At 39.1% G+C, this 144,179-nt stretch overlaps 1 protein-coding gene, 1 long non-coding RNA gene and 1 other non-coding gene across 15 annotated transcripts; 2 read left to right on the forward strand and 1 right to left on the reverse strand.

Moving 5' to 3' along the window:
* Positions 1 to 403: 403 nt before the first annotated feature.
* Positions 404 to 93,177, reverse strand: PRRC2C (proline rich coiled-coil 2C). Of its 13 annotated transcripts, XM_027612260.2 has the most exons (36): positions 92,961 to 93,177; positions 72,602 to 72,763; positions 71,435 to 71,612; positions 69,673 to 69,782; positions 68,451 to 68,576; positions 65,737 to 65,960; positions 59,646 to 59,728; positions 59,032 to 59,165; positions 58,868 to 58,955; positions 57,270 to 57,414; positions 55,620 to 55,673; positions 51,038 to 51,659; positions 44,640 to 44,809; positions 43,954 to 44,203; positions 41,727 to 41,937; positions 38,287 to 40,536; positions 36,112 to 36,320; positions 32,283 to 32,437; positions 30,460 to 31,222; positions 29,975 to 30,060; positions 25,223 to 25,411; positions 24,822 to 25,073; positions 23,514 to 23,606; positions 20,372 to 20,473; positions 16,927 to 17,128; positions 13,717 to 13,923; positions 12,014 to 12,126; positions 11,487 to 11,623; positions 8,461 to 8,692; positions 8,107 to 8,229; positions 6,859 to 7,077; positions 6,047 to 6,150; positions 5,543 to 5,669; positions 4,384 to 4,620; positions 2,768 to 2,820; positions 2,120 to 2,326 (listed from the first exon to the last, which is right to left on the reverse strand). In XM_027612260.2, exons 2-36 carry the CDS (start codon positions 72,711 to 72,713, stop codon positions 2,254 to 2,256), a joined length of 8,433 nt encoding a protein of 2,810 aa, XP_027468061.1. In that variant the 5' UTR covers positions 72,714 to 72,763; positions 92,961 to 93,177; the 3' UTR covers positions 2,120 to 2,253. The 13 variants fall into 13 exon arrangements, with proteins under 13 accessions (XP_027468056.1, XP_027468058.1, XP_027468066.1 ...); XM_027612255.2 differs by lacking the exon at positions 2,768 to 2,820 and having other exon boundaries at positions 404 to 2,326; positions 29,975 to 30,057; XM_027612257.2 differs by lacking the exon at positions 2,768 to 2,820 and having other exon boundaries at positions 404 to 2,326; positions 8,122 to 8,229.
* A 3,108-nt stretch (positions 93,178 to 96,285) lies between these two features.
* Positions 96,286 to 98,034, forward strand: LOC113932829. Its single transcript, XR_003523141.1, has 3 exons — positions 96,286 to 96,441; positions 97,235 to 97,334; positions 97,823 to 98,034. It is a non-coding gene; the product is annotated as an uncharacterized LOC113932829 (long non-coding RNA).
* Positions 98,035 to 137,293: 39,259 nt separating this feature from the next.
* Positions 137,294 to 137,429, forward strand: LOC113933770. The gene has a single exon (XR_003523475.1). It is a non-coding gene; the product is annotated as a small nucleolar RNA SNORA70 (small nucleolar RNA).
* Positions 137,430 to 144,179: the final 6,750 nt, after the last annotated feature.

The following is a 144,179-nucleotide window of genomic DNA, read 5'->3' on the forward strand; positions in this document are numbered from 1 at the left end:
GTAAGTGATAATCTATGAATGTGCTAGGAAAAATACAAAAAATACAAAATTTAAGTACTGAGATCTCTTTTGGGCCCTTCAATTTCTGCCCTGAAGAACGATGAAACTATTTTCTACTTTCAGCATCTGGCATCATCCAGAAAGACTTCTCTCCTCCTCGACAGACTAGCTCTCAAGAGGAGTATGGCTACCCTGAGAACAGAGGCCCTATTATCCTCCATGACAACATTTACTTTGACTGAATAAACTTTATAGTTCTTAAAAGTCAGAATCAAGTCTTTGGGTGATAATCTTTTCCTTAGAGCATAATGTACTCTTGAACACTATTTTTGGTACATGACAGACCTTCTTGCTTCAGATTTTAGGAATGGATTAGAAGTTCCAAGATTCATTATTTAGAGAATACTTTATTAGTTTCTGTAATCAAACCCATGTAGATAAGACCTTACATATTTAATACAGTGCGTTACCCCTGTACAAATGGAAAAAATTATGTTTAACATTTCTAGACCAATATGGCTGTTAATTTCTGTACAATGCCAACCCAACACGGTACAACTGGGATACTTTTTCCAAAGTTGACAGCACAGCTAAAGTTTCCAAAAATTCAAATTATTTATATATATATGTATATGTATGTATATATATATATATATATTTATTTATTTATATAAAAAGACCAATAGCAGTATGTTATGCATCAATAGCAGCAACAGCTTTTCCAGGTTCTGCAGTCATCTGAACAAAATTATAGAGACATCCAGCACACTCCATTAATAAAAAAGGGGGGGAAGGTAAAAAAAAAAAAACAAAACCCCAGAAAACAGCAAAGTTCTGTTACTGTTGTGGCACCTGGCACCATTTTTTTATTAGCTTCTCAATCATCATCTGGAAAGAAAACATTCTAGGATAACGTCATTAAAAACAGCTCTGATAAAGCACGGTCACTATTACGTATCATAAAGCAGGTACAAGATATTTTACATTCACAGAGGTATGATACAGTACTGTCCTACATCTATAATACTAGAGGATACAATTAAAAAGGCATTATTTGAGACTTGATTCTACTTTTCCAGCAGAGGGCCCAAAGGATGGTATGACACAGCTCTGGTAAAGAAATGCACCTTCTTCGATAGGATTTCCTCCATTAAGGGCATAGTTTTAGGTATTCACTGCTCTTGATGAACGTCAGTTAAAAACCGTTAAAAACAAACAAACAAAAGCCTATTGGATTCATACAAAGATGACGAGTGGAGGCAAGCCAGACTCAACCTAACTAGTATTTTACCCAATCTGTCATGTTTGAAGACATGACAACTCCGTGGAAGAAAGGAGATGCCAAGTAGCACTTCAAAGCTTCGGGCCACAACCAAAACACAGCATCATTTCAAACAGAAGTAGTAGTCAAACCCTGTCCATTTGGACATGTCCAAGGATGTGGACAGCATATTTCATCACCTGCTCACTCATCCAGGAAAAAGGGGGAATCAGTGACTGTACTTTGATTGTGTTCAACTCAATCACAATGTTACAAAAATAGCAAGCTGCCATAATAAAAAATAAGGCTCCTCTATCCAGCACCAGTTATCTTCAGTTCTTGACCACCAAGCCCACAAATGCTACAATCACATCCAAAGAACATAAGGGAGCAAAGAAACCACACCTGATCTATTAGCTGGAATCACCACTGTTCGGGCTCAGCTATTCCTCGGCAGGGTTATTTTCCTCATATTTCTGGTGTTTCATCTAACCATAAGGATTTCAGCTCTAAATGATATGCACTCAAGGAACGTGTGCACGTATTTGTATATAAATTCTGACTGAAGATGCACGGCCATCAACAGAGTGCGCATTATACAGTAGGTGCAAGCTGGCAAAGCCTCATTTTACTGCTGCAGCAGCTGTGTGTCAGTGTAAATTGCTCCTGTGTCCCCTGCGCACCTCCCAGCTCTGGACAGGATAATGTCACAGACCACTTTACCCCTTTGGCTGCCGGCATTATCCGACCTCATTCTCCCTCGTGCCCCTCTCCCCTCCCCCAACCCCCTGCAATAAACCACAGCCTTTAAGATTTTGTTTCTTCCGTTTTGATCGCCTGAGGTTTGATTGGTCCAGTTCTAACAGGTTTGGTGGCTATGGTGGGTGCAGGGGGTGGCTTTTCTTCTACTTTTTCCTGACAGACACCAGGAGGGTCGGTCAGTGTTTCAGGAGGTTTACTTGAATCACTGTCCACTTTCGGGGCTTTGCCTCCTATCTGTTTGCTCTGTTGTTGTTCAGAGAAGAACCGCTGCGTGGACTGAAGAACCTCTGCTCTCTGCTTTGCCTTAAAAAATGAGAAACAACGACTGAGAACGTTGCAGCATTAGCAAAGCCTGTCCGTCCATCTCCGTTTACTCTTCACCAACCACAAATCCGTTTGCCCCACATGTTTGGCCCAAACCAAAAGTACCTCAATGATCTTTCAGCTTTTAATGGACAGATTTCTTCCTATCTTGGCAAATATTCCATGTGATTTTTTTTTTAAACATTGGAAAACAACAGGACCACCTCCCACCACGTTTTCAAAGTTTGCCCTCTTATAAAATAATAAGACAGAAATTGCCGTTGGTCTGTAACTTTTCCGGAACAAGACTTACTGATATCAAATTCTATTTAGGGAGGCTGCTTGCAAATTTGAAGACATATATGTAACACTTAAAACTTCTAGTCATCAATATGTGGTCTACAATAAAACGAAAAGGAAGCACTTATATTGTGGCATTACCAACACCTAGGACCAAATGTCTTGTGGCTGAGTCCTCTTCCCACAGCTCTCTTCTGCAGGGGAAGAGCATCAGAAATTAGTAACTACAACTTCACTTGATCACTAAGTTCTGATAGCTCCTACCACATTCTGAGCTGGTAAAATAACTTCCTACTTTTATTGACTATGCGCCCCAAAGAATATACTTACGTCAATCTGTAAATTATACCACTGTAACGTACACAATTAAAACTTAAGTTTCTGTACCTCTCGCATACAACAAGGAGCCCTTCATGTTCACTATATAAAGATCTAAAGCAATTTCAAGAATTTTTACCCCCCCAACCCCATTATAAGCTCTAATGTCATTTCCAACATGGGAAGGTAGGAAAATAAGTTCCAAGGAGACAAAACAACTGGAAACCATGGCCAAATGGTTTCCAAAGATTCCTACACATTTTTTAATAGTTATGAACAGATGGAAATCCTAGGCACACAGCCTTAATAAAAGCAGATCACACTTAACAAGAGTTTCACTGCAGAGTAGTCTTTAAATTTGATTACTCAAGATGAGAAATGAGGGATATCAATGTAGAAAGAAACTACCTAGTCAACCGAATTTTCTAATAGGATAGTAAGCATTGTTTCTAGAGTAAAGCATTACTATGGACATTGCCTTGTTTAAAGGCAGCAAGTTTTTCTTTGTTCTAGTGTGACCCGATATATATATATATGTGTGTGTGTGTGTATATACACATATACATAGTGACAAAATAGGCAAAATTACTAAGACATCTAAAGGCAAGTTCAAGTAAATACAGATGTCAATGGATTCAGCTGGCTGTACAGGCAGACAGGTAAGCTTTATGCTATAAAAACTGTCCCCACACAGACTCCTAAAGGCACTCTTCTGCATCAGCAAACCTCACATTTATCAGTGCCTTTTATTATGAAGGATCCCAAAGTGCTTTTTTCAGTTCTTCACCTACAACTGCACGATCTGTTGTGGAATACAGCCAACTCAGGTGGCAGGCAAAAAAAAAAAAAAAAAAAAAAAAAAAAGGATGGAAACAGTTTGAGAAAAAAACTGTACTTGCAGGACTCACGAAGGAAGGAAAATCAAGATAGGTAAAATCTCTTCTTACCCACTCCAAATTTTCACATAACCATGATTTATATCTTAAGTCTAGGGAGGGGGGAGGGATAAAAAAGAAAACAAAGGAAAAAAAAAAGGAAGAAAATGGGGAAGCTTATAATAATCCAAATTACTTTTTTGCTCTTCCAAAAAATGTAGCAGCTAAACTCAGATCTCCCTCAAATATTCATTTTATAAGCAATTCATTTTGCCAGAGTTTAAAATGTTAACTTGTTTGCTAACTACAGTTGCAAAAAAATGAAAACTAAAAAAACTTTAAAAAAACTTAAAAAATTAAAAAAAAAAAGAAAAAAGTGGGGGGGAATAGGGGAAACCAAAAAGAAATAATAATTTAAAAAAAAAGGAATGAATAAAAGTAGTTAGCTTGGTTAAATCAGCTAAGACAATGAATGCCTGGGTTTGTGGTTATGGGTCCAGAGGCATCTTAAGACATGGTTCAGAGACAGATTCTTGCTCTGTTGGCTGTTAACACTGTACTAACCTTCATGTCTTGTTCAGCCTTCAACGCAGCCTGGGCCTGATTACCTCTGACTCCAGATAGTGATCCACAAGGACCCCTGGCTACATGTGGCAAACGAGCATGGCTCATGAGGCCTGTGGTCAGCGGAGGAGGCATCTGACTGGCCAGTGCCATTGGCGGCCTCTGAACAGGCGCTGGGAAGGTGTTAGTATGTGGGGCTCTTACCAATGGAGGGACCAGGTTAGGCTGAGAGAGAATCTGAGTGAAAAAAACAAAACATACAACATTGAACTGTTAAAAAAAAAATTTTGCCAACTAGACCAGGTTGGCTTATCTCAGAGTAAATCTGTGCCCATTCTGCCAAGTGAAAGGAAGTGTAGGGATTTGTGCCATTCTATTACAGGGACCAAGAACAAACAGGCAATGCTTGGAGAATCTAACAGAAAAATTTGGCAAAGCATGCTATGGCACTGTAGTTGGTTCTAACAGCTACAAATTCTGAAGGGGAGGTAGAAAAGCTATTAATTAGGATAATCTTTTTAAAAAGATATAATTGCAGAAAAGGCACACACTTATACCAAACAATCTGAAGATAAATAAAAATAACATCAATTCAACAAACAAGTGTTTTCTCAGGAACCAATTCTCATTTGTGAGAGTTATGATCAATTTTAGTTAGTCTTTCCACTCGATCAGCGAAAGGAAGAGAAGCCAATATTTTTACACACATATTAGAACATCTTTTGGAAATTGTAACTCAACTACACATAGTTCTCTTAAAAACAAAACAAAAAAACCCAACAACGACGACGACGACGACGACGACACAACAAAAAAAACTTTAAACCTAGAAAACTTTAAGCACTGGGACCCTTCTCTGAAAAGTCCACTTCTTCAAAAAAGATAAAAGAAACAGGACTGAAATGACCAGAGCTGTGTGGGGAATCTCGAGTATTTCTCTTGTCTGCTTTAGAACTACACGGCCACTACCTTTACCTCACTAAAAGTTGCGGAGAATATATATGAATGTCATAAATGTACTGTTAAATAAGAAACTGTTTCTCATTAAGAACTATGTTTCTAAACTAGTTAGATGGCAAGATTATGAAATCAGATAATTAGCCAGATTAGCAATCATTTCCAAGTAAATAATACTCATTTCTCACTCGTATCTGCCCACCTGGGGTGCAAACTGTGTAGGAAATGGTTGTGTCATTCTCACAGTGGCAGGGGCTGACTGGAACTGCTTCTGATAGACAATGCTGTTCATTTTGCTGGACTGGCTGTTCGGACTTGTGGAAGTAGCCCTTGGAAAAAAGCCATCACTGGTCAGTACAGTAGTGCCAAATAAATAATGCTGTTAGATTTTTAGAGACATTGCTCTTGGAAGATTCTTCGTATGTGGTAGCTGATGAAAATTTACCAAGGTGAGTTACCAAACATTATGGTAGTGGAGAGACACTGGAGGGGCAGAGGTGAGAAAGATTACTAGCTAGATTTGCCCTGTATTTAAAAAAAAAAGTTCTTAAAAGTATGGTAAAACATACACATTCTTAATTTAATAGCTTAACATTTTAGATTAAACTATCAGAATATCTTGTGCTTACCACAGGCCTGGTGACATAGTAAATATCTAACAAACAAATTGTGTTTAGTTATTTGGAAATTCAAATGCCCATTTTACCGGAAGGGACTAGATGTTGGTGTGGTGCTTCTACCGCTGATTGGAGGTGTGCCTGGTTTTATATCAATGCCACTTCCAAAGGCTTTCAGTTCCATTTCAGACATCTGAGAAAAAACAGAAAAGACTTAACATTTCTGGAATTCCATAAGCTAAAGAGGCAAAGAATCTTATTCATTTATTTATTTATTTGACAGAGAGAGAGAGAGACACAGCGAGAGAGGGAACACAAGTGAGAGAGAGGGAGAAGCAGGCTTCCCGCTGAGCAGAGAGCCCGATGCGGGGCTCAATACCAGGACCCTGGGATCATGACCTGAGCCGAAGGCAGATGCCACCCAGGTGCCCCAAGGCAAAAAATCTTAGTACAAAAATCCTGTAATTAAGTTTCAAATAACATGGAATTATCAAGGCCATATTTGTGGGTGAAAAGTCTTAAGAGATAGTGTAAACCTAATTCTTTCACAAAATTTGTGAATTCTTCGTTATCAGGTAAAAACCAGAGGAAGTCAAACACATCAGTAGATTTAAAAAGTAAAAAAAAAAAAGGTACACTGGGGCTTGGGGTGCCTGGCTGGCTCAGTAGGTGGAGTGTGCAACTCTTGATCTTGGGGTTATAAGTTCAAGTGCCACACTGGATGTAAAATTACTTTAAAAATAAAAAAAAAAAATCTTAAAAAAAAAAAGCATATCAGGGTTTGAGATTTACTAGAGGGTGGTAAAAACTGATGCATTTTTTTTTATAGATACACAGATGTACACATCTCAACATATAGCCTTAAATTCTCGAAGAAACTGTCAAATTTCTCTTCACTTACTTTTCCTGTGGTTGCAATCATGCTATGCTGTGTTCCAGCAGGGATTAATCCTCTGAAAGGCTGGCTTACTTGTGCAGGACGACTCAGGCTCTGGGCCTGGGCTTGTGGAGTGGTATGCTGTAATGGGGGCTGAAGAGTCTGAGGCAGAGCAATTAAAGGCTGCCCTGTAGATCCAAAATTAGGTAATGAAAGCTGGGATGCTGGTAAAGGTACTGTAACCTAGAAAATAAGCAAAAAGAAATTGCGGCAATTTACTTATACCTGTCATCTGTATGTCCCTATAACTATCTATACAACTCTTCAAAATCTTTTGAGTAACAGTTTAAACAGAATACTTCGATCTATTAATATATTTCACGTGTTATCTTTTGCTTAACTACCTCCATTCTTTTATTAAAGGTGCAACAATAAAACAGATTAGTAGTGCAGACACTATATATCATTATGAAGATCTTTGAATCCATGGTATGTGTCTAATAAACACATAATACAATGAAGTCATGGGATACAATTTAAGAAACAGTGTTGTTGCAATTTCCCAAACAGACATTTCTATACTGTTTTCAGGTCTGACTAAAATGAGTTTTAGGAGAAGAAAAATAACCTTTCAGTTTTCATACAAACGGTATTTAATTTGAATGTCAGTAAGGTAATAAATACATTTATGAATTTTCACCCCTAAAATAGCCACCAAAATTAGTTATAAGAAAATGACTAATGGTTTGCCTCTCTCCTTCAGTCCTCCACGAACTTTTAGACAGCAGATTTATGACACTGCTAGGAGATCGTGCATGTCTGTCATTTACAGTCTGTCATACTCTGCCACACTGTGCTAAGTATTATATTAACCAGTGTGATGGTCTTTAGAGTCCTCCTTCCCCCCCTAGCATAGATGGGTAAAGCACTTCTCACGCTTACACGTAACTGTATGTCCTGGACAATGGTTTTCGAACTTTTATATTCATGGAATCCTTTGTTAAAATAAATGATTACATGGAAACCAATTTAAAACAAAGAGCCAAAAAGCAGAAATGACTGGAGTGGGGCTGAGGAGAGAGGTGCTGTGGCACTGAGCAGGTTCCACCACCAGTGGACCCCATGGAATTCCTAGGACACCTCAGAGCAAAGTCTGAAAACCACTGTCCCATCTCCCCATCTTGGTTCTATTTAAATCGCCAAACAACAACAAACGCAGTAAATGTAATAATAATAATAATAATAATAATAAAGAAAATTGAGGAAATTTACCATGCCATAGTTTACCTGCTGGAGAGCACTTGGTGACTGGGCAGTGTTATAAAAATTTGTCTGACCAGGCTGTTGTACTTGTCCAGAATAAAGATTTGAAGCCTGGGTAAGATTTGCTCTAGCCTAGAAAAAATTGTGTAAGAAAACAGCATTAAGATGGAAAAATTTCCAATTCAGACATCAAGGGTGTGGCTTCAAAACAATCTCTAAGAATTTTAGTATTAGATAAAAAGACCTTCGTTTTTTTCACTACATCTTTTAACATTTTTTCTTTAAAAACTGTTTTCTTAAATAATCTGCTGCACAGGAAGATGATGATAGTGCATGACTCTAGCCCCTGTGCTCCTGTCTTACCTGGAGGAGATGTGTATCAATTAGTTGGGAACCTCCTAGTCCTGATGCCTGACCCAGCTGATGTTCATACAATATAGGAATAGGCTGCGTATTTGAAGTTTGTTGAAAGGCAAGACCTGACTGTGCCTTTGCAAGTTCCTGGTGTTGGACAGCTGGAAAGTTGTGGATGGCAGTACCAGAAAGAACCACAGATGGCTGGGACAGACTGCTTTGCATAAAGGCTGGCTGAGACCTACACAGGCATTAAAAATGAAAGACTTGTGTTAGTAGTCGATTCTATTTTGGAATCTGGAAATCCCTGGAATGAGTATCCCAAATGACCAAGTACTCTAATAAGCACAATTAAGAAAAGAGACAGAGAATGCAGACTGTGTCTAAGGTACTTGTTTCATGATTTAGAGCCCCATACACAACAAAGTTCTAGGGAAAGGCTTGCTCTTCCCGAGAAACTAACAAGCTTTTCTCCTCTTGAACAACGAGAATAATTCTCTTTTTGATGTGTTCACTAGCAAGCTCAGAACCAAATCTGTTCTTCTCTTTGGTATTAACATTTTATTCAAATTTACAGCACCAATAGCTGACTTTTATTATTTGTATTTCATTACTCCACTTATATATACACGTGTGTGTGTGTGTGTTTTTATAAAAGATTTTATTTGAGAGAGAGAGAAAGAGCTCAAGTGAGTGGGGAGAAGGGGAAAGGGAGAGGGAAAGAATCGCAAGCAGACTCTGCTGAGGGCGGAGTCTAATGCAAGGCTCCATCTCACCACCCTGAGATCATGACCTGAGCCGAAACCAAGGGTCAGACTCTTAACCAACTGAGCCACCCAGGCGCCCCATATATTTCTTATAAGAAATCTCAAGACCTCTACAGAATGAAGCAGAGTAGTAGTTCACCATCAGTTCACCATCAGAAACCACAAAGTTTCTGTTTGTTCTTACTGAGGTATAATGGAGATTTAACACTGTATTAGTTTCAGGTTCACAACATAATGATTCAATACTTGTATGTATTATGAAATGATCATCACAGTAAGTCTAGTTAACATCTGTCACCATACACAGTTACAAAAAAACTTTTTTTTGGTGAGGAGAACTTTTTTCAAGATCTACTTTCTCAGCAAATTTCCCGTTTTTGTTTTTAAGAGAGGGAGAGAGAGAATCCCAAGCAGGCTCCACAGCCAGCATGGAGCCCAAACGCAGGGCTTGATCTCACCACCCTGTGACCATGACCAGAGCTGAGGTTAAGAGTCGGATGCTTAACTGACTGAACCACCCAGGTGTCCCCCAGCAACTTTCAAATCACAACACAGTATTATGGTCAAAGGATATAAATTGCTAGTTGTAAGATAAGTCATGGGGATGTAATGTACAGCATGGCTGACTATAGTTAATACTACTGTGGCATATTTAGATGGTTTTAAAAAAAACTACAATGCTGGAATCTAACTTCAGACTACCCTCCTACCTCTGGAATGGGGGCCTTCAAGCTATACTTTTAAAAATGCTAAGATAAAAACTAACTATATCAAAGTACTGGATTAAAGATAATATTATCAATAAATAACATCATTATGCTTTGTTAAAATTGACTTTTGTGGCAGAAACAAAAGCCATTAAGCAGGAGTGCTAGAATAGGGTCACAAGCAGTCTTTATGCCTATGTGTCAAATATAAATTGGGAAGCATATTGTTATAAACTACCGAGTCCTGGGGTGCCTGGGTGGTGCAGTCGATTAAGCGTCCAACTCTTGGATTCAGCTCAAGTTGTGATCTTGGTGTTCTGAGATAACAAAGCCTTGCATCAATCAGGCTTTGTGCTCAGTGTGGACGCTTTCTCCTCTGCCCCTCCCCCAGTGTGCTCTCTCTCTAAAATAATGTTAAAAAAAAAAAAAAAGAAGGAAAGAAAGAAAAGAGAAGACAAACCCCACAACTACCCTGTCCTGGCAGAAGTTAAATTCAGGGATTCTGTATTAATAAACACTATGCTGATGAGGTTGCAAGAAAGAATAGCAGAATGATGTGGCAGGAATACAAACAACTGCTTTCAAAGTCTAAACCTGTGCCTTCCAATACACTTGTCATTAGTCACAACTACATATACAGCTTACATTATTTTTCTATGGAACAGGCCCGGTCTTAAGAAGTATATCTTCCAAGGCAATCATTAAAATGGGGATTACAAATACAAAATGTCAGTGCACTGCTACTCCATCTCCCATGGCTGTTGAAGATATTACTAATTAATCACCGAGCTCTTTTTTGCACAGCTGGAAAGTAGCCCCAAACTTTCCAACAATGTTGCAAGTAGCTAATACCAATTAAAAGGAGATTTCCTTAATCACAAAGCTAACTTACAGTGACTCTTTCAAAAACAACAGTTTCTTCTCTACTTGTCATCACTATCCCCACTGCCTTTGTTCCCTGCCTGGCACTCTCCACCCGGGCTCCTGCCTCCTATATGCTATTCTCTGCCAAGCCCCCACGCACATCCCAAGTCAGGGGCGGATTTACAGCTGCTGTGGCAAGGTGGCATGCAGCCTTTTAGGTCCCTTAGCAACTATTTCCTCTGATTTCCAATTGTTATGGGACTGTTGTTCTCCTCGTCTTCAAGAATATTTAAGGTCTCGGGGTGCCTGGGTGGCTCAGGCGTTAAGCATCTGCCTTCGGCTCAGGTCATGATCCTGGGGTCCTGGGATCGAGCCCCGCATCGGGCTCCCTGCTCGGCAGGAAACCTGCTTCTCCCTCTCCCACTCCCCCTGCTGGTGTTCCCTCTCTCGCTGTGTCTCTCTCTGTCAAATAAATAAATAAAATCTTAAAAAAAAAAAAAAAAAAAAAGAATATTTAAGGTCTCACTTTGTTCAATAAAGTCTTGACTGAAACTACCAGAAGCTAAGTTTCAGGACCTACAATCAACATGCTTAATTATTGAAAGGCATTTTATAAAAGGGTCATCCTAGCTTCTGGGGGAAAAGAAGGAGCAGTAGGGATATGGCAAGAAGGCTCAGCAGTTACAAAAGCACGTACCTATATGGCTGAAGTGAAGAAGTGAATAACTCTTGAGCCTGGGATGCAGCAGGCCCAGCACCCAGACTCAGCTGGGCTTGGTGCTGTCCTTGTAGCGGCGCATAAATGGGGATCGGGATCTGCTGAACTGAAGTTGGCTGCAGTGCAATAAAAAACACATGAACACCACACACACAAATCACAGTATTTGGGAAAATAAAAATCTGAGATATGAAAAGAATACATATATATATATAGATATATATCTATATAGATCTATATCAGCTTCCTTTTAAAACAAAACCAAATGTAAGCATCTAAATTTTCCTTTCAATTAATTATTTACTCTACAGTGTTAGCCATTAAGCTTTGGATAATTTGGGGAAGTTTGAAAATTTTGCCAATACATATCAAGGTAATCATGGATTGTCCCATGTTGTCGATAGAAGATTTTAACTTCTAAGAGCCTTTATTTGTAGCCTAAGATATCTATTACACCATTAGCATGCCAAGAAACAAATACATGATGGAAGAAGTCTGTGGTTTACCTGAGAGAGACCTGGTTGGAAGCCTTGTTGTTGAGCCAAGGATGGTGGAGCCAAGCGTGCATGTTGGGTACTGAATAAATGACTTGTGTCCATATAGAAAGCAGGGATTTGAGCTATATAGACCATCAGGAGAAACAAGCAGTTTTAAGTGTCAAAGCTTCAGAATTTTCCAAATAGTAACTAAAAACCAAGTTTTGTAGCAGATTTCAAATTGAGTGAGCCCACTGAAACCTAATACAGCCAAGGAAAAACTAGAATGAAAAGACAGAAAACTTCTAGCAGACAGGTATATACAAATTAAAACAAAATTCTAGTACAGTTAACCCCTGAACATGGGTTTGAACTGCGTATTTTTCTTTTCAAATAATTCAGTGCAGTATTGTAAATGTCATTTTCTCCTTCTTATGATTTTCTTAGCAACATTTCTTTTCTCTAGCTTACTTTATTGTAAGAATGCAAGGTATAATACATATAACATACAAAATATGTGTTAATACATATAACATACAAAATATCTGTTTATGTTATCAGTAAGCCTTCTGGTCAAAGGTAGGATATTTGTAGTTAAATCTGGAGGATTGAAAAGTTTTATGTGGATTTCTGACTGTGTAGGGTGTTGGCACCCCAACCCTTGCATTGTTCAAGGGTCAATTGTACTTGTGAGGGTATGGAAAAACAGACACTCATACACTGCCAATGGGGTATTAACTAGTGAAATCGGACATGATCTACTCAAAGTGAAAATGAACCTACCGGTTTACCAGCAAATCTATTCTAATTTTATATCTAGTTACTAGAATTTAATAAAATATTTCAAAGGAACTGGTATTTAATAACTGAAAGAATTTGGTTTATATTCTTAACAGATTTCTATGTATTATATAAATTATTTTGTGATCTGCTCTTTTTACATAATAGTATGTTTTGGAGAACTTCCTGTATTATTTTTAATTTGTCACATTACAAACAATACTGCAATGAATGAACACTCTCCTATATATGTCTCTGATTAATAGGTAAATTTATCTATATGAGATTCCTATGAAAATTGTTACTACAGTTAAGTATGTACATATAAAATATTCTGATACTTTTCTAAAATTATGTCAATTTATATACTAACCAGCAATGCATTTTAAGACACTATTAATAAGACCTTTGACCCTTATAGAAACTGGGTATTATCAATCTTTCTAATATTTCCCACACAGAAAGGCAAGAAATAGCCTCATTGTTCTTTTATTTTGAATTTAAATCATTAGTGATTTTGAATATTTTTCAAATATTTACTTACTTTTTAACTAAGATTAACATTGTGGTATTTAGTAGGGTAAGTTACCCCAGTATCCAACATACAGTTTTTTTCTTCTTTGCTAATCTTAGGTTTATTCTTCCCTATGAATTTTATTATTGATTTGTCAAGTTTCGGGTAATAAAGTTTTATAACTTGACTAGAATAACATGAAATGTGTAAGTTATTTTGCAAATTATTAGACACGAATCTAATATATATGTAACATACGTGTAAGAAAGAACTGCCAAGAGCCTCCCCAGAATACTTATCAAAGACATTAAATTCTATGATGAAACAAATCTGCAAAGCAGATCAAAAAATAGTTAAACTTGAGCGAACAAAAGTATGCCCGCAAACAATTCTTCTGACTCCCTTACGTGCCTGCCACCCCCCCGCCCCCAGCTCTTACCTGCTGCCGACTGGGACACGTAGACCTGCGGGCTCTGCTGCTGCTGCTGGGCAATAAGGGAAGGCACGCAGCTCAACTGTGAGAAATGACCCGCCGACGGCAGGCTGCTCGTCTGTAACTGCTGGGGCTTCACTTTACAAATGTTAGGAGGATCTGATGTGCTTGTAGATTTTGTACTCAAAGAAGAGGTAGTGTATGTACCAGCTCCTATATGTGGGAGAGGGGAAAAGGCAGCGTATTGTAAAGTGCCATAGTGGTTCACTATAAAAACAACTCAAGCACCCGCTGGACACTGGAAAATTCACGTTTATGCCCTGCATGTGCTTAAGTAACAATCACCAAATGTAAACAAGACTATAATATCTGGAGAAATATAGTACAATAGAAAAATGCAAAGAGAAGGAAGTTAAAAGATTAAACAAAATAAGGTGGCCAAGAGCCTATAGGATTGTTAGTTTAGCCTCAAGCTAATAGTTTTTTAATCATCACAAAGAAAAGGATGGTCAAGAGCTTCATTCATTTATACAGAAGGACAAAATGCTGCCCCTTAGGAATAATTAAGAATGTAGGGGTGCCTGGCTGGCTCAGTTGGAACAGCACCAACTCTTGATCTCAGGGTCACAAGTTCAACCGCCACATTGGGTGTAGATATTAATAAAATAAAAAAAAAAGTAAATGCACCTGGAAAGATCACAACTGCTCCTAAAAAGTCATGTAAACAAAAGGTCAGATCTTTCTTCTTTCCAGAATATCTTACAGGCAAATATCTTAAGGGTAATCTTAAGACCTTCATTCATTTATGAATAAATGAATACATATTTATTTATTTAAAGATTTTATTTATTTATTTGACAGAGAGAGAGAGAGAGAGAGAGAGAGAGAGAGAGAGAGAGAGAGAGAGAGACAGACAGCGAGAGAGGGAAAACAAGCAGGAGGAGTGGGGGAGGGAGGAGCAGGCTTCCCACTGAGCAGGGAGCCTGATGCGGGGCTCGATCCCAGTACTCTGGGATCATGACCGGAGCCAAAGGCAGATGCTCAATGGCTAAGCCACCCAGGCGCCCCTCATTTATGAATAAATATTTAAACATTTACTAAGGTCAGGCATAAACATAAGAACACGTAAGTGCTACACCTTAATAATCATTAAGGTGAAAGGGGCCTTTAGAGATCACAAATGCTCCTTAACAGCCATATAAACTTAAGGTTATACTTAGTCCTCACTCTGCCTGTATATATACCAGCAAAAAACAGGTATATAATAATACCTTAAAAAGAAAACAAACTATTAATAAGTAAGTAGAATTATAAAACTTAAGATCTTGAAGGGTCAATTAGTTCTGTTGATCAGTGAGTGTTGATGACTCTAATACTGGAGTGAATGACAATATTGCTATCTGATTAAAAAGTGAGATGCAGTCACATCATTATTTTCAGATTTCAAATGATGTTTGATCTAAGAGAGGACCCAAGATCAAGGTACCTTTGTTCTTCCACTTGAGTCTCTACCAGTAGGATGACTGGGCAAGAAATATAAAAATTTATCCTAATTGAGGAGAGTGTGGGGAAACCAGACCTGGAAGAAAGAAGTACACTTGACCCTGTAACAATGCAGGTTTAAACCGTGTGTGGGTCCACTTATACGCAGACTTTTTTCGATTAAATACAGTACAGTACTGTAAATGTATCTTCTGATTTTAATAACATTCTCCTTTCTCTAGCATATTTTATTGTAAGAATACAGTTGTACGTTACAATACCTGTAACATACAAAATATGTGTTAATCGGCTATTTATGTTATCAGTAAGGCTTATAGTCAATAGTAGGCTCTTAGTAGTTAATTTGGGGGGAGTGATTTTTGGGTTTCTGACTGCATGTGTTGGTCGGCAAGTATCAGTGCCTCTAACCCCTGTGTTGTTTAAGGGTCAACTGTGACGGAAAGGGAACCTTCCCAGTCCCTTTATTTCCTAATCTCTTCACCATACTGTATTCCTGGTTGCTTTATAGCCCCAACCCCTACCCACCCAAATGACTGGGGCCCCAGCTAGTAAGCATAATGAAGATGTCTTACAAATGGATAGTAGGGAATGCATTAAATGGTCTTAAGGAGGGAAGAGAAATAGAACATGCTCTTTGATTTGAATCTGTTTGTCTTAATACATACTTTTGATTCCACATTAACATCAAAATAACTGTAGTACATCCCAAAGACCAATTCTTTTGGTACAGAATGCCAGAATAATGAATAAAAACAAAACAAAACAAAAAAGACCCCCCAAAAAACCAGTAGAACAATCACTAAATGAGAACCAGTCAAAGAAAGTAAATTCTGTGCTGGATATATCTTTTATCTTTTGGAAAGCAGCTTTTGCTGCTTTGGAAACATTACCAGGAAAGCCTGAAAGGAAATTTCTGTTTTCAATAGAAGAAACATGGTTATACATATGGTAAAAGGGTATACTTTCCTAGAGTCAAGCATTTCAGCATTTAATTCAACTGTAAAGCCCCCAAATGAAATATAGTTTAATGAAAGGATTACGTGCTAGTGAAAAATTAAAGGAAGAAAAGCACTTTCTAACTTGGGGTGTTGATGGACTCTCCTTAAAAACAAGCAAAACAACCCCCCCTCCCCCCGGGCCAAAAAACCCAATATATATCACCTACTCAAATAACAAACTGGAAATTCTCTACCCCTAACTCTTCACCAGAAAATATATGTCATCCGAAAAGATTTAGGCCAACAGCTCCTTCAAATTAGATACAGACCACAAAAATTTACCACCTGTGTGATTCTGTATTATTTCTGAGTTGGACTAATTAGCTGTATATGAGTTAAAAAATAAAAATCAAAAGATGAATTTTACAGAAAAATGTAGGAGAACAAGATAAACATCTTTTCACCAATTACTTATTAATGCCTATAATGGGGGCAGGGGGGCATGACACGGAGGGCATGGGGGTGGGCAGAAGGTCCAGCAAGCAAAGTGTTTTAGTAAGCCATCAATAACTGTCAAACTAAAATTGGAAGAGGGGCTAAGAGAGGGGAGGGTGTAAGAATGGCAAGAAGAGTTTACAAAATAGCTGATAATCAGATCTTGTGCAGTCTTACATATTTTATAAATAATAAATTTGGGGGGATAGTAAACAGGAAAAGATCATAAGAAATTTTAAATAATTATGACACTTAAAGGAAAGGTATAAAAATCTTCTACCTGATAGTGATGTTGTGGGAGTGACTGAAGCAACAGGAATCTGAGGCATGGATGCACTTGAGAATGAACTGTAATTGGCAGTGCTTGGTCCACCGGCACTACTGCTGACTCCACTTGCAATTGGAGGTGCTGTGGAAGTTACTGGAGATCCCTTCTCCCTCACATTTGGAGAATTCTCCCATGCCTTGCGTGCAGACTCCATCTACAATAAAATGGACATTTTTTTAAAAGCAAAAAAAAACACAAAAACAAAAACAAAAACCCCAAAAAACACTATGCTAACACAGAATACGCAAACATATGTGTGTGTATATTTTTAAATCCCAAATATAATCTTTCAAAAAATGGCAAAAATAAAAGATTAAGACCCCTAAGGCTTTCAAACCTTTCACTTTCCCTTTATCTTTTGTTCTTTTACTCTAATTGGGAGGCAGTGGGCTGTAATTATGTCTCTAAAGAAAGCTTGTTGACAGCTTTGGCAAAGAAGTCAGCAAAATATAAAATCACGCTTCTGTACCATGTAAATATGAGTCCCTATCCCACTGGTGAATAAGGAAACAAATACCATGACCCTTTAGGACTGACCTAACGCTCTGATTCCAGTCAGAAAGGCACTAAAGGCCCTCCATAAATACCCACTCCTTCCATTCTTTCTCTGTAAGGCAGCGGGTTCTCAATGGCAGATGACAGGTACCTTTTGTTTGACTGTTTTATGTTCAGTGTCTTAAAAGGCCAAGTAACCAAACCAGGTAGGTTTTAGGCTTGGGTGCAGTAAAAATATGTCTTGTTTTAGATCCAGACCTCATCAAGCATTTCAGATACTGACTGCTGCCATTTGTATTTGTGGCTACAGGTTGTAGCTGTAGTCTCTTAGTTTCTTAAAATGTAGAAACAGATTGGGGTGCCTGGGTAGCTCAGTCAGTTAAGCATCCAACTCTAGTTTTTGGCTCAAGTCATGATCTCAGGGTTGTAGGACTGAGCCCTCAGTCAGGCTCTGCGTTGGAAATTCTCCCTCTCCCTCTGCTCCTCACCCTGCCTGTGTGCCCCCTCTCTCTTTCTAAAATTAATAGAATCTTTTTAAAAAATGTAGAAACACATCTTATTTTATCTATCTAGACCAGTGCTATTCAACAGACATATAAATGCAAGTCATATGTATAATTTTAAATTTTAATAGCCACATTTAAAAAAATAAAAATAAAGAGGTAATACTAATTTTGATGACATGTTTTATTCAACCCAGTGTATCTACAATACAATTAAAACCTATAATCAACATAAAAATGGACATGTTTTAACTTTTTAAGTATTAACATTTCAGATTAGGTAAGTATTAACATTTCAGATCCAGGGTATTTTATTTTACACTTACAGCACATACTACAACTTGGATCAGCCACATTCAAGTGCTTAATAACGACACGTGGCTAGTGGATCCTAAACTGAGGGCACAGATGCAGGTCCTCAACAGGAAGGAAACAGATACATAGATTGTGAAGTCTTTACTACTAGTCAAAATACTGAGCTGAGGAAAAAATAAACAAAAAACCCCACAAGGTAATCTACAAAATTCAGCTACCAAAAAATCAAGTAACAATTATTAATACCATAGTTAAGAAGCTGTCAGTCCTTGAAGTACCAACTTTAAAAATTTTAACCTTATTTTAACTGTAAGAATGATAAATCGTTATGTATCTTCCCTGCTTTCTTGTTAAAACACGTTACTTATAATTTAACTTTTTCTTAGATGACTAACATCATCACTATAATACCAAAACATGGGACACTTTGTTTGCTTCAGTCTTCTCACAATCACCTTGATAGTTTCAAATGTGTTTTATTTTAAAACAAAAATCTTGAGAAGTAAAAATAAATAAATAATTTTAAAAAATTTAGAAGTTAGACAAAATGTAATTTGTACTGAGATTTTATGGTTTAGAGCAGTTTTATAGAGCACATAATGCCTTTTATACTAGTTTTGTTGTGTTGGAACACATAAATTACAGCTAATCAAACTTGTATAATATGAGGGCCACACACATGTGGCTTCATTTCATTTCTTCAGCAACAAAGAAATTTAGATTCTATTTTTGGAAATTCAAGGAAACAAGTACAATTATTTAATTATACTAATTTTCCCCTTGACAAATATGCTGTCAATAAAATCCATGTAATAAAACTCTTCTATACTTTATACATTACCCAAATAGAAATGTCAGAAGAAGTAGAAAAAACCAGAGAAAGTGTTAAGCTAATGAAATTTAATTTAAATTATTTCTTCTTGGAATATTAAAAACTTTTAAGTGAAAGGCAAGGTTGAATGGGTTCTCTGAAGAATTAACAACTGGCCTAAAGAATAATTTATGATCTTATATTTGCTTATGTGAAACTGGACTAGCCTTGACTAGCATGTAGTCAAAACCACACAAAAGACGCAGTACGAAACAGACTGAGATAGTCATTCCAGTGGGAAAACTATAAAGGCTGAGCAGGAACTGGCAGTAAAGAGTAAGGACTGGGCAACGATGGGGGCTGACACAAAGCAGAAATGGTTGTCTCATAAAATTTTACTTTTAAACTTCTAGAAATGAACACTGGCCAGCAAGGTTCCCCCTCTTGTGAAGACCATCAAAGATTCCCTGTCAACCAATACAGCAGCATTAGGAAGTTCTGCTATAGAGGTTTGAGGTTAAATAGTTGCCCAGATTATAAAACCAAACAAACACCAAAAATGGGATAAATATATGTACTTTAAAAACATCTTCACTTAATTTCATGTCCCTTTTTTTAACCACTGACTAATCTGGAGATGAACAACTGACTTAAAATTCTCTCAAATAACTGTAAAAAAAAGCATTAGTAACATAGCTCAGTATTATAAACACAATAGGAGATTTAAAAAAAAGGCTTATTTTTTGATATTAAAAAATGTCTATAATCTTTTGCCCTCTTTTTAAAAAATTATCCAACAAAAATCAAATCAAAATCACTTGTATTAATAAATTACCTCTTCATAAAATATTCTAATTATTACAGTGCATTCATTCACTTCACACAGTTTACAGGAAAGACAGAAAATCAGCAGTCTTACCGTTACAGGAACATAGGATATAAAAAACCAAAACAAAACCAAAAAAAATGCAACACACCAAGCCAGTTGGTTTTATACACAACTAATATACTCAAAAATCAAAGTCTCTATATAAACATGAAATATAAATGCTTTCCTGTATTTTTAAGACAAAATTCACAAGCATAATAGGCCTCCCTTTAAAGTGGTATTAGAAGTTTAATAAAATTTTAAGGTATAATTTGACATAACTCTATTTTCTCAGCTTAGTATTGCTGCTTACCATACAAAATGAATAAAAATACCAAAAGAGTATTTTTAACTTATGTACCCTAGCATGCATCAAGGACCTTTAGAGAAGGTTGTTGTACATACCTTGAAGGTGAGGCTGAAAGTAGTGGGAGGAGCTGAAGTTAGGCTGGAGCTCTGTTGTATAGTCTCCCTCTTAGGGAGGGGGAGGGTGTTGGGCAAGGGCACCTGAAAAGGAAGGCAACACATATCATAATCTAAGTCTGCTACAAAAGCCCCATTACAGATAATGCTAATGTACTCTTTCTTAGGGTGTTTATTTTTCTTCAGAGCCAAAAGGAATATCTGATTAGAGATACATTGTGTCTGCATTAATTGATAATTCTGGACATCTAAGAGAAATACTATCTGCTTTTTTAATGCATATAATTACAGAAAAAGAATCTGTCCCAAATATAAGGTACATACTTGAAGGCAGTACCTCATGTATTTTAATGTGTACAACAGTCACCTGGGGATGTTATTAAAGTGCAGAGTCTGGTCAGTTGGTCTGGGGTAAGGCCTGAAATTGTGCACTTCAAATGCAGTGATGTTGCTGGTCAGTGGACCATACACTGTGTAGCAAAGCTCTAAGGAATATAATTTCCACCTTTAAGGGATCCATAGACGCTATGAGAAGCATTTAAAATGATACTGTAAACGTTAAGAAATTAACTTCTATCCTGCAGTATAGTCATTTTTTTTTTTAAAGATTTTATTTATTATTTAACAGGGAGAGACACTGTGAGAGAGGGAACACAAGCAGGGGGAGTGGGAGAGGGAGAAGAAGGCTTCCTGCGGAGCAGGGAGCCCAACGAGGGGCTCGATCCCAGGACCCTGGGATCATGACCCGAGCCGAAGGCAGACGCTTAACGATTGAGCCACCCAGGCGCCCCTATAGTCAACATTCTTATAACTAGACTCAAGAATAAAAGTAAAATCGGGAGGAAAGTACGGAATACCACCACCACCCTGTTACATTAAACAAATTGCTTCACTATAGTTTTAACATGATTATGGCAAATATTTTTAGAAATGTGAAGATATTAGAAACTCATTAGCCATATCTTTTTCCTTTAAGTCTCTGGATCTTGAAAATTTTATTATGTACTACTGTATGACTGATTTTAATGGTTCATTTATTCAGAGAAAATGACTGAGATACTTGGAGGTTTTAAGATAATCACTTTGTGGTACTATGGAGTATCTACCAGAGATTGATAATACTATGCACTACTTAATGGAGATGACTAAATATAAATCTTTAAAATAGCTGTGCCAGGAATAATCAAAAATACCACCTGCATTTAAATCTTTAAGACACTCAAGATTCAAAATGATTGTCGTTATTAGGTAACACTAAGCAATAAATAACCAGCTAAAAAATCCTGAAAAAGTAGATTAAGCTTTGATAAAGGGAGTCTTACCAAGAATAATTTTTTCAAAAGATAAAAGTTCTATGCATAAAATGGAACCCTCAACCACACTAAGGAGAAAGGAGCATTTCAAAAGGTCCTAAAATTTTTCCCATGCAGGACAGTTGTTTTTAACACATTAGGCAAGTTCAGAATCACCACCATACTCGGCAGAAAACGCAATACTGTGAAATCATTCCAAACTGATGACCATTTGTAATGCTCCCTGACCCAAAATGGATGTTTCTGTTTTCAAACATGCTCTGGATACACAGCTAAAAATCAAATGTAGACTGTTTGCTTAGATACAAGACTGGGTCTCTCCCCTTCAGTTGTCCTGCATGCACGAGTCGTATTACATTTTAATTAGATCACACAGAAAACCATTAAAACACTCAATATGGATATTTCCAGTGACATGTAAGTGTTCTGAGAATAATCTTTCCTTCCTTACTCGTATTTCAGAAATCACATTTTTAGAGGGTGATCTGGCATGCTTTCTTGAAAAAGTGACATCTAAGAAATATACTCTATATTTTTTAAATGAGAAAAGACACGATTTAAGTAAAATTAAACTTTATTGACACATTATTGATTCCATATTTGGTAACTGACATAGTGCCACTGACAGGGAGTCTTTCTGTCCTTCCCAAATTTCCCATTACTTCTTAAAGGAAGTTAAATAAATGTAAGACTTCCTCCAAAAGGCCAGGGGAAAAGGATCTGGCACATCAAGTGAAGTTCTACTACATCAGAAAGCTGGAGAAATCATAGTAATTGGCTCCTACAAAGCTCTCCTGCCACAAAGAGAAAATGTGTGACACAGTCGCTTCTTTCTCTTTTCCTCAAGCTCTACAGCCCGACTATCGAAGTTGGATTAAATGATCCCTAATGCATCTTGCCTCTCTACAATTCTATATTTGATGCTAGAAAGAAGAATAGACAGCATAGGAAAAATACTGTAAGGCATACAATTTTTATTCTTAAAATGCCAGAGTTAAAACCCTTTATGAGAAACCTTTAAATATATCTGTGAAGGAGATTTTTGATAAGAATGAGCCTTTGCTCATTATAGAGACCTGTGTTTAAAAAAGAGAGCAGCTGACCAAATTTCTACCACACCTGCCCTCCGAAACAAAGGTCATACATGTGACTTCTAAAATGCTTTTCTACAGGGGGTTACCTAACTTGTCTGGGTTTACAATTTTTTCGCCTGTCAGTCAATGAACTAGGCAAAATGATGGACTGTACTGCCTTAACGTAATCCTGAATTATAACATAGCTGTTCTGGAAAACTACAGCCTAAAAATTTACATGACTTACTACCACTTTTTAACACAGCATTTAAGAGTTTCTGAAGTACTTACATATACATTACAGCTCAAACTTCACTACAGGATTGTTGCTAAGGTACAGCAAAAAAAAAAAAAAAAAAAAAAAAAAAAATTTTTTTTTTCAAGTTTAAAAAGAAACCCCTGAATTCTTGGTAACACCCTAATTGCCTTTTTGTTTTGAGCGAGCTTTCACTGCATTGTAAAAAGGTTTAAGAACAAAATCACCAACCAAATAAATTACTGAACTTGCAGAATGTAGAAGGAAGAACAAAAATTCTTACCAGATCCAGGTTAACAGGATTAGTACTTATGAAACTGAGCCTAAGTTTTGACTATTTTTGCTAATTATTAGTGCTCCAAAATGCAAATTCACTACAACCCTTTCCCAGACAAGAATTAAACACTGGTCACACACTATGTATTAGATAACAATAGCCAGGTTCCTAACCACACTTTCCACATTTGAGGTTGATTACTTACATTATTAACCAAAGTATCCTCCATCTTTGCATTATTAGTAGCCACAGTGTTAGGCAGAGAAGAAGAAGGTGTAGTATAGTCTGTTACAGACTCCTGTGGAGTAGTAATAGAAAAAAAAATACGTTGTAGATTAAATTAATAACTCATTTTCTAATGGCAGCCTAACAGTTGTAAAGTTGTTTTGGAGGAAAGCAGGAGAGGAGAGCAGATCTTAAGACTCAAGTCACTCAAATCTTAAAGACTAATACTGTGATAAAACAAATGTGGACTCACCACGGAAGTGGTAACATTTCAACTATTGCCAGGTCCTGTACATTTTTTAAAAATGCATTGCTATATTACATGTCAACTATAATTCAACTAAAAAATTGTTAATAATTTAAATGCATGCACAGTACTAGGAAGTTGCCAACAGTGCTATTTATTTCTGTGGGTTACTAAGGGTTACTAAAAGAACTGTGTGGTTCTCATAATCTATAGCTTACTTTCAACTACTGATTATGTCAAGATTTTAGTTGTTGCAATTAGGTTTTAGGATAAACTTGTTTATCATCATGAACCTCTTCTTTAAATATGGTAGAGGTGGATCATAAGAGTTTTTATTTACATATACTGACTGTATAGCAATTAAGAGAGAAAAATATACAAATAACACGAAAGTTCCCACTTACCTTTCTTCCCAATATGTACCAGAGTGAACACAAAGTGGCAGATACAAATTTTGCTATTCCCACAAATGTGAGTCCATATAAGTCACTCTGTTTCCTGGCATCTTGCCTTAATAATTGTATTTTTAAAGATGGTCCCTAAATTCAAGTTAGTTATTTCCTCTGGTGCTCAACCAATGAAACAATGATCTATTCCAACTCGGAAGAAAACTGCCTATACTGGAGTTACTGAAAATTTAATTTGACTTAGTTCCTGACTTCAAAATCTTACTAGTGGGCAAGATAAGGTGCCACTGTAACTCCATTAACAAAATAAAAATCTAGAGCAATCCTTTAAAAGCCTGTAAACCCAGCAAAAAGCATTCTAATCTTATGTACTCATTTTTCACCTCAAACTACTCAACAGTCTAGAACTGAGATTTCCACATAAAGAAATAACTTACTGTAAGGAATTTCTTTAGATCACAAATGCATACGATGAAATAAAATATTCCCTGTAGAAATAATAACCCAGATGGTTTACAGAATTATATGCCTCAAGCCAAAATAAAAGAAAAAGAAGAACAGAAAAAACAAGTATCGTCACTGTTTTCCTCACTCATTTTCGACACGGTTTGCATCACCACCGCATGTTGCCTACCTTCACGTTAGCGCCGTATTCCGTGGACGACACGGAAATCATCGCTCCTATTTCAGTAGACATTTCCGCAACTGCTTTGGTTTCCTTTGTTGTCACAGGATCTGAACTTCTGACTGTAGCGGGGCTTGGTTTCTCTTGACCTTCTGGCTCCACCTGTTGGGCATCTTTTACTTTTCTATTTTTTAATGAACGTTCTTTTCCAATAGGACCTGGTTTATGTTCTTTATTTTCTAGTGGACTCAAATCTGGAAGCTAAAAATTCAATGTTTATGACAAAAGGGTATCATGATCAAAGACATTCACTGAAAACTAAATTCAATTTCACAACCATTACTAGATTCTCCCATTAAAGTGTTAGTGGCTTTCATACAGTTCTATCTGGAATATGAATTATAATTTACCTTCTGGGCTTTGATAGGGCCTGCCCGTGGCTGCTTCTGCCGTTGTTCTTTAGGTTCGGGTATCTTGTCAGTAGTTTTTTCCGAAAGTACAGGCACAATTTCATTTTCATTCCCATTTGAAGCTGGAGCACCAAACTGAATTGTGTCAATTCCAATTTCAACTCCACTTTCTTGACCATTCTTTGTTCCCTAGGAAGAGAATATTTTCAAACTTGCTTATCCAAGCAGAGGTCAAATATGACCGAATGATGTATTAGCAGCACATATTTCAAAAGTACAATGGAAGGAAGTTTGAAGCGATCTATGTATTAACTGATATTGATCATGTTTTGAGAAACTTTCCTTTAGCCACTACTGATCTGTATTAAAAAGGAATAAAATGGAAACTAAGACTAAAGTTTTTATTTATTTTTGAAGATTTATTTATTTGAGAGAGACAGACCACGTGTGCATGGAAACAGGAGTGGGGGAAGCGGCCAAGGGAGAGGGAGAAGGAGAGACGCTGACTCTGAGCTGAGCATGGAGCCCAGTGAGGAACTTGATCCCAGGACCCTGAGATCACCACCTGAGCCGAAATCAAGAATCAGATGCTCAAATGACTGAGCCACCAAGGCACCCAAGACTTAAGTTTTTAAAGTCCTGGCTTTAGGTGTCATGGTTTTACTATGAGCAAATCATAGCCTCAAGTTATTTGCTCCTTTAAAACAAATGTAAAAGCAACAAACACACAAAGATAGCACCAGCAACAAATAAACAGATGAATGAGTGAGGGAAAGAAGAAAGACAGCAACACCAGTGTTACCCACTTTTAAAAAAGTATGCTTGGAAATAAAATGAAACAATGTCAAGTAAAATACTCTGTGATTGGTAATAAAGCGCACACACCTTAGGAATCCAATTAAACTGTTAATTTATGTGGAATCTTCTTTGTGCTAGGCACTGATCCAGAGAGACTCTAAGAATCTTAACTTGCAGAAGCTGCATTACAGTGAATGGAGAAAATGAACAACTAGAAAATCTGATGAGGGACATGCAAAAATAAAAATATGGTTAAGCCACTTTAGACTGGCAGACAGAAAAAGGTCCTGGGGAGGTCACACTGAAACTCAATGTAAAAGACAAAATCAGCGGGAAATGTTTCTGGCAGAGCAAACACCTAGTGTAAAGGTTAAGAATAAAAAAAAAAAAAGGCTAGTGAGGCTGGAACATGGCAGGTATTAGGAGCAGTAGAAGATGAACAAATAGAAAGCTAGACAACACACGGTTTTATAAGCCAGAGATGTTTATAAACAATTACTTAACATTTCCAGAAATAAATAGACAAAACTTGGGACAAAGTTCAACTTCAGGCTTTGATCTTATAATTAAATCATTACTTCACATCAGTTTCAGCATCCCTGAACTCTGTGTATCAATTACTGCGTAAGGTTACTGTTACATTTAACAGTGTTAACAATGTCAACATTATGAACAGGGCATGTCATTCAGATTTATTTATTTTTATTTTTTTAAGATTTTATTTATTCATTTGACAGAGAGGGACACAGTGAGAGAGGGAACACAAGCAGGGGGAGTGGGAGAGGGAGAAGCAGGCCTCCCGTGGAGCAGGGAGCCTGATGCGGGGCTCAATCCCAGGCCCCTGGGATCATGACCTGAGCCGAAGGCAGACACTTAACGACTGAGCCACCCAGGCGCCCCCAGATTTATTTTTAGTATCTGAACATTCTCTTTCAAATACAGGCAAACATTATTGATGTAACTTAGAATAAAAATCTGTTTGCTTTAGTCAATGCTGAAATTCTATAGTTAGTTCAGTATAAATGTAGTTAGTATTAGAAAAGTGAAACAGTAATCACTGAAATCTACTATGTACAGAAACAATGAAGAAGTTATAAATAATTCAATGAAATTCAAAAATAAATGGACAGTTAAGAGAACTATTAGAGAATGTTAGTTTTAGGAAAATATCATATCCTTTGAAACAAAAAATGTGCACAAAATATATATAATACAAGAAAGGATAATAAAGCTTAGATCATATTATCAATCTTTGTGAGACTACTCAGTGTATCTAACATTCATAGCATTGAACAAAATAATCATTAAGAACTGTACTTCACTAGAGTAATTCAGGAAGTCCCATTAAGGAATACTTTCCATCCTTTGAAATAAATTAAAAGTGAAATACAACTTTGCTAGCTCAAAAGTTCACCACGAGGCAATATTCCAAAATCATGTGCAATGAACGTCCACCAAAAAAATCACATTTTATCCAGAAAACATGAAGAACACAAAGAGGATGAAGAAAGATGTGTGTGAAAAAAATGAGATACTACCAAAGTATCTTCCTCTTTCAACTGGCTGAAGGCAGATGTAAGCGTTCTTTCAGTATTGCAAACCTGTAGTAGAACGTCCCCAAGAGAAATCTTGCAGCTTAGAGTGCTGAGAAATTATTCCTGTACTGAATGTCAATTTAAAAGACTGGGACCAGACGTTTTAATAAACTCATTAAATCCAGTGCACTCACCCAAAACAAAAGAAACAAACTTTCCACTTTGTCCTTCATATTAGCATGAAATATCTATGTAAGAAATGCTATGATTAATCCTAATGTCAATACCAACAGGCAGAAGAAAAATGATTAAATCGAGGATCCTAAATACTGAATGCAGTGATTCCATATTTCACTTGACATCTCTGTAGAACTTTTAAAACAGATGATGAAGTCTTCTCCAGACCTAAGTCAAAAAGCTACAGTGGGCGTTGGGGCAGCAGGAAGACTTCTTTAAAGAAGTCTTTAAATTTTTAAAAAATTGTACCTTTATTATCTACTGTCACATGTCTCTGCTCTCCCTTTAGAGCAAACCTACTTACTCTTAAGTTCTCTAAATGCACCTTTCCTCCCACTTTCTCTTAAATTCACTCTAACCAGGCTTCTGTACCTACTGCCCCACTGACACTGTTCTTGTCAAAATCACCAGTGACCACCATGTCATTAGCTCCAATTCTCAGGCCTAACTTATTTGACCACCCAGCAGCATCGGACACAATTTATCCCTCCTTTCAACTCACCTTTCACTGAGATTTGAGGACACTTTCCATCCCCCACATCCCCGAGAGGGAAAACCTTAGGACTTAGCTTCTGATTCTCTTCTCTTTTCTAACCACTCTCAGAACTCATTCTCCCTTGGTGGTCTCATTCAACTCATTCATTTTAAGCACCATCTAATTAATGGCTATGAAATTCAGGTCTCCAAACTAGATTATCTCCTGTGAACTCTAGACTCTTCCACCTCACAACCTACCCAACAGCTCCGCTTAGATGTGTAACAGACACCCTAAATCTAACATGCCCTAGACCACATTCCCTTATATTTTCCCCCAATGTGGATCCCATGTTATAGCTTCCAATCACAACTGAGGCAACTCTATACCTCTTGTTGCTCAAGTCAAAAACTTTGGAGGTAAATCTCATTCTTTTTCACATACTATGTTTAATCCTTCAGTATCTGTCGGCTCTATCTTCAAATCTTCAAGTAGAAACGAACCATTCTTTATCATCATCAATGCCATTTCTCTGGTCTAAGTTACCATCATTTGATTATTATGACAGCATCCTAACTTCTACTCTTTGCCCTTCACAGACTCGTCTTAACTACTCAAAATCATCTTCTAAGAAAAAGTCAGGTCCTGTTATTCTTTTGCTCAACACTATCTATTGTCTTCCTACATCTCCCCAAGGCCCAGTAGGGTCTGTCCTCTGTTATCTTTCTAGCTTCATCTGTTGTCTCTCCATCCCTTAACTTCACTACAGCCATGCAGACCTCCCTGATCTTCCTCAAACACACCAGCCATGCCCCTCTCTGGGGGCTTTTGTATTTGCTATTCTCTGAACCAAGATTTCACTTTTCCTCAGAAATTTCAATAGCATGCTCTCTTACCACCTCTAAGTCTTTAACTCAAACGTCATCTAAGGGGCACATTTTGGCCAACCTATTTTAAATTGTCTCCAGATTCCTTGAGAAATTTCTTATGCACCTTCTGTACTTTGCTTTTCTCCTTAGCACTGATCACCATTTAACATACATCTGGTATATATTAGTGGTCCACTATCTATCTACCACATACTATCTGGTATATTAGTGGTCCCCCCTCCCCATTTACAATGGAAGCCCCCTGACTGCAGGGCTTTTTGTCCATTTTTATCACACTGTCTCCCTGTTTTGTAAGCCCATGGGTTAGAAAACTGCCTGGTATATTACACTCAAGGAATTTTTGTTCAATGAGTAAGTGAAAAACTGCTGACTTAAGTTGTCACTTACCAATACTGCACATTTGAGAAATTATGTTGAACCTCCTGTAAACTCTGCTTCTAGGTAATTATATTGCCTTATTATTTCAGGCTAAAGACATGGTAGAAAGTTGAAAAACTAGTAACTGCACTTATATCCTCTGTATAAAAGGACTTTTATTGAGACTTAATTTAAAAAATGCTAACCTTATTATGTCTAAAGGTGAGAAGCAGCCTATGAATGTAGAGATCCAGCAGCAGTATCACTTGGGAACCCGTTAGAAACGTACTCTGCCCTCAATCAGACCTAATGAGACAGAAACTCTGGGCACGAGTCTCAGCAATCTATTTTATTTTAATAAGCCGCCCAAGGTGATTGTGATGCACATTCAAGTTTGGGAACTATGTTAAGGGAACTGCTACACTAACCCTGCTAAGGCCATTATTAAGTCTATTCCTACCTCTGATGAAGTAGCTGATCCAAACGATGTTAGTGGCTTATTCCACGCACTGACTGAAGGTGGCTGTGGTGGACTAATGGGACCTACTGAAAAAAAGAAGTCATGGGAAATGGAACCATTAAAATTCAGAGGATAATGATCCCTGATGTACTTCATCTTTTCTTTTAATGGCAGCTAGACAATAAAACAAAGATTTTCACAATACACGTAGAGATTTCAGCATACCAAAATAAATATAAGCTCCCCCCCCAAACATTGTGTATTTTTTTAATCAACACAAAACCATGCCCATAAAATATGCCATTAAAATCATAACACAAGAAACAAAGGTTTTAAGAAAGGAAGCTAAGAAAAAAATTACTATTACTGCTTCTAAGAAAAAGGAGGTGGTTAGGAAAAAACATACTGAGTATACAAATAAAACTGAAAACAAACCCCAACATTCTCACGCCAGACCCCATCCTTCACTTCTCTGTTGAACTTACATTTCTTTGAAATGTCATTCAGCACAGCTGGTGGGGCCACCTTGTTATCCCATAATTCAGCTGTAAGTGTGCCATGTGACTGTGAGGTCTGGATGGACTTTCCTGTGGCTACATAATCTGTGCCATTAGGTGTCTGAGCTGAAGGCAGTCTAATTGAAGGTGGTGGCTGTTTTGAAGACTGTGTTGTAGTTTGTAGCGGACTCTGGACTGGTTTATGAGTCTGTCCCTGAGTCTGGGATGGTGCACTGGGGGCTGGAGTGGGGACTGGGACCAGTGCCGGGGCTGAAGCCGGGGCAGGGACTAGGGTAGGGGCTGGGGCTGGGGCAGCTGGGGCTGAGGCGGGGGCTACTGGGGCTGAGGTGGCTGGGGCTGGAGTTGAAGCTGAAGCTGGGGCTAGGGCTGAAGCAAGGATGGGAATTGAGGCTGAGGCAAGGATGGGGACAGAGGCTGGGGATGAAGCTGAGGCAAGGATGGGGGTTGGAGCTGGAGCTGAAGACGAAGAGACTGAAGCTGCAGCTGAGGTGGAGGGTGGAACTGGAGTTGAGGCTGAGGCTGGGAGTGGAGCTGAGGCTGAGGTTAGGACTGGAGCTGGGGCTGAGGCTGGAACTGGGACTGGGGTTGAGGCTGGACCTGGAACCGAGGCTGGAGCTGGAGCTGGAGCCTGTGCTTGCTGGGTCCCTGTAGCCTGTTTTTTGGCAAACCGTGGAGGAAGCTTAGAAGTCTGACTTCTTCCTTTCTCATTTGCATTCTTTTTGTTCCAGACCTAAAAAATTGGTAGGAACCATTTTTGTCAATAATGTAACTGAAAGTACAGTTCATGAACACAGTCTGACAAGATCTACTAATTTAGCTCCTTTACTTTTCAAAATAGGCACTCAACAGAGCAAAAACATCAAGGCTGCTAAGGAGATTTTAAATTATGAAAAGCAAAGATGCTAAAGGGGAAAAAAGACTTAAATGTATTATACATTCTTGATAAATGGTTCCACAATCCCTCTTCCCTAATTCTAAAATTCAAAAAATTAAGGAATTTTTCAATCAATTCATTTGGCAACAAAATCTGACCCAATCTGACAAAAAGCAATTTATCAACTTCACTCATGTTTACCACAGAAACATTAATCTGTGGGTGTTATGCTATATAGGATTTATGCACTATTTTTACCTTCCAAAATAAATGAGTAGACAAATCAATGAATGACTTCTAAAAATATCTAGTCCCATGCTCTATATTTGTTTGAACTTAGTATTACCGCTCATGTAAGATTTTTACAGTGTTTCTTTGTTTTTGAGGCTTCTCATCTGTTAGAGCTTGTTATCACTATGATCAATGTGTTTTACTTATTTTTATCCTGTGTCCGCATTTAGCATAATGGGTGTTTGGGTTGATTTAAATGGAATAACCAATCTTGATTCATTTTGTGTGTTTAAATGAACTAATTTAGATTATAATCAAAACCTTTATAGGTGAAGAATCTGCAATTTATTAGATCATGGCAGTTGTATTCATTAGATTTCCAAGATAACTTAAAATTAACTCTACCTCTGCCATGAAGTAAGATGGGATAAATAAGATGACCAGTACTGAAACATGAAATCTTTTTGATTTAAAGTGAATATGGTCTACACTCAGGCACACGGTGAGCTATTACAGTGACTATGTTCTATTTAAAATTCACCTCAATTCTGGGTAAAAAGCTTAAAGTTGTGAAAATCATTCTGAACACTTGAATAAATGCAGCCTTGACATTATAGATAGAAACCTTAACCACTTGTTAATACATTCTGCACAACAAATAACTAGCAACAAACGTAACACTCACCTGTATGATTTGTTCTTCCTTCTTTCGACGTTCTTCATCCTGTAAACGTTTTTGTTGTTTTTTGGAAACCACCTCAGTAAAACCGTCATCATTCAAATTTGACTGGGGGTCTTCCACTACTGTTACTTCAGGATGGTCGTCAATTATAACAACACCTATGGGTATGGGAAGATTTAAAATGATATATATTTTTTCAATCTTGAAAAGGTAAATAGAAATGTTTAGTCCAGTAGTGATTAAAAAAAAAAAAAAAAGACAAGACAAAAATCTAGTTCTTATAACTCACAGTATAACCTAATTCCCATACCACACAATGGCCATTTATTAGTAAGATTTGAAAAGAATGCAGAGACATACAAAAAGATTTCATAAACAAGCTTAAAGAAAGTCTTTTGACTTTCTGAAGTGCTCTGAATGATATACACCTTTTTTTCTTCATTAACATAGCAGTGATGTCTTGTAAAACAGTATCAAAAAACAAAACAAAACATCACTCAGTATCATCCTACTATCTTAGTCAAATTCCTTAACCTCTACTTTCCCAGCCTCAGATCTGTATTGTGCTATAAAGATCTAAACAACACTTTACTTCATTTGCATGTAACCATTCTAAGAGGTGAATATTACTATTGTTCCCCCTTTTTAAGGATGAAATAAACTCTGAGAAGCCAATATGCTAAAGGTGAGCTGGTGAATAGTCAAGCCGGTCTTATGACTCTAAATGACTATTCCATGTAGACCATTTGTCTACAATATGTAGTTGTTAAAAAAAAAGAAAGAAAGAAAAATATGTGACAGTTCTATGTGAACCTAAAGTGGAAGAGATGTACATACGTCATAATAACCTAGCTGATGAATAACTCAAGATGTATCTTCAACTCACTGTCCAACTAACAATTATTCAGGCTATCTTCTTAAAATCATACATCCCAGTGAGTGAAAGAAATCTAGATCCCTTAAATTTAGTATTTAAAAGAACTAAAATAGTTTAGGCAATGTGACTTGTGGTTGCAGGTATAATGTTTCCAAAATAAATATAAGAAAAGGGTGAGGCAATTCAGATAAATTATTTTAATTTTGCAAATAATGTATGTTTTAATTGGGGGACACACAATAAAAATAGTTATTTGCTTGGGAATGATCCATATACATATAACTCAGGATGGTGATAACTTGTGAGGGATGGCAAAAGAGTATTATCAGGGAGTGGTTTACAGGGAATCCACCTGAAAACATTGCTCTTTGAATAGCTAAAAATGTGCATTTAGGAAAACAAATCATAAATATTAAAACTGGCTTCCACTCCTTTTTAAAAAAGATTTTATTTATTTATGAGAGAGCGAGCGTGCACGCGTGTGTGCGAGCAGGGGGAGGGAGAGAGACACTGCGTTGAGTATGGAGCCCCACAAGAGGTTTAATCTCAGGACCCTGAGATCATGATCTGAGCCAAAATCAAGAGTCAGATGCTTAACTGACTGAGCCAGCCAGGCGCCCCTGGCTTCCACTCTTCAAAAACCTATTACTGTTAGGGCGCCTGGGTGGCTCAGTTGGTTAAGCGACTGCCTTCGGCTCAGGTCATGATCCTGGAGTCCTGGGATCAAGTCCCACATCGGGCTTCCTGCTCAGCAGGGAGTATGCTTCTCCCTGACCCTCTTCCCTCTCATGCTCTCTCTCTTTCTCTCTCTCAAATAAATAAAATCTTAAAAACAAAACAAAAAAACCAAAAAAACCTATTACTGTTATTCTGTTCTTTTCTTTTTAAAAAATACTTATTTAATTGACCTCTACACCCAATGTGAAGCTCAAACTGAAAACCCCAAGAGTTGCATGCTCCACCAACTGAGCTAGCCAGGTGCTCTGTGTTACTCTGTTTTTCTAACAAAAGCCTGATCGGTTCTGTTTCATCTATGATAGTTCTACATATGGCTTAAGGAGTAATGCTCATTTCAATGAAAGGTCAAACATTTCAATGGATGCCATGTACTCCTTCAGAGTGGTAATGAAACCTATTCATATTTCTAAGTTCATCTCAGTCTTCCACTTTGACTAAAAAGTGTGTGTGTTTAAAGCTTTTCTTCATAGCCATGCCATCACCCACTATTCCAATTTTCTTCCAAAGAGCTTCTTTAGAATGTTTTGAAGTTAGTTTACCCAACTACACACAACATTTGTAGAAATTTGAATGATACTTTCTGTTCGTTTTCAACACCCTGTTCTTGCCTGGTCCTTCGTTAACATTTTGGGCTAAAAAGAAATTACTTAACGAGTATTAGGAAAACAACCTAAAGATGAGTTAACTCATTTAATGAGTTTTTAAAATGTATAGCTCAGTTTCCACTGTCAACTCAGAACTGTAAGGGAGTTCTTACCTTTTTTATGTCTTAATCCAATAATGTAATACTTTGGGAATTTCCTACCCCAAAAGTTCTTTCGAAGAAAGAACACTGGTAAACCGTTATTTGGAAAGACAAATCTGCCATGTTTTGTGGACTTTTTGTAATCTTCATTTGCCATTTTAGGAATGTGGGGTTTAGACTCTCCTTTCTTTATGGACCACCATTAAGACTGGCATCCAACCTTCCTATGGGTCTACTCTGTTCTCTAAATCAGGGCTTTCCAATTTCAGCACTATCAGCATTTTGAGGTGCTCATCCTGTGCACTCTAGGATGTTTAGCAGCAACCCTGGCCTATACCTACTAATATGTCAGTAGCACCCAGCCCCACGTTGTGACAATCAAAACTGTCTCCAGAGACTGCCCAATGTTGCCTGGGGTACAAAATCACTCCTGTTGAGAACCACTGCTCTACATAATCTAATTAAAAACTCTTAAACATGCAATTAAGCTAAGATTATTTCTTTCCCATGTGAATCCTAAAATGGTATTCTAGAACAACAGTTCTCAACTATTTGTGTGTATCAGAATCACCTGGACAATTCTGTTAAAACACAGACTGCTCCAAGGGTTTCTGATTCAGTAGGTCTGAGGTAGGGGCCAAGATTCTGAATTTCTTACATATTTCTAGGTGATACTGATGGTCTGGGGACAACATGTTGAGAATGAAACAATAATGCCAAGGTCCTGGGCCCAAATCAAGTTTTGTATATTTAAATAACCATTAACAAGATGAAAATTCTCATCTTTATTTTTTAATACTGGAATAGTAGTACCTAACCTAACTTTCCCATTAATATGATCTGGCCTTAGTAAATCTCAATTTTACACAGTATTTCCAGCTTAAGTCTATCTGAATGAATGGCAAACAGTGCATTTTTACATGTGTAAGTGCCTTCTCATAGATATTCCTTGTTAACTTCTTCAACAAATATTTTCTTATTGCATGTGTTACCCTTTGCATTTCATATCCTATTACTTCATGGCTTTCTGAAAGTATTTATCCAGAGCAACACTGTCTCCCACTCTATTATGCTCTATTTACCATATCTTAGATACCAATTTTGTCAGAGGTCTAAGTCTAAGGTTAACATTTCTTTCACAGAAGATAAAGCATACACTGAGATACACCTAAGCATCCTCTTAAGTCTTCTACGCTTCCCTACACCTGTCTGGCAAGGTGGAGCAGTTAATTTTCTCCTTTTTTATGAGGAATAATGAAACCCTACAGATTATCTTTAACAAGGACTTTATCAAGCATTCAGGGCTGGGCTAAAAGTTGGTGTTATTTTAGTTCATTATATCAATTAGTGATTCATAATCAGCCTCTATCTAGACCTTGCAGGTCCAATTCCTTCCCTCTTTAACGACTTCTTTATTATAATATCGACTCAAATGTAACATAATACATACATAAAAGGAATATAAGACATACTTGCATAATTGTTGAGATCAAACTGTGATAGTGCATCTACTTTTTCTTTGGGTTTTTTAGGGCCTGATTTGGGGTCCTCTCTTTTTTTCCCTGTGGAATCTTTGGTGTTCTTTTGTCCTGTACCATTAGGTGTTCCTTCCTGGTGGTGTGCAGAGCTGCCATTGACAGGATCAACAACAGCTGTGCCTGCAGACTGGTCATCAAATGGCCTACAAAACAATAATTCAAGTTACTATTACCTCCACATAATGGAACCGAAGAAAAATTACTGGCAATTTCTGAAGTCTGATCTAAGAAGAAATAGCAGTGGGACAGAAGACTCTAAAACCAATAAGCTTTACGGACTTCTGCTGAGTACAACTTCACTAAGATTGAGTTTCCCAATAAAGGAGGTGGACTTTCTTTCCAGGAATTAAACTCCAAAATTCCAATTGTGCCCTGGAGGCTCTTATTGTGTCTGTTTGTCTGTCATGGTATAAATAAACTAATCAACACGGTTTGGAGCAGAAAATTCCTGTGATCCAAGCTAGTCCCAAGTATTTGTTTCTGGATCTTTTCCACAACAGGGCAGCATATGAAAAATTTAAAAAGCATTCTGTTTATACTATGTGTATCAATCAGATACATAAACGTAAGCATACAAAAAACCATTAATATGGAAATAATTCACTTCACAAACCAATGTATTTCCAGAGTTTTTGTTTCCTATCAAATTTTATTCTTGGATTTTTTTAATTTATGAAAATATACCTTGGAAAATGGGTTTACAAATTCATTTTCATCTTAGCCAACAGTATCACTTGAGATAAGAGCTTACCAAGTGCTTGACACAAAGCATGAGCTCGAACATTTAAAGAATAAAATGATTTCTTCTAAATGGGACTCTTTCAAGACTCATTTCAATTACAACCAGTAACTGCTATTTCTGCAGGTTCGAAGCTGTTATCTACATGGCACAGGAGTCTTGCTAAGTTGTTGAGATCTACATTACATAAAACCAGATCAACATTCCCTCGAGTGTTACTACTCAAAACCAGCATTTCATCACAGGCGGTAACTGCACTGTAACTACACATGCCATCCTAATTCTTTTGGCCTTCTGAAGAGAGGTTCAAATTCCGTGTTAAGACGGTACTCAGGAAACACAACTGGTCACATTATTTCCCTAAATTTTTTTCTAAGTTATCAGAAAGCCAAAATATTTTCGTTGATGGGTGTGGTAACCTGCAATGCTAAGTACACTGTAACTAACCAATGCAGATTAATATATTATCTGAATAAATTATCAGCTCAGGCTGCAAACCCAGGAATTTGATCAAAAACCAGGGCAAACCATAATAATAACTGTTTACTATACACCAGATATGTTATGTAGTCACAAATATATCCGTAATCTTCACCAAGTTTAAAAGTACCATTATTTCCTCCCTATTTTACTGGCGAGGAAGCAGAGTTTATGTAGGCAGTAAGTACCAGAACCTATTAAAAATTAGGCAAATAAATGAATGAAAGAATGAACAAAACTAGGCATACTGCTACTGTAATTTTTCCTAATATTAAAAAAATAAATAATTTACAATAAACAACATTTTAATATTTAAAAGAACAGACCAAGCTTAGCACAGTTTCGAAAAATTGTTTTAAAATAAATCCAACAGTATTTATGTTACTGGTGGCCTGGGTGGCAGTTCTGGGCCACTACCTAGCTGGATCATTCCCTGTAGTTTGCAACTCACGAGGAAGATATAATTTATTCTTAAGGTTCAACATTCACTTCCTAGCAACCAGTACAGAGTGATAAAGCATATGGTTAAAACGTATTAAATCTCAGAGCACACCTATGAGCACCAGAGTTTTGCAAAGAGAAACCAAAAGAAAGGAGGGCTGCTCATCATTAATAAGATGACTTTCAAAACAAAAAAAAGACTTACCAAAAGGAAGACACTGTACAGGTCCCTCCCTAGATGTACAGATATACATTTCTAGAAAAATGTTAACTTAGGAGGCAAAGACTCCTGAGACCCATTAACCTCTCTTGTTCAAGCACCCTTAACTTTGAGAACAGACAAAAAAATTTAGGGGAAAACAATGTCTGGGTCCTCTATCTAGACTGGCTCCTTTGCTCAGTTCAACTTTCAGGTACGAATGCAATTATATCGAAAATAAAGTACTCACCCTCGCTTCCCACTTTTTGATGGTGGACCACTTCTCCTTTCATTTCTAGGACCTGAGAAATTCCTTCCGGATTTGGGTGGACCACTGTTGCCACGCCGATTCTGGCGATCTACGCCAGGCCTCTGGCTAGAAAAACTTCTCTTTGCTATTTCCCTTTTTGGAGGTAAAACATTCTCTCCGGCCTTTGTAACTGCTTGTGCATTCAAATCAGCATTTTTTTTTTCATCTCTCTCACGTCTCTCGTTGAAATCACTGCTTTCAGAAGCTGTTTCCCATTCTTCATTTGCCTGATCTGAAGAGTTCTGATTAGATAAGTCTGGCGTCTTATTCCCAGAAATATCCCCAGCAGGGTTAACCGGTTCTTGAACCACATTATTAACGGTGCTATTTGTGGGCACTGCCACCTCGTTGGTTTTGGAAGCGGCCTCCCTCTCTCTGAGACGTCTAAATCGAGGCGGCTTATCTTGCCTTGGTGGTCGGGTAGGACGTTGTCGTCGGGGCCTCTCTCTAGCTGGGTCAAATTTTCGCTCAAATTTTGGAGGTCGCTTATCTACTGGTATAGGAATAAATTGCTCATGTCTTCTCGGTGGCTCTCCATCGTCTGGCTTAGGAGCTTCTGCCTGCCTTGGGTTCCACTGATTGTCCCTGTAGGCAGGTCTTCGTAAGGTGGAAGGGCGCGATGGCCGGGCTCCAGGATCCCTTCCACCACGTCTGAATGTTCCCCCTCTGCCTCGCCGTGTAGGCTCTCCTTTAGGAAGGAAGCCTGGTTTAGATTTATCATCATCCCTCACATAAGGTTTTTCTAGAGGTCTATTATCTATTCGGATGTGATTTTCAGGCTTGAAAGAAGACTGAGGCTTTATAGGTTTTTTGTTTTCAGACCGTTCCTCTCTTTTGGGAAGTTTACCTTTGCTTAAACTATCCTTATCACTTGCACTTTCATGAATTTCACTGTCTGTGTCAGTCTCTGAACCTCGCTGTCGTCTTCTTTTGGGAACAACTTCAAAATCAGAGCTCTCACTTCGTGTTTCACTTTCTTCTCGCTGTCGAAGAGGTCCTGAGGGCACATGCTCTGTCCGTGGCTTATTGTCTCTATACTGAGGATAGTCTCGAGTGTGCCCCCTCCCACCCCGGCCACGCCCTCCGTAAGAACCTCTATAGCTTCGGCCTCTGGAATAGTATTCACCCCGGCCTCGACCTCTGTATCCTTGATCTGGAAACCAATCTCTATCTCTAGCTTCTTTCCAATAGGTCCGAGGGGGTAAAGTGGATTCTTTTTTAACTGCTGGTCTTGAATCTGGTCGAGGCCTCTCTAAAACAAGATCTTTGCTACCCAGTTTCTCAGGTTGTTTTTCTTCTTTCACTGCTGGTGCTGTGACAGTTTGCTGGTTTACAGTTTTAGCCACAGGCTCTACCTCAACACTACTTAAAGGTTCCAAGGGCTTCTCAGCATCTTGAGGTGGCTTTTGAACCACAGTTGAAGTTTCTGTTGAAGGTAATTTCTCCAGTTCTGGTTGAGGTGGTGGTGGAACTGATTGCGGCTGAACCGGTGCTGCAGGTGGTGGGACTGGAGCAAGAGGATCTTTCTTTTCTGTCTTTTCAGGTTTTACAACTTTTTCAGTGACCTTTTCTCCCTTTTCCCCTTCCTTCTCCTTCCGCTGCTCTCGCTCCTCTTTCATATCCCTAAGTATAGGTTTTTTAATGGGACCTGATCTTCTCACAGGCCTATCATTACCTTCTTCTCTTCTGTTGGAGCTTGGCCTTGGGCCCCAACGAGTTTCCGATTTAGATTTATACAGTTTTTCAGGTTTGGGTCCCTCAGAAGATCGTATAAAGCCATCCTTCTTTGGCTTTTCCTCTGTCCTTTCTACTGGGTCCTTTGAATCAGTGGATCTGCTGGTTACTTTAGGAATGCCTGCAGATGGGTCATTTCTTTGCTCCTCTGATTTTTGAGTATGGTTAGATCCATGGGAAACACTTCTTTTCCGGGCAGGCTGACTTTCTCCAGCTGACATCCGCTCTTCTTGAGGAGTGGATACAGTTTTTTGATCAGGTACATCAAAACAAGCAGACTGATTGTTTGTGTCAGTATGGTGAGATCTAATGTCTTCCACAGATCTGCTTAAAAACTTTTGTACTTCTGTCTCACTTGATTCTCTGACAAAGTCTGCTTTTGGATGAACCTCTAATTGACCGTGTTCTACAGGATAAGCAGCAGTAATCTGTTCCTGATCCACTGGGGCTTCAGGCCTAAAAAAATGAGAATTCAGAAGCATAACTACCAAGATAAACTCTTTCTCACAAGTGTAAAGCAAAATAATCCCTTTAATTACAAACCACAAATGGATCCTAATCATAAAAACCATTTAAAAAGGATTCTAATCTTTATGTCTCCTTAAAAAGTTTAGTGCAGCAATATTCATAATAGCTGAGAGGTGGAAACAACCCTCAGTGTCCACTGACAGATGGATTAAATATGGTATATACATAAATACAATGTCCTTTTAGACATTAAAAAGAAAAAATACTGTTATATGCTACCAGATGGATGAGAATATTATACTATGTGAAATGAATAATCACAGCACAAATACTGTAGGATTCCACTTATATATATATATAATGTAATCGAACTCATCCAAGCATAAAGTAGAATGGTGATTGCCAGGGACTAGTAGGAATGGGAAAATTATTTGCTACTCAGTGGGTATAAAGTTTCAGTTATAAAAGATGAAAAATTTCTAGAAATGTACTGTAAAACACCATGCTTATAACACTCAAAATTTCATTGACGGTAGATGCCACGTTATTTTTTCCCTACAATTACAAACAAATGAAATTCATTCCTTAAGATAAAAGGAAGTTTAGGCCATGGTGATGTGAATTTTTAATCCATCAAGACTAGTAATTCCCATCCATAATCAAAGAGTACACTAGAGTAGATCTATCTTCCCTGATGAATCAGGATTACAAAATACACTCCTTAAAAGGGCAGAAGTTCTAAGTTTATGGTTATAAATTACTACAGATCACCAACTGTCTGCTACTTCGAATTATCTCTCTAAATTAGTATTTGCCTTTACCTTGGCATTAGAAGACTTCCACGAGGTACTGATAATCAAATGTCTACCATTTCTCATTAGTGGAAAAATTGTATCATTGCTTTAAGCTAGACTACATGTCAAATAGTAGAAACCTGCCAATTTTACATACAACACTGAATTTCAGTATTTAATTCAGTGTACAGAACTAGGTGACAAAATGCCCCCATCAATACAGGAATGAGAGAAAAAGAAAGCATGTCCAAAAATGAAATGACATAAACTAAATGGGAGGAAATAAGACTTGTCACTCAGTCCTAAATCAGAATGATCTTCAGGGACACTGTAGTTTTCATTTTACCACCATATTCAATTTGTATTCATAATTTTTATAATTACCTTGCATCCTCAGGTTCTTCTGTTGCCTTGGGAGTAGTGGCCCGCTGAGGCTCTGTATGGGGATAGGGATCTGACCCCCACATTACACGAGGTTCAGGGAGGGAAACTGCATGATCTCTTGTAGATCGTGCTATATGCTCAAATGACTCAGAACTGTTTGGTGATCCTTCCATCTGTTCTCTTCTCATTAATGGCTTAGGAGGAATCATTCCTATACAAAAGGTGAGAAAAAGATGGGAAAAACAATCATTATACACATAAAGAATCTGGGTTATTAATTACTATTTGGAATTCTACACTTGAGCTAAAGAAATACTTTTTGCCAAGTGAGGAACTCAAGAAATGATCAATGAAAATTACACAAGTTTTTCTGTGAATACAATTTTTACTGTTGCTATTAAGTAGATTTAAGAGGGGGCGCCTGGGTGGCTCAGTTAAGCGTCTGCCTTTGGCTCTAGTCATGATCCCAGATCAAGCCCCACATCAAACTCCCTGCTCAGCAGGGAGCCTGCTTCTCCCTCTTCCCCTCTCACTGCTCGTGCTCTCTCTCTAAAATAAATAAATAAAATCTTAAAAAAAAAATAGATTTAAGAATTAAGGAAGCAAAGCACACGAACAGCAGCCTATTTTTATTTTAAAAAAAATTTTTTTTAAAGATTTTATTCATTTATTTGATAGAGACACAGCGAGAGAAGGAATACAAGCTGGGGGAGTGAGAGAGGGAGAGGCAGGGAGCCCGATGTGGGGCTCGATCAAATGACCCTGGGATTATGACCTGAGCCGAAGGCAGACGCTTAACGACTGAGCCACCCAGGCGCCCTCAGCAGCCTATTTTCAAAGGAAAAAAAATGCAATGCCTATAAAAATCAATAACATGTATGATGCAATTATGCATGTTAAAAACATAATGAGGATTATACCAACAGTGATAGATTTCCAGAGAAAATATTTCCTACAGATAATTCCATTAATATAGTTTAATTAGTTGATCCATGCTATTAATTATGCCTCTTAAATTTTAAAACTGCAGTATAAATATTAAGACATGATTCTTGATATTTTTAACACCCCTAAATTTTCCTCTATACCATTTTGTTAATGAATTATCTGGATTTATTCTGATTCCATACAACACTGATAATGCGATTGTTTTCAGCTAACCTATGTGAAAACGTCAAGTATTTGGCAGAGAAAACTGAAAAGCTAGAATATAGAATATATGGACAAAATTTAAATGCTTAAACACTTAAAAGAATGAAAACAATTTAGCAGATAACAAAGTATTTTCAGACTCAAAAAATTTTTAAATATTTACACAAAACAGAAAAAAACTAGTGTTTTGGTATTGTTACATGTATGATACAGTGTATGGCATTTAAATACTCTGTGCTGGAAGTTACAGAATTTTTTGGATTAAAAATCTAGGCACTCTGGGGGCACCTAGGTGGCTCAGTCAGTTAAGCGTCTGACCCTTAATTTAGGCTCAGGTCATGATTTCAGGATTGTGAGACTGAGCCCCGCATCAGGTCCCCTGCTCAGTGGGGAGTCTGCTTGAGATTCTCTCTCCCTCACCCTCTGTCCCTCCCCAAGCCTGCGTGTGCACGCTCTCTCTCTCAAATAGATAAATCTTTTAAATAAAAATCATCTACGCACCCTGGGGTGCCTGGGTGGTGCAGCTGGTTAAGTGTCTGACTCCTGGTCTTAATCTCAGGGTCGTGAGACTGAGCCCCATGTCAGACTCTGTGCTCACTGAGAAATCTGCTTGAGATGCTCTCTCCCTGTCCCTCTGCCCCTCCATGTGTGCTCACTTGCTGTCTAAAATAAATAAATAAAATCTTTAAAAATAAAAAATCTAAGGGCACCTGGGGGGCTCAGTCGTTAAGCGTCTGCCTTCGGCTCAGGTCATAATCCCAGGGTCATTTGATCGTTAAGCATCCAACTTCAGCTCAGGTCATGATCTCAGGGTCCTAGGATGGAGCCCTGCATTGGGGTGCCCGCTGAGTGGGGAGTCTGCTTGTCTTTCTCCCTCTCCCTCTACCCCTGCTCCCCACTTGTGCACACGCACTCTCTCTGTCAAATAAATAAATAAAATCTTAAAACAAATTATCTAGGCACCCTACTTGAGTTCTTACTAGATGATACATCTTAAAGGACTTAAGAGTGAAAATGGGAGGCAGGTGGTTGCACAACTGCAGTGAGCCATGAGACAACATCAGCTCCCACTCACCCGGATGAATGGGTGGAATATCCATAGCAGGTCTACCTGACATCATTCGGGGATCCATGTACGACTGCATCATGAGCCACCTTGGATCAAAACCCATAGAAGCCAAGTGCTGAGGGTGAGGCTGCATGGGCTGGTAGAGAGGTCTGTGTGGCGGAGGAGGGACGGCACCGCCGGACGGCTGCGACGGCACCGTCTGTGGAAGCACGCCTTGCTGCTGCTGCTGCTGCCACTGCTGCTGCTTCATCTGCTCCTGGAAAAGCAGGACCCCACACCCTGAGCTTTTTGTTCCACGTGATAAATCAGTATCACTCATATCAGAAAAGAACAGGCTTTTTTGAATCCTTCAGGGAAAAGAATTCAAAAGATACTGAACAGTGAGAGATGGTAAGTCAAAAGAACAAAAAATAAGTCATGACATTTCGCCTTAAGAAATTACTCACTAATTATACTGCAGAAATAATACCCTAGAAAGGAAGATGGTGTCTACAAACGAGGCAGAGGGGAAAAAATGACAGAGAAGTTTATGGTAAAACCCATTATCAACAACCTTTTATTAAAAAGGGAAAGAATTTCAGGGAAAATTTTTGTGCTTTGTGTATTTTAGGTTTCATGTCAAACTACTTCTCAGACTACTGAACAAGAAACCTCGTTGATCACACATACATGATAAAATGTTTTACTGTTACCTGCTGTCTCTGAAATCGAGGTGGTAAAGATTTCTGAAACTGTTTAAAATAACCAGATAATACGGCAGGCCGAGGCTGAGCCCCCGATTCTGGCTCTGTTTCATGTGCCACTTGCATGGTCTCTTTTTCACTGCGACTGCTGTCTTGTCTGGTGAAAACTGCATCATCCTCTGTCAAAGAAAGGGTGAAAAATAGTGATATTCATTGATGACACTTATCAAATACATGATGTGTGCACATTAGATTAATATATAAAAAAGGTTAATGAGGAAGAAAGTATCCATAACACTCCCAAAAAACTGTTCTGTACTCTAATACTGGTAGGTAGCCATCAATGAGGTTAACATTAAAGCAACAAAACCTTAATTTCCTCAAAGCCAGGTTCTTAAGCTAGAGATCACAGGTCCAAATACTTTACCAAGCAAAAATTTGTATTTGATACTTTGTGATAATAAAACACTTCAAATACTACCTATTTGCTATCATTTCAATAACTATTAATCCTGTTAGTATTTACCTGTGTTTCACTAGGACTTATGTGAAAACACAAATGGCCTAAATGTAACATATAACGTTAAGAGTTTGCTTTTTGATCAACAGACTGCTATATATAGAGAAAACTAATGAATCAAAGTCTGACAACAGTGATCATCAGCTATCGTCAAACATATAAATTATTCTATGTAAAGAGTATCAAGAATGATACCAAAAAGAACTATACACTTATTTACTAACTAAATAACAATTTTTCATCCTAAAGAAAACCACAGCCATAGTCGTTCTAGAGAATATCATTTGTCACAATTACCAAGCCAAGCTTGTTACAAATTCTTTTTATTTTAAAGATTTTATTTGACAGAGACACAGCTAGAGAGGGAACACAAGCAGAGGGAGTGGGAGAGGGAGAAGCAGGCCTCCCGTGGATGATGAACTGTGGTTAGTATCAGTCAATTAGAGCTCTTAGCACAGTACCAGCTATGCACCCCCCACCTCACATTTTTTTTAGATATTTATTTATTTATGATAGACAGCATGCACACACACACATGACTGGCAGGAGGGGCAGAGGGAGAGAATCCTCACGTAGATTCCCTGCTGAGAACAAAGCCATGAGATCATGACCTGAACTGAAACCAAGAGTTGGACACCTAACCAACTGAGCCACCCAGGCAGACACCCCACCCCCCTCACATTTAAACCCACACTGGAGCAAGGAGAAGAAAGAATTCGCAAACTTGAAGATAGAACAATGGAAATTATTATGCCTGAGGAACAGAACAAAAAATAAACAGAGCTTAAGGCACCTATAGGACAAGATCAACAGACCAAACATATACACTGGGAGGAGTCTAGAAGCAGGAAAGAGACAAAGGGGCAGAGAGAATATTTGAAGAAAGAAATAATGGCCAAAAAGTCTCAAATTTGATGAAAGCATGAATGTAACTCCTTAGAAGCTCTCCCAATTCCAAGAGTCCCAAACTGAGATACATTATAATCAAACTTTAAAAAGACAAAGAGTGAATCTTCAAAGCAGCAGGATATCACTAAGGAGTTTCAAGAAGTCAGTCACATACATATGTGACTTCTGATATAAATAAACCATCTTTGGTTTAATTCTAAAATTAAGAAAGAATATACAGGGGATTCTTAATAAAACTATCAGATTTCTCATCAGAAACACTGGAGGCTAGAAGGCATCTCAAAGTATTAAAAGAAAAAAAAACTATCAACCAAGACTCCTATATCTGGCAAAACTGTTCTTCAAGAATGAGGAAGAAATTGAAATATTCCCAGATAAAAGCTATGAAAGAGTTCTTTACCACTAGACCCGCCCTCTAACAAATGCTCAAGGGAGTCCTGTAGGGTAAAATGAAAGGTCAGCACACAGTAAATCAAAACTGCATGACAAAATAACGATCTCAATAAAGGTAAATACATGGGCAATTATAAAAGGTAGTAGTATGTGTAACTGTCCATGTGATTTATGAAATGAATACTTTTTTTTTTTTTACATAAAGCAATTAGTCTAAAAGCTCACATTATATTTTGGCTTGTAACTCCACACTGTTTTCCACATGATTTAAGAAACTAATGCACTGGGGCACCTGGGTGGCTCAGGTCATGATCCTGGAGCCCCAGGATCAAATCTGAGCAGGGAGTCTGCTTCTCCCTCTGACCCTCCCCCTGTCGTGCTCTCTCTCTCTCTAATAGATAAAATCTAAAATAATAAAAAATTTAAAAAAGAAACTAATGCATTTAAAATAATTATTAGTTTGTTTCTGGGGATACAAAGTTAAAGATGTAATTCTGTGACAACAACCAAAAGGAATACAAATGGAACTGATAAAGGAAAAGGAATGAATCTTTGTATATTATTAAACTGGTATAAATTCAGTGTTATAACTTTTGTATGTTTATGTAATCCCCATGGTAAAAACAAAGAAGGTAGCTACAAAATATAGCAAAAGGAAATGAGAAAGAATTTTAAATGTTCCAATACAAAAAAATCAACTAAACACAAAAGACAGTAATGCAGGAAATGAGGGGCAAAAATGGATATAAAGCATATAAAAGCCAAATACCAAATTGTGAGAAATAAGTCCCTTCTAATCAATACTTATTTTAAATGGATTTAACTGGAAACACAAGATCCAACTATATGTTATCTCTAAGAAACTTAAGATCCAGAGACACAAACAGACTGAAAATGAAAAGATGAACATAGATAATCCATAGCAATAGTAACCGAGAGAGCAAGGTGGCTATGCTAATACCAGACAAGACTGGCTATGAATTGAAAGTTTTACAAGACAAAGGACATTATATACTAATAAAAGGTTCAATGCAGCAAGAGATAGCCATTATAAATACTTATACATATTTCATATATGTGTCTAATAACAGACCATGAAAATATATAAAGCAAAATACTGAGAGAGTTGAAGGGACAGAATACTGTACATTTACAGTTGGACACTTCAATACCTTACTCTGAATATTGGATAGAATAGCCAGACAGAAGGTAAGTGAGGAAACAAAGGACTAAATACAATAAACCAACTAGATCTAAAAGACCTACAAAACACTCTATCCAACAACAGCCATCACATTCTTCTCATATGCACAAAGGACATTTTCCAAAACAGACTGTATGTTAGGCCACAATATCAAAGGTCAATAGATTTAAAACGGTAAATCTCCTATCAAGTATTTTCTCTGACCACAGGGGGATGAAGTTAAAAATCAAAAAGAGAAGCAAAACAGGAAAATTCATAAATCCGTGGGAATTAAACAACAGTCTTAATCAACTAAGGTATCAAAGAATAAATGGCAAGGGAAATTAGAAAATAGTTGAGAACAATGAAAACAAAAACACAACATACCAAAATTTATAGGATGCAGCAAAAGTGGTGCAAAGGGGGCAAATTTATAACTATAAATTTTTTTTTTTTTTAGTGTTACAACGTAAGGGAAAAGAATAAGAACAAAGTAAACCCAAGGTTACCAGAAGAAAGGCAATAAAGATCAACACAGAGATCCACAAAATAGAGAATAGCAAAATAGAAAAAAATTAATGCAGCCAAAAGGGGATTCTTTGAAGGTGCTTGGGTGGCTCAGTTGTTGGAGTCGGCCTTTGGCTCAGGTCATGATCCCAGGGTCCTGGGATCAAGCCCTGCATTGGGATCCCTGCTCGGTGGGAAGCCTGCTTCTCCCTCTCCCTCTGCCCTTGCTTGTGTTCCCTCTCTCGCTGTGTCTCTGTCAAATAAATAAATAAAATTTTTAAAAATAAATAAATAAATAAAAGGGGGATTCTTTGAAAAGATCAACAAAATAGACAAACCTTTAACTAGGCAGGTCAACTAAGAAAAAAAGAGAGAAGACTCAAACTACTAAAATCAGAACAGAAACTGGGACATTACTACCAATTCTACAGAAATAAAAAGGATTATGAGAGTATTATGGATAACTATATACCAACAAATAAGACAAGATGAAATGAACAAATTCCTACAAACATAAACTTTGTAGTAAGTTTTTAAATACAGACGTGTGAGTCCTCCAGCTTTGTTATTTTATTTCAAGATGGTTTTAGCTATTCTGGGTCCCTTGAGATTTAGGGTTTTCTACACATAAGATCATATCATCTGCTCACATTACCTGCATCTCTAGTATACTAATAATGAATGATCTGAAAAGGAAATTACAAAAACAATTCCATTTACAATAGCATCAAAAAGAACAAAATACTTAAGAATTTTTTTTTTAGGTTTTTATTTAAGTATTCTCTACACCCAACATGTGACCTGAACTCATGAAATCAAGAGCTGCGCACACCCCTGATTGAACCAGCCAGGTACCCCTAAAATGCTTAAGAATTAACCAAGGAGGTGAAAGCCTTCTACAATGAAAACTACAAAATATCGCTGAAATAAATTAAAGACATAAATAAATGGAAACACATCCCATGCTCACAGACTGCAAGACTTAATATTGATAACATTAATACTACCAAAAGCAAGCTACAGTTATGCAATCCCTAGCAAAATGTCAATGGTGTTCTTTACAGAAATAGAAATACTCATCCTAAAATTCACATGTACTCTCAGGGGGACCCAAATAGCCAAAACCATCATGAAAAAAAGTAACAAAGATGGAGGACTCACATATCCGGATTTAAAAGCATACAACAAAGCTGCAGTAATACAAACAGTAAGACACTAACATAAAGTCAGACAGGGCAATGGAATAGAATCAAGACCCCAAAATAAACCATCACATACATGGCTGAATGATTTCAGAAGAGGCTGCTAAGATCATTCAATGGGGGAAAGAAGTCTTTCCAACAATGGTTTTGGGAAAACTGAATATCCATGTGCAAAAGAATGAAGCTGGACCCTTACCTAACACAATGTACAAAACTTAACTCAAAATACGTCAAAGATGCAAATGTAAGGCATAAACCTACAAAACTCTTAAAAGAAAACAGAACAAAAGCTTCATTATATTAGATTTGGCCATGACACCAAAGGCAGAAGCAATAAAAAATAGATGCATTTCATGAAAATTTTAAAGTTTTGTGCATGAAAAGATTATCCAGAGTGAAAAGGCAACCTATCTAAAGAGAGGCAGATCATATTATCTGGTAGGGGATTAACATCTAGAATGTACAGCCAACTCCTAAAACTTAACAACAATCTGTTTAAAAAACGGACAAAGGACTTGAGCATTTCTCCAAAGATTCACAAATGGCCAACAAACACATGAAAAGATAATACTCAACACATCATTAATCATTGGCAAAGCGCACATCAAAAGTACAGTGAAATACCACCTCACACTTATTAGGAAGTCTACTATCAAAAAAACCCTCAGAAAATAACAGATGTTGGTGAGGATGTGGAGAAATTAGAACCCTTGTGCATTGTTCATGGGAATGCAAAATGGTACAGCTGCTGTGAAAAACAGTATGGTGGTTCCTCAAAAAAATCAAAAACAAAATTACCATATGATGGAGCAATTCCATTTCTGAGTATGTAATCAAAAGAAATGAATATTTGTACACTCACATTCACAGCAGCATTATTCAAAATAGGTAAAATATGGAATCAATCCAAGTGCCCATGAACAGATAAACAGACAAGCAAAATGTGGTTTTAGATATAGATTATTAGCCTTAAAAAGGAAGAAAATTCTGCAATATGCTACAATATGGAAGAATCTTGGAAGATAATATACTAAGTGAAACAAGCCAGTCACAAAAAGACAAATACTGTATGAGGCACTGTGAACAGTCAAAATCAGAGACAGAAATTAGAACAGTGGTTGCCAGGGGCTGAGGAGATGGGAGAACACGGAACTATTGTTTAATAGGTAGAGTTTCAGTTTTATAAGACGGAAAGAGTTCTGGAGATGGATGGTGGTGGTAACTGCACAAATTATGAATGTATTTAATACCATTAAACTGTATACCTAAAAATAGTTAAGATGCTAAATTTTATGTTACATATATTTCACCATAATAAAAAAATTACGGAAAAAAGTATTAAAGTATCCAATAAAATTCAGCTTCTATTTAAAAAAAAACTCAATTGGGATGCCTGGGTAGCTCAGCTGGTTAAGCGTCTGACTCCTCAGTTTGGCTCAGGTCACAACCTCAAGGTCCTGGGATCCAGCACCGAGTTGGGCTCTGCTTGAGATTCTCTCTCCCTCTGCCCCTCCCCCTGCTAACAAATGTGTGTACCCATGCTTGCTATCTAAATAAATAAAATCAATCTTAAAAAAAAAAAAAACACCTCAATTATTTTTATCTGGATTATATACATACATATATTAAAAATACACAAACATCCACACCAGAAGTACTATGAAGCCTCTTTATAAGAACAAGACTCTCATACCTTTATTACAGCTGGTTTCACTTTCTGGTTTCTCTACCATAGGCTCTAAAGTAGGTTCTTTGTGTTCAATTTTTTCCTCCACTTTTTCCCTTTCTTTCTTCTCCAACTCACATTCCTTTTCCTGTTCCTTGATCTTTTGCAGTTCTTTTTCCTTTTCCTGCTGTCGTTCTAGTTCTTTTTCTTTTTCTTGCTTTCTTTCCTTTTCCAGTTCTCTCTGTTTTTCCTGCTCTCTCTCCAGTTCTTTCTCCTTCTCCTGTTGCCTCTCCCTTTCTTTTTCCCTCTCCTTCTCTCGCTCCCGTTCTTGTTCTCTTTCAAGTTCTTTCTCACGCTCCCGTTCTTTTTCTCGCTCCCTTTCTCTAATCTCCTCTGGAGAGGGTTGTTTGTCCACAATGCCAAGCTTTTCATCCAATCGTTTCAGTTTCTCTGCACATGCTGCCTTCCTTTGTTCTTCCATTCTTCGCTCTTCCTCTTCACGCCGTTTCCGAGCGCGTTCCACTGCTGCAGAAAGTTCTGACTGCTGTCTTCTTCTTTGCTTCCATATTTCATCTTCATCTGGTACTTGCTGCTTCGGGGGGAAAGGGCCTGGTCTTCCAGGTACTGCCTGCCGGTCTGGAGGAGGATGCTGAAACATTATGATATATTACCAGATGAATATGACAAATCTATTTCCACACTTGATCTTAGCCAAATCATAGACATGAAGAGGGAAGGAAAAACTCCACAAAATGTCACAAATGTTTCTGATAAAACATACATGTTAAAATACAAACAAGTACCAACATGGGGAAAATATTAAATTTAGATAATTCCCCAAGACCAGAACAATTATTCTAGGCCATGTACCTATTTATTGTGGCAGACATTATCACACATACAGAATTTGTTGAATGAAATTAGAAGCTGTCACAGCATGAATTTCAAAATCTAAATTTAGACATGAAGGAAATTTAGAATGTGAGTGCTTTTTGGAGCTGCAACTGTCAGAGATGGAATGCCTAAAGAGGGAGAGAAGTCCATAAAGATGCAGAACAGTGTCATGTGAGCCCTGAGAAGACAAAGGTGCAGTTACAGGGAAAAAACAGCCAGCCAGAGCTGCTAAGTGAAGAAGCTGGAGACACTACTATTGCCGACACTTCCGAGGAGGAGAAATTCCTAGAAATCAGCCTGTGTAGACAGAGTTCTCGAGCTGGGAACTGGAAGATCCAAAATGCATGCTTAGAACCCACCCACAGTGGGATGTGGGATATCACTTGAGAGACTGAGTTTTAATGACCTACTTTTTAATTGATATGTTCTAAAACAACTACAATCACTGCCAGCAACTACGCAAAACAAGCAGAATAATGAGAGCACCTGAAGGGCTGAGATGTTAAGGAACTAAAAAGAACTTTTAAAAATACTGATTTTAATAGCTAGTAGGGCGAAGAAATCTCAAAAGCCATATAACCAGTCGGAATCCTTACAAATGAGAAAATAATGGTATGATGAAAACACTGGACTAAATATAAAAAATATATATACATGATCCAGACTCTACCATTTACTAACAGTGCTTAGGCAAACCACTTTATCTGCCAGCACCCCTAACCCCAAACAACCACTGGTCTGCCTCTGGCAACAGAGAGTAGCTTTACCTTTCCTAGTTTCATATATATGGATACATCAAGTTATATTTTCTTTTGTATCTGGCTTCTCCTGCTCAGGATAACAGTTTGGAGGTGGCCATCCGTCATTTGTTCCATTCTATCGCTGGACAGTAGTATTCTATCATAGGCACATCGTTTCACTTGTGGATGGACATGTGGACTGCTTCTAATTTTTTTAATCATGAATAAATAGTTATGGGACATTCATGCCTAAGTCTTTGTGTAAATGCATGTGTTTTCATTTCTCTTGGATAAATACTTAGGAGTGGAACTGCCGAGTCATGTGTTAAGTGTATTTTTCACTTTACTAAGACACTGCCAAACTGTTTTCCAAAGTGGTTACAAGGTTTTACAGCCCCACCAGTAATTTATGAGGGTGCTAGCTGCTTTATATCCCCACCATATTTGGTGTCACCAGCCCTTTAAATTTTGGATGTGTAACAAAATCTGTGGTTTTAACTTGCATTTCCGTGGTGTTTAAGATACTGAACACCTTTTCTTGTGCTTACTGGCCATTTATATATCTCATTTTGTGAAGTGAATGTTCAAATCATTTTGGACTACTTGTCTTATTATTAGTTATAAGGGTCTTTTGTTTGTTCTTTTTTTTTCCCTAAGATTTTATTTATTCATTCATGAGAGACAAAGAGATAGGCAGAGCAGGGAGCCCAAGGCGAGACTCAATCCCAGGACTCTGGGGATCACAACCTGAGCCAAAGGCAGATGCTTAACCGACTGAGCCACCAGGCACCCTTGTTTGTACTTCTTTTAAAAAATATATTCCAGGGACGCCTGGGTGGGTCAGTTAAGTGTCTGCCTTCGGCTCAGGTGATGATACCAGGGTCCTGGGATTGAGCCCTGCATGGGGCTCCTTGCTCAGCAGGGAGTCTTGCTTCTCCCTCTGCCTGCCGCTCCCCCTGCTTGTGCTCGCTCGCTCTCTGACAAATAAATAAAATCTTTAAAGAGAAATAAATACTTTCCTAAAAAATATATATATATTCTGGTACATGTTCTGGTCAGATTAGTAATATTTTTTATGTACATATTTTTTCATTGCCTCAGAGATGTTTTTAAAACTCCAACTGACAGATTTTTTTTTTCTAATTCACACCTTTTGTGAATTATCCAAGATCATCTTTGTTGACCCAAGTTTAAAGATTTTTTTCTCCACTTTCTTCCACATGTTTAGTTTTAGCCTGTATGTATATAAAAATACCATAAAGAGCATTCAGTTGTTAAAAGGAAAACGACTGGTGGAGATGGTGGTGATGGTTGTGGTGTGTATGCCCGTCACAGTAGGGCGATTAGGGAAGCCCTCTAAAGTGGTAACACTTGAGCAAAGAATTTGATTATAAGGATCTCTGGAAAACATTCCTCTAGTTAAGAGGAAACAGCAAATAAAATGTTTTATTTGCTGCAATAAAGCTTGTGTGGCAAGAACAAAGAGAAAACTAGATAAAATGAGGAGAGTAGACTGAGACCTTAAAGACCACTGGAAGGACCTGAATAGGACAAGACTGATCTACTATAGGAGAATTTAGGATGGAGGTGGCAGGTAAGCAGAGCAAGAGTAGGAAATAAGACCTATTAGGAACCTACTGTGATAGTTGAAGTGAAGTATAACGGGTGGTAGGCAATTACTCGGTATAGGAATATATCCCGAAGGTAGGGGTGACATAATTTGCTGATAGATTAGGGTGGATGTATGATAAAGAGGGAAGAGTTATGAGTGACTTCTAGGTTTTACCCTGAGCAAATGCGTAAATGATAATGCCATTACATAAGATGGGAAGACAAGGGAAGAAGCAGGGCCACGTGTGTCACGTGTACGGGGGGGAGGATATTGTTATGGTTTGGACATATCTTATCAGAAATCCAAGTGGAGATGCTTAATTGATCACTAAATACATGACTCTTGAAGTTAGCGTAGAACTTTAAGGGCTACAGATAACATATATTTAAGTACCATAAGCACATTTATGAGATCTTCCAAGGAAAGGATACAGTCAGAAAAAGGAATAAGAACACAACCCTTAACCCTCCAACACCCAGGGGCACCTGGGTGGCTTAGTTAAGCGTCTGACTCTTGATTTTGGCTCAGGTCATGATCTCAACGTTGTGGGATCAAGTCCCGAGTCGGGCTCCACATCCAGTGGGGAGTCTGCTCGGGATTCTCTTGTTCCCCCCCCTCTCTGCCCCTCCCCCTTCCTGTGTGCGTGCGCGCGCTCCCCCCCCATAAAGGCCCACAAAAAATACAAATTGAAGAAAGAGAACACAGTAAGTATGATGTCTTAAAAGTAAAAAAAATGGTCTTTTAGGAAGGATGGAAAGATTAGCTATGTCAACCGCTACTGAAATTAAGTAAAATGAAGACAACAGAACTGAATTTGGCAAGACGGAAACCATTACTGACCTTCATAATAATAGTTTCAAAGGCATAGTGGTAATATTCGTGTAACCGTAAAGGGTTATTGAGAGAGAAAGTGAAGACAGTAAGTGCAAATAGCTCACTAAAACAATTTTGCCATGAAGGAGAACAGAGAAATAGGGTGGAAACTATAGGGGGATGGAGAGTTAAAGAAGGGTTGATTTTTTTAAAAAGTTTAAGATGGGAGATAATATTACCGATAAGTGATAGAAGATGGGAGCAAAGAACAGTAAGAAGGGTTGCCCTTAGCAGCAAAGATAGGAAGAAGTCAGAATAAGAAGGGCACTGAAATGGGAAAAACAGTTGCTTCTCATTTTCTTAGAGAAATTAGGAGCATGCCTATCAACTGAGAACGAAGAGGAGAAAAAAGAGGAAGATATGCAAAGAACTAACAAGGTAATATCCCTAGTTGTTTCATAAAAGTTGTAAGAAACATACAGAAATCTTTCCATTAAAGAAATAAAATCAAATAATATATACAGACCACAAAGAAGCATTTAACATTTACCTGCTGTGCAAGCAATTTTGGAGGTGGTGGCAGGTGTGAAGATGGTCCACGTTCCTATAATAAAGATAAGGAATATTACAAAATAACCAGATAAAAGATATCTACTGGAAATATTACTGAACGTAAATTTTTTTCAGTGGCACTACAAGATGGCAAACAGTAAACCATCTTCATCCTTTTCTCTTTTTTAATAAAAGTACACCACTCACTGCATGATAACATTATATTCTATAAAATCACTCTGCCATTTTAATAAGATTAGAATCTCAAATGGACTTTGCAAAAAGTAGAATTTTAGTGTATAAATTCTGAAATTCTACCACAGGTAATTTGGCAGTGGAGAAGTACGCCTTTAATTTGGAATTTTATTTACGTAAGCCCTATTCTTTTTCTGCATTTTTTCCTAATGGCAAACTAAATGTATGAGATTTACCTAAAGAAATGAAACATCTAAAACATATTGGAATCAAATACAATACATACTCACTTGCTACACTTCACAACACTATTCACTTGCTAATACAATGTCACACACAAAACACACACACACGCATCAAGATATGGTATATGATATTCCTCTATTCTTTCATGGGAAAGGATTATCACTCCCCATGTCAAGCCAGTAAATTTAAGTCACATAAAACATGAATTTTATTAAAAAAAAAAAAAACTTGAAAAATCCTTTTTCGAATTCACAAATTTATTCTCCAATGACTAATCAATGCCTTAAGAATAAAATTCAAACTTCCTTGTATAACATACATTTAACAACTGGTTATTATGCAGCTGTCTTAACTCCTCTCCTGTATCAAACTACTGGAGACTTCTAGAATGTGCCATGCTTTCTCGTGCTTCTCTACTCTGAACATGTTCCCACTGCTTGAAATTTCTCTCTTCCCTTTGTTTACTGGCTAATTCCCACTTCAAGTACCAAGTCTTTTGCAAAACCTTTTCCGGAGAATGCTCTAAGAACTCATTATGTGCGCTCTGTCACACCATTTATCACACTGTCTCGCAAATGATATTTGATGTCTTTTCATTTTACAGAGACTGTTAGCTATCTACCTTTTATCTCCTTGAAGGGACCAGTTCCTCCATCTGTTTTGTATGAATTCAACAAATATATGCTGAGTACACTATGAGTCAAGTGGACTCTCTGGATGACAGCCCTTTTTAATTCCCAGCTTGCAATGCAGTTTCTTGGAAGTATGATCAAGTGTATCTGTTTACCTACATTATTTCCTTTAACAATGTTCTTCAAAATGACTCACACTTAATAGATTTCTCTACTCCTTATGTGTGATTCCCTACTCACCGTATTATTTCACATATGAATACTGACTAGAATTTACAAAGAACTCAGTAAACCATAAAGCACTTAGCAATGTTTGGAAAAAGTTTAAACCTCCACTTTAATAGGACCAAACAGTTACAAGACAGAAAAAAGGTGAAACTTTAGTTTCTACTTGTTAATTTTAGCTACTGTATTGACAGTTCCTATTAATAATGCAATAAAATTATGGTTTAGATGTACAACTATTCAAGACAAAAGATACAGTTTCCTTTTCCTAATTCTTCTTTCAATTTTATGATTACAAGATTAATTCAACCAAGGTACAGGTAGTGAAAACGATCTTAAGTCCAACAAACCTGATTAAATGGAGGTCCCTTCCCATAGGGACCTTTTGATACTGATGGCTGGGCAGGTATCTGAGAAGATGACTTCGTGTTGCAAGCTTCATCTGCTTCTTTTCGGTTTTCAGTGTTTTCAGAAGCTTTTGAACCTTGATCCTCACTAAGCAATCAAAATCCAGGTGAAATTAGAAAGTAAAGTGGACAGACTACACCTAAGTAAAAGCATTTTGTCTATAAAGATTATTTCTCTATGGTTTTAGTGGGTGGAGTGGGAATATATCAAGAAATGAGATGGTCTTGTGACCAATGGTGCTATTCATTCATTCATTCATTCAGTAAATATATGCCATATGTCTATAATGTGTTAGGACCTAGGTTTGGCTAAGCTATCATCACAAGGTGTAAAGTGCAGTAGAGTAGCTGTCAAATATGGACACTCAATCTTGACATACAACTTCACAAAGGAATATATCCCAACCATTTGATTGACCTCCACCCAAAAAGTCTCATCTAAGTGCAACCAAGTAATATTATAATTAATACCTGTATTCTTATTCTGACTTAATGAAAAGACAGAAGTCAAACTATAGTATTTTTTAAAATCACAAGTGCCAGGCATCTCAGAACTGATCATGAAACAGCAGTATATTACAATGCCATGGCTAGAAACTCTACCAATTCTACCAAAACTTCTAACAACTAATTGCATGTGCATGCAAGCTCCTTGTATTTTAAGAGCCCAATTTTTATGGTATATAATCCATATATTTCTGACTCTGATGTCCCTATATTAGAGATGAAAAGCTCCCATTTTTCAAACTTTAATGTTGCTTGCTCAAGTTTAAAAAAGCAGCTATAGTAATTCAAGTAATTTTTCTCCAATTTTGTAAATATGAATCAGTTCAAGCAAGTAACAAGTTTGAAATAGTCTCTGATATTGTCTTTCAAAATATCACCAATCAGGGCGCCTTGGTGGCTCAGTTGGTTGAGCGACTGCCTTTGGCTCGGGTCATGATCCTGGAGTCCCGGAATCGAGTCCTGAATCGGGATCCCTGCTCAGCGGGGAGTCTGCTTCTCCCTCTGACCCTATCCCCTCTCATGTGCTCTCTCTCCCTCAAATAAATAAAATCTTTAAAAAAAAAAAAACATCACCAATTAGGGGCACCTGTGTGGCTCAGTCATTAAGCGTCTGCCTTCAGCTCAGGTCATGATCCCTGGGTCCTGGGAATGAGCCCCACATCGGGCTCCCTGCTCAGCGAGAAGCCTGCTTCTCCCTTTCCCACTCCCCCTGCTTGTGTTCCCTCTCTTGCTGTGTCTCTCTCTGATAAATAAATAAAATTAAAAAAAAAATCACCAATTAGATGACCAGAATCTAAACATCTTTTTTAAAATATGTATTTTCTTTAGAAGCATCAAACTTTAATTCCTTGACTAGCTGTACTTTAAAATTTGGCTTATTAGTCAACTTCCCACTCAGTAAGTTCTTGGAGTAGAATATAGAAATTCTATAAAAAAGGAACAAATGACTATTAATGAAACCTCTCTGCATAAATGGATAATGTTATATCAATGAATTCATAGTATTACTCATGGAAGTTGTTCCAATAGCTTACCTGCTGTTTTCTTTAGGACTACTACTTCCTTGCTCATCATCATCACTGAAATTCAGCTGTTCTGTATAATCTACTTCCATCTGAGCACCTAGTAAATTAAGGAAAATTCAGACTGACTGTTTAAAAACATCCAAAAACTAAAAACAATTAATTTTGCCTCTTACCTGCCCAACCTTCATCAGCTTCAGCATCTAGGTTATCAAATTTATCAAGCTCCTTTAGTTCTGAAGCACTAAGGATGGAGGGGCGTTCAGGCTCAGAGGCCCATGAAGGAGGTGGACCCCTTCCTCGAAGGCTTCTAATGAACAAGAGGTTATGAGGGGAAAAGATACAAAGTTTTAATGATTCTAAATTATGTAAATATCAAAAGACTGGAATTTAGTTCATTTCAATTCAACATTAGTATTGTCTGATGTACAAAATATTCTGCACCTGACATGTGTATGAAGAAATTCTAATGAGGAGAATGTTCGAGTCTCACATTAAACAAAAAAAAAAAAAAGAAAAGAAAATGGGGAGTCATTAACATCATGGAAGGAAGAAAGGATAAACAACTGTCATGCCATGATTTTCAGTTTTCAGAATCTTAACGTCAATTTAAAGTTTTAGAAGAATAAAGTATTGTTCTATCTTATAAAAGTCAATTATTTGTTCATGGCAACTGTACTCTGAGGTCAAAATAATGAATCAATCATCACAATCCATTCAACCTCCAGAAAATCTTAATGAGCATATGTGCCCTCGTGCCTTGGCAACTTTTATCATTTAATAGTCTTACTTGTTTGTTTCAGATAAAGAAGGTGGAAACCTCATGGGACCATGAAGAGGAGGATACGCCATCCTCGGATACTGTTGAAACATCTGAATGAAGAAAACAAAATTGGTAAATTCTGCAACCAAGTTATGTATATATATAAAAAAGATCACCCTAACTAAACCTCAGATAATTTATAGAAAGAAAGATTATAATAAACCATTCTATAATTAGTTGTATCAGCTGGTATAAATCATCATTCACCCTCAATAACAAGCCATCTCTTAAGACTACTGCATCTAGCAAGACTTTACAAATATGGATAATAACTAGGACACATCCTAGAAAGAACTTCTGCTATCGCATTAACAAAATCACATGATTATGTACCAACATGAAAAACCTAAAAAGACAACATGCATGCACCCCAGGGACCTGCAGAGCCCTAAGTTCAAATACCTGAAAGGAAATAATGTGACACTTCATCATAATGCAATAGATTAACTGAAGGCAGATTTGTTGGTAAAGAGAAATTCAGTTTATTTTAAAGATTTTAGTTTATTTATCTGACAGAGAGAGAGAAAGCAAGACAGGGAACGCAAACGGGGAGTGGGAGAACCAGGCTTCCCGCCAAGCAGGGAGCCAGATGCAGGGCTCAATCCCAGGACCCTGGGATCATGACCTGAGCCGAAGGCAGACGCCTAACGACTGAGCCTCTCAGGTGCCCCGAGAAACTCAGTTTAGATAAAAGTATGGTCCATAATCCAGGGGAGTGAGGAAGATAGTGGGTATGGGAGATTTCCCAAGGGTTGGAAATAGGTGGATTCTGATTCAAGCTAATATACAGATCATTATCATAAGCTGAGGTACAAGGATGTTGCTCTCTATGGGAACTTGGATTTGAGAAGTGAAGTTTAGGAGAAGTTAGAGTATGAAGACAACACCGCCAAGAGAAGGGAACAAATGTCAAAAGATGTGCTTCTAGCTATTTGCTTATAACCAGGTCAAAATACAAGAAGGAAAAGAAAAGAAAAGAAAAGAAAGAAAAGAAAGAAAAAGAAGGAAAGAGGGGGAAAAAAGAAAGGAGAGAGGGTGGGAGGGAGTGAGAAGGGAAGGAAGGCAGGCAAGAAAGAAAAGACTGTATTACCTTAAACACGTAATTTACATCCTGAAATAGATTAGCTTTTCTTTAAAAAAAAAAAAAACAACAAAACCTGTTAGGTAAAGAAATTACTCTGTACTTGAAGAAAGGCTGTTTATATGATCATTCCATCTAAAGATGCATTTCTAAGTAGGGTTAGAGCAAGTTAATTTTAAGTTAAGCAGCAGCTGAAGCTCAGATGGAGAAGCTTTTAGTCTGGCGAATGCTGAGAATTTTTGGTTACATCATCCTGTACTGAAAGTTAGCAAAAACACAGTTGGAGGCAAATGTGCACAGGTAAAGTTTCATTAGATCCCTCTTCTGCTGATTAGTCAGACATAGAGATTAATTTGATGTATTAAATGCTTAAAATTTAGGAATTTGCCACAAAAATAAGTGTAGAAACAATCTTTAAATTCTCAATATATAGTGATGGTTTTAAAAACATCCGCAAATCAATCAACGTGATACAACACATTAACAAAAGAAAGAACAAGAATCATATGATCCTCTCAATAGATGCAGAAAAAGCATTTGACAAAGTACAGCATCCTTTCTTGATCAAAACTCTTCAGAGTATAGGGATAGAGGGTACATACCTCAATATCATAAAAGCCATCTATGAAAAACCTACAGCAAATATCATTCTCAATGAGGTCAGGAACGCGGCAGGGATGTCCACTATCACCACTGCTATTCAACATAGTATTAGAAGTCCTAGCCACAGCAATCAGACAACAAAAAGAAATCAAAAGCATCCAAATCGGCAAAGAGGAAGTCAAACTCTCACTCTTTGCAGATGATATGATACTTTATGTGGAAAACCCAAAAGACTCCACCCCAAAACTGCTAGAACTCATACAGGAATTCAGTCAAGTAGCAGGATATAAAATCAATGCACAGAAATCAGTGGCATTCCTATACACCAACAACAAGACAGAAGAGAGACAAATCGAGCAGTCGATCCCATTCACAATTGCACCCAAAACCATAAGATACCTAGGAATAAATTTAACCAAAGAGGCAAAGGATCTGTACTCAGAAAACTATAAAATACTCATGAAAGAAATTGCAGAAGACACAAAGAAATGGAAAAACGTTCCATGCTCATGGATTGGGAGAACCAACATTGTGAAGATGTCAATGCTACCTAGAGCAATCTACACATTCAATGCAATCCCCATCAAAATACCATCCACTTTTTTCAAAGAAATCGAACAAAGAATCCTAAAATTTGTATGGAACCAGAAGAGACCCTGAATAGCCAGAGGAATATTGAAAAAGAAAAGCAAAGCTGGCGGCATCACAATTCCGGACTTCCAACTCTATTACAAAGCTGTCATCATCAAGACAGTATGGGACTGGCACAAAAACAGACACATAGATCAATGGAACAGAATCGAGAGCCCAGAAATGGACCCTCAACTCTATGGTCAACTTATCTTTGACAAAGCAGGAAAGAATGTCCAATGGGAAAAAGACAGTCTCTTCAACAAATGATGTTGGGAAAATTAGACAGCCACATGCAGAAGAATGAAACTGGACCATTTCCTTACACCACACACAAAAATAGACTCCAAATGGTTGAAAGACCTAAACTTGAGACAGCAGTCCATCAAAATCCTAAAGGAGAACACAGGTAGCAACCTCTTCGACCTCAGCCACAGCAACTTCTTCCTAGAAACATCGCCAAAGGCAAGGGAAGCAAGGGCAAAAATGAACTCTTGGGATTTCATCAAGATAAAAAGCTTTTGCACAGCAAAAGAAACAGTCCACAAAACCAAAAGACAACCGACAGAATGGGAGAAAATATTTGCAAATGACATATCAGATAAAGGGCTAGTATCCAAAATCTATAAAGAACTTATTAAACTCAAAACCCAAAGAACAAATAATCCAATCAAGAAAAGGGCAGAAGACATGAACAGACATTTTTCCAAAGAAGACATCCAAATGGCCAAGAGACACATGAAAAAGTGCTCAACATCGCTCGGCATCAGGGAAATCCAAATCAAAACCTCAATGAGATACCACCTCACACCAGTCAGAATGGCTAAAATTAACAAGTCTGAAACGCCAGATGTTGGCGGGGATGTGGAGAAAGGGGAACCCTCCTACACCGTTGGTGGGAATGCAAGCTGGTACAACCCCTCTGGAAAACAGTATGGAGTTTCCTCAAACAGTTGAAAATAGAGTTACCACACGATCCAGCAATTGCACTGCTGGGTATTTACCACAAAGATACAAATGTAGGGATCCGAAGGGGTACGTGCAGCCCAATGTTTATAGCAGCAATGTCCACAATAGCCAAACTATGGAAAGAGCCAAGATGTCCACCGGCAGATGAATGGATAAAGAAGATGTGGTATATATACACAATGGAATATTATGCAGCCATCAAAAGGAATGAGATCTTGCCATTTGCAACGACATGGATGGAACTGGAGGGTGTTACGCTGAGTGAAATAAGTCAATCAGAGAAAGACATGTATCATATGACCTCACTGATACGAGGAATTCTTAATCTCAGGAAACAAACTGAGGGTTGCTGGAGTGGTGGGGGGTGGGAGGGATGGGGTGGCTGGGTGACAGACATTGGGGAGGGTATGTGCTATGGTGAGTGCTGTGAATTGTGCAAGACTGTTGAATCACAGATCTGTACTTCTGAAACAAATAATGCAACATATTTTAAGAAAAAAGAAAAAGAAGAAGATAGCAGGAAGGGAAGAATGAAGGGGAGTAAGTCGGAGGGGGAGACGAACCATGAGAGACGATGGACTTTGAAAAACAAACTGAGGGTTCTAGAGGGGAGGAGGGTAGGGGGATGGGTTAGCCTGGTGATGGGTATTAAAGAGGGCACATTCTGCATGGAGCACTGGGTGTTGTGCACAAGCAATGAATCACGGAACTCTACATCAAAAACTGATGATGTAATGTATGGTGATTAACATAACAATAAAAAATGTTTTTGTTAGTGGAACTATAAAATGATTGATGAAACTGGAAAAAACCTGCTTGGTCTCCCCTTTTAAAACTTTCCCTTCAACCATCCCAAACCCCAGGCCTGAAAATTCAGGGGTCTTTGGAAGAACAATTTGGAAACTATTAGGAGACAAGTAGTTTGGTGTAAATAATTTTTCAGTAATTTTTCTTATATGCTTATATGACTGATTTTTATCATGCTCCTAAATTAAAAAAATATATATACTTTTAATTATTTATTTCCCTCCTCTCCCCTAGAATAATTAAATACAAAGAAAATATGAAAAAATATGGAAATTTAGTGCCTGAATACTTAGGAATTAAGTCATAAATAAAAATAAGTATAAGAACCAGACCCTTACTCTCTTTTGAGATTAATGGTCTCCTGAAAAATGTTAATTTATTTACTTGGGCACATGTAGTTTACCCTATCATTTCACAGAAGGCTGACAGCAAACAAACGTTTGAGGGCACCAAATCTACCTATTAATTTACAGAAATATATGGGTCACAAATATATATTAAATAAAACTACAAAAATAGAATCAGCAAAATCCAGACTATGAAAAACTCCACAGGATAACAAATACATAACAAGCTCCCCTCCAAAAAAGAGAGAGTGAGGGAGATGGAGGGAAAGAAGTAACCAAAGGCAACAGGATTCCTAAGAAAAATATCAATCTCAAATAATAGATGTTATTTGGATCCTAATCATGAGAAAACCAGAGAAATCGGGATACTGACTTGATGTTTTTAAAAACTTTTTTTAGGGGCGCCTGGGTGGCACAGTCCGTCGCATGTCTGACTCTTGGTTTCGGCTCAGGTTGTGATCTCAGGGTCATGAGATCGAGCCCATGCCAGGCTCTGCACTCAGGGCAGAGTCTGCGTAAGACTCCCCCTCCTCGGGCGCCTGGGTGGCTCAGTTGGTTAAGCGACTGCCTTCAGCTCAGGTCATGATCCTGGAGTCCCGCGATCGAGTCCCACATTGGGCTCCCTGCTCAGCAGGGAGTCTGCTTCTCCCTCTGACCCTCTTCCCTCTCGTGCTCTCTCTCATTCTCTCTCAAATAAACAAAATCTTAAAAAAAAAAAAAAAGACTCCCCTTCCTCCTCTCTCTGTCCAACCCATAAATAAATCAATCTTTTAAAAAAAATTTTTTTTTTTTTTAGATAAAAAACCAAAACTTTCCTTTTAGGTGTGATAATGCCATGGTGGATTTTTCTCCTAGTTTTTATGTTTTAAAATACAACCTAAAACATATATGGATGAAACGATGTATCTAAAATGTTGCTTCAGTAACTGGAGGTGGTGGGAAATAGCTGAACCAAGACTAACCACAAGTTGATAACTACTGAAGATGGGTGGTAGATATAGAAGAAGGGGGGGGCTCACTGTACTATTATTTCTGTTTTTGCATATGTTCAAAATATTCCATATTGAGAAATTAAAAAGAATGTAAAAGGTATGTTTACCAATAAAAACTTTAAAGCTAAAGCACATATTAACCTTTTTTGTGCCATGAACAACCCCCCTTGGCAGTCTGGTCAATCCTATGAAATCTCTTCTCATAGAAATGTTTTAAATACATAATCTAAAACACAGAATACTACAAAAGAAAACAATTATGCTAAAATTTTGTTAACACAGTATTTAAAAAGCAAATTTATGATATGGTAATGTATGTGCTTTCATTAAATAACAAGTGGGGCTACCCATGGGTCTAATAACTACTTTGAAGTATTACTGAGTATATTTTGCCATATCCACAATATGATAGGAAATGAAAATAAATATGATCCCTATTAATGATAAAAACTAGGGTACTCCTGATACTTCTGTGATTTATTTCCTGCATCCATAATCAAGGAAAATGCTAATTTTTAGTTAGATGTTAATGCAAATAAAGATCCAAACTTTTCCCCATTCTAATTCTCTCCATGGAACCCAGAGCAAAAACCTCTTATTTAACAACTTGCCTCTTTAACAATACTTACATAAGGAGGCATCATAGCTCTGTACTGGGAAGCAAGAGCAGGCTGCTGTCCATTCAGTTTAGCCTGTGGAGGACCACAAGCTATCCTCTTTTCCACCACTTTGAGGATATCATTTTGTTCTGATGTTCCAGCCGTGCTTTCATCCTGGCCAGAGAGCTTTTCATCTTGGTCAGATGTCAAAGGTGATCCAGCAGACTTACCACCATCTCTCCAACAAGCAACATCTGGTATGGAGAGAGGTAAGAAATTCAATTAAAACAAAGAAACAGGGTGCCTGTGGCTCAGTCGTTAAGCATCTGCCTTCGGCTCAGGTCATGATCCTGGGGTCCTGGGATTGAGCCCCACATCGGGCTCCCTGCTCCGCGGGAAGCCTGCTTCTCCCTCTCCCACTCCCCCTGCTTGTGTTCCCTCTCTTGCTGTCTCTCTGTCAAATAAATAAATATTAAAAAATAAATAAATAAAACAAAGAAACAGCTCCACAGAATTTAGAATTGAAATTAAAAAGGGGGAGGGGCATAAGAAAAAAGCTGAAAATGGAATACAGTGAAATCAAACTAGGCACATTACACAATTCAACAGAGTAACAAAACACAGTGAAGGAGTAGTGAAAATCTAATCTATGTCCTACTGCTTTCAAAGTGTTTGGGATATCAAGAACAGTGGCTTCCAAAGCAGAGCAAATGTACCACAGAGGGTACCACCAAAAGCAAATACTGGGGTTGGGGAAGAAAATATTAGAACTTCTCTATCGAGGGGTGGCTCAATCGTTAAGCGCCTGCTTTTGGCTCAGGTCGTGATCCCAGGGTCCTGGGATCGAGCCCCGCCTTGGGCTCCCTGCTCCGTGGGAAGCCTGCTTCTCCCTCTCCCACTCCCCCTGCTTGTGTTCCCTCTCTTGTTGTCTCTCTCCGTGTCAAATAAATAAAAAATAAAATCTTAAAAAAAAAAAAACTTTTCTATTGAGCTTTACCGTTATTTGTTATAGAGATTAAAGTCACTGTTATACCTGGAGGTGTCCTGAGGGAAGAGGGTTGGGAGTCCTGTGGTGACAGTAATGCCCTTATCTGTTTTCAGGCTACTATGGCTAGTTACATGTGCCCAAGGGGGCAAATTTAGTGACTATAGTATCTGGTAAAACTACACTCAGTAAAATAGGTAAATGATTTTATAAGGGTATCTCTTTGGTAGGTAGCCTCTAAGATGACCCAAAATGGGTTTCTACCTCCTGGTATTCACACCCTGTACCAGGATTGGTTTGTGTTACCTACAGAATAAAGCAGCAGTGATGACGTGTCTCTTATGGGGTTAAGTTATAAAAGACTGGGCTTCCATCCTGAGTGGGAGTAGTCCTGTCACTCTTTACTTTATCTGGGGAAGCAATGCTGTGAGCAGCCCACACACAAAAGAGCTACCACGAGTGAGCCTGGAATAGTAGCCCTGTCAAGTCAGCATTAGATGACATACTGCAAGGTTGTTGAGAGAGTTCCTGTGCCACAACTCCTAGCTAAGCAGCTCAAAGATTCTTTGACCCTTGGATACTGTGTGAAATCATTAAGTCTAGTTCAGTTGTTGTTTTAAGCTGCCAAATCTGCTCTGCAGGAACAGATAACTGGTGAAAATCAACTGAACAAGAAAATAATAGAGGGGTGCCTGGCTGGCTCAGTGGGTACAGCATGGAACTCCTGATCTCAGGGTTCTAAGTTCAAGCCCCATGTTGAGTGTAGAAGTTACTTAAAATTAAAAATAAAAAAATCTTAAAAAAATAAAGAAAATACAGCTGACAATCTATTTCTAATATAAACACATCAACTATGTAACAATTAAAAATAAAAATAAGAAAAGATGATTTACCCAGACAAGAAATGAGCCATAAGAAGTATGAAATGTATTAGGTTATCAGAAATACAGATTTGTAACCATCACCGAAGAGAAATCTCCCATGTATACAGGATCCTTTCAGATATTTGGTAAAGACAATAGAAAACTAATATAATTAATAAATAAGACACTTAATCTCAAGGATTTTATATTTCTATTTTTAGCTCTTCCTTTATGTCCATAATACAAGTATTTCTTACTATCCAAATTTATTTGGTTCTTTGGTGTGAGTTCAGAAAGCACAGGATCACCGAATGTTAACAGAGTAGCAGATAAATGGATATGATTTACAAATAAATATTTGCATATTAGAGGGGTTGGTTCCAAATTTTTACTACTGTAAAAATGACCAATATTAATGTGCAAAGAACTCACCCAGGAATCTTGTTAAAATGCAGATTTCTAATTTAGTGGGTTGGGTGTGAGGCCCAAGATGTACATTTCCAACATGTTCTTTTATTTTATTATTTTTTTTAAGATTTTATTTATTTATTTGAGAGAGAGATTAGAATGAGAGATAGAGAGCACGAGAGAGAAGAGGGTCAGAAGGAGAAGCAGACTCCCTGCCGAGCAGGGAGCCCGATGCGGGACTTGATCCCGGGACTCCAGGATCACGACCTGAGCCGAAGGCAGTCAACTGAGCCACTCAGGCGCCCCAACATATTCTCTAAGTTATACCAATGCTGTGCATGTGAAAACCACACCGGAATGACAGCAGTTACTCTGTCTTTTCAAAGGAGGTAAGTCACACATACAATAATATTGGGTGGGTTATGTTACAAAATAAAATACAAATATGATCTCATTCACTATTTCTATGAAATAAAAAGTATTCTTACTTGGTGGGCGTAAACTGGGTCCAGGTCCATAATTGTCATCACTTGTTTCTTTTTCTTTTTTTTCCTGATCCCCAGCTGCCTGCAGGCTGGGAAATTCTTGCTGAAAATGACTATTCACCTGGATTCCTACAGATTTTTTTTAAAACATTAAATGTAATTTTTATACTGAAGATAATGAAAAAACCCTCCCACGATAGAGGACTCTGCTTTTCTGATAAATTATTCCATATATATATATAATTCTATATATATAATTATTCCACTGTTTGTATCCATAAAACTTTAACATTTATTTAGAATTAGAATCCCTTGGAAAGTTAATGAACAGCCATGAGGAGATAAAAATCTAAGAAAGGAATCTGCCAGACATTGTTCAGGACTCATTGAAGATAAGGAAAATGAGAATTTCACTCCTGTTTTTCTTTTACAATAACTCCTTACATTTTTCAAAAAGTCAAACTCTTTTGCTAATAACTCTAAGAACCAAACAGTATTACTGAAACAATATATGAATCAACACTGCAAGTATCACAATGAGGCTAAAATGCCTTCACTAAATTTATCACTGAGATACTGACTGCACCTCATTAGTCACCCATTCACCCATCTACCTACCTACTTGCCTATTTATTTATATACTTCTATTAAATTAAAAGATCTGATTTTATTAACTTGAGGGCATAGATAGGGCGTAGATTTTCTATACAATGTTTTATAGACCTTCCCTGTTTTGCAAGTGGAAAATTTAAATTCTGCTAGGGAGTCCATCATTCCTTAGGTGGGTAGTATTACAGCTACCATGCTTTATAGCTACTGTCTAGGTCTTCTCTACCATGGAAATCCTGAGTAGCACATGTTTGAAATAGAAGAGGATAGGGAGCACAGATGGTGATAAATATAGCTTCTAGCCATTTATACAGTATCTGGGTACTTTTATGCCCCAAAGAGCAGAAGGTACAAAGTTTTTTCTGGTCATGTAGGGTGAAGATAAAAACAATGTGGGAGAGTATCTTAAAGACTCCTTTTTAAATCCCTATCATTGGCTCATACATGGATCTTGGCACTGAAACTACCCCAACAGTTGAAAGAAGGACCGTTTTTTAGGACCTGAGTATATCCTTGACAACGTTTTCTGCCCCTGTCAAAATCCACCCCTTATCTCCTGCATGGCTGTTCAGTAACTATCAAACCTAGCGAGTTTCCCCAGCTTATGTCCACTTACCATCTCCTTGCCCACCTTGCTTGTTACTGGCCCAAGATTTGGGAGCAGGTGCTACTTCTGGGGGAGCTGCAACCCCAGGTTTTGGCTGTGCTGGTGGAACTTCTGGTGTTCTTGAAAAAAATATGAATCCATTATTTCACATACTGTATGTTCAAATAAAATAAAAATGAATATCGTAGTTAAGGTAAATTTGTGTATAACTGTTTTGGCTACATATTTACTCATAGATGCATCTCTCAAACGCTTTTCCTCTGCAACATTCCTTTAAATAAAGTATAGCTCTTTTCATCCCCTTTCATTTCTTCCTTTTAATAACCCAAGGAGAAGATAGCTTTACTTGTTTTTCATTTTGTAAAAAAGAAAAAAAGAAACACTCATTATTGAGTATAGCTACCAAAATCTATTTTAAAGAAGTAAACATTTATATATAATTAGAAATAACATTATAGGTATACATACTGTCTGGACTGGTGGACTTAGCCAGGGCTAAAGCTAAGGAAACTCTCCATCTGACAGTCAACAGGTTCACCACTGTACTTATTACTGTTATTCAAAGAGGTAACAGCTACTTGCCTGATACCTCCCCAAGAGTAAAAGGTGTTTTGTTTTGTTTTGTTTTTGGAGGGGTGGGGTTGGGGGGGAGGGGCAGAGAGAGAATCTTAAGCAGGCTCCACGCCCAGTGCAGAGCCTGATGCAGGGCTCGATCTCAGAACCCTGAGATCATGATTTGAGCCAAAGTCAAGAGTTAGACACTTAAATGACTGAGCCACCCAGGTGCCCGAGTAAAAGGTGTTTTAAAAGAATCTACAGTTTTAGTCAATCTTTGTAATGAGTTAATGCTTGAAAATGAAAAAGGTAGTAGTTAAGAGACTTAAGAGAGGCAATATATTTCTGGTACACTCAGACCTTGTAACTGGCTTGCTACTACAAAATAAATCTAGAACAACTAAGAAACAGAGAACAATGTCTTTGACAAGTTTTATCCAAGTAAAGTCAAATTTACTATATAAAGCTCCCCAAATAGGAGTACAGAAATTTGATAACAGATACAGGCAAAAAGCATCAAGTACCCAATTACTTGTACTATTTTTCTAAATTACCACTACTTCACTTGGTCATTCAAGAAATTAAGAGCTTTGCATAATCCCTGAAATACAGAATGCTAAATATATGCTGAATGATTAAAAGGGACATTATTAATTCTATCGTAGCCTGCTTGCTAATTCTTTATTCATTTAAATAGTATTACTTGAGCACTTAAAATGTGCATCAGGTATAGTTTCAGTGAACCAGGCAGACAGAAATTCTTAGCATCATGGAAATTATTTAATAGAATCAACTCTTAATTATATTAGAAAGTGAATGCCTGATATGGTGGGGGTTCGAGGGAGCCTGACACAGTACATAAGAAAAGCTGTGATTAGCAATTCCGTCATCTGTTCTACCTTGACACATGGAAATACTGCCAATAAACCTACTCACACACACAAAAAATTCATCAAAAGGTGACTATGTAAATGACTTCAAATGGCCTGAGATACCTAACATACATAGTTCAATGTCTAGCACAGAGAACAAACTCAAACAGAAGTTCCCTACAGGGTGCCTGGCTGGCTCAGTCACTGCAGCATGCAACTCTTGATCTCGAGGTTGTGGGTTTGAGCCCCACGCTGGGTGTGGAGATTACTTAAAAATAAAATCTTAAAAAAAAAAAAGTTCCCTACAAAGAAATAGTTTCATTTTTTAGTTGACTTTGACTCACTTTTCTTCTTCATGCTGCTCTTGTTTGGATGCCCATCCAGTGCCATCTTTAGGTACAATGTTCACATTAGGGTCATTGCCTTTGTTTTCTGCTTTGAGACTTGGGAGGTTAGCAGGTGGAGGCATACGCCGTGAAATACCAACTTTTCCAAGACTCTGTAATCCATGTCGAGCTGCAACTAAAGATCAATAACATCAACTTTCTTTGAACATCTATTTTATTGCTCAATTTATTCTTAAAACAATATAGAAAGACAACAGGTGTCAATGGAATCTTGAACTATTATTTCCTTTTATCTTAAAATAAGAATTTTAAAACTAAGCCACACACCTGCAACAATAATCCAATATAGAAATTATATTAACCTATCAAGCCACTGAAAAGATGACTTAAACATTCTAACAACCCTATATACTATGAAAAGGAAAACACAGGCAATTAAGTGGTTTTGTAATCTGAAATCTATTTTAAACTCAAAATTTAGTATATTAGAGAAGAAATACGTGAACTTTACATTCATAATGAACACTGCTAATATACCATACATGGTCCAGGTTTCACCTTTCACTATAAATAGTGGGCCCAAGGTATCAAAAAACAAAACAAAACATCCCAGGACTCTCTTCCATAACTAGAAGCAGGAGTAAGTACCCACTACTGTATATTCCTATGCCTACTAATCTCATTGACCAAGTCTCCGTTTGGAGCCACATAGTTCTACTTTCTGCTGACAACAAACAGGAAAAAAGAGACATATTTTAAAACATTTATCAATTTTTAGGGCCCCTGAAAATGGTGGCTCAGTTGGTTAAGCATCTGCCTCTATGCCTTCATCTCAGGTCACGATCCTGGAGTCTCCAGATAGAGCCCCACAGGCTCTGCGCTCAGCAGGGAGCCTGCTTCTCCCTCTCCTCTGCGCCCCTCCCTGCTCATGCGCTCCTGCTAGCTCTCTAATAAAATCCTTTTAAAAAAATTATAAACTTTCTACTGTAAGACATTTAATTCATCCCCTGAAAAATGAGTACACACATAAAAGGCTCAATGTACACAGGGTTGCATAAATATGGGTTTATCCTAGCTCCTAATAGCAATAGCTCCAGAGTACCAATCATAGCAATAAAACAAAACCATGAAAATCATAAAAATATGCCACTTGATTTTACTCACCTGTGGTTTTCTGAGTTTCTAAAGATTTACCCTTGTAAGTATTAAATAAACTGAGTGTTGCATACTTTTTCCCATCCTTTGCTTTTGTGCTCTGGCCTGACTTCTCCGACATTTCGGTGGAAACTCATCGAGTCCAAAACCTCCTGTCACACCCCTTCAAACCTTTAAGACACACATAAGAAAGAAAAATGAGGAAAATTTTAGCATAAAGAAACTCTCAGTAGGGGCGCCTGGGTGGCTCCATTGGTTGAGTGTCTGCCTTTGACTCAGGTCATGATACCAGGGTCCTGGGACTGAGTTCCATGTCAGGATCCCTTGCTCAGTAGAGTCTGCCTCTCTCTCTCCCTGTCCCCCCGGCTCGTGCTCGCTCTCAAATAAATAAAATCTTAAAAAAAAAAAAAAGAAAAACTCTCAGTAAATTCAAATGTCCCCCAAAATTCTGAAAAATAAAAAGTGATGAAATCCATCTTCGGTAACTCGTATCAATAATAATGTCATACTTGTTTAATACTGTCAAATCTGAAGAACGAACACACAACAAAATCAATCAAACGAAATTACCCTGCGTTCAGTGAACATATTAGTTACTTATGGTTTGTAACTGCTTAACTGTTATCGTAGAGAATAAGAATTTTAATCCAGAGGCGCCTGGCTGGCTCAGTCAGTAGAGCATGCTACCCTTGATCTGCTCAAAATTGTGTGTTCAAGCCCCACACTGCCTGTGGAGTCTACTTAAAAAAAAAAAAAAAGGAATTTTAACCCATACTGAAACGAATAGGTCAAATACAGTAAATCTATGGAGACTGTCTATTTAACAAATACTATTATTCAATTTAACAGGCTTGAGATAACAGGCATCAATCAGTTTCTGCATATGGAATGCAAATATGATAGGAGGATTAACATCATTCCTCCATTAATTATATGCTTCTGTTTTCAGGCAGTATATGCTTTCATATGCTTATAAGTCACTCTTGTTTTTATGTTTTAGAGTACTACTACACCAGGAAAAAATATAAATCAAGTACACATAACTGTAATATAAATGAGTCAAATGATAATTCCATCAAAAGACAAGGACAGGGGTGCCTGGGTGGCTCAGCTGGTTGAACGGCTACCTTCGGCTCGGGTCAGGATCCGAGGGTCCTGGGATCGAGCCCCACGGTGGGGCTCAATGCTCAGTGGAGAGCCTGCTTCTCCCTCTCCCTCTGCCTGCCTCTCTGCCTACTTGTGCTCTCTATCTCTTTGTCAAATAAATAAATAAAATCTTAAAAAAAAAAAGACAAGGACAAACTATCCCTTAATGTACCTAACCGAACTGCTATAAAAGAATATGCATTTTTAGGGCACCTGGGTGGCTCAGTCATTAAGCGTCTGCCTTCGGCTCAGGTCACGATCCCGGGATCCTGGGATCGAGTCCCACATCAGGCTCCCTGCTCTGCAGGAAGCCTGCTTCTCCCTCTCCCACTCCCTCTGCTTGTGTTTCTGCTCTCGCTATGTCTCTGTCAAATAAATAAATAAAATCTTTAAAAAAAAATAATATGCATTTTTAAAAACAAAGAATTTGTGGGGCGCCTGGGTGGCTCAGTCCTTAAGCGTCTGCCTTCGGCTCAGGTCGTGATCCCAGGGTCCTGGGATGGAGCCCTGCATTGGGCTCCCTGCTCTGCAAGAAGCCTGCTTCTCCCTCTTCTACTCCCCCTGCCTGTGTTCCCTCTCTCGTTGTCAAATAAATAAATAAAATCTTAAAAAAAAAAAATTTGTAGCCATAAGCAATAAGACTACAGAAATCAGAAAGACCAATTCCACTATAATGGTTTTGCCAGTTAGTGTGAGCACTTTTAGTTTAAAGTACAACTTATACTAGCAATTAAAAATATGAAATCCTTAGGAATACATCCGACAAAAAATGTGCAAGATTAGTATATTAAAAACCATAGAACATTAAAGAAGACCTAGATACATGATGCTATGCCCTGTGCATGGGTCAAAAGACCCAATATGTAAGACTGTGATTCCTTGCCAAATTGATCTATAGATTCAAATCAATTCCAAACAAAATCACAGAAGGAATTTCTGGGGGAGAGGGTGGTAGAATTTTCAAGCTGGTTCTAAAATTTATTAAAAAATAGACAGGACCTAGAATAACCAAAAGAACTTTAAAAAGAATAAAGTTCGGGGTATCTGGGTGGCTCAGTTGGTTAACTGTCTGCCTTTGGCTCAGGTCATGATCCCAGGGTCTTGGGATCGGGGATCGAGCCCGGAGTTGGACTCCCTGCTCAGGGGGGAGCCTGCTTCTCTCTCTTCTCCCCGCCCCCTGCTCTCTCTCACCATTTTTTCTTTAAAGATTTTATTTATTTATTTGAGAGAGAGAGAATGAGAGATAGAGAGCACGAGAGGGAAGAAGGTCAGAGGGAGAAGCAGACTCCCCGCTGAGGGACTCGATCCCGGGACTCCAGGATTATGACCTGAGCCGAAGGCAGTCGCTTAACCAACTGAGCCACCCAGGCGCCCTGCTCTCTCTCACTATTTCTGTTGCTATCTCTGTCTTTCTCTGTCAAATAAACAAAATCTTAAAAAAATTAAATTAAAAAGAATAAAGCTGGAGGACCAATGTCACCTGATTTCATGATCTGTTAAGCAGCCATGAACACCGTGTGGTATTGGCCTAAAAAAAAGACTGATCAATGAAACAGAATAGAGTATAGAAATACAAATATATACAGGCATCTGATTTTTACAAATGCAAAGAAAATTCAGTGAATAAGGGACAGTTTTCTTAACAAATGGTGCTGAAACAATTAGGCATATATAACATAAAAAAATGAATTCTGATTCATAACTTCTACCATATACGAAACAACTCAAAATGGACGATAGCAAAGGGTACAAACTTGAAATTAGAAGACGTGTATGTTCTGGAGATCTAATGCACAGCATTATGATTATAGTCAAAATACTTTCTTGTATACATCAAAGATGATAAGAGACAAGATCTTAAATGTTCTCACTACACACAAAAAATAACTGATGTGATGGGAGTATCGGCTAATGTTACAGCAGTAATTATTCTGCAATATGTAAGTGCATGAAATCAACATGTATACCTCAAACTTACACAACGCTATATGTTAGTCACATCTCAATTTTGTTTTAAAAAGGAGCATAGACAAAATGTAAAAACTAGAGAAAAGGAGAAAATCTTTGCAACCTTGGGTTAAATAAAGAATTCTTTGACAGCACAGTAGAATCTGCTCTCAGGGGTCTTACTTTCTAACGTGGAGATTCAAAATATAGGTAAATAGGATTATTTCAGATGGTGACATATGCTATGAATGAAACTAAACAGGACAATATGAGGAAAAAAAGTGTAATTATTTTAGATTAGTTGATCACTAAAGGCCTCTCTGAGGGAAAGCCTTCTGATTTGGATCTAATGGGGGAAGGAGTCAGCTTCAAGGCTGACGAAAAAGCAAATGCAAAGGCCCTAAAGTCCTGACATGCTTATCATGTTCAAAAACATAAAAGCTAGTAGAGTCGAAGTTAGTAAGAAAGGGAGAGTTGAAAGGGAAAGAAAAGGTTGGATGAGAAGGCCTATTAGAATTTTAAATTTTATCTTTAAAGCAATGCGATTCTGAGCATTCATTTTGAGCAGAGACATGACTTTGGTTTTTAAAAACAACCTGGCTACAATGTAGAGAAGGGACTGTAGGGGGCCCAAAGGTGGAACATGGAAACATCATAGACTACAGAAGCCTAGGCACAACATGATGTAGCTGTGGTTGAAAAATAGAGACTAGGTAGAGGAGGCCAGGAAAGAGGAAACAAGGACAATTTTGGTCTTGAGCTTGAAAAGCAAGACATGAAGTTAAGTGAGGAAGTCTAGATTTAGGGACGATGGGGCAGAAGGCGAGGCAAGAGTTCTTAAACATGTTTAGTTTGAGATCTTTATAAAAACAAGCAGAGATTTGTACAGAAAGATGCTCAAGACAATGTTAAAAAGTATGTATGATTTTTAAATAATATGTTAAGTACTGAAAAATACAATATATATGCCAAGTATGAAAGTCTATAAAACCATATTACAAATTAGCTGCAGCAGCTATACACCTGATTGTAAGCAACTTGACTCTCTCTGTTATACATACTGCAATATCTAAACAGTAAATGCAATTTGGTCTTGTAACAGAAAAGAAAAAAATTGCAAATGTTTTTAAAAGCAATGACTTGAAAAGAAAAAATTTAGTTTCAAGACCAGAAGATGAAAAAATGCGTATGATTAAAATAATTTAAAAATCTATCCTCAATGGTGTAACACATTATCTAAAATATGCAAGAATAATAACAAAGACTATAGGTAAACAAAAAGTAGTTGATGGGTGTGGGTTCATCTGACTTCTTACCTGCCTTGTGGTTTATGCAAATAAAAATGGGAGAAAATAACAAAAAGATGCATATAACTACTGTGTGTTAAGTGATATTCATCGAGCATAACACAACTGTCATTAATGCTCCTTACACCATCAAAGGTACTTGCAAGTATGGTAACATCTCTTCCTTTTGAGCACTGGCATAAGAACCTAACTCACATCCATAAGATTCCAAGGGATAACATACCTTCTGTGTGTTTGTCCTTAGATACTAAAACCTTAAATAATGAAACCAATGTCCTCTTAAAGCCTGCTGGAGGATTCAGTAAATTCTCTGAAATACAATTTCCCAAAGCAATCCTCTACAGGTTACACAGAAATAAACCTGGTATTGCCTCCTCACTGCTACAATGACAAATATTCATTCAACAAGATACAAAAACGTGTTGAGAATAAGCTGCCAAACCCTATCTTAGATGTTAAGATCTATAATGGAAAGATAGATGGGGCCCCTGCCTTCATGGAAGTTTTAACAATAAGTAAATAAAAATACAAGAATAAAAAAAACTCAGCTGGGTAAAGGGACAGTGAAGAGGGGAAAGAGATTGGATACAATGGCAAAGGTCTGAAAGATCTCTCTGAAAAGATGACACGAGGGAAGAAAAATCAATCAGTAGTTCTCAACAACAGGCTGCAGACTTATCCCGGAAGGTTTTTAAAGATACTATAGTCCCTGTGCCAGACCAATTAAATCAGAATTTCTCAGACTGGGTCTGGCTCCTCAGGTGTCTCTTAAGTACAGGCATTACCTCATTTTATTGTGCTTTGCAGATACGGTGTTTTTTACAAATGGAAGGTCTGGGGCAACCCTGCATCAAATGAGCGAGTCTGTCAGCACTATTTTTCCCACAGCATTTGCTTACTTCACGTCTGTATCACATTTTGGTAATTCCCATATTTCGAACTTTTTCATTATTATTTTATTTGTTATTGGTGATCTGTGATCAGTGATCTCTGAGGTTACTTTTATCCTTGTTTTGGGGCACCACAAACTAAGACAGTGAACTTAACTGATAAATGTTGGGTGTGTTCTGACCTCCCACCAACCAGCTGTTCCCCGGAACACAATATTGAAATTAGGCCAATTAATAACCCTACAATGGTCTGTAAGTGTTAAAGTGAAAGGAAAATTCTCATGTCTCTCCATTTTAAATTAAAAGCTAGAAATGATTAAGTTCAGTGAGAAAGGGATAGGCCAAAAGCTAGGCCCCTGGCACCAAAGTTAGCCAAGTTGTAAATTCAAAAGAAAAGTTTTTTTTTTTTAAAGATTTTATTTATTTATTTGACAGAGACACAGAGAGAGGGAACACAAGCAGGGGGAGTGGGAGAGGGAGAAGCAGGCCTCCCGCTGAGCAGGGAGCCCCATACGGGGCCCGATCCCAGGCTAACCCTGGGATCATGACCTGAGCCGAAGGCAGACGCTAACAACTGAGCCACCCAGGTGCCCCGAAATAAAAGTTCTTAAATAAAATCAAAAGTGCTACTCCAGTGGACACAGGAATGAAAGTGCAACACCTTTACCACTGACATGGAGAAAAGTTTCAGTGATTCCGATCAAACAGCCACGTTCCCTTAGGCCAAAACCCAATCCTGAGTGAGGCCCTAACTCTATTCAATTCTATGAAGGCTGAGAGAGGTGAGGAAACTAAAGAGAAACTTGAAACTGGAAGAGGTTGGTTAATGAGGTTAAAGGAGAGAAGCCAACTTTATAACATACAAGTGCAAGCTGAAGCAAGTGCTGATGTAGAAGCTGCAACAAATAATCCGGTCAGTAACCAACAACATGGAGGCAAAATCTTACACTGCAAAAAGATTACAACTCTGAAAGCTAAGATGATGGCTAGCATTTTTAGCAATAAAGTAAATTTTAATTAAGGCATATACATTGCTGGGGCACCTGGGTGGCTCAGTCAGTTAAGCATCAGACTCTTGGTTTCAGCTCAGGTCATGATCTCAGGGTCCTAGGATCAAGCCCCATGCTGGGCTCCAAGCTCAGGGTGGACTCTGCTTGAGATTCTCTCTCTCCCTCCCTGTCTGCCACTCCTGCTCATGCTCTCTCTCTCTTTAAAATAATTAAGTAAAATCTTAAAAAAAAAACATACACAAAAGATATTAAAAAACATAATGCTATTGCACAATTAATACACTACAATATAGCACAAACATACTTTTCATAGGCACTGGGAAACCAAAAAAATTTCATTCCATTCCCTTTATTGAAATATTTGCTTTATTACACTGGTTTGGAACTGAACCCTCAATATCTCCAATGTATGCCACTATAACCATAGTTGAGAACCACTGGGGGGGGGGACCCAATTTTGATCTGGGATAAAAGGGTTCAGGTGTAAAGGTCATGGGGAGAGGCAGGAGAGGAAGTCAGAGTAGGCAGAAGTCTAGTAGGCTAGGCTAAGGAGTACTGCCCAGTTTATTCTAAATGCCATGAAGGGCCACTGAAGAAAATTAATTAAAAAAATCTCAGTTGCTGAATAAAGGTATGGCTGCAGGGGCGCCTGAGTGGCTCAGGTGGTTAGGCGACTGCCTTCGGCTCAGGTCATGATCCTGGAGTCCCGGGATCGAGTCCCGCATTGGGCTCCCTGCTCGGAGGGGAGTCTGCTTCTCCCTCTGACCCTCCCCCCCTCATGCTCTATCTCATTCTCTCTCTCAAATAAATAAATAAAATCTTTAAAAAAAAAAAGGTATGGCTGCATTCTGCAGATCCACATCTTAAGTAATAAAATGGTACAATTTACACAATTAGTAATTTAAAAATCCTTGATAAGCTCAACAGGGGCATTTCTTTTCAACTTGTCAGATTCTGATTTCAAAAAATGTACCGGCACAGTCACAGAAGAACAAAGGATCTCTATCCTCTACTTGTATCACTTTTAATTTTAAAAAGCTTTTTGGGGGTGCATGGGTTGCTCAGTCAGTTAAGCATCTGCCTTCTGCTCAGGTCATGATCCCAGGGTGCTGGGATCCAGGGAGCGTGCTTCTCCCTCTCCCTCTGCCGTTCCCCCTGCTGTGCTCTCTGTCAAATAGGTATTAAAAAAAAAAAAAAAAAAAGCTTGGGGCACCTGGGTGGCTCAGTCGGTTAAGCATCTGCCTTTGGCTCAGGTCATGATCCCAGGGTCCTGGGATCAAACCCCGCATTGGGCTCTCTGCTCAGCAGGGAGCCTGCTTCTCCCTCTGCCCGCTGGTGCTCTCTTTCTCTGTCAAATAAATAAATAAAATCTTTTTTTTTAAAGCTTTTTGTTATTTGCATGCTATTAAGAATATATATTTTTTTACATTACTGTCCTGCTTACTATGTACCTAAAAATCTGAATCATTAGGGTCTGAAGGTCAGTCTACAAAAAGAGCCTACTGAATAATAAATACACCCCCTTTAAGGGAAGAGAAAGTAATCATATTTCTGTGACCCTGAGCAATGACAGGAAGAAACTAGCATTTTTCGTTGAAATTTGATATACCAAAACATGAGCATCTGCATTTTCCAGATTTGAGCAATGAATATATATTACCTTGTAACAATTTTTTTTTGGGCGGGGAAGTGTTAAGATGAAAGAAGAAATCAAGAAGGAAAAAAGGCAGTATTTTAAAAGCAAACAATTTCCAAAAGGTCTAGGGGAAATTTGGAAGACAGCGGTTTGTCATAATATAAATATCAACCTTTCAAAATGAAAGGATGACACTCAACAGTGGTTACAAAAGGATGGTTTTCATGAAGGACAGCTATCATAGATTAAAAATTTTTTAAAAATCTGTAAAGGGTTTCCACATCAAGACAAAATAAACTATGATCTCTAAAATTCCTTCAGTCTCAAAAATTGTAAGATTCTATGGTTACTCACCATTACAAAAGTATTTAAAAATACTCAATATGAAAAACATTATTTTTAGTGATATTTAAAATCTAGCATCTCTGAAAAAAAAAGAACACACTTTCACAAATTGCCAATCTGCTCAATTCAATAAATGACAATTATCTTTCTGGCCACCATGGGTTTCTAAGTATCCAAGCTCTGTTTACTTTTCTTTCCTCATTAATCTTATGTGAGAATTTAGTTCTTCTGGAAAATGAAATACAATGTCCCGGGGCGCCCGGGTGGCTCAGTCATTGAGCGTCTGCCTTCGGCTCAGGTCATGATCCCAGGGTCTTGGGATCGGGCCCCACGTCAGGTTCCCTGCTCTGCAGGAGGCCTGCTTCTCCTTCTCCCACTCCCCCTGCTTGTGTTCCCTCTCTCGCTGTGTCTCTGTCAGAAAATAAATAAAATCTTAAAAAAAAAAAGAAATACAATGTCCCACTGATTTAAATAGTAAACATTAAAAAGAACCTGCAACCAGATGAGCATACTATATGCACTCAACAAATGTTTTACTGAACAAATAAAGAATCTCTAGTAAGTAAGAAGTAATAGTCAAGTATCAATACGAATATAAAAAGCAAACAGATTCTGTGTAAACCATATTCTTTGGTTTCTGTGACTCTCTGACAGCTCTTTTTTTCTATCCCTCTACATAAACGTTAACGTGCTTTTTGCCATCTCTCTTTACCAGCTCCCTCTATGTGCTTTCTTCCTTGGCCATCTCATCTATTGTTCACTAAGGATAATTCCCAAAACTTTCCTTCAAACTACAATCTTTAGACATACATTTTTAATTGTCTATAGTACAAAATGTCTCCACTGAAATCTCTGGACAGAACTACAAACTCAAAATGTTTGATTCCCCTACTGGTTCATACAAATGTTTATCCAGCGCCTACTGTATTATCAGGCACTCCTAGGAACAAATGAAAAAGACATGCTGTCCTCATCAACTGAGTGGAGATAACAGGAAATGTGAGAAGGCTGGAAAAGGTTCACAAAGAACTGAGAGGAAAGAGACAACTAGGCAAACGAGGCATTGACAATCAGTGCTGACACCCCAGTAAAAGCTGGAGACCAGTGATATAAAGTATTCCCAAGGCTGTCCAGTTTGAAGACTCTCATTAATGCCCAGCAGCACAATCAGGAGTGGGGAGTGGTGGGAAGCACACAGCAGCTGGAATGATAAGGAATTAGGCTGTGCCATACATGTGTAAAGAAAAGCAAGGCAAAAGAAGATATTGCCAGGAAAATGGTTAGAATAACATTTCATGGAAGTCTAAGCCAGAGAGTAAAGCAGGAGAAGGTGGAAGAGAACAAGGAAGACAGCAGAAGGAACTGCCAATTTTAATATGATTGTATAAAAGCTCCACCAATAGTAATTATTAAATGCTTACTGAGTCAAGCTTACTATGTATTGCTTTGTTCATTTAATAAAAACAACAGAGGGGCGCCTGGGTGGCTCAGTCAGTTAAGTGTCTGCCTTAGGCTCAGGTCATGATCTCAGGGTCCTGGGATCGAGCCCCGCACTGCATTGAGCTCCCTGCTCAGCAGGGAGTCTGCTTCTCCCTCTCCTCCCCACTCGTGCTGTCGCTATCTCTTTCTCTCCCTGCTTGTGTTCTCTCACTCTCGCTCTCTCTCAAATAAATAAATAAATAAAAATCTTTAAAAAAATAAATAAAATAAATAGAAACAACAGGAGAAAATGTACTATCTGAGTGAGAAAAGTGGAGGCACAGGAGCTTGCGATTTGAAGTTAAGGTTTCAGGTGATGAGAGGGGTTTAGAACATCAGACGTTAAAAGTCAAGCACACATTGTATATGTGACTGAGTGTGCATAGGTACACATACCCACAAAGAGTGATAAATATGGTAAACTACTAACAATCAGGGAATAGGGATGAAGGAATACAAGAATTTTTCATACTATTCTTATAATTTTTCTGTGAGATTAAGATTATTCCAAAAGAAAAAGTTTAAAATGGGCGCCTAGCTGGCGCATGTGACTCTTGGTCTTGGGGTCATGAGTTTGAGCCCTGCGTTGGCCGTGGAGCCTACTTAAAATAAAAATTAAAAAAAAAGTTAAAAACAAAAAGCTCACCTGCTTTCCCAAACACGTTCTTCTCCCCAACTTCACCATAACCACCTTTCCTGACCTCTAGATTTTTTTAAAATTTATTTAAGTAATCTCTACAGCCAACGTGGGGCTTGAATTCATTACCCCTAAGATCAAGAGTTGCATGCTCTTCCGACTGGAGCCAGCCAGGCACCCCTCTCTGACCTCTAGATTTAAAACCTTGAATGGTGCTCCATATTTATGTCTCCCACTTCTAACACGAAGAGGGATGTAAGTTCTATACGCTCTAATGTAGTGATGTCTCTTGAAACCATTTTAAAAAAATCTGAACTCTATAATGTAAAAATATCAGCTTGGGAATAAGAGCTCAAAGCCCAAGTCACCAAAATTTACCAATGAAGAAACAACTTTAGACAAGTAAAAATAACTTGCCCCAAACTCATATAGCCATGAAGAGATACGGCCAAGATTAAATCCAGACTGATGGCAAAGCCAGTGCCCAGATAACCTCACCATAGGAAAATCAGAATTTAATTTTCATTATAAAAGAGATAAACATCAAATCTTTAAAATGTAATAATAAACGTGATTTTAGGCTAAGAGGTTCTAAGATTCAAGTTTTTATTTTCAAAACTTACTGTATTACAATACAGAATAAAATATCAAGAATAAAAAATTATAGTGACAAAATACAGTAAAAATGTATTCCATCTGTTGTAGAAATATGTAGAAATGGAAAAAATCTAAGACTCAATGCACTAAAGACTGTTAAAAAAAAAAGGGGGGGTAGCTATGTACAGAATTGTTTCCCCTCTCAAAATTCTTATGTTGAAGTCCTAACTCCCAACTTGACAGATGGTATTTGGAGATAGGTCCTTTGGGAGATAATTAGGTTTAGCTGAGGTAGTAAGGGTGGGGCCTCATAATGGGGTTAGTGCTCTTTTAAGAGAAGACACCACAGCTCTCTCCCAACCACACGAAGACACACAGCTAGCAAGCCAGGAAGACCTCACCAGAACCTGATTATGTGGGCACCCTGATCTTGGTTTTCCAGCCTCCAGAGCTGTGATAAATTCATGTTAAGCCACCTAGTCTATGGTAGGTTTTGTTTTTTTTTTTAAGATTTTTATTGATTTATTTGAGAGAGAGAGAGAGAAGGAGCCAGGGTGAGGGGGAGAGGGAAAAGCAGACACCCTGCTGAGGAGGGAGCCCACTCATGCATGACCTGAGCTGAAGTCAGACACTCAACCAACTGAGCCACCCAGGTGCCCCTATGGTATTTTCTCATGGCAGCTGGAGTTGGTTAAGGACGAGGAGACTGATGAGTTAACTTCAGAAAACATTTAGTCTATCAAATTTTAAACTAAATTTTCCATTTAAAATGAAAAGGTCTTGCTTTGGGTAAGAGACTGAACTGGTCAACTTCTAAGTTCATTTCGATCTCCAACTGTTATAATCAGTATTTCTAAAGTTAGAGTGACATCAAATATTTTTTAAGATCACATTTGCTGCTGTAATAGAAAAACTAAGAATACCACCATATGTTGAGTGCCTCTACTACAAATAGCACTACAGCAAAAGCATTAAAAATTGTCATTTTTAAAAACAAAGTGTAATATAAATAAATCTGTTGGAATTCTAATCAGAATGGAAGAAGGGCTCAGGCTGTTCTTAGAAACTGAAACATGTGAATTAAGTTTCTGGGGCAGAATGCCTTAACAATCAGAACAAGAAACGTAGTTATCAAACCTTCTGTACCATAAATTACTGTTCTAGCAAAGTAACAAACCTGTGTATCTACCATTTACTAGATGAGGTGATTGCCACATTATTCTTTTTGACAACTTACAGTATTTTTAAACTGTTCGTATCACACCATTACTTTTCTTCAAACTGATTTAAATACCAGCTCTAACATTTTGTAGCTAGGTGTTTTTATAGCATAATTGTGGCATATGCATATTATGGCATAAGCACGTCCCTAGTCATTAAATATAATTCTGAATTTTTATTTCCTCATCTGTGGGCTCTATCTTCTAGTCTATTACGAGATTTAATTAACAAAGTGTATAAAACTCTTAAAATAGTGTCTGCATTTAATAAAAGCTTAACAAATGGTAATAATGTTTTCAAAACTTAAATATTACAAATAAAAACCAAAGCATAAAAGTTTCTTCATTAACTTTTTTGCAAGGCAAGTATGTTGGATGTTACAGGAGGAAAACAGAAGCATTCTCTTTCAAGACGCTCAATTGACATTATGAACTCTCCTAAAACTTTCACATAACTAATCTGCTGCCTTTAAGGGTTGTGATTTCAAGTTTAAATTTGTAAGTGTAGAGAACTGGTTAGCATCCCTCTCTGCCAAGCAACTGGCTCTGTTCCTCTATCATTAAAATGTCTTAATATTTAAATAAAATATTTAAAATAAAATATTTAAAATATAAAATAAAATATTTAAAATAAAAATACTCCAATTATGAGTGCTTTAATGTGAATGGAATGGTCAACTGATTATAGGAAGCTCCTTTTTATTTATTTTTTTTATTTTTTTTAAAATATTTTATTTATTTATTTGAGAGAGAGAATGAGATAGAGCACATGAGAGGAGGGAGGGTCAGAGGGAGAAGCAGACTCCCTGCTGAGCAGGAAGCCCGATGTGGGACTCGATCCCAGGACTCCAGGATCATGACCTGAGCCGAAGGCAGTCGCTTAACCAACTGAGCCACCCAGGCGCCCAGGAAGCTCCTTTTTAAAATGTACTATTTCTCAATGGTTCATCTTCAACATATGTGGCTTAATTTCCTTCACTTATATAAAAGTACTCATGCTGAACTGATTTAAAAAAAAAAAGTCTGTCTTGAGACATGTAAGCTACCCATCTCTCTTTTTGCTACTTTCTACTTTCATTCTCTCCATGTTTCCAGTTTGTCATATATAAAACAATATTTGTTATGTTGTTTATTATTACTTTTTTTTTTTTTCTTTTAGTAATCTCTATACCCAACATGAGGCTCCAACTCACGACCCTGAGATCAAGAGTTGCATGCTCTTCTGACTGAACCAGCCAGGCACCCTATTCCTGACTTTTTAATCCTTATTCAACAGTTCTTTCTCTGCCTCCAAAATGTGAGATATTTCATCTTTCTACATTCTGTATCCTAATTTTGATGCGAGTTACATGAATCTACACATATTAAAACTCACAGAATTGTACACCAAAAGCTCCAATTTTTCTTTATCTAAATTTCAAAAACTATACAGAAATATAACCAATCTCTACTTCTTTCAAAAGCCTCATTCAATAACACCTATCTGTTCCATTTTCCTGACCTCCAGAAGTTAATTCTACACCTCTTATGTTGTGCTTCTTTAGTTAAGATCTACATATATGGTCTGTTTCCTAGTTACCAGAAATACTGAATAAGCTACAATATTCATCTTTAAAATGCATTGGATAGGGACGCCTGGGTGGCACAGTTGGTTAAGCCTCTGATTCTTGGTTTCAGCTCAGGTTGTAATCTCTAGGGTGGTTGAGATGGAGCCCTGTATTGGGCTCCGCACTCAGCCCAGAGTCTACTTGAGATTCTCTCTCGCTCTGCCCCTTCTGCTTGTGTGTGCCTGCTCGCTCACTCTCTCTCTCTGAAATAAACAAATCTTTAAAATAAAATACACTGGATAAAGTCAATGTGTACTTGCCCAACTACTTAACCCATTTTAGTAAAAAGTACTAAGCTTTGTTCCTTGGTGACCATTTCTCCAGTCTCCCAACTGTTTTTGGTTTTGTTCTAAATTATCCTTAATATATCTCTTTGGGAGTCTTTGAGAGGCGCTCCACAGGGCCTTTGTGCAAATAGAAAAACATACCCTTCTGGGAAGATAGAGGTAATCCTCTGGGTGAGGTGCTGATGCACTGGGGAAAAGGGGGGAAATGAAGGCACAATTACCCCCTGCGAGGCCTAGCCAGAGAATAGGACTCTCTGCAAGCAGAGCATGGAGTAGGTTTCAGTCCTTGTTGCCTCCTTCACCCCCACACATTTGTGCAATATACAAACTGTACAGTCATACACAGCAGCCCTACACTTTCAGATTATTCATTAGTAAAGAGGAAAGGATGATCAAGTATTAACGTCTCTAGCTACCCATACTCCAATCACACGTGCATCCATCTCTTATCTTGTAAACTCAAGATTTATTTGGAGGGGATCTTCCAACATCATAGAGAACCACTCTCACTTTGTCTTTAACTCTCTCCTTTTCATAGTTCTCTTTTCTGTTTTAAATATGGTCAAGGCTCATGTAATATCAAAGAATATAAAATTCAAAACATACACAGAAACATATTTAATGTGATCTTTGCAACAATCCTGAGATAGGGGAAATGGGTATTTTCCTTATTTCACAGATGAATAAACAGATTTCCCCTGCTATCAGAAAGCAAAGTATTCCTCTGAAACCTTTTGTAAGCTGAAATGGTTACAGCAAAGAAACAATTACCATTAATTTATGTGGAAAACTTTTTGTGCTGTCCCCAGACCCAAGAAATAACCTTTCTTAGGCTTTTCTGACACCTTAGGACACGTCTTGCTAACAAAATCACAAAATAGATCATGATAAAGCACAGACAAACTAGATGCTGAGTGTAGTTCCAGGGGAAGGAGCTTGGTGGCACAACTCTTGCTGCTCAGGGTGCGCCCTGCCTCTATAATGGCTGACTGCTAAATTTCCGTTTTGCCTTTTTCCGTAAAAACAAAAATCGCCTTCAGAATTTTTAGTTAGAAAAAGCAAATAATAATGTATGTCCTTCATAAAAACAAAGTGGGGTAGTGCGAACCTTCAAAAAGCAGGGAATACCTGTATCTAAAATTTGAAGAAGCCATGTCATTTGCCCCCAAAGTTAACAGTAGGCACAAAAGACAAAACTTAGGTGACAAAAGGTTTAAACCTAGGTTTTTACACTCGTAGTCCAGAGCTCATACTGAGTATTCAAGTCACCTAAAAATCAAGAAGTCTCACTACTTATTCCTCCCTGCTTAACCTTCCACCCTTATTATTTGACCTAAATTCTTTTAGGGTCACCAAGGATCTCTCAGCCAAATCCAAAGGCCACTTCTCTTACATCTTTCTGAACTCTGCTACATTTGGCGTAATAATCCTATTTTTTAGATTATTCTCTTCCATCCTAATTTCTGTAGTTGACTTCCTTCTTCACTTATTCATTGTTGCTCTCCTTCTCTTGCCATAAATTGTCTAAGATATCCTGCTAAATTTCTGTCTAAACAAATACCTTCACTTTGCAGTTTATCAAGGAAATGGTTGCCCCGAGTATGTAGTTAAGGCTCTACATTACAGCTCATCTCCTGTAATGCTGCCACTGCCTGTGATGAATCTATTCCATTCCAGGCTTCCATCACTTCTGGCCTTCATCAATTCAAACTGTTGCCTGATCCTATCTAGCATTCATTTCTCATAGCATTTATGTCCTAAAGCGTGAAATACAAAAGACTACTGATGACATATTAGATGATTTTAAGTGGTCCATAGAAGCATATTTAAAATTATGTTTATTCTGAAACACACTGAAGGAAAAAAACTGTAACAGCAAATAATTATGTATGTTTTCTTTGAAATTCACTTAATTAAAAGACGGTAAGTTGAATTAAAGAAAAATATTAAGACAAATGATTTGAACATTTAAAAAGTCATGACTTGTCCTAAGTTTGGGCAATACTGGCCACTGGGAAGTCCATGTAGGGTGGAACTTAAGCACTACAGTTAGGCTCTGGGTCAATGATTCGAATCCCATATACTAGCTAAGTAAATCTAGAAGAATTACCTAAACCTCTTTAAATCCCAGTTTTCTAGCTGTGTAACAGGGATAAAATAATCCACCACCTAGGTGTATTGTATAGACCGAAAAAGATAAGCCACAAAATTATCTTCGCTCAGTGCCTGGCACGGAAAGTGCTCAACAAATATTAATAATTGCAATTATTCATGCCCTCTCTTGGCCATCATGCCCTCACTTGTAATCAATTAGTCACGTGATCTAGACTATAGACAATTTTCATTTATGGATTTTCTGCCCCAAACTTCCCTTATCTGCTTTTATGTCTTTATTTTTATCTTCTGGTATAAATCCAAAGATCACATGATAACTTTTAACATTCATCTTTAAAACTGTAAGCATCTTGGCAACAGGAACCAAAAGCCATACATATTCCTGATTCACTAGGCCTTATGAAATTAAAAGAATCTTTAATATTTGTTGAATAAATCTAAAAATTAGAAAGGAAAATCTGCTGCAAATAAATCTCACAATGGATAGTACATAAACACAAACTGTCTGAAAGCATCTGATACTATTCTAATGTGTAAATAAGGGGGAGGGGGATGACAAGGTATTCCTTTGCTCCACTAAGATATCCGTCAGTTTAATCTTAGCTGTGGGTCTCTTCTGTTTCCCACTCTCATACATTCAATAATAAAATCTAGGTATATACCAACCACTGTATAAGGTGATGAAGATCTGGAAACAATTTAGTAAAGGAAAACAGACTAGTACTGGAACACAGGTAAAAAGAAAATTACTAGATAATATGCTACGTAAGTAATATCCAAGTGTTTTTTATACTGTATGTGCTCCACAAATCCTGACTATACCCCATCCTCCTCTAATGTAGAGCACCTAGCAGCACCACACAGGGCTGACAACATTACATCACATTAACAGTAATAACCTAACTGCTACCTTGTTTTAGGTATATGCTAACCATATATAAGTTTTTGTCTACCATCCAGACCACTGTTGAAATTCACTAATAGCCCTTGTTTCATCTGATTTGCCAGCAAACATGCACATACACAGGCCCTAAAACATGACTGGCATTCTGTTAATCTACAGCAAAATGACTACAAATATAACTGGCAAAAACATCAGGTTATATTTAGCCTTTCTGGGGATTGGGAAAAATATACAATAGGAAATGTACTGAAGTTACCCTCTCTAGAGAATTCTTTTACCACAAAGATGTCCTGACTGATGCATCAAAGGCTTTATTATTGAGGAATTTAAAATGTTATGACTCAGGAAACTAACATTAATTCTCAAGCTTCTAAGCAACAGTTAACAATGATGAAGATAAGCTATCACTGTGTTACCTTTTCATAAGTTGATAAATCTCACTTTACTGAAAGTGTATTAGTCATAACTCAGTGAGACACAACTCTTGGATCTCCTTCACTGTAAGAATAGGGTTCTGTACCAATTTGTTTTTTATCAATTTTATCAATATCATTTTGTCAGTAATCAATCCTTGTCTTACACAAATATGGCATAAACAGCATCTGAAACAGAAGTTACTCAACTGGCTTACAAGTTGAAGCAGTGTTTGGATGAAGGGCAAGAGGAAACCACTTGCAGGGAGGGGAAAATATATTAATCTTCAAAGACATTTTACCAATAAAGGTGGTGGGGTGGTGTAAGGGTAGTGGGGAGATGGGCTGGAATGAGTCAGAACTTCTGTATTTTCAGCTGTGCTCAACATACTGAGCCCAGGGTTACTGACTGTAGAGCAGGAAGAAATCTTTTTGTTGTTTTTTAAAGATTTTATTTATTTATTTGAGAGAGAGAGAGAGAGAGAGAGAGAGAATGAGAGGTAGAGAGCATGAGAGGGAAGAGGGTCAGAGGGAGAAGCACACTCCCTGCTGAGCAGGGAGCCCGATATGGGACTTGATCCCAGGACCCTGGGATCATGACCTGAGCCGAAGGCAGTCACTTAACCAACTGAGCCACCCAGGCACCCAGGAAGAAATCTTTAAGAAACAAAATCTAGTGTGTGGTGTAAAAAGAAAAAGAAAGAAAAACTATTTAAACTCCCAAAGAATATATACTCCTCTCTAAGAATAAACAGATTACTCACTGCTTGGAAGAGTACTTTCTTCTATCAATATTCTGCCAATTCACTATTAGTTGGCCTTTTACTATGTACTAAGCACAGTAATAAGCCCTTTACACACATTATCTTTATTAATACTACAGTAAACCTTGGAGGGAAGTACTATTATTATTATCACCTCCATTTTACAGATGAGGAAGTATTTTATCAATAATAGAGGCCAGATCTCAAAATTTAAAAGCTGTATGCCGTACTATACATTTAAGAGTTTTAACCAACTGGCCTTTAAATAGAAAAAGATAGAAAAACTAGCTTCTATCCTATCCCCAAAGTAGTTATAACTATTTTTTACACCTTGCAACACTTTCACCACTGTATGCAACTATGTTTCTATACTGAAATCAAATGAAAGAAAAAACTAGGTTGAGAATGCTGCATCTTTAGTTACTACAGTTCCTAAAATTACAAGGACCAGGAAGGCAGTTTGATGGCCCAGAGCATCCTTTGGATTTAGACAGTTTGGGCTTGAATCTCTACAGCAGTGACCTTGGTGAAATTAATATCGTAGATTTCATTTCCTCATCTGTAAAATGGGATGATGATGATAACAACATCTCCCTCAAGGAAAGATCATATATGTAAAGGGCTTATTACTATGCTCAGTACAAGTAAAACATCAACTAATGGTGGAGGGAAAACAGCCACATATACATGCTCACCAAACCAAAATATAAAAGTAAAAAGCTTAGATTCTCACAAGTCGATTATGGAAGAAGAAAATTACTATTTGACTACATGCTCAAGATAAAATCCAAATTCAACCTATTCCTAATTTTTTAGGGGATCAATGCATTTGAGGTGGGCCAGAAACGATGCTGCAGTGCATCTGTGACACACACCTAAAAATGGCTCCACTCAGAGCAGCATCTTAATCACCAACAGAGGAGGTTAAATCTACTTTCAACAAATGCTGGAGTTAGACTTGGTGGGCGCTTAAGTATCATTCTATCGTTTTTATTTGCAGGAAGGAGTAAGTTATCAGGCACTTAATCAAGAATCGTGATGCTTCTGGTGCATTCCAAATGAAAATCTTACAGCACAGCTGCCTACCGTACAATTAATTCCAAGTACCCTAGCAAGGCATAAATCTATGAACCTAGGCTGAGGATCGGTCAACGCAGAAATTTGGGTAGCAAACATCAAGCATGTTGGAAACCTCAAAAAAACAAAAACAAAAAAACCACCAAACCTCAAACCAAGTCAAAACAAATATGCACCCCTTTAAAGGAACTAGACGCATTCCTCTCGGGCAAAAGAACAAATTATCAGTGTTCCCATTGGTCCCCATGCCCTTTTCTTCAAGTCCTAAAGCGGGGCCTTTACCGTAACACCAATAATATTAACGCTATCTCAAAGAGAGCGAGCTGCAGAGTGGGATTCACTACGTAAGGTTAAGGGATGGCGAGGCCTAGGGTATGAAATGACTAAACCCTCCTCTGGAGTTGGGGCAGCACGTCCCTAGCGGAAGTAGGGTTGGTCCAGATTCCCCCCAAGAGCCTCCCACGGAGCCAGGTCTTTAACCCGGTCTCTCTCAGACACTGCTCACTTCAAATTCCACCCTCACTACACACGGAAAAGTAGGCAGTCAAGGCCCTAGATGAGCCCTTGAGTTGTCTGGGGGACGCATCCCACACATTAGAAAAAAAGACCGCGCGCCCGCCTATCCCAAGGATGGAAACTCCCTTCTTTAGCCGGCAAGGCGAGTAATCCCCCCCGCAGGGCCTGAGCTTGGGACTGGGTGGGAGAAAGAGACCAACGGGTCCGGAACTCCCGCTGCAGACCACATGGGGCGGGTCTGACTCCGGTTTCCCGCTCCCCGACCAGGAGGCCGAGACTTCCCCCAGACACGGACATCATGGGAACCAAAAAAAAAGAGGGGGGTGGCTAGACCCAAGGCCGCCTCCAAGCGGCTTCCCAGTATCTGCCAGCCAGGGTCGGGGTGCGCTTCCACGCCCCAGGCCGCCCCACGCCAGCCGTCCCCGATGGGGCCCGCTTTGATCACAGCCCCTACGCCCTCGCTTTCCTTACCGGCCAGGGCGAGTGTCAAGCGGAGTGGGTCTGCGCACTTCGAGAGTCTCCGCCGGGCTCTGATCGAGGAAAGGGGAAGGGGAGGTTGGGGGTAGGGGGTGGCTGGAAGGGCCACCGGACTGGGAAAGCCGAAGCTGCGGATGGACAAACCGCCAAAGCACTTTCGCCGCTTCCCGAGAGGGAGAGAGCAAGCGAGAAAAAGAAGCAAGATGGCGGCTAGCCAGCCCCTACGTACTACGTCATGCCGCGGCGTACGTATGGCAAATCTCCGCAAGACCGCCCTCCGGCGCAGAGACGGCCAGATCACGTGTAGCCTCCGTGGCGGCCCAACCCCGGCGGCAGGCGACGGTGCCTCCTGCTGGAAGGAGGGAGTTCCTGCAGTCGAAATTCCCGCAGCCGGGGTAAGATTTTGCCTGAGTTCTCTCCAGGAACTTTGAGGAGAGGGCGACTGTAGGTTGATTTGCCTCAGGAGAGTGAGCACTCCTGCATGTGGTGGATGCGTGTGTGAATTGGTTCAACCAACAGTTTGGCACTATGTATCAACATTACACTATACATAATCTTTAACCTTGTTATTTGACGGTATCTTGATATTTTCCAGAAATGTGAATATAATATTCATAATACCAAAACCAGTCCATTGGTAAAGGTAGATAAATGCATTATGATACATCCACCTAATGGACTATTCTGAACCCATTAAATTCAGATTAATACTTAATGATCAGGGAAATGCTTATGCCATAATGTGCTTATGCCATAACTATGCTATAAAAACACCCACGTATGTGCATATTCTTAGAAAAGACTAAAAAAAAGTACTCTGCATGTTAATAATGGTAATGTTAACAGTAGTTTTTCTTAGGGGCGCCTCAGTCGTTAAGCGTCTGCCTTGGGCTCAGGTCATGATCCCAGGGCCCTGGGATCCAGCCCTCGCATCAGGCTCCAGCCCCGCCTAGGGCGCATGGGGCTCCCTGCTCTGCGGGAGGCCTGCTTCTCCCTCTCCCACTCCCCCTGCTTGGGTTCCCTCTCTCGCTGTGTCTCTCTGTCAAATGAGTAAATAAAATCTTAAAAAACAAACAGTTTTCTTATGGCAATCAGATTTTAAAAATATTTTATGCATGCCTTTCTATAATTTCCTGATTTTTATAATCAGAAATCACTTTTAAGGTGTAATGAAGTTTGTGAGTCATAAAATTGTTATGACAAATGATAAATGTGTGCATACAGTGTATATACTGTGTGTGTAACTATATATGGTATTTGTTTAGGTTTCATAAAGAATTACATATTCTTTAGGTTTTATTTATTTTTAAAGATTTTATTTATTTATTTATTTACTTACTTGACAGAGAGAGGGAGAGAGAGAGCACAAGCAGGGGGAGTGGGAGAAGCAGGCAGAGGGAAAGGGAGAAGCAGGTTCTACTAGGGGCTCTACTCCCTACAGCTCCACTGGGGGGAGGCTCCGCTGGGGGCGGGTCTCCACTGGGGGCTCTATCCCAGGACCCTGGGATCATGACCTGAGCCAAAGGCAGATGCTTAACCGACTGAGCCACCCAGGTGCCCCTAAAATATTTTTAAAATTACAAAAATTATTCTTCCATAAAAAAATAACAACTACTTCTCAAATTTGTGTTATTTACTCGCCAAATATGTACCGAACGTCTCCTGTCTGTGCTAGGTAATGGGAATATAAAGGTGCTGAACAATTAAGACCTTGGTCTAGTGATACAGATCCAATAATAGGTTTGGATATGTGCAATGAAGGAAACAAACAGGATATCAAGATAAAAAATAACCAGGGAGAAGAACAGGAGGAATTTACTTTAGAAAAATGTGGTCACTGAGTACCTTTCTGAGAAGGGTCCATTTAAACTGGAACCTAAATAATAATAAGAGTACGTAATAATACGAAGAGTAGCTGGAAAGTGCTCTGGACCAAGTGAACTGCAGTTGCAAATGCCCTGATGTGGGAAAGAGATTGGAATGTTGTAGGAACTAGGGGAGGAGTATGCCTGGAACTTAGTTAAAAGAGAGAGTGACACAAGATTATGCTAGAAGCAAAGATGAGGGTTGGATTCAGAGGGGCCTTAGAAACCAGATTAGGGAGTTCAGAATGTCATCTAGGTGCGGTGAAAAGTTTTTGGAAGATTTTAAGATGAGGAACCACATGATCTGATGTTTTACATTTTAAGATTACTGGGAGTAGGGCGCCTGGGTGGCTCAGTCATTAGGCGTCAGCCTTCAGCTCAGGTCATGGTCCCAGCATCCTGGGATGGAGCCCCACATCGGGCTCCCTGCTCCACGGGAAGCCTGCTTCTCCCTCTCCCACTCCCCCTGCTTGTGTTCCTCCTTTTGCTGTCTCTCTGTGTGTCAAATAAATAATTGAAGAGGGGCTCCTGGATGGCTCAGTCTTTAAAAAAAAAGGGGGGGCACCTGGGTGGCTCAGATGCTTAAGCGTCTGCCTTGGGCTCAGGTCATGTACTCTGGGATCAAGTCCTGCATCGGGCTCCCTGCTCCTTGGGAGCCTGCTTCTCCCTCTGCCTCTCTCTCTCTCTCTCTCTCATGAATAAATAAATAAAATCTTTAAAAAAAAAATAACTGGGAGTGAAGAGTGTGAAAAATAGATTGTGGGGAGGCAAGAAAGGAAACCAGCCGCCCTGCTAGGCAGTGATGAACTAATTACAATGGTGAAGAATGATAGTGGCCTGGACTAAAATGGAGGCATGGAGATGGAGAGAAGGAGACAGTTTTGGCATATATTTTGGAGCCAAAATACACTTGCTTGTGGGACATGATGGCTTCTAAATGTGGGAGAAGAAGAAAATCAATTACAACAGATTTATGGCTTGAGCAACAGGGTGAATGGCAGCAACGTTTATAGAGATTATGGTGTTGGAAGAGGGAAGGACAATCATTTGGTTGGTGGAGCAATATTAAAAAGAAAAATTGCAGAAAATTAAATTTTGGACATGTTAAATTTGAGATGTTCATGTAATGTCTAACTGTAGATCACGTATGCAGTTGACATACCTGTCTAGAGCTCAGAGGAGAAGTTAGAGCTGGAGAGAGAGATTTGAGTCTCATAGATTTGGGTTTCAGACTTCTACACACACATTCCATAGACATGTGTTTAAAGTGGTGGAAGCAGATGAGATCACTTAGGGAGAGAGTAGGAAAAGAAGAAAAAAATGGCTAGTCTTAACAGCAACAATATGTAAAGATTAGGTGGAAGTGGAGAACATAGCAAAGAACAAAGAAGCCAGAGAACTGGGAAGCCTGAAGACGATGATGTCACAGAAGGCAAAAGAGGAGAGAATTACAAGATGGCATGAGCACTCAGATATGTTAAATGCTGCTGAGTGGTCAAGTCATATGAAGAAGGAGCCAAAAGTGTCCATTGTGTTTGGCAACATGGAGGTTACTAGTATCTTTTACAAGAAGTTTTGGTGGAGTAACGAGGTCAGAAAGTCGTATGATGGTGAGTTGGAAAGGAAATAGATGTTGAGAAAGTGGAGATTATGGATAGTCAAGTTATTTCCAGAATTTGAATTTTGCCAAGACAGAAAAACAAAGTAGCTGGAAGGAATGTGGAGTAAAGAGAGACATTTTTAAATATTGGAGACAGTAGATGATGTTTGTATGATGATGGGAATAATCCAGAAGGAGGTGAGGAACAATTATGTAGAAGAGAGAGGGAACCCTAAGGAAGGGAGGTCCATGAGAAGGTGTGAAGGTGTGGATTCAGGGCACCGATGGAGGAATTGCCTTTGAAAGAGAAAGTAGGTGCAGCCGTAGGGAATATTGATGATTTGATGTTGGAAACAAAAGGGAAGTCCCATTGATGGCTTCTGTTTTCTCAGTGAAGTTGGGAGCAAGGAAATTTGCTGAGAGGGCTTGGCTTGTGGGAGTTTGAGGGGAAGATTCAAAAGTAAAAAAGTGAAAAATTAAGCCTAGTGTGAGGAACAGAATAGGATTGGCATGCTCTGCTGAAAGCACTTTTGATGTTTGTGATGTTGGATGTAAAATATGTCATTCAGTTTATTTATACGATTTCTCCAGCAGTGTACAGCATTTTGATACAGCTATGGAGAATATAGATATATTCATCCATGCTGGGATTTACCAGGCAAGTACAATGTAGGGAAGTGAGGGTATCTATAAGTAAGGGACTGTAATGATGATAATATTGAGTTTGAGCATATGGTAGATGTGTGGTAGATGGAAACTTGTGTCCACTTTATGAATTACATATGGTATATTTTAAATTCAAGGATTCCCTGCCATCTCTCCTGGTCTGAGCTGTATTTCCCACCAATCTGGTCAAGGATTGTCACTGCAGCAATGTTAGAATAAATAAAATAATAAACAGAGGTAAGTTCACAAGCACACACCAACCCCCCCCCCCCTCATTGGTATCAGTGGTCTTTTGAAATGGAAAAGCTTGGCTGATATAGGGTCATTGCCAGGGGAAGGCCTACTGACTGTCCCCAAGAGGACAGGGAAGCCTTACCTTGGTGAATTTTTCCCAACCCTCTAGGATCTGGCCTAGAATGTTTTAGCCTCAGAAGTACCTTTCTTTGGCAACATAAAACACCTCCAGCAATCAGATGAATTTATATTAGCCAATATATATCATGAGAATGATATATATAACTGGAATATTAATTTATTAATTTTCCACTTATATACCTGAATATTAATTTATTAATTTTCAGTTTATATACCTGAAGACTCAAGACTGCAAAGCCAGTGTATTTACTACACAGACAAACCTACTGAAGGCTGCTTGCTGAGCACAGATTCAGAACGAGTAGGGTTATGTGTATAGATTGTTCTTGATTCATCTCTCTCCATGACAGGATGATGTTGTCCCAAAGATGGAAACACTCAATTTCCAATGGTTGCAACTTTCTACATTGATCTCCAGTACAGTAGGGACATCCTGCCATGCTATTGATTTGAGCTTCTTCTCTCCTTGACAGCACTCAGATGGGCACTGAAGTGCTCCTGTATGCTCCTTTCTCTGTTTCCATGGCTACCCAAACCTCTTAGCAAACTTGTTTCAATAAAAATCAAGTTACAGTCAGGTCAGGCCAGTTTGTGTTTTAAAGGTGACTTTGCTTACTTCTGGTCTTATCCATTGTGTGTAATCTTAAAGTTTAGCTCTCAGAGAGCAGTCTTATTTCTCTTATTTCCAATATCTTGGGGAAAATCTCTAGGTATGGGTCCAATGTCCAGAGCCAAATAATATTCTTTTAAAATTTACTTTGTTTTGTATTATTCGCACCTCTCCTAACACCCCTTCAGCATAGGCAAATTTGTCATAATGGAAATGTTCTCATAACAGAGTGAATGAAAGCTTGTCATTCAATTTCCAGTTCTGCTTTTTCTAAAAATTAATTTTAGGGTTACATTATCAAATTGCCAATTGGTGATATACAATCAGGCAAACTGTTTCTTACTGAAAACAAATTGATACTCCAAATAATATGACCTATTTTCTTTGTGATTGCCTAGTCTTATTTGCTAATGGTTTTTTGTTTTGTTTTGTTTTGAGAGAGTGTACATGCGCATGAGTTGGGGTGGGGCAAAGGGAGAGGGAGGGAGAGAATCTTAAGCTTGCTCTACACTGAGTGCAAAGCCTGACATGGAGCTCAATTTCACAACCCTGAGACCATGACCTGATCCAAAATCAAGAGTCGGATGCTTAACTGACTGAGCCACCCAGGCGCCCCTTATTTGGCTTTAAGTTTCTACCCTTCTCATTAGGACTGATTCTATAAACCTAGAGGCACTGAAGATTTATGAGATATTAGGTAAAAGATAAAAGAATCAATGGCCATATCATGCTTTATTAGTAGTAGTGTATCTTTTTTTAAATTTTTTTATTAACATGTACTGTATTATTTGTTTCAGAGGTACAGGTCTGTGATTCCTCAGTCTTACACAATTCACAGCGCTCACGATAGTACCTACCCTCCCCAATGTCCATCAAGTAGTAGTGTTTCTTTTTTTTTTTTTAAGATTTTATTTATTTGACAGAGAGAGACACAGGGAGAGAGGGAACACAAGGCGGGGGGAGTGGGAGGGGGAGAAGCAGGCCTCCTGTGGAGCAGGGAGCCTGATGCGGGGACTCGATCCCAGGATCCCGGGATCATGACCTGAGCCAAAGGCAGACGCTTAACGACTGAGCCATCAAGCGCACCAGTAGTAAGTAGTGTTTCTTAAAGGTTTATGTGCACAGGACAATTTTGGTCTCTTTTCACCAATAGTCCAGCAAATCATATTTAGTAAAACTGTGAAACATTATAAGCCCGATGTAATGAAAATCATAATACCCAAATACTGTATGAAAATGTAATCTAATTTTTTTAACTTCAACAGATATTGAACTTTGCTAATAAAGAAAAATATTGCCAGGGCCTCAAAAAAATTACCTTTGTCAAGCTGTAAGAGGTTACATACTACATACATGTAAGAGGTTACATACATACATTTATATGTCACATGTAAAATATTGCATTATATAAAGTGGAATAAATATCTTGGTTCTTATCAGTCTATTATGAACTGGCTTAGCAAATCTTTCTTATATGGAATAAAAACTACAATCTGGTTAAAAGTGTTACTCGTTTATCACAAGTCCTATGTTAGTGAAATCTCAGTTAACTGGGATTTCCTGTCCACCCAAAATTTCTCCAGATTTTTCTTAGCTAAGCTAAGTAACTAAATTCTTGGAGCAGTGGACCCAAGTCAAGACGGTATAGTATTGTTGATGAACAGAGAACGATATTTGGGAGCATGGGGAAGCAGGGAGGGAAGAGATAGGAGATAGGAGAAAATGGTACAACACAGACTTGCCAGGTTCATGGCTTTGCCTTAGGCTGGAATTTCACCAGAGTCAGGAAGTGAGTAATGATAAAGGGCAAGAATCTAGAGACCAAAGGGAAAGAGGGTGGGTCTAGGGAATGCAGAGCGGAAAAGGTTAAAAAGGAAACTAGCCAGGGGGTAATTGAAGGTACTGAATAGGGGATATCTTAACTTGTTAGCCCAGAAAATAGAAATCTGACATATTCCTGATGGATATACAGTGCTCAATAATTACCTCTAAAATTGTAACACTGGCTGTTGCCTGTAGCATTTCTCAAAGTATAAGGCACTTTTTTTTTCCTCCCTGACCAATTGTATATACAATGTATAAATGGAACCACCCCAGTTTCATTTTTTATTTCATCTTTTATTGTTCCATAGTAATTAAGAGAAGGAAGGTTGATAGTACATTTCTTTGTTAGCACTGGGACTAAGTATTTGTTTTATTTTTAACTGAAGTGTAGTTCACATACAATATTATATTAGTTTCAGGTGTACAACAAAGTGATTCGGCATTTATATCCATTACAAAATGCTCACCTTGATAAGTGTAGTTACTCCTTGTCACCATATAAAGTTAATACAATATTATTTTCTATATTCCATATACTGTCCTTTTCATCCCTGTGATTTACTTATTTTATAACAGGAAGTTTATACCTCTTAATCCCCTTCATGTATTTTACCCATCCCCCTACCATCAGTTTGTTCTATTTATGAGTCTGTTTCTGGTTGTCTGTTTTGTTGATTCCACATATAAGTGAAACATGTGGTATTTGTCTTTCTGTGTCTGCCTTATTTCATTTAGCATAGTGCCCCCTAGGTCCATCCATGTCATCGGGAATGGCAAGGTTTTCTTCTTTCTTATGGCCAAGTAGTATTCCATTATTTATATATGTATGTATACACATGCACACACATACACACACCCCCATCATCTTTATCCATTCATCTATCCGTGAACACTTAGATTGCTTCCATATCTTGGCTATTGTAAGTAATTCTGTAATTTCAGCCTTCCTATAGAAAAGAGAATTTCATGTGTTACAAAGTATCAGCAGCCCATGCCTAGTTCAGGTTTGTTTCTTTGCATTCTCCATTCTTTCTGCTGGGTTTACTTAAACAGTTATTTCAGAATTTCTTTGAGTTGCTGAGCGTCTCTGAGGATTGTTTCACATGGGAATTCATAGTACAATAGTCCAGGGATTGGGCCACTGTTAACCTTATAGGGCACAGTCTTAATAGGAAGAAAAGAGAAAAGGGATAGTGACTGAACAAATTGAGAAAAAGCTTCTCAAAGTATTTAACAGCCTGGGTAAATTGCAGTGAAATGAACCTCTCTTCATTTCAATATTCAATATTACCTATATGAAATTTTTAATTGGAAAGTCTTAATCATTGTAATGATTAATAAAATTGTGCTACCTTTTAGGCTACATGTAACCAGGCCACTTGTCCAACTTTGAGAAGATGCTGCTAGGGTAGGTGATCAGTCCCAGTTTGCATGAGACTGTCATGGTTTTAGTACTGAAGGTCCCATGGCGCCGGAAACCTCTCAGTCTGGGGCAAAATAGGACAGTTGGTCACCCTCTGCTGACTACAAGGAAGTGGAGGCATGGATCTTGGTTCCAAGCTACTTCCACATTCAACTTTCCTTTGGGTCCCTATTATCTCCCTGAGAAGATATCCTTGCTGGAAACCACTAACAGGAAAAGAGCCTTGTCTGATGCCACAGAAGATTCTTTTAATCCTGGGGGTTAGCCAAGCTGCAGACAACTAAGAAGTTAGTCCCCAAGAGCCCCCTGGCATCAACTGGACACATCATTGTTGTGGTGCTCACCCAGTTGTCGTTGCTGCATTAACTCCTTCTATCCTGTTCCAGCTGCCAATTATCAAATGCTTACTGGGAGCCAGCAGGGTGCTAAGTCCTTCACACACATCATTTTACATGGCAAACTGCGATACAGATTATAAAACTGAGGTTCCAAGACGTTAAATGGCTTGCTTCGAGAACTCACAATGCCAATCGGTGTAGAGCTTGTTGCTGTTTGGACTGAGGTATAACTTCAAACAAATTTGATGCCTTCATCCACTCTGCAATCTCCAGGTTGCCTGGAAAACTTACCTGTACACTCTCTCTGACCTTTGGTTCCAGGTCTGTATCTCTTCATCACTTGCTCTATGACCTGGAGGTATGGTGGTGACTGATGCTGTTGATGAGACCAGGTTCTTTCTCTGTCCACAGAGCATTGTACCCCATGACCTGCGCTGGTGGAATCTCCCTCTTTTCAGTGACAGAAGGTGCTTTCAAGTGATTCTTTAAGAACAACAACAACAAAAAAATAAGCATGAACAAATACTATCCATTGGTAAAAAAGCAATAACAAAAGCAAGAAATCCTGTTGCTTGAAATCATTAAGTAATAGATCATTAGTAATTTGGTCTATCTGATACAATTTAAAACACTACACTAGATTACTGATTTAGAAAGTGAGCTAATTCCTTAGTCACTGTTCTTAAAATTCCAGTTGAATTGACAATTCAGCAATACATTAATTATTTATCCAATTTTAATGAGTGTTATGAAATGAGATAATGGGAAAGCATTTAAGCTTACATAGAACCGTGCAAATATAAATTCTAATTATTACTGTGGCATTTTGAGCTTTACCTAAGGCCAAAGGATAAGAGAAAATTTTGGTCTCAAGATTATTATTATTATTTATTCAGCACCCAAACTTGCAAAAGGTAAGCTTTTTCCAGGAACAGTGGAGAAAAATGTCTTTAATGAAGAGCAGCTGTTGCATCTTCTCTAGCAGTGTGACTTTTAAGCTGATCAGCCAGCACATGGTACTAGCTGAGGGTTTCATGGCTTCAGTAGGAAGAAGAGCACTGTTAATAAATCATAACTATTATCATCTTGTATTAGAAAAAAATTTTCTGGGGCACCTGAGTGGCTCAGTCAGTTAAACATCTGCCTTCAGCTCAGGTCATGATCCCAGGGTCCTGGGGTCGAGCCCCACATCGGGCTCCCTGCTCTGCAAGGAGCCTGCTTCTCCCTCTCCCTCTGCCTCCCGCTCCCCTTGCTTGTGCTTGCTCGCTCTCTCTCTGTCAAATAAATAAATAAAATACTAAAAAAAAGAAAAAGGAAAAAAATTTTCTCAAATCACCTAAGAAGCAATTTGGCTTTAAAGAATTGGCATAAATCTTAGAAGTAAGCATTGCAGAGAAATTTTAAGATTTTATTTTTAAGTAATCTCTACACCAACTCATGAGACTGTCATGGTTTTAGTACTGAAGGTCCCATGGCACCGGAAACCTCTCAGTCTGGGGCAAAATAGGACAGTTGGTCACCCTCTGCTGACTACAAGGAAGTGGAGGCATGGATCTTGGTTCCAAGATCAGTCACCACCATACCTCCAGGTCATAGAGCAAGTGATGAACTCATAACCCCGAGATCCAGACTCACATGCTCTACGTACTGAGCCAGCCAGGTGCCTCTGCATAGAAATTCATTAGGTCACAGAAGTGACCTAATGACAGGGAGGAGTTCACCTTTTTCAAGTGGATCACAGAAAATAAATGGAATGGGAATTCTTAATGTATTACTCAAATTGCATATTTGCTATTTGTAAGCATCATGTCATATATTATAAATCTGTATTATTTGCTTTTATTTTTAATATAGAACATTTAACTTAATGTATGCTATGCTTGATTTACTCTTTTCCTTCAACAAATACTCATTAAGAACTTATATCAGCTATTGTGCCAGTCACGGAGGGCATAAAAATGAGCAAGACATTCTAAACGCCTGTTCTCAGAGAACTTATAGTCAAGTGAGATGGGAGGAATAAGGTAAAAAAAAAAAATTATAAGCAATTATGACTAAAGGTGGTAAATACTCTGACAAGGCAATTAAAATGTACCATGGGAGTCCAAAGGAAAAGCAAGCAACCCAGATTTGCAGAGAAGAGTGATCAGGGAAGATGAACCCAAACATTTTACAGGAATTAGCTACATGCTTGTGTATGTGTGTGTTATGAGTGAGTTAGTGTGTGTCTGTGATGGGAAAAGTATGGCAGCATGTGGTAGGACAATTATTGGGACGAGAGGGGCAGTTGGCTTACATATAGGGAAGGGTGAAGAATGTTCCAGACAGAGGGAATATCAAATGGAAAGACCCCCAAAGCCAAAGGGAACATGGCATGTTTGAGGATTTTGAAGTATCTCAGCAGCTCTGTTTAGAAAGTAAAAGAAGTAGGAGCAAAAAAGCAAACTTGCAGAGGTAAGCCGAAACCAGTATGCAAAGATTAATGAGTTTGGATTTTACCCCAGGGGCAAGAGGAGCTTTTGAATGGGTTTAAACTGGGATGTTATGTAATGTAGGTAAAATCTGTGATCTTTATTGACATCACATATGAAATACAGCTTAATGTATATTATTCCTTAGTCATTTCCCCCCCAATAATTATTTTTGTTAAAGATTTTATTTATTTTAGAGAGAGAGAGAGAGAGAGACAGAGTGTGAGTGGGTTGGGGAGCAGAGGGAGAAGGAGAAAATCTCAAGCAGGCTCCTTGCTAAGTGCAGAGCCCGAAATGGGGCTGGATCCTATGACCCTCCATGACCCTGAGATCATGAACTGTGCTGAAATTAAGAGTTGGTTGTTTAACTGACTGAGCTACCCAGGCGCGCCCTACCCCCAACAATGATTAATTCAGCATGTAGGGTGTAGCAGGTACTGTGCTAGTTGCTGGGGATCCAAATGGCTAATGGTTGAAACATTTATTTAGCTAAAATGTAGAGAATGATTTACCTGGGCCCAGGAGCATCTGTTTTAGAAGGCTGTAATGGTAACCCAAGGACTACTCATAGAAGGGTTTGATTCCAGCAGTATGGAGGAAGGAAGGTAAGGCAGAGGCCATTTCCTCAGGTTGTTTTTATTTCCATAGAAACCTCATCATTATCATCTTAAGAAATTGGGGAATTATTCTCCCAATGGTGTGATTTTAGAAGGCAAGCCCTCTAAAACCCCTTTGTATGCATCAAATTCAGAATTTTATTAACAATCTAGTATAGTATTTGCAGCTGGTGCCTTCATAATCTGTAAAGGTGTTAGCAATCTGAGAAATAAGTGTCCTGTGTCCCAGGGAGAGGGCTATCAGCTGTGGAGGACCCTGAACTATGCTGCCCAGACCTCCCTTCAGAAAAGAATGACTTATTTTACCTGCTCCTGGGAGTGCTGGCTGCCCTCAGATATGAGCCCTCTTTGGGGATTGCCTCTTCTAAAGAGAGCTGCCTTGCGCAAGGTTCCTCCTCCTTCCAGAGGCACCCACCTTCTGATGTCTGATTGGTGTGAGGGTGTAGCGGTCTGGCTCTCTCATTTTCATCTTATCTGAGGAACAATTCTGAAGGGACATCTCAGTTCCAGAACTCCACATAGGATATGTTGAGACTTCCTTGGGACTGTATGTAGATCAGCTTCTCAGTCTGTCTAATTCTACTTCCTTCTCTCTCTTCGATTGGTACTGATCCCCAAAGCAGTCTAGTTAAAATTCTGCCTACTAATTTCTGTCTATTCTCCAGGGAACGCAACCTGCTCTACCCAGCTTGTTCAAGCCAGAAATCTGGAAAATCCCCTAGATCCTTGTCTCTCCTTTATCCCCAAACACCCTCCATATCCAATCAATCACCAAATCTTTATATCTCTCCATTCCAGTTGCAACCATCATAATTCAATTCACCCTCATCTGTTATGCAAGTAAACTATTTCAGTAGTTGCTAATTTGTTTTCCTATCCTTACCTTTGTCTGGGTCAAAGTGACTTACTTTTAAAATAATACAATAGGGGCGTCTGGGTGGCTCAGTCATTAAGCGTCTGCCTGCGGCTCAAGTCATGGTCCCAGGGTCCTGTGTTTGAGCCCTGCATCGGGCTCCCGGCTCTGCGGGAAGCCTGCTTCTCCCTCTCCCACTCCCCCTGCCTCTGTTCCCTCTCTCACCGTCTCTCTCTCTCTGTCAAATAAATAAACAAAATCTTTAAAAAAAAATACAATATTCTGGATTGATTGATTGATTTATATTAAAGATTTTGGTTTTTTTGAGAGAGGGAGAAGCAGACTCCCGGCTGAGCAGGAACCCGCCCCCCCCCCCCCCCCGCAAGGGGCTGATCTGAGGACCTCGGGATCATGACCTGAGCTGAAGACGATGCTTAATGGACTGAGCCACCCAGACCCCCCTCTGCTGTATATATTTAAAGTGTACAAGTTCAAGTGGCACCGGTGGCGGTCACTAGCTCAGGTTCCGGGGCTGCAGCCCACCCGCATGGTGGGCTCCTGTGCACCAGCCCCTCTGCGCCTCCGCCAGCATGCCAGTGCTGGTGATGAACACCAATGTTTCCAGCACCTCCGTGCCGGCCGGGCTCCTTTCCAAAGTGACTTCGCAGCTGGTGCAGGCCACAGACAAGCCGGCCCGGGACATCGTGGGTCCCTGGCCAGCTCATGGCCTTCAGGGCTGGAGGGAGAAGCGCGCTCCGCAGTCTGCTCCGCATGGGCAAGATCTGTGCGCAGAACGGCTCCTCAAGCTGCCGTGCGGCCTCCTGGGCGGTCGCGGGCACCGCAGCCTGGATAGGATCCTCACCAACTCCTGAGACACCAACGTGGTCAGCGTGGGCGGGCACGGCTCCACTTTGGCCTGAGGGCCCCGACCCGAACGCACCAGACCGTGCCGCACCGCACTATTGGGCCTGCTCTGCCCCACCGGAGACCTCCACCGGGGTTCGGGGCAAATAAAGGGTTTGGAGGCTGAGAAAAAACAATTGTGTACAGGTAAATAAATTTTGACCTATGTGTATACCTGTGAAACTATTACCGCAACCAAGATAATAAACATATCCACCGCTAATTTTATTATTTTTTAAATTACAAAAGCTGTGCAAGCTAGTTGGAAATGCCTAGAGAAGCAGTAAGAATGTGGAAACAGAAATTCTCTTTACCCTCCCTTGGGGTAATCTTTTAAAAATTTGAATCCTGGGCACCTGGGTGGCTCAGCCCGTTAAGCGTCTGCCTTCAGCTCAGGTCATGGTCCCAGGGTCCTGGGATCGAGCCCCGCATCAGGCTCCCCGCGCCGCGGGAAACCTGCTTCTCCCTCTCTCACTCCCCCTGCCTGTGTTCCCTCCCTCGCTGTGTCTCTCTCTGTCAAATAAATAAATCTTAAAAAAAAAAATTAAAAGAGAATTGAATCCTAACAATTTTTTTCCTTGTCTTAAATGCCTTTAATTGCTTCAATTGCTTTTATTATTTATTTATTCATTCACTCATTTATTTATTTTTGGATCCAAAGTCTGTTTATTGCAATAGCCTTGCTTTTCTTCTTGTAGGCTGGTTGAGGACGGTGGAGCAGCCCCCAGGCCAAACTACCGTTGGTGCTTGGCTGAAGACTGTGGTGATTTTGTAGCAACCTGGCCAGTCATGTCCGAGAAGTAGGAGCTGGGGCTCTGTACCTGGCGCTTCCTCGTGTGCTTCCCCTTACGGGGCGGGTGGAGGAGGTCCTTTTTGTGGGGCATGTTCTCATGGGGAGGTGGAAACTGCTGGAAAGGCAATTGCTTTTGAATAAAGACAAAAATCTTTACCTGAAGGCTTGGTCTCATCCCCCACCCACCTTTCCAGCTTCCTCTGGCAGGCCTCACAGAAAAAACTCCTGAGGGATTGTTAAGATTACAGATTCTTGGGGTGCCTGGCTGGCTCAGTCAGTAGAACATGCAACTCTTGCTTTCAAAGTCATGAGTTCAAGCCCCATGTTGGGCATGGAGCGAACTTAGAAAAAACCAAACAGATTCTTGTGTCTCACTTATTGGAGTTTCTGATAAAGACCTGGGATTTGGGGGCACCTGGGTGGCTCAGTTGGTTAAGCGGCTGCCTTCGGCTGAGGTCATGATCCCGGGGTCCTGGGATGGAGCCCCACATCAGGCTCCCTGCTTGGCGGAGAGCCTGCTTCTCCCTCTCCTTCTGCCTGCCTCTCTGCCTACTTGTGCTCTCTCTCTCTCTGTCAAGTAAATACATAAAATCTTTAAAAAAAATCTGGGATTTTCCTGGGGACTTGTGTTTTAAAAAACTCATCATGTTATACTGATGCACTGTTCTGGGAAAGCAAACATACTGAAGGCACTGTTTCTATTCACAAAGAAGATTGGGTGAGGGGTGCTGCTGGGTGGCTCAGTTGGTTAGCATCTTCCTTCTGCTCAGGTCATGATCCTGGGGTTTTGGGATCGAGGCTCATATCAGGCTCCCTGCTCAGCAGGGAGTATGCTTGTTCCTCTCCCTCTGCCCCTCACCCCTGCTTGTGCTCTCTCTCTTGCTCTGCTCTCTCTCAAATAAATAAAATCTTAAAAGCAAGCAAACAAACAAAATCCCACAGAAGATTGGGTGAGGGACATAGTTAACAAGGAAAACTTAATCAAGTTGTATTGTTACCAATCTATCATAGCTGCTAACTCAAGAAATGAACAGGTGATGGGGCGCCTGGGTGGCTCAGTTGGTTAAGCGACTGCCTTCGGCTCAGGTCATGATCCTGGAGTCCCGGGATCGAGTCCCACACGGGGCTCCCTGCTCAGCAGGGAGTCTGCTTCTCCCTCTGACCCTCTGACCCTCTTCCCTCTCGTGCTCTCTATCTCTCATTCTCTCTCAAATAAATAAATAAAATCTTTAAAAAAAAAAAGAAATGAACAGGTGAAAAAAAAAAAGAAAAGAAATGAACAGGTGAGCCCTGGCATGCTTCGGGACCAACTGCTCCATCCCCCCAAATCCCGAGGGGACTGGACAAACCGAAAGCATAATTGCTGGCTGGGTTTACCAACACTGTTGCTGAACAAACTCGGATAAACTCATCATAAGGGAAGCCAGTAGCTCAAGAGATGAGGGTTTGGAAAAGAGAATGGGAGAAATTCATTTCAGCAGGGGGAAGTTGCAAGGCTCAAGCCTCAATAACTGCGGGCAAGATGGAATCTAGAGTTTGACAGAGAGAGGTTCCGGGGGGTACGTGTAAGAGAGCAGGGCAGAGAGCACGTGGTCATAGGTGGGGGTCACTGTCAGGGAAGGGGATGTGTGGGGTGTGGTCTACTAAACATTCCGTTGCTATCAGGGCTTTTCTAGTCTGGCGGTTGGAATGTTCTTTTCCTTGCAAAACATCTTCGTCAATGCCTCAAGAAAGTGCGATAAGAAATAAGCACAATGGGTTTTAGTTAGAGCATGAGTTAAGCAGTCTAGTCTATTTCTGGTTTTAACTGACAGCTCACTGACAATGTTTCAGGATTTCTTTTCCTTTAGTGCCCACGGTTCTTGGTTGTGCCGCTTCAAGAATGAAGAGGTAGACCAGAGTGGTGGGTAGCAAAACAAAGTAAATTGAGTGATAGTACAAAGCTCCCAAGGAGGGAGGGGACCTGAGAGGGTTGCCACTGGAGTTTCTAAGTCTAGGGGCTCTTTTGCGGAACTATCTTAAGCAACCTGGGTGTGCTAAGGCATGCCAATTAGGGCTTTGATCATGTATCTGTCTACCTATTAGGTTAATGTTTACATGCTGATGGTCTTCTTGGGCTGACATCTGGGGATTTATGTCTTAACTGCCTCAGCTTGTGATAGTGACATGGAACTATCTTAAGCAACTAAGATGTGCCAATCAGGGCTTTGATCACGTATCCATCTACCTATTAGGTTAATGTTTACATGTTGATGGTCTTGTCTAAGCTGCAAAACAGGATGTTAGTGCTGTTTTGTCTTAGCTGGTCCTGACTCCATGTTTTCTCATTGGGGACCCTGGCCTGACAACATAACTGTCCAACTAACTCCTAACAACAACATCAATTTTTTTTGTTGGTTTGATTTTGTCTCTGGGTAAGATGAATTGCCCATACCATCCCTCCTGCAATATAGCTGAAGTCTTCACAGAAAGGGTCAAGTGACATTGTTTTATTCATGTTACCATTGTTGGGAGTGAAGATGTGCTGGTAGAAGAATATGTGGGCTGATAGAATGTGAATGTGCCAATATACAAGCTGGTAGGTAACTAGAAGCATACATGATAAAATAAACTCTATTTAGGTCTAGTGAATTCCAGGCCTGGAAAAGATGAAATAGAATTGTCTGAAGAGGGACGACATCCTTACCAAGCAGGTTATCTATCCAGAAGAATCAGCACTTCACTGATGTGTAAGTATATTGATCAGTGCCCCTCTATTAATATCTAGAAAATGCCCCCATTACCAAAAATGCACCCATAGTCACCCATACTGTGGCCTGTCTTCTGGCTCCCCTCAAAGTTGGGAATGGGAGTGAAGTAGGGGTGCTGGATGTCTTCACCCACACAAACACAAATTCAGCATGAGCCGTGAGTAGGAGTGTATAGATTTGGGACAGCAGAAAATGTGCTGAGTGCAGAGCAAAGGCACCTGTCAGAAAAAGCATTTCTCCTACTCAGTTCCAGGATGTGGATGAATACTATCTATTTTTTTTTTTTTTTAGATTTTATTTATTTGACAGAGAAAGACACAGTGAGAGAGGGAACACAAGCAGGGGGAGTGGGGGAGGGAGAAGCAGGCTTCCCGTGGAACAGGGAGCCCGATGCGGGGCTCCATCCCAGGACCCTGGGATCATGACCTGAGCCGAAGGCAGATGCCACCCAGGTGTCCTGAATACATATCTATTGCATTTTACATATTGGGAATTTAATAGTTGCTATATTAGATAAGTTTGGTTCCAACATTAAAACCAATCAAATATTACTGAGTACCTGTTGTGTATGGAAGGGCTTTTCTAAACATTCCAACAGAAGAAAAACACTGGTGCTTTGACTCTCAGTTTACTCAGAGCCAAACATTTTACAAGCTATCTCAAAATGCCTGTTATTAGTGTCTGCTTTGAGCATGGAGGTATTAAGAAGAGAACCATAGACCCAAGGTGGAGTCACCTGCCCTCAGGACAGCAAACCAAGACTTAATTGCAGTTTCAAACTCTCCAGGGGTAGAATTTAAGACAATCAACCTGGAATTTTTATGGTCAACACCACCGAGGTAACCTCTCCATCCCTCACCCCCCAAATGAAGATGGGTGATCTGCATGATAAGACCCCTGCACTTCCCCTTAAGGGAAGATGAACTGGCCTGAACAGATATTTTTGTTTTGCTAATAATGTTTTGCCCCACCTTCCTTCCTATAAAAACCTTTCTGTACAACTCTTTGGAGCTCTCCACTAGTTGCTAGGTGAGATGATACCCATGCTTGAACTGCTTAGCAAAACCAATTTGGTCTTAGAATTTACTTGTTGAATTTTATTTTTTTAACAGACTGTAATGTGGCCTGTCACCTAATTGCCATTTATTTATTTTTTTGTGTGTGAATTTTGCATTTCTAGCAGTGAGTCTTTCGAGGGTGTTTTGTACCTCCTCGGTGTGGCAGATGATTGAGTCATAAGATAGACTATTAACATAGGACTTTCTAAGTGACTAAGTAAGCACTGCATCCAAGGTCATGGACATAGGCTCTGACAATCACCCTACTTTAGCTTGGAATTTATCTTCTAAATTTAAAATTTTCCATAATTGACCTAAAAATGATTTTCCCCCCTGAAAAAAAGTATGATTAAATAAACTAAATTGATGTTGAATTAAAATACCAGGAAGAAATGGATAACTAAAAATAACAGGATATGATTAATGGTTTTGATTCATAGCCTATTTTAATCCTCTTCTGGAATCTGAGAATCCAGATTTGTATTTGCAGAGCAATACGAGAAAAAATGAGATTGGAATCTTAAATTTTGAAATTCTCTTCTTTTGAATCAACTTTATTGAAAGACTGTCACTTGAGAATTTGATCTTAATAAGTTAATGCTCTCAGAGTTATTTCTCTTGGACTAGATGTTAGCCTCTATAAGAATTCATTGTTAATTTTACAGGGTGTGATAATGTTATTATGGTTATGTTGTTTAAAAATCCTCATCTCAGGACGCCTGGGTGGCTCAGTTGGTTAAGTGTCTGCCTTCGGCTTGGGTCATGATCCCAGGCCCCTGGGATGGAGTCCCAAGTTGGGCTCCTTGCTCAGTGGGGAGACTGCTTCTCCTTCTCCCTCTGCTGTTTGCCTGCTTTTGCTGTGTCTCTCAAATAAATAGTCTTCAGAAAAAAATCTTTATCCCTTAGAGATATATATAGAATATGTGTAGGTAAAATGATATAACGCCTTGGTTTCACTTTAAAAATATTCCAGCCAAGGTGTGCCTGGATGGCTCAGTTGCTAGAACAAACCCCATGTTGGGCGTGGAGCTTACTTAAAAAAAACCTTAAAAATATTCCAGCCAAACAAAACAAAGCAAGAAGATGGGGAAATACACAGGTAATAAGAATGGCAGAAACTGCACCCCAATGTTTAGAGCAGCAATGTCCACAATAGTCAAACTATGGAAAGAGCCCAGATGTCCATCAACAGACGAATGGAAAAAGAAGATATTCCATACAATGGAACATTACTCAGCCATCGAAAAAAGTGAAATCTTGCCATTTGCAACTACGTGGATGGAACTAGAGGGTATTATGCTAATAGAAATAAGTCAGTCAGAGAAAGACAATTATGATCTCCCTCATATGTGGAATTTAAGAAACAAAAGAGGGGGGACACCTGGGTGGCTCAGTTGGTTGAGTGTCTGCCTTCCGCTCAGGTCATGATCCCAGGGTCCTGGGATCAGGTCCCACGTAGGGCTCCTTGCTCAGCAGAGAGCCTGCTTCTCCGTCTGCCTGCCCCTCCCCCTTGTGCTCTCTCTCTCTCTCTCTCTCTGACAAATAAATAAAATCTTAAAAAACAAAACAAAACAAAACAAGGGCACCTTGGTGGCTCAGTCAGTTGGGCATCTGCCTTCAGCTTGGGTCATGATCCCTGGGTCCTGGGATGGAGTCCCACACTAGGCTCCTTGCTCAGTGGGGAGCCTGCTTCTCCCTCTGCCTCTGCCTACTTGAGCTCTCTGTGTCAAGTCAATAAATAAAATCTTAAACAAAACAAAATAAAACAGGGGATCAAAGGGGAAGGGAGGGAAAAATAAAACAAGATGAAATCAGAGAGGCGACAAACCGTAAGAGACTCTTAACCATAGGGAACAAACTAAGGGTTGCTGGAGGGGAGAGGGGTGGGGGGATGGGGTAACTGGGTGATGGACATTAAGGAGGGAACATGATGTAATGAGCACTGGGTATTATATTAGACTGATGAATCGCTGAACTCTACCTCTAAAGCTGATGATACACTATATGTTAATTAACTGAATTTAAATAATAAAAAAATTCATAATAAAAATTAAAAATTAAAAATATAAAAGAAAGGAAAAAAATAGAATGGCAGAATGTTCCTCACACCTGTCAAAATCAACAACACAAGAAACAACAGGTGTTGACAACAATATGGAGAAAAAGGAACTCTCATGCACTGTTGGTAGGAATTCAAACTGGTGCAGCCACACTGGAAAACAGTATGGAGTTTCCTCAAAAAGTTAAAAATAGAACTACCCTACAGTCTAGCAATTGCACTACTGGGTATTTACCCGAAGAATACAAAACCACATATTCAAAGAGATACAGGCACCCCTATGTTTATAGCAGCATTATTTACAATAGGCAAGATATGGAAGAAGCCAAAGCATCCACTGATAGATGAATGGATAAAGAAGAAGTTATATATATAAAACTTTATATATATATTTATATAAAATAGAATATATAATGGATTATTACTCAGCCATAAAAAATGAAATCTTGCCATTTGCAAGAACATGGATGGAACTAGAGAGGATAATGCTAAGTGAAATAAGTCAGTCAGAGAAAGACAAATACCATATGATTTCACTCATATGTGGAATTTAAGAAACAACAAATGAGCAAAGGGAAAAAAAGACAAACCAAGAAATAGACTCTTAATTATAGAGAATAAACTGATGGTTACCAAAGGGGAGGTGGGTGGAGGGATAAGTTAAATAGGTGATGGGGATTAAGGAGTGCACTTGCAGAAATGAGCACGAGGTGTTGTATGGAGTTGTTGAATCAGTGTACTGTACACCTGAAAATAATACTGTATGTTAACTAACTGGAATTAAAATTAAAAACTTAAAAAGAATGGCAGAATGCTGATAGTTGTGTCAAGTGGGTGATAGATATATGGGGGTTCATTATGTTCTTTCCATGCATTAAAAAAAATCCTCAATAAGTTCTTTTTTTTTAAGAGTTTATTTATTTATTTGAGAGAGAGAATGAGAAAGAGAGAGAGCATGAGAAGGGGGAGAGTCAGAGGGAGAAGCAGACTCCCCGCTGAGCAGGGAGCCCGATGTGGGACTTGATTACTGGACTCCAGGATCATGACCTGAGCCGAAGGCTGTCGCTTAACCAACTGAGCCACCCAGGCGCCCCTCAATAGTAAGTTCTTAAAAAGGTTTTTTTCAGTAACACACTCTACATTATATTTTTGTTTTGCTTTCTTTTAGCAATCTTTTTATTTTTCGCAAAACTACCACATCCAGAATGTAAACATAACAAGAATGGCCCTTCCCATTCTTTGTTCAGAAATACAGTTTAGCACCCATTTAATGAATAACCTATGCTTGGTGCAGTTGCTGCTTGAGGGATTTGAAAGGAACACATGATCTAGTCACCAGAAGAAAGTCACATTTCTGATCTTCAGTTTCCTTATTGGAAAATGAGCAAACAAAACTGGATGATTTTAGTAATCCCCTTCCGGTTCTATGTGTCTTTGAGTCTGGCTTCTTGAGAATAAGAACTGTAATGATCTTTTGATTGAGATGGGATAAAACAATTAGACTTTTAAATACATGTACATAGGTGACTTCAGACCAGATGTCTGTTCCTTCTTGTGATAATAGGACATTTGTCATGGCATTCCCTTCCCTGTCAACTATCTTTTACTTTCTCTCCTGGTGTTGGTTTCTTTCCAAGAATAATCTGGCATTTTTAGGCAAATAGTTGTATGGAAGAACCTACCCTTCTAAAATTTATGATATTCTACGATAACATATTAATAAACATTTTTGGTAATTTAACTCAGCCTGGTTTTTTTTTTTTTAAATGAGAGTTAATGCATTTTCAAATTTAATGTGGTAATTTTCCTTACCTATAAGGAGTAAGTGAAATCAGAAATACACTTAACAGGACAAGCCAAGTGCAATTTGATACTCAGTTATTAGGACATTGGGAAGACTTAAAATTTCAATTTTGACATACCATAAAAAGAGCAAATACCAGGTGGTTCTGAAGAAATGAATTTAAAGTAAATGTAGCTATTTAAAAAATGTGTTTAGCAGAAACATGAGAAAAATGTGTTTACAGAGTTGAATGTTGCTGTGGAGAATTCAGAAGTTAAATATACATGTATATATTTATAAATATATGTATATATTTATAACAGAAAAAGATAAACGACCTCCCACAAAACCATCTTTTCTTTGAAGCTTTTTGCACTAAATCAGAACTGTTACATCTTTGTATTCTTTGGTTGATTTTTGTTGGCATTGTTAATTACATATGACAAATACTTTTTTTAAAAGATTTCATTTATTTATTTAACAGAAAGAGAGAGAGAGAGGGAGAGAGAGAACACAAGCTGGGGGAGTGGGAGAGGGTGAAGCAGGCTTCCCGCTGAGCAGGAAGTCTGATGTGGGGCTCGATCCCAGGACCCTGGGATCATGACCTGAGCCGAAGGCAAACGCTTAACGACTGAGCCACCCAGGCGCCCCAAATACTTTTTTTTTTTTAAGTGGGCTTCACATCCAGCATGGAGCCCAACACAGTGCTTGAATTCTGAGATCAAAACCTGAGCTGAGATCAAGAGTCAGATGCTTAACAGACTGAGCCACCCAGGCACCCCTGTAACAAATCCTGTCCAAATAGTATTTTACTGAAGGAGGCTTAGAGATATATTTTGCAGCCAATGCAAATCTCTTTTTCCCAATCTCTTCCTGGGAACTGGGAGTATACACAGCAACTATATGCCTTAGTTAACTTTTTTATTGGCAAGGAGGTGGGGCTAGGTTTACAGGAACAAACATAGGTAAGTTGGAAACTTGCACTTTTCTTCTGACAAATGAAAGAAAATGCCTGTTTTTTTACCCCCAGCCTCTTCCGTCATTCTTCCTCCCTTTCTTCCACAAACATGTATTGAGCTCTTTCTATGTGTGAATTTTTAGGGATTTAGGGAAGTGGGGATGGGGATATGGAAGAGAGGAGAATGCCATCAAGAAAGTCATGAATTCTAGGACAGAACCATATACCACTGCCTTACCAAGCCATGACTCAGAGCTCTGATACTCTCCTAAGCTCTGGAATTGCATTTCCAATTTTTAGTTTGATTTTTTTCTAGCTATCATTTGCTAACAATTACTGTTGAGTCACGCATTCTTTCTTTAAACTGTCTTAAGAAACCCTTATAAGACAGATACTCTGCCCACTTTGCAATAAGGAGATACAGATTTATTTATTTAGTTAGTTAGTTATTTTTAAAGATTTTATTTATTTATTTGATAGAAAGAGAGATAGCAAGAGCAGGAACACAAGCAGGCAGAGTGGCAGGCAGGGACAGAGGGAGAAGCAGGCTCCCTGCCAAGCAAGGAGCCCAATGTGGGGCTCAATCCCAGGACCCTGGGATCACAACCCGAGCCAAAGGCAGATGCTTAACTGACTGAGCCACCCAGGCATCCCTTATTTATTTTTAAAGATTTTATTTATTCATTAGAGAGAGAGAGAGAGTGAGTGCATGAGGCGGGGGAGGGGCAGAGGGAGAAACAGACTCCCCACTGAACAGGGAGCCTGATGAAGGGCTAGATCCCAGGATCCTGGGATCACAACCTGAGCCAAGGGCAGATGCCCAACAGACTGAGCCACCCAGGCACCCCTAAATATAGATTTTTATTTTTGAATATAGATTTTTAAATGAAAGCTCCCAGTTATTAAATGATGTTTTTGAATTATGCACACATTTTTAAAAAATGTGAGGGCCAAACAAAGCATGTCTACAAGCACCTCAACCTTAACACCTCTGTAACTGTATTCATCTTTTCCCTTCAAACCTGTTCACATTCCTGCCCATATCGCAGTAGGGTCATCTCTAGCCACAGAATGTGTGGGGTTCAAAACTGAAGATGTTTCTCCTTTCTCCCCTTCATCCCAAATTCCCAACCCCAGAATTATCTCTCAAATCTGATACTCCTCTACCCACCCTCCCCCCAGCTACTGTCTTCGGTCAAGTTCTTATTTCTATTTGCACTATAGCACTACCTCTTACCTGGTATCCTTACTTCCCAGCTTTCTCCTCTGCAAAACTGCTGGTTAAATTAAAAAAAAAAATTGCCCCCAAATCAATGGAGAGAAAGGACATACTTTTAAAAAGATAAGTTGGGGAAAATTGGGTCGCTGTATGGAGAAAATTAAAACTGGATCTCCACCTAACACCACATGGGAGAGTGGATTCTGGATGGGTTAAGGATCTAAATGTAAAAGGTAAAATGACAAAATAATAGAAGAACACATAGGAGAATATCTTTGTGATTTTGGTTCAGGGAGGACTTCTTAAACAAAATAAAGCAAAAGACTTAAATGTAGGGGAAAAAATGGACAAATGTGATTGTATTAAAACTGAGTATTTCTGTAAATGTTAACAGATGAAATAATAAGAAAAGGTGTTTGTAATATGTAAACCAACCTAAGGGTTAATATATAGAATACTTGAAGGTACTTCTGCAAAAGACAGCAACCCCAATGGGGAAAAAAATGGACTAAAGATTAAAAATATGGTCCAAAGAAGTTTCTAGCAGAGGAAACCTGAAGAACTAATAAGCATATGAAGAGAAGCTCCTCACTGGTGATCAAAGAAATGCAGATAAAAACAGCAATGAAATCTCAGTTTATACCGATGAGACTAGCACATATTAGAAAGTGTAGGTGGGGGCGAGGAAATTCAGTTACCCTCCTGCATTACTGGTGAAAATATAAAGTAGTGCAGCTGTTTAGGATGGCAACCTAGCACAATTTAATCAAATTAAGTATATGCATGCCCTGTGAACAGTAATTCTGCTCCTGAGTATATATTCCAAAGGAATTGTTATACAGATGTGTAATGAGACACATAGAGATGTTTAGTGAAGTTTTTTTTTTTGTCATATGGTAGTGAGGAGCTGTGTCATCTGGGTGTTCATCAGTGGGAGAGTGGATAGTAAAATGTTATGGATGTATACCACGTGTACAATATAGCAATTACAATAAACATAGATTATATATACGCACTGCCATATGGATACATTTTAAAATCATAATGTTTAGTAAAAAAAGAAGTAAAAGAGAATGAGTTATGTGACACACTACCATTTATGTTAATTAAAAATGCAGACATACTTTTATATGATAAAGGGTTAGTATCCAAAATATATAAAGAACTTATGCAACTCAACACCAATAACCCCACAAATAATCTAATTAAAAATGGGCAGAAGAAGGGCGCCTGGGTGGCTCAGTCGTTAAGGGTCTGCCTTTGGCTCAGGTCATGTTCCTGGGGCCCTGGGATGGAGCCCCACATCGGGCTCCCTGCTCTGCAGGAAGCCTGCTTCTCCTTCTCCCACTCCCCCTGCTTGTGTTCCCTCTCTTGCTGTGTCTCTCTCTGTCAAATAAATAAAATCTTAAAAAAAAAATGGGCAGAAGAGGGGTGCCTGGGTGGCTCAGTCAGTTAAGCGTCTGACTCTTGATTTCAGCTCAGGTCATGATCTCAGGTTTGTGAGACCTGGATCAGGTTCTGCAGTGAGTGTGGAGTCTGCTGAAGATTCTCTCTCCCTCTCCCTCTGCTCCTCTCTCTCTCTCTCTCTAGTTAAAAAAATGTGGGTAGAAGACATGAACAGACATTTCTCTAAAGAAGACATACAGATGGACAAAGTCAGGAAAATGCAAATCAAAACCACAATGAGATAGCACCTCACACCTGTCAGAAGAGCTAAAATAAAAAACACAAGAAATAACAAGTGTTGTCAAGGATGTAGAGAAAAGGGAACCCTCATACACCGTTGATGAGAATGTCAGTTGGTACAGACACTGTGGAAAAGAGTATGCAAGTTCCTCAAAAAATTAAAAATAGAAATACCATGTGATTCAGTAATTCTGCTATTGGGGTATTTACCCAAAGAAAACAAAAATGTTAACTTGAAAAGATGTATGCACCCCTATGTCCATTGCAGCATTATTTATGATAGTCAAATTATGGAAGGCAGCCCAAGTGTCCATTGATAGATGAATGGATAAAGAAGTTGTGGTATGTACATACAATGGAATATCACTCAGCCATAAAAAAAAAATGAAATTTTGCCATTTGCAACATGGCTAGATCTAGAAAGTATAATGTTAAATGAAATAAGTCAGAGAAAGACAAATACTATATGATTTCACTCACGTGGAATTTAAGAAACAAAACAAATAAAGAAAAAAGAGACAAACCAAAACACAGATTCTTAACTATAGAGAACAGACCGATGGTTACCAGAGGGGAAATGGGTAGGCGGATGGGTGAAATAGGTGAAGGGGATTAAGAACATACTTATCACAATGAGCACTGAATAATGTATAGAATTGTTGACTCACTATATTTTACACCTGAAACTAAATAACACTGTATGTTAACTATACCATAATTAAAATAATAAAAAAAGACATGCACATTTTGTAAGAACACACACAAACAGGAACATAAATACAAAAATGAAAATATTGAATGTTATGGAACCTGGGTGGCTCAGTCGGTTAAGTGTCTTCCTTTGACTCAGGTCATGATCTCAGGGTCCTGGGATGGAGCCCAGCATCGGGCTCCCTGCTGAGCAGGGAGTCTGGTTCTCCCTCTTCCTCTGCTCCTCCCCCCGCTCATGCCCTTTCTCTCTCTCAAATAAATAAAGTAAAATAAAAATCTTAAAAAAAAAGAAAAGAAAATATCATTAAATGTTAAATGATTGCATATAGTAGGAGTTAAGGGGATTGAGATAGAATATGAGGATAAAAAGAGAATAAGAAGAAAGTTTTGTCTAGGCAAAAAAATGATAATAGGCCATGCATGACCTGTCAAGTATGATTAACTCATCCTTATGCATTTGAGGTCCAATAAAAATCATACCCCCCCAGCACAGAACACACACAAACACAATTTCCTCTTGGTACGCCCAAAGTTAACTTTCCTCCACTGACTGTCACCTATAATTAAATGTCAAATTTCATAATAATCTATCCCTAAGGTAGTCCGTCTTCCACCTGCCCCTGAAATTCTTGTCATTCCTGAACGTACCTTTCCTATTGTTTCCGTCTTGAGTTTTGACTCTTATATTGTATTGTGATAATTTGTTTACATGTGTGTTTTCTCATTAGTTTGTGAGCTTCTGAAGTTCCCAAGGGCATATAAATTGTTTTTAAAGATTTTATTTATTTATTTGCCAGACAGAGAGAGAGGGAGAGTACAAGCAGGGGGAGTGGCAGACAGAGGGAGAAGCAGGCTCCCCGCTGAGTAAGGAGCCCGGTGTGGGACTCGGGCATATATTTATATGCCCTTTTATAAATTAAATACCATATGGATTTTATTTTTGTTTCTTTGTTTTTAGGATTTTATTTTTAAGTAATCTCTATACCCAATGTGGGGCTTGAACTTACAACTCCAAGATCAAGAGTCACATGCTTTACCAACTGAGCCAGCCAGGGGCCCCAGTACTATGTGGTTTTAACCCTCAGGAAAATTATAGCTTGTCAGATGATACGTCTTTTATCCACGTAGACAAGCATTTATTGAATGGTTTCTAAATGTTGAATTAAGTGATTACTCAGTGAATTTTATCAAATCCAGCTACAACCTGGATCCAGTCAAATCCCCAATGTCTTCTGGAATTGAGTCTTGCTATGGAGAAATCTGAGGCCATCCTGACTTTTTTCTCCCATATAAATGATTTAACCTTTTCAGTCCAATAACTTTATTAGGATATGCCTTTTTGGATGAGTTTTTTCTGGTACTTAGTAAGTCATTCTGATATGTACGCTCATGTCCTCATTTGTTTCAGGAAAGTTTTCTTGAATATCTTGCACTATTTATTATTGCATTATTTTGATTTTCTTCTTCAAGGATTTCAATTATGCAAATGTTGACACTCCTCGTTTTCTAGATAATGCTCTTTCCTTTAAAATCTTTATTTCAGTCTTCTTATTTTTATACTCTAGGACTCTTATGGTATTTTTTTTTCTGGGTCCGTTCCCCCTGTGTTTTCCTTCTTTTTCATCCTCATCTCTCTTGGGTTTACTTTTTCCCTGTACTTCTTTCATTTTACATTTTATCTCCTAAGATTATCTCATCATCTCTTCCCAGAAGTCTTATATTTCTGCTTGGAGTGTGTCTTCCAGAGTTGCAATTACTTCATTGACATTTCTTAAACTCGTGGTGAAAATTTTAGTTATATGTGTTTCTTTTAATTTTAATTTTAAAGATTTCTTTGTTTATTTGAGAGAGAGAGAGTTGAAGGAGGGGCAGAGGGACAGAATCTTCAAGCAGACTCCTGCTGAGTGTGGGGCCTGACACGCGGCTGGATCCCATGACCCATAAGATCATGACCTGAGCCAAAGCCAAGAGTTGGACACTGAACTGACTGAGCCCCTTTAATTTTAGTTTTTAAATTTGAGTATGGTGGATGCACAATGTTACATTAGTTTCAGGTGAAGAACATAGTTATTTGACATCTCTATATGTTATGCTATGCCCACCACTTTCACCTGTTTCTTTATAGCTTTTCTTTTTTTCTTGGTCAGTGTGATTTGTTCATTGTTAAGTTTGTAATTGTTTTCACATTTTAAAAAAGTACATTTGTATCAATGCTGTGCTAGATCCTTTTAAAAAATGTGTTATCTGTTTATTTTTATTAGATTCAGAGGTGATTCATCAGTTGCATATAGTACCCAGTGCTCATTACATCAAGTGCCCTCCTTAATGTCCATCATCCAATTATCCCTTCCCTGCACCAACCTCCCCTCCAGCAACCCTCACTTTCTCCGCTATGGTTAAGAGTCTCTTACAGTTTGCCTCCCTCACAATTTTCATCTTATTTTATTTTTCCTTCCCTTGGTCTATATTTATCTGTTTTGTTTCTTAAATTCCACATATGAACAAAATCGTATGGCATTTTCTTTCTCTGATTTATTTCACTTAGCAGAATACCTTCTAGTTCCATCCATGTCATTGCAAATGGCAAGATTTCATTCTTTTTGATGGCTGAATAATATTCCATTGTATGTACATAACTACATCTTCTTTATCTATTCATCTGTCGATGGATATCTGGGCTCTTTCCATAGTTTGGCTATTGTGGACATTGCTGCTATAAACATTTGGGTGCATGTGCACCTTCAAATCACTATGTTTGTATCCTTTGGATAAATACCTAGGTAGTGCAATTGCTAGGTTGTAGGGTAGCTCTATTTTTAACTTTTTTAGGAAACTCCATACTATTTTCCAGAGTGGCTGCCCCAGTTTGCATTCCCACCAACAGTGTAAGAGGGTTCCTCTTTCTACCTCATCCCTGCCAACATCTGTTGTTTCCTGAGTTGTTAATTTTAGCCATTCTGACCCCTGTGAAGTGGCATCTTACTGTGGTTTTGTTTTGTATTTCCCTGATGCCGAGTGATGTTGAGCATTTTTTTCATATGTTTCTTGGTCATTTGTATGTCTTCTTTGGAGAAATGTCTGTTTATGTCTTCTGCCTCTTTCTTTCTCTCTTTCTCTCTCTTTCTTTCTTTTTTAAAGATTTTATTTATTTATTTGAGAGAGAGAGAGAGCACAAGGGGGGGTGGGAGAGCAGAGGGAGAGGGAGAAGCAGACTCCCCACTAAGCAGGGGGCCTGACACTGGGCTTGATGCCAAGACCCTGAGATCATGACCTGAGCTGAAGGCAGACGCTTAATGGACTGAGCCACCCAGGCACCCCTTTCTGCCCATTTCTTGACTGGATTTTTTTGTTCTTTTGAGTGTTGAGTTTGATAAGGTCTTTATAGATTTTGGATACCTGCCCTTTATCTGATAAGACATTTGCAGATATCTTTTTCCATTCCATAGGTTGCCTTTTAGTTTTGTTGACTGTTTCCTTTGCTGTGCAGAAGCTTTTTATCTTTTTTTTTAAAGATTTTATTTATTTATTCATGAAAGACAGAGAGAGAGAGAGAGAGAGAGAGAGAGAGAGAGGCAGAGGGAGAAGCAGGCTCCCAAGGAGCAGGGAGCCCGATGCGGGACTCAATCCCAGGACCCTGGGATCATGACCTGAGCCAAAGGCAGACACTCAACCATCTGAGCCACCCAGCACCTCCAGAAGCTTTTTATCTTGATGAAGTCCCAATAGTTCATTTTTGCTTTTGTTTCCTTGCCTTTGGAGATGTGTCTAGCAAGAATTTGCTATGGCCAAGGTCAAAGAGGTCGCTGCCTGTGTTCTCTTCTAGGATTTTGATGTTCCTATCTCACATTTAGGTCTTTCATCCATTTTGAAGTTATTTTTGTGTATGGTGTAAGAAAGTGGTCCAGTTTCATTATTTTGCCTGTGACTGTCCAATTTTCTTAACACCATTTGTTGAAGAGACTGTCTTTTTTCCATTGGATATTCTTTCCTGCTTTGTCAAAGATTAGTTGACCATAGAGCTGAGGTTCCATTTCTGTGTTATCTATTCTGTTCCATTGATCTCTGGGTCTGTTTTTGTGCCAGCACCATACTGTCTTGATGATTGCAGCTTTGTAAGACATCTTGAAGTCCAGAATTGTGATGCCTCCTGCTTTGGTTTTCTTTTTCAACATTACTTTGGCTATTCAGGGTCTTTTCTGGTTCCATACAAATTTTAGGATTATTTGTTCCAGCTCTCTGAAAAATGTTACTGGTATTTTGATAGTGATTGCAATGAATGTGTAGTTTGCTCTAGGTAGCACAGACATTTTAACAGTATTTTTTCTTCCAATCCATGAGCATGGAATGTTTTTCCATTTCTTTGTGTCTTCCTCAATTTCTTTTATAAGTGTTCTATAGTTTTCTGAGTACAGATCCTTTACCTCTTTGGTTAGGTTTATTCCTAGGTATCTTATGGGTTTTGGTGCAATCGTAAATGGGATTGATTCCTTGATTTCTCTTTCTTCTGCCTCATTATTTGTGAATAGAAATGCAATTGACTTCTGTGCATTGATTTAATATCTTGCGACTTTGCCGAATTCCTGTATCAGTTCTAACAATTTTTTTGCTGGAATCTTTTGGGTTTTCTACATAGGGTATCATGTTGTCTGTGAAGAATGAAAATTTGACTTCTTTCTACCAGTTTGGATGTCTTATTTCTTTTTGTTGTCTGATTGCTGAGGCTAGGACTTCTAGTACTATCTTGAACAACAGTGGTGAGAACGGATATCCCTGTGGTGTTCCTGACCTTAGGGAAAAAGCTCTCAGTTTTTCGCTGTTGAGGATATTTGCTCTGGTTTTTTCATATATGGCTTTTATGATATTGAGGTATGTTCCTTCTATCCCTACACTGCAGAGTTTTTATCAAGAAAGGATGCTCTATTTTGTCAAATGCCTTTTCTACATCTATTGACGGGATCATAAGGTCCTTATCCTTTCTTTTATTAATGTGATGTATCACACTGATTGATTTGCAGGTATTGAACCACCCCTGCAGCCCAAGAATAAATCTCATTTGATCATGGTGAATAATACTTTTAATGTACATTCAGAGTACTCTCCCACTCCCCCTGCTTGTGTTCCCTCTCTTGCTGTGTCTCTCTCTGTCAAATAAATAAAATCTTTAAAAAAAGTACATTCAGAGTAATTATTGAAAGATATAAATTTAGTGCCATTGTATTACCTGTAAAGTCACTGTTTTTTTCTTAAAGTTTTTTAAAAATTATTTATTTATTTGACAGAGAGAGAGAGAGAGAGAATACAAGCAGGGGGAGCAGCAGGGAGAGGAGAGGCAGGCTCCCACCGAGCAGGGAGCCCAACTTGGGGCTCCATCCCAGGACCCTGGGATCATGACCCGAGCTGAAGGCAGATGCCTAACCAACTGAGCCACCCAGGCGCCCCTGTAAAGTCACTGTTTCTGTAGATTGTCTCTGTTCCTTTCTGGTCTTTGTTACTTTGTTACTTTTGGGCTCTCTTTTTGCTTAAAGGATTCCCTTTAATATTTCTTGCAGGTCTGGTTCAGTGTTCAGAAATTGCTTTAGTTTTTATTTATCCTGGAAACTCTTTATCTCTCCTATTCTGAATGACAGCCTTGCTGGATAAAGTATTTTTGGCTGCATATTTTTCCCATTTAGCACACTGAATATATCATGTCAGTCCTTTTTGGCCTGCCAGGTCTCTGTGGTCAGATTTGCTGCCAGCCTTATGTTTCTATCCTTGTAGGTTAAAGACCTCTTGTTCTGAGCTGCTTTCAGGATTTTCTCTTTATATCTGAAATTTGCAAGCTTCACTATTATATGTTGAGGTGCTGACCTATTTTTATTGATTTTGAGGGAGGTTCTCTGTGCCTCCTGGATTTGAATACCTGTTTCCTTCCCCAGATTAGGGAAGTTCTTAGCAATAATTTGTTCAAGTAAACCTTCTGCCCTGGCCCTGTCTTTATCTTCTGAGACCCCCTATTGTATGGATATTATTTTGCTTTATGGAATCACTGATTTCTTGAAATCTCCCTTGGTGATCCAGTAGTTGTCTTTCTTCTTTTCAGCTTCCTTATTTTCCATCATTTTGTCTTCTATATCACTGACTCTCTTCTGCCTTCTTTATCTTTGCTGTTAGAGCCTCCATTTTTTTTTAGAGCCTCCATTTTGACTGCATCTCAGTAATAGCATTTTAAATTTCAGCCTGATTAGATTTTAGTTCTTTTATTTCTCCAGAAAGGGATTCTCTAGTGTCTTCTATGCTTTTTTAGAGCCTAGTTAGTATCTTTATAATTGTTGTTTTAAATTCTAGTTCAGATATCTTACTTGTATCCATATTGATTAAATCCCTGGCAGTGAGTGCTGCCTCCTGTTCTTTCTTTTGTGGTGAATTTCTCCGTCTCGTCATTATGTCCAGAAAAGAAAAGAAGAAAGAGAGAGAAAAGACAATACCAACAACAACAACAGAAAAAAATAACAAAAACAAACCAGAAGAAAACAAAAACAAAAGAAGAAAAAAATCAAACCAGAAACAAAACAGAACAAAACAAAATATGAGGTCCTGAGTATATTTTGGTCTGCTTGTTAAAAGAAACTAGATCCCAAAATAGGAAAGAAAGAAAAACTTATATATATACAAAAATAAAGTAAAATAAAATAAAATACAATGAATGGAAACCAAAAATTAAAAAAGTTTAATTTCAAAAAAAATTTATATATATATTATAACATATATAAATAAAAATTAAAAAAGAATGAAAAAAATAAGAAAATAGCTGAAAAAAATAAAACAAAGATTAAAGAATTAAAAAATAGAAAAACAGTCCAACCACAAATGCTACATACTGTTTCCCCTAAGAGCTGAAGTTGCAATAAACTCGGTGCTAGCCAGTTATTCCTGCTGGTCTCGGGGAGGCGTGTGTTGTGCTGATGCTCAGGTACCTTTGAACTTGTAGAAATGTGCCTCCCTTGCCAGGGGGCTGAGCTCCAGATTGCGCTATGTGGCGCTGCTTTGCTTCCTGAAGGCTTTCAGCACCGATTCGGGGAGGGATGAATATGGCGGCTCCTTGCTCTCTAGCCCCAGAGCTGAAAGTTCGTGCCCCTCACTCTTCAGTGAGCCCTCACAGAATAGCTGTCAATTACTTTTATCTCCCCAGTTTCTGATGGAACTCTGTGTTTACCCACCCGACCAAGCATTTTTATCTCAGGCATGTGACTGAGTTTCAAGTCTCCAAATTTTATGGACTCCTGCAGCATGGACCCCCACTGTTCGTCCCAGGGTGGGAGGGGGGGTGTCTCACCAGGCTTCTGCCAGGAAAGCGGTTGCAAGACTGAGCAGCGGTTCACAGTTTATGGCAACACGGGGCAGATAGCTGGAGCCTAGACTGGCCATTTTCAGCTGGTTTCCTCGCTCCGATGCTTGGGAGTTCTGACGCATTCAGGCACCCCTGTTCTTCTTGTGATCCTGGTGATCCTGAGATGATGCTGTCCTACTTGGGATTCCACCCAGCTTCACCACCTTTAAGCCAGGGGCATCCCCTACTGTAGCCGACTTCTAAAAGTCCTGATTTTGCACTCTGCTGCTTATAATACTTTGCAGTAGCCTCCTTAGGTTGGTTCCCTCCCCTTGCCATATCCTTGGTTATATTGCCCCAGATTCAAGTCTCTGTACATCCTACCTTCTGAAAAGTGGTCGCTTTTCTATTTGTAGAATTGCAGCATTTCTTTTCTCAGATCTCTGATTGATTTTGCAGGTGTTCAGAATGATTTGATAACTATCTCACTGAATTCCAGGGACCAGACAAACTTAGGGTCCCCTACTCCTCTGCCATCTTAACTACCCCCTGCTAGATCCTTTTTTTTTTTTTTTTACTGCCTAACAATGAATGAGTTAGATTTTCATAAACCACCTTTTTGCAGATTATCGTACAGCAAGAGAGGCAGGTCGGATAGCGTTTGAGAACTTATAACCCAAAGGCTCTCTCATTCTCTGTTACTGTAGGAACATACTGCTCCCAAAGATTTGGATTATTTTTGTGATTCTTTGAATAGTCCCACGCTGCCCCTGGGCCCATGATAATCACTGCTCTACTTTCTGTCTTTATGAATTTGACTACTCTAGGTACATCATATAAGTAGAATCATACAATATTTGTCCTCCCATGTCTGGCTTACTTCACTTAGCACAGTGTCTTCAAACATCCATGTTGTAGCATGTATGAGAATTGCATTCCATTTTAAGGCTGAATAATATTCCATTCTACATATATGACACATTTTGTTCATCGATTCATCTTTCAGTGGGCATTTGGGTTGTTTCCACCTTTTGGCTATTGCAGATAATGCTGCTATGAACATTGGTGTATACTAATTCTGTATTTGTTTCTTTGTTTTGCTTTCCTAGCTGCTGTGTGCTTTCCAGGAGGTTTAGGATGCTGATCTACACAGCTATGATTATTCTGGTCAATCCCTGGAAGCTGCATTTTATTTTATTTTTAAATTTAAATTTAATTTTTATTTAAAAAATTTTTTTAAAGATTTTATTTATTTGAGAGAGAGCGAGAGCACAAGAGCAGAGTGAGAGGCAGAGGGAGAAGCAGATTCCTTGCTGAGCAGGGAGTTTGATGTGGGGTTCAATCCTGGGACTCTGGGATCATGACCTGAGCTGAAGGCAGATGCTTAACTGATTGAGCCATCCAGGTGCCCCAGAAGCTCCATTTTAAAATAAATATTGCAGATATTCTTTTGGTCAGCCAAGTTTGGAAAACACTTTTTTACCATTTCCATTTGAGTAAAATCAAGTCAAAATAGCATCCGATAGTCCTGAGAAGAGAAGCACCTAGAAATCTGGGTAAGGTTGGTACCAGGAGAAGCATTGATGGTAAGAGGGAGCATTGGCATGTATAAACCGGTTAGATACATAAGAACCAGCTATTCTACTAACCACCATCTGCCAGAGCTGGTCCTGCTTCTCTAAGTATCCATGCAGGCACAGAGATAGGGTGACATGGATGGGTTAAAATGGCCTAATTCAACTTCTGGGCTGATTGTACCTATGGAAAATCCCTGTTTGGCTCTGCTTTCAAGAATGCCAAGCTTAGCTCAGCACTTACCCTGTGCATCTGCTGATGCTCATATTTTGGACTGGGGGTAACCCAAACCATGTTAGAGTAATTGTTGGCTCCTGGTTTTAACATTATAATTAAGAAACTTGTAAAGGTTTCCAAGAGCTATTGGCTGGTCTAAATTCACCTCTTGTGCATGTCTTAGATTTGCATCAAGGGAATAATGTGAGTACCCCGAGGGATAACCTTGATGACATAAGCAAACTGTAGTCATGGGAATATCTTTGAGGCTGTTTGTTAGCGAACTGTTGTTCAGACTCCATAAAGCAATGATATAGTGACTCAGGTAAAAGAGTTTAGGATTTTATCGCCAGCAGAGAGACACTCAGGTAGCTTTCTAGAGGGAGAAAAACATTTTGTGGGGCACCCGGCTGGCTCAGTTGGAAGACTTTGCCACTCTTGATCTGGGGGTTGTGAGTTTGAGCCCCACATTAAATGTAGAGATTACTTAAATTAAGAAACTTTAAAAAAAGATTTTATTTATTTATCTGACAGAGAGAGAGCACAAGCAGGGGGAGTGGCAGGCAGAGGGAGAGAGAGAAGCAGACTCAGGTCCCTCCCAGGACCCTGGGATCATGACCTGAGCTGAAGGCAGATGCCCAACTGGCTGAGCCACCCAGGAGCCCTTTAAATAAATAAACTTAAAAAAAAAATCCATTTTGTTGGCCGTAAGCACATTTTTATTTATTCAGCAAATATTTATTGAGCTCCTATTATGTTCTAGGTGCAGCAGATAAAGCAGAGGAAACGATTTAAAAAAAAAAAGTCCCTGAAGTTACTGAGCTTTCATTCTGTTGTGGGAAATAGATGATAAGTGAACAAATATCAAGATCTTTTCAGACAGCAGAGAACACAGTACTAAGTAGACCAATTAAATAATGGTCATTGATGAAATGTATTGCAAGAACCCTTTAGATGTTGAGGCCCAGTGGTGTATTTCAACTATGATTTGTCTATAAAAATATATTTTACAAACAAATCTTCCTGACATGGAATTATTTTGCAAAGATCTTCCTCTTTTTTAAAGACTGAGAAAATGTGAAGATTCCTGGGTAAAGAAAACTAACAGTCTCAGTTAACAATATGGTTAAGTACAAACTGGCTAGTACAGATTCTAGGTACTGTGGCATTTCAAGTAAGAACCGAGGGTTTCCATGGTTTTGGGGTCTGACAGTGTGGAAGCTTTTGCATCTTCAAACAGATTTCAAACTTCACCCACAATTTCTTAAATTGGCTTATCCACTTGTTCACTTTCTTTGGTGTTCCATCCCTTAGCAGAGGGAGTGGGAGGTGGGAGGAGGAGGTTACTATGTGCTGCTCCCTGGGGGCTGCTTGTGTATAAAAATGGCTCCCCGAGATGGTTAGGAGAGTGCTTGTTGTGTCTAATTGGGATGACAGTGGTCGAGGGTGTTGTTGTTGTAGTTGTAGTTGTTAAGGAAAATATAGAAAGATCCCAAGGGCATGTGGGTGGGTCAGTCAGTGAACCGGCCAACTCTTGATTTTGGCTCAGGTCATGATCTCAGGGTCCTGGGAGGGAACCCCACTTTGGGATTGAGCCCTGAGAGGACTCTGTGCTGAGCAGGGAGTCTGCTTGATATTCTCCCTCTCCCTCTGACCCTCCCCTGCTCTCTCTCTCTCTCTCAAATCTCTTTTTTTAAAAAAAGATTTTATTTATTTATTTGACAGAGAGACACAGCGAGAGAGGGAACACAAGCAGGGGGAGTGAGAGAGGGAGAAGCAGGCTTTCTGCTGAGCAGGGAGCCTGATGCGGGGGCTTGCAGGACCCCAGGATCACGACCTGAGCCGAAGGCAGACGCTAAACCCACTGAGCCACCCAGGTGCCCCTCAATAAATAAATCTTTAAAAAGGCTTCCAGATATTAGAATGCCTGCTTGGTTGTCCACACCGTTCAGTGGAAAATGTTGCTGCTGCTTTGGGATGTGAAAAATCCCTGCAGGAATGAAACATCGGTCCCTCTGGTTCAGCCTGAGCAGGCTAAGAACCTGATTGATTGTGGTTCACTTTCCTTTGATAATACCACACAGATATCTTTCCTGAAATATTTAAGTTGAAAGAATTGGGGCACCTGGGTGGGTGGTTCAGTTGGTTAAGTGTCTGACTCTTGATTGCAGCTCAGGTCACGTTCTCAGGGTCGTGAGATCGAGCCCCATGTTGGGCTCTGTGCTGGGCATGGGGCCTGCGGAAGATTCTCTTTCTCCCTCTCCCTTCCCCCCACCCCCCAAAAAGGAGAAAGAACGACTAATTACAGAAAAAGAGAAAGGAATGTCTAAATGTCAGAAAAGAATGAAACTCTAAAGAGTTAGAAGCATAGGTTATTAAATTGAGGCTGATCAGAGAATTTGGTGGGGCTAAAAATCATTTCTTGAGGTGACCTGTCACCATTGAGTGTAAACTACTCTTATACAGATGATTTTTTTTCTCTAGATGACATGCAAATATGAATGGAATTCCTCCTTTAATCATGTCTGCACATAAATTTTTAAAATTTCATTTTTTGTGTGTGTATTTGTGTCACTTGTGAGCTTACTACCTTTCTTTTTTTAATTAAAAAATTTTTTAAAGATTTTATTTATTTATTTGACAGAGAGAGACACAGTGAGAGAGGGAACACACGCGGGGGGGATGGTGGGAGAGGGAGAAGCAGGCTTCCTGCGGAGCAGAGAGCCCGACACGGGGCTCGATCCCAGGACCCCGGGATCATGACCTGAGCCGAAGGCAGACGCCCAATGACTGAGCCACCCAGGCACCCAAGCTTATTCCCTTTCTAATCACATTGGGGCAAATAAATTTGTCTGCCAAATATTAACTTGAAGGGGCATGAGGAAACATGTAGAAAATAGGAACCTACATCCAAATTTTACACAATTAGCAAACAGACTTGATGTTATGTCATTCCAGTTTATGTCAGACAAAAAGAATAGTATTTTCCTTATGAAAGAATTTACAAATAAAAAAAAAAACATACCTAACATTAGTCAAGTACTATCTGGGGGAATGTGTCGTTATCTGCTTATATAATGAACTCCCAAATGGATATGGGAAACAACTACACACAAATTTTCTATCCCTGCTAGACTGAAGCAATGAGCCTGGAAACTTTTTAAAAGAAGGTTTGGCGTTTGAATAGTCAGTGCCTCACAGACTTGTTTATATGGGCTGCCCACCCCCCCCCCCACCCCCACTGTAGGGAGATAGGAAAAAGCTGTTAACAGCAGAGATGATTTAAGTCTCAGTATAATTTTTATTTTTAATTTTTTTTAAGATTTTTTTTAAAAGATTTTATTTATTTATTTGACAGAGAGACACAGCTAGAGCAGGAACACAAGCAGGGGGAGTGGGAGAGGGAGAAGCAGGCTTCCCCCTGAGCAGGGAGCCCGATGTGGGACTCGATCCCAGGACCCTGGGATCATGACCTGAGCCGAAGGCAGATGCTTAACGACTAAGCCACCCAGGCGCCCTAAGATTTTTTTTTTTTTGAGAGTGAGTGTGCAGGTGTGCTAGCGATGGGGGAGAGGCAGAGGGGCAGGGAGAGAGAGAGAGCATCTTAAGCAGGCCCCACGTCTAGCACAGAGCCTGATGCGGGGCTCAATCTCACAACCCTGAGATCATGACCCGAGTGGAAATCAGGAGTCCGACACTTAACTGAAAATCAAGAGTCCCATGCTTGGGGAGCCACCCTGGCACCTCAAGATTTCATTTTTAAGTAACCTCTACACCCAATGTGGGGCTCAAATTTACAACTCCGAGATGAAGAATAGCATGCTGTACGGACTAAGCCAGCCAGGTGCCCTCAGTAAAATTCTTAAAAATCAAAAGAGAAAAAGTCTTCTTTACATTAAAATCTATTAATTATGTTGATACTTAAAAATCAAGCTTAAAATGTTCACTTTCAACATTGCTTTTAAAATATGATTTAAGGGGTGCTTGGGTGGCTCAATTGGTTAAGCATCTGACTCTTGATTTCGGCTCAGGTCATGATCTCAGGGTTGTGAGTTTGAGCCCCACGTCGGGCTCCATGCTGGGCTTGGAACCTGCTTAGGATTCTCTTGCTCCCTCTCCCTCTGCCCCTCCCCCAGCTTGTGCAATGCACACCTGCTCTCTCTCTCTAAAAAAAAAGAGTAAAATATGATTTAAAACAAAATGCTTCACATAGTTTTCCTTTTCACTTACATGTAAGCATTGATGGACACTGAACCAATCAAAATTGACTTTTGTTTGTTTAGTTGATAAGATTAAATTTCTTTAGAATAATATTTTCATGTCCTTCTTTTCTTCCCTTAGCACATTGCTTGAATATGTGACCATTTTTCTTTTTACATTGCGTATTTTTTTAATTGCAAGGTACTATTAACCAAATTAGAGATGTCTGGAGGTAAATAGTAAATTATATTTACCTAAGACATACATTGCCACTAAGGGTACTATAATAAAAGTTGATAGTCTATGAAACAGGCCTCTGAGGCTTCTCTCATATATTATTTAGAAGATTTTCTTCTGAAAGAGTTGAAAATGCTTTTAAGAATGAGGATCATCTTAAAATGAGTTATTATTGGGGTCAAGTCTATATCATTAGTACACTAGAAAATAAGTTTATGCTAGCAAGAGTATAATGATTCTGGAAATCTCATACTATTGATGGTATTATTAGTTAATAGAAATGTCCTGGAAATCTTCTGAATAATGTTTGTGAACGTAAAATGTACATAGTAATGATTTAATCCACAGGTTTACTACTTTTCCCTTACTCTTCCTTCCCCCCCTTCTCTTCGTTCTTCCTCTTCCTCTGTTTGTCTTTTCAATTCCACAGAGTTGAAAGTCATTTAGTCATTCTCCCAGCATATTCTTTTTCAGTGCCTATTTCAGGCACTATTCTAGGTTTTGGAAATATAGCAGTGAAAGAAATATACAAAATTCCCTTTTTGGAGAAATCTGATGTATGTAGGACATGCAAGATAACATCGCCCACATTGGGATAGACCATCATCTTATATCTCCTGATATCATGCTCTGAGGACATACCACTTCGGTAGGGTTCCTGCCAAAAATGCATAATCCGAATCTGATCATGGGGAAATAGACAAACGCAAATGGAGAGACATCTGCAAAGTAACTGGGCTGAACTCTTAAAAAATGTCAAGGTAAAGAGTGACCACCACCACCACCAACGAAAGACTGAGGAGCTCTTCCAGATTACTAAATGCAATGCATAATCCTGGACTGGGCTCTGGATTAGGGAAAAAGAACTATAAAACACACTACTGGGAGGGCGCCTGGGTGGCTCAGTCGTTAAGCATCTGCCTTCGGCTCAGGTCATGATCCCAGGGTCCTGGGATGGAGCCCCACATGGGGCTCCCTGCTCAGAGGGAGCCTGCTTCTTCCTCTCCCACTCCCCCCGCTTGAGTTCCCTCTCTCGCTGTGTCTCTCTCTGTCAAATAAATAAATAAAATCTTAAAAAAAAAAAAAAAAACAAAGCACTACTGGGACAATTGATGTTATTTGAATATAGACTATGAATTAGATAACAGTATTGTATAATTGTTTAATTTTGAGATTTGGGTAATTATACCTATTACAATTAGGTATGCTATATATAGAAAATATATATAGAACACATGATATATATCTAAATATATATGTATATATTCATCATGTTTTTTTCTACATATCATATATATATAAAAATATATCTTGTGTGGTTTTTTTTAAAGATTTTATTTATTTATTTGACAGAGAGACACAGCGAGAGAGGGAACACAAGCAGGGGGAGTGGGAGAGGGAGAAGCAGGCTTCCCGCTGAGCAGGGAGCCCGATGTGGGACTCCATCCCAGGACCCTGGGATCATGACCTGAGCCGAAGGCAGACGCTTAACGACTGATTCACCCAGGCGCCCTGTGTTCTTTTTTTTTTTTAAAGATTTTATTTATTTATTTGACAGAGAGAGACAGAGCAAGAGAGGGAACACAAGCAGGGGGAGTGGGAGAGGGAGAAGCAGGCTTTCCGCCAAGCAGGGAGCCTGATGCGGGGCTCAATCCCAGGACCCCGGCATCATGACCAGAGCCGAAGGTAGGTGCTTAATGAGTGAGCCACCCAGGCGCCCCCATATATTCTTTATATACACAGAAGACCATTTATATAGACATACATGACAGAGATGGAGAGTGACGGCAAGAGAGACATAAAGCCACGGCAGGCAAAGGGGTAAAATGTAAACAACAACTGATGAATTTAGGTTAAAAATATATTGGAATTTCTTCATCTGTTCTTGCAACTTTTCTATAAATTTAGATTGCATCAAAATAAAGCATTAAACATTTTTTTTTCCTGGTGTAACTTACCTTTGCCTGTTAGTGGCTGGCTGAGGCGGGGGTGGTATTTCAGACATATAGTAACAAATCAGTAAAAAAATACATTATGTTAAGCGGTGATAAGTTCTCCAGGGAAAAGTAAAGCAGGGAAGAGGCATAGGGAGTGCCTGTGGGAAAGCTGCGATTTGTGTTTCATTTAAAAGGTTTCACTTTTTATTTATTTTATTTTATTTTTTTATTTTATTTTTTTAAAAGCTTTTATTTATTTCTTTGAAAGAGAGAGAATGAGAGATAGAGAGCACAAGAGGAAGAGGGTCAGAGATAGAAGCAGACTCCCTGCTGAGCAGGGAGCCCGATGCGGGACTCGATCCCGGGACTCCAGGATCATGACCTGAGCCGAAGGCAGTCGCTCAACCAACTGAGCCACCCAGGCGCCCTAAAAGGTTTCACTTTTTAGAGCATTTTGGGGTTTACTGAAAAACTGAGCAGGAAGTACAGAGTTCCCATATAAATCCTCTCCTCCCAACAGATTCCCCTGTTATTCACATCTTGGGTTAGTGTGATACATTTGTTACAATTGATGAGCCGATATTAACACATTATTATTAACTGAAGTCCATAGGGTCCATTAAGGTTTACTCTTTGTATTGTACAATTTTATGGGTTTTTCCAAATGCATAATGTCATATATCTACCGCTATGGTATTATATAGAATAGTTCTATTGCCTTAAGTTCCTGTTCTCTACCTACTCATCTCTTCTTATCCTTGAATCCCTGGCAATCATAGATCATTCTGTCTCTGCAGTTTTGCCTTTTCCAGAATGTCATATAGTTGGAATTATACCACATGTAGCCTTTTCAGATAGCTTCTTTCACTTAGAAATATGCATTTAAGTTTCCTCCGTGTCTTCTTGTGGCTTGACAGCTCCTTTCTTTTTATCACTGAGTACTATTCCATTGTACAGATGTACCCCAGTTTGTTTATCCATTCACTTATTGAAGAATAACTTGGCTGCTTCCAATTTTTGGCAATTGTGAATAAAGCTGCTAAAAATATACACGTGCAGGTTTTTGTGTGGACAAAAGTTTCCAACTCATTTGAGTAAATAACTGGGTGCAATTGCTGGTATTGTAAGTCTGTGTTTAGTTTTGCAGGAAACTGTCAAACTACCTTCCACAGCGGCAGTACCATTTTAATGAGCACAGGAGTTTTGACCTGCTGCGTTTCTGACCTGCGCCGGTTCACCCCTCCTTAGGCAACTCAACGGTCCCCTGACTCCTGGGAGGTCACTATGTTGATACCCAGCTTAGTGCAGACACCCAGCTGGCATAGGGCACTGCAGCCCAGAACTCCTGGGCTCAAGTGATCCTCCTGCCTCAGCCTCCAAAGTAGCTGGGGCTACAGGCGTGGGCCACTGCCCCCAGTGCTCCTGGCTGGACCATTTTGCATTCCTGCCAGCAGTAGATGGGAGTTCCTATTTCTTCACATCCTCACCAGCATTTGGTGTTGTCAGTTATTATTATTATTATTATTAGGTATGTAGTGGTATCTCATTGTTTTAATTTGCATTTTCTTAATGACATATGATGTTGAGCATCTTTTCTTGTGCTTATTTGCCACCTGTATATCTTCTTTGGAAAGTTGTCTTTTGAGATCTTTTGCCCACTTTGTTCAGATCTTTTGTCCGAGGGGTTGCCGTTTTAAATAGTGTGGTCAGAGGTCTCACTGAGACTTCTGAATGAAGATCTGAAAGAGTGAGGGAGCAAGCTGTTTGGAACTCTAGGGAAAGAGCATTCTCGGAAGAAGAATAAATACCTGCAAAGGCCTTGAATGAAGGGTGTATGTGGTATCTGCTAGGTTAGCAAGAGGTCTGTGTGGCATGAGGGAGTGGCCAACGGGAGAGATGAGCAGATAAGACCAGAGAAGCTAGGGGGTACAACTCAAGTGGCTTGTGGATCGTTAGGCCTTTGCTTTCATTCTGAGTGAGACAGGAACCAGAGGATCTTAAGCAGAACTTGATGTAATCTGACTTCTGTTTAATAGGCTCATTCTGGTTGCTGTGTTGAAAGCAGACCCAAGGCAGGAAGACATAAAAATAAAAGAGACTGGTGAGGAGAGTGGTGGCAAGATCAGGGAAGAGGTGAAGGTGACCAAGCACATGGTGGTAGTGATAGAAAGGATGAGAAATGATTCAATTCTGCATATATTGGGAAGCTACAGAATTTACTAATGGATTGGATGTGGGGGTGTGAGAGAAAGAAACAAACCGAGCATAGTCTGTTCAAAGGTAAACAGTGTCTGCAGCCAATGAAGCCAACGGTGCTGTTTCCACATATGGGGGCCTGGTGTGCCACGACTGCAAACAGTAGCTTCTTTGGTAGTGTATGAAGCCTGTTGCTTATAGGGCTTGCCCCAGGGGACCTTGGAGACAGAGCTTTCCAGTGTACATTCATGTCTGACCTCATGCTATCCCCCGTCTAGGCTCCGGAGAGATATGTAAGGTGCCTTTGGAAAGCCCCAGGGCACAGTGGCCAGGGTCCACATTGGCCAAGTCCTCATGTCCATCTGTGCCAAGCTGCAGAAAAGGGAGCATGTAACTGAGGTCCTATATAGGGCCAAGTTTAAATTCCCTGGCTGCCAGAAGGTCCACATCTCCAAGAAGTGGGGCTTTACTAAGTTTAATGGGGACACATTTGAAAACATGGTGGCTGAAAAGTGGCTCATCCCAGAGGACTATGGGTTCAAATACACCCCTAATCATGGCCCCCCGGACAAATGGCAGACCCCATACTCATGAGAACCTTGGTGCTGTCCCCTCCTTGTTCATGCCCACTGATGAAGCCTACTTCCTGTCAACAATAACAAAGATAAACTGAGTAATATTAAAATTTTAGGAATTTATTTGAGCAAACATTGATTTGAATCAGGCAGTGCCAAACCAGAAGCAGTTAGGAGCACTCTACTGGCAGGAACTAGGGGCAAGGTTTTCATAGAGAAGTAAAGCAAGGAAGTTATTTCGTTGGCTGTCACTTAAGGGATGCAATATTTGGGAAAGCCTAGTTGGCTGTTTGTGATTGGTTGTTCTTCTTGACCTTGAGGCATTTGCAGGATTGACTCTGGCTTAGTTGTCAGTTTGCTTATGTAGGCTACCAAGGCATGAGAACCACCCTCAGTCTAGTGACCCTCTTGTTTGGTGACTCTAAGAGTTCTGCGTTTCTTTTGTTTGTTTTTCCCTAAGCAACTGAAGAATAGCATTGATTATGCTCTGTCATCCTAGGTGGGCACAAGGCCCTCTTTTTTCCTCTTTCTTCCTGATCCTCATTCTCATTTCTTCCATATCCCTCCCGGGCATCCACCAGTATGCTTGAGACTTGTATATTATTTAGAGCGTTTTAAATTTACACTGGTTCTGTGCGATCGATTTTATTTTGTTTCTCACACTTTTTCCACTTGACACCATGTCTTGAGAGCTAACCACATAGCTGAATGTATGCCTGCTGCATTAATTTTGGCTGCTGCTTAGTTTCCCACCGAATGCATACATTACGCCCGATGGAGTTATACCCTTGACCACAAGCCCCCAGGTTGATTCCAACTCCCTGCCACTGCAAACAATTGTGGGATGCACACCCTCAAACAGATTCTAGTAAAGACCTGTGTGCAAGAGTCTCTGGAGTATATTCCCAGGAGTGTGATTGCTGGGACATATTTAGCTGCCTAACGACTGGTTGCCTTCGTTTACCATTGCGGACCAATAGCCTTTGAGGGAACCCTTCCTTCATATTCTTACCAATTCTTTTTTTTTTTTTTTAAGATTTATTTATTTATTTTAGAGAAAGAGAGAACAAGTGAGCACAGGGAGGGGCAGAGGGAGAGAAAGAGAGAGAAACTTTAGCAGACTGCACTGAACACAGAGCCTGACAGAGGGGCTTGATCATGACCTGAGCCAAAACCAAGAGTCAGATGCTTAACTGACTGCACCACCCAGGGGCCCCCATATTCTTACTAATTCTTGATATTAAACTTTAAAATTTTTATAATGTGGTATCTCATTGTTATTTTAACTGCATTATTTGATTACTAGAGAGAGTTTGAGCTTGTTTTCATGGATTTGTTAGGCATTCATATTCCTCCTTCTGTAATTTGCCTATTCTAATTGTTTTTTTTTTAGATTTATTTATTTATTTGAGAGAGAGAGAGAGAGAGAGAGAGCACAAGCAGGGGGAGGAGCAGAGGGAGGGATAGAGGGAGAAGCAGACTCCCCACTGAGCAGGGAGCCCAACTTGGGGCTTGATCCCAGGACCCTGAGATCATGACCTGAGCTGAAGGGAGACGCCTAAACGACTGAGCCACCCAGGCACCCCTATTCTAATTCTTCGTCCAGTTTTCTGTTGGATTTCCTGCCTCCTGTTGATATACAGAAGTTCTCTCTATATTCTATTTTTTAAATTCTTTCTTAAAAGATTTATTTATTTATTTATTTGAGAGAGAGAGTATCTGAAACAGACTCTACACTGAGCACAGAACCTGATGTGGAGCTTGATCCCACAACTGCGAGATCATGACCTGAGCTGAAGCCAAGAGTCAGACGCTTAACTGACTGAGCCACACAGGCGCCCCTCTGTCTCTATTCTACATATGAACTCCTTGAGTTTTGGAGGTGGCAAATGTATTCTTCTAGGCTGTCACTTGTCTGTTAACTTTTTCTATGGTGTCCTGCTTCGAAAAGAAACCCACTTTTTCTATACTGAAATCTATACATTTCTTCACTGATGGTTTGTGGTTTTGAGACTTTACTTACTAACTCTCTCCAATTCAAGGTCACAGAGATATTCTTCTACACTTTCCTTATCTTTATTGGTTTCCATTTCAGATTAAAGTATCTAATCTATTACAGTTCACATTTCTACGTGGTATGAGGTTGGACTCCAATTGGCTTTTTCTCCACGGACTAAGACAGTTCTCCCAGCATCAATTCCTGAATAATCTATCTTTTCTTCATTGTTGGAGATGCACCTTTATTGTATATGAAGTTTCTATGTACATGTGGGTGTGTTTCTGGATCCCTATTTTGTTCCACTGATCTGTCTATTCCTGTGCTGGAATTAAGTTATTTTCATTGCTGTGGCTTTGTGATATGTCTTAATATCTGGTAAGAGGAGTTCTCCATCTTTGCTTTTCTTTTTCAAAATTGCCTTAGTTAGTTGTGTCTTAATTATTCTTTGTATTTTTTAGAATCAGTTTGTCACATTCCTCTCAAAATCATGCTGGAATTTTGACTGAAAATGTATGATAGGTATGTGTTATTTTTAGAAGAACCTACAGGGGTGCCTGGGTGGCTCAATCAACTAAGCGTCTGACTCTTGGTTTCAGATCAGGTCATGATCCAAGAGTCGTGAGATCAAGTGCCACATGCTTGAAGATTCTCTCCCTCTGTCCCTATCCCCACTCATGCACTGCACTCTCTCTCTCTAAAATAATAAGTAAATTCTAAAGGAAAAAAAAAGAAGAAGAACCTATAGATTTCTACTGGTGAGCTGTTCTATATGAACATAGTATTCTATGTTTTCTGGTTCTTTAATGCTTTATTAAGGTTTTTAAGATGATTTTTAGGACTCCTGAGTACGGAAATAATGACAGATATATGTGGAAAGAGCCGAGATGCCCTTCCACAGATGAATGGATAAAGAAGATGTGGTCCATACATACAATGGAATATTACTCAGCCATCAGAAAGGATGAATACCCAACTTTTACATCAACATGGATGGGACTGGAGGAGATTATGCTAAGTGAAATAAGTCAAGCAGAGAAAGTCAATTATCATATGGTTTCACGTATTTGTGGAACATAAGGAATAGCGTGGAGGACATTAGGAGAAGGAAGAGAAAAATGAGGGGGGCTGGAATTGGAGGGAGAGATGATCCATGAGAGACTACGGACTCTGAGAAACAAACAGGGTTTTAGGGGGAGGGGGAGGGGGGATGGGTTAGCCCGGTGGTGGGTATTAAGGAGGGCACATACTGCATGGAGCACTGGGTGTTATATGAAAACAACAGATCGTGGATCACCACATCAAAAACTAATGATGTATTGTATGGTGACTAACATAACATAATAAAATTAAAAAAAAAGAAAAAAGAAAGATACATTTACAAGAGTATCATGAATATTTAGAAACTACGTGTTCAGTAATAAAGGAATGGTTAAAAATTTGCAAATACTTTGACGTACGCGTTAACAGAACATTGCCTCAAAAAAACCATACTTTTGGGGCGCCTGGGTGGCTCAGTTGGTTAAACGTCTGACTTAGCTCAGGTCATGATCCCGGGGTTCTGGGATCGAGCCCTACATCAGGCTCCCTGTTCGGTGGGGAGCCTGCTTTTCCCTCTCCCTCTGCCCCTCCCCACTGCTTGTGCTCCCCCCCACCTCAAATAAATAAATAAAATCTTAAAAGAAAACCCAAAAAACAAAAAAAAATACTTTCAAAGAATTTTTAATGACCTGAGAAAATATTCTTGCTATAATATTACATCATTAGTTAATGAGATTACAGAGACTTCAATTCTCTTTATTATGTATTTTGGGGTATCTTCCAAGTTCTCTAAAATGAACATGCTTGATTTTTGTGATAACTGTGTTTTTCTTTTAAAAAGTTGGTGGAGACAAACAAGGTTTGCATTTACCATCTGACTATACAGGAACATTGGGAAAATGGTTTCTGACTCATCTGATGAGCTCATCAGGCAAGAAACGATAATGCATACGAAAATTTCCTAGTTTGACTGCCTGCCTGCCCCAACTGCTGGCACTCTGCAGTTTTCTAGGCTACCTGACTCACTCAGCTAAGCATGAATCAATGTAATTTCACACATTGGCTTTTTCGTGTAACAAATATTTAATAATCTGCTGCTATGCGCAAAGCGCTCTATTAGAGCCGTTGAAGACAAAGGGTCAAGTTAAAAAACCTCAGTCCCAAAGGGGCTCAGCATGGCATATTCAGACCCCAAGGGCTGTCTGGCTGTCAGGCCCACCTCTGTGCCAACCCTCAAGTCTTCTCAGCTCCATGAGTTCCAGACTTATTTCACCTTCCTCATGCTGTTCCCTCATTTGGAATTGCTTTCCTTCCTTGTCCACCTAAAAAATGCGACCTCACACATCTGTGAGGACTTCTCTGACCCTCCCACTTTCTCTGATGTTCTGCCAGCACTTCTGATGTGGCTCACACTTGGCATATTTTTTGCACATTCTTGTCTTTTTAGTCATTTTTCTAAAAGCAAAGTTGGAGGCATGATTATTATCTGCATTAGATACTGCATTTTTTGGTTGTAGCAGATAGGAAAAATGGAAATTCAGCATGTATATTTTAGAACAACACACCCCACAACACTTTTCCCTTGTGATATTGTTAGCAGATAGGGGGATTAGGGAGACATGTCCTGGCTGGCAGCCTTGGGCGAGTATAGGACCCCATGGGTGACGGTTCACTAGTGATTGTTTATAAGTTTTTTTTTTTTAAAGATTTTATTTATTTATTTGACAGAGAGATAGAGAGAACAAGTAGGCAGAGCAGCAGACAGAGGGAAAGCGAGAAGCAGACTCCCCGCTGAGCAGGGAGCCCGATGCAGGCCTCGATCCCAGGACCCTGGGATCATGACCTGAGCTGAAGGCAGACGCTTAACTGAATGAGCCACCCAGATGCCCCTGTTTATGTTTTATTTTTATTTTTATTTATTTATTTTTTTAAAGATTTTATTTATTTATTTGAGAGAGAGAATGAGATAGAGAGCATGAGAGGGGGGAGGGTCGGAGGGAGAAGCAGACTCCCTGCTGAGCAGGGAGCCCGATGTGGGTCTCGATCCCGGCACTCCAGGATCATGACCTGAGCCGAAGGCAGTCGCTTAACCAACTGAGCCACCCAGGTGCCCCCTGTTTATGTTTTAATCAGAGAGATTGTCTGACAGATTTCACTGAATCTGAGGGGATATTTATTAGGGAATTAACAGACTTTGGTAACTCAGAGACCAAAAAGAGTGGTCATCAGGAGCTGAAGAAACGGCTCAGCCATGTCCTTGTGGACACTGTCCTTGGCTCCATCCATTTATAGAAGGTATGTCTATTCAGATTCCCAAAGGGCACCTTCCAAGAACCGATCTTTGCTCTCTAGAGCTGTGTTTCTCTGTGGAAGTTTCTCCTTTGACTTTTAGGAAAGAGGTCTAGCTGGTCACTTGAGCAGGGCAGGCTCCGTTCCTTCTCCCAGACTCACCCATCAGCTCTTTCTCTTCTTCTACATGGAGGAGTGAGTGTGAGGACAAAGACAACGTTCCTTCCACATGTCTCCCTCGTGGGATGTGGAGTTGAAATCCTCCCCGCCTTCCCCACCGTGGCAATGTGGAATGCCCCCACACCAATCATCTTGTACAGTTCTTAGAACTCCTCAGTGGTGTTCTTACTCTCATTTTATAAACATGTGGTAAGAAAATGGAGACAGCATGGGGCTGACAGGTCACTTGGAAGTTTTGGAGGAAAGAGAAGGAAAGAATTTGAGGTGCAAAGTCAGTACGCTTTTGTTTTTTGAAAGGAGAACTTGTTTATAAAACAAGGAGGGCTTTGTTTGTAGGCCAGTAGTTCTCAAACTTGAGTATCGGAATCACCTGGAAGGCTTGTTAGAACACAGACTGTGGGTTACACGCCCAAAGTTTCTGAATTAGAAGGTCTGGGGTGGGGCAGGAAAACTTGTATTTTTAACAAGTTCCCATGTGGTGTTGATGCGGTCAGGCCCATACTCTGAGAACCACTGGTGCAGGCTAAGGCAGGGGTTGGCAAAACATGGCCCCGGCCTGTGTTTTTTTTTTCCTCACTCATGAGCTAAGAATGGTTTTCTACATTTTTAAATGGTTGAAAAAAAATCCAAAAAAGAATAATGTTTTATTGCAGGGGAAATAAGAAATTCAAATTTAGTTGCCCATAAATACAGTTTTATTGGGAAACAGCCATGCTTATTTATTTTTATTGTCTAAGGCTGCTTTAATGCTACAACAGCAGAGTTGAGTAGTTGTGACAGAGACTGTGTGGCCTGCAAAGCCTACAATATTTACTACCTGGTCCTTTACAGAAGAAGTTTGCTGTGTACCCCTCTCCCCCCAGCAAGGAGTTAGTTGTGCTGGAGAGGTTAGTAATATGG

Source organism: Zalophus californianus, chromosome 10, assembly GCF_009762305.2.
Source record: "Zalophus californianus isolate mZalCal1 chromosome 10, mZalCal1.pri.v2, whole genome shotgun sequence".
NCBI lineage: Eukaryota > Metazoa > Chordata > Mammalia > Carnivora > Otariidae > Zalophus > Zalophus californianus.

What these genes read in the sequence shown, in the direction of transcription:
- PRRC2C (XM_027612254.2), bottom strand. Translation starts at nt 72,713, where the DNA reads ATGTCGGAGAAGTCAGGCCAGAGCACAAAAGCAAAGGATGGGAAAAAG. An exon ending in TCTTTATCTGAAACAAACAA is followed by an intron (nt 59,166 to 59,645) that starts GTAAGACTATTA and finishes CTTGTTCATTAG; the next exon opens with AAGCCTTCGAGGAAGGGGTC. An exon ending in TGATTGCAACCACAGGAAAA is followed by an intron (nt 6,151 to 6,858) that starts GTAAGTGAAGAG and finishes GTTTTTTCTCAG; the next exon opens with ATGTCTGAAATGGAACTGAA.